This window comes from Spermophilus citellus, assembly GCF_964194105.1.
Source record: "Spermophilus citellus genome assembly, chromosome: 6".
Classification (NCBI taxonomy): domain Eukaryota; kingdom Metazoa; phylum Chordata; class Mammalia; order Rodentia; family Sciuridae; genus Spermophilus; species Spermophilus citellus.
This window is the reverse complement of record NC_138187.1, coordinates 126,727,519-126,840,645: the sequence shown is the minus strand read 5'-3', so window position 1 is coordinate 126,840,645 and position 113,127 is coordinate 126,727,519. Positions and strand designations below refer to the sequence as shown.

Genomic DNA, 113,127 nt, shown 5'->3' with positions numbered 1-113,127 from the left:
TCTCTCTCTCTCTCTCTCTCTCTCTCTCTCTCTCTCTCTCCACTGCCTCAACTCTGAACATAAAACTTCAGGGGACTTTCATTCTCTGCCCATCACCAAAGGATATGACAAAGAACTCAGTAATAATTAACTCAGCAGAAGAGAACAGGTGTTGTAATCCCAGTTCCTAGACCAGAGGAAAGCAGGCAGGGCAGACATGTGGGGGACCTCACCATGAGTAGCTGGAGCTCTTTAAATCCCCACTCCTCCCCCTTTCTGAGGCTAGAAGCTCAGGTAAATAAGCATTTGGTGTCTCAGACTTCACAAGCTGGGACAGATCCCTGAGATTGGCTTCACAGAATGGAAACGCCAATTGCTCTGCTAGGGCCCCCCACGCACTCCCCAGCAAAGCTCAGAAAGCTGTTTATGCAGACTGCCAAGAGTAGCCCTCCTCTTCAAGGACATTGATCATTCCCAAATCAGGACCCAAAGCTCCCAGAATTCTAAAATAGAACCTCAGGCTCAGCTGGGGTCTGACCAGGGCTAAAGAGGAGATGGGGACGTGCGCCAAGCACCTCATCCTTCCTCTGCACACCCCTTTCTTCTCACCCTGCCAGCCACTTTCCTGCTACAAAGGGGTCTTCTCCCCTGGAGCCTTGTTGGTTCATTAGAACTTTTACTTGGGAAAGCGGCTGGTGAAATCAGTCTTGACTCCTGTTTTTCACACATCCACACCAATCTACCGGTAAATGCCATTAGCTTCTCCCTCCAAAAGTAACCAGAATATAACTCCGCCTTCTTGCATGGGCCTCTCTGCCCTGGACTTCTGCAACTGCAGACCTGGTCTCCTCTGCACAGGTCTATTGTCAAAGCCGAACATAGCAGGTCACTTCACTCCCCTTCTGGGAACCCTGCATGAGCTCCACATCTCACTCAGGACCAGCCTCTCATTACCTCTCTTCCTCTGCTACTTCCCCTCCCTGCCTTCACCCAACCACAAAGATTCCTCGCTGTGCCTCCAGATGCCCCAGGTCTGCCTCTGTCTTAGGGTCTTTGCCTCAGCTGCTCCTGACACTTGAAATGCTCCTCCCCTGCATATCTTCAAAGCTAACTCACCATTTTGAAGTCTTTGTTCAAATTCTAATTTTTCAGTGAGGCTTACTCTGGCTACCTTATTTAATTTTACAACCAACTTTCCTGCTTCATATCTGTTCAACATTCCTAACACACCCAACCCCACCTACTTTACATTTTTTGGTGGGTTTTTGTTTTCTTCTTTTTTCTTTCTTTCTTTATTTTCATTTTTGGCAATACTAACCATCATCTAACCAACATAAAATAGTTTACCTATTTATCATGCTTACCTTCTGTCTTCCCCAATAGAATGTTAAATCCAGGAAGGTAAAGGTGATTGTGTATTTTGTTCACTACTCTCTTCCAAGCACCTGGCATATGGTAGGTGCTCACTATTTGTGCAATAAAAAATATTCTCACTGAAGTATGAATAATTGATATCATTTAATGAGTCTCTCATGCTTTTTTTTTTATACATTTGAAGGGGGCAGTCCAGGCTTTTGGTCACCAGAATGGATTATTAATTGTTGAAATTCATGCCTCAGTCAGCTGATGCTTGAGGTCTTTCTGAGGCACCTATCCCAGATGATAAAAATGTCAATATAGGCAGTACCTTCCTTTGCCTGCTTAGCAGTCACTCCTGGCAATGACTCTGCTAGAACATGGGGGTGGCATTAGAAGCTACTGTCTCCATTATCCATCTGTCAGGTTCAAACAGTGTAAGTTGCCAGGAAAAGCAGCCAAGATCTGATCACTGAGCAATCAAGTGATACTACGGAGCAAGGGAAGACGAAGAAAGGAAGAGAATAAAAGAGGAGGAGCAAGCCTGCTCCAGGCTGCTGCACTCAGGTGTTGGAGGAAGGGGCACCAGGTGACTAAGGCTCAAGCACCACCTGAATACAGTGAGTCATAACTGAGTCCTTGTCTGGGGAACAGGGTGGACCCCAGCAATGGTCCTGGGGATTAACCACGTGACTAAAGCTGCCGTGGTCCTACACTCCAGCTATCCAGACAGTTGGTCACCTTCTCTGTGTCTCTCCCCAGAACCAGAGAGAGAAAGTGGGCCTGGAATGTGCCAGAGGCATGGAAGGGAGCCAGCTTCAGGCAGGGGCCAAACACACAGGACAGGAGGCTGAGGCCACCTGAGATGGGATGATTCTGTTCCACACCTTCCCCTCTCCCTAACCCTTGCCTACTCAACCAGGACATTTGCCTAGCCAGCAGACATGCAAACTAGCTCAGGCCTGAGATCTTAGAGAAACCAGGCAGTCGGCCTGACAACCACAGCTGACAATTACTGAGGGCCCTCAGTGTGGCTGGTACAATTCTAAGTCCTCTCATTCAATGCCTGCCACTGCTAAGAGCCACAGCCAAGTAATATGATGCATGGCATTTTTGGTTGAAAGGTGACGCCAGCTAGCCATTGAGATGATATAATTATGTTAAGATTTACATTCATATGGATATTGGACTCCTGCTGTCCACCTCGGTCTGCTGCGGGACTCCTGGAGAGTTCCCATTGGTTGGGGAAGTGCAGTAGGAGGGATTTCCAGAGGAGGAACTTCCTCTTGGGATCCGGGAGAACGCCGCGTGTGTCCATCGGCAATCTTCCCGGGAGCGTCCGGGGCATTGGCGGCAGTTTCAAAAATAAAGTTTGTTCCTGCTTGAGTGGCACGTGATTTTGTGCCTAGCCAGACTGCGGCATGCCACAACCCTGTGGGGGCAGATACCTCGGTGCCCTAACTTTGCAGATGAATGATATCAGGTCCGTTTTCAATCATTCCCAGCTAGTAACTGGTGACTTGAGCCAAGACCAGTTTGCTCCAACATTCATATTCTTAATGGTTACATAGGGCTGCAGTTGTGCCATATCACCTAAAGTCCCATCTGCATCCTCTCTAGTCCATCAGACTCTGGACTATATGTCTCCCAAATCTCATCAAGACCCAACTTCTCAAAATTCCTTCTTTTGCTCTTGTTCCAACCCTTGGAGCACTGCTATTGACTGGGGATTCAGAGGTGGTGCTGATGCTATAGAAACATCCAGAACAGACACTACTCTTTTCCAAGTGCCTGGCATATAGTAAATGCTCAGGGACCTTCCTGCAGGTCTTCCATATTCATAGCTTCTCTTGTGTGGGCACAGACAGGAAAGGTACCATCTCAGGGCTCTGGCATATACCAACATGGCTCTCTCCTTCACCAACAGAGTTGCTCCAAGGGAGGGCAAGAGTCAACAAGGAGGGGTGGGAAGACAAAGAAGTTGACTGGGCAAACATGGTAGTGAGATGACAGATTATGAAGCAAAGGGCATGATCAGATAACACAACTTCCCCTCACCAAAAGATGGGGATTCCCTGCCCTGGGGTCAGGCTCCTGGGCTACTTTGGGGCCTCTACTCCTGTTCTGCCTCTCAAAGCACATCCCCAGATGCCTCACACTTCCTGAGAAGTACAGCCTAGTGCTGCCTGCAGCTTGCTGGAGCCCTATGTTGACCATAGCTGGCTGGCTCCCAGAGAAGAAGGTAAATGAGAGATTCTCCTGCCACTCCCTCCAACCCCTCCCTGATTCTCACCTTCCTCCAGACAAACTGGCTCTGCGCCATGCTCCTTCCTCCACTCTCTACCCTCTTTACCTCTGTTCAGCCATTGACCTCTGGGTACTGGGTTCTCAGGGTCTAACTCCAGGCTCTGTGACCTTTGGACGCAGATTTGCCATGTGGAGCTGACCGTGTGGCAGTGTCCCTGCCTCACCAAGAAGAAAGATATATACAACCGTCTGAAAGGGCAACATGTAGCCACTCTGGCAGGTCAGAGCATCTGGGAACAGAGGACCTAGGCATGCTTGAGAGTAAGGGAGGTGTCTGCATCTTGACACCCTCTCCCCAGGCTATGGAGGAGCTACAACATGAGATTTTAACATTCTAAATATGACCACGAAAAGGCCACTAGAGAGACAGAACAAATGTCTCAATGTTCAAATTGGCATTTGAGGGCTGAGTGTGGAGAAATAAGCACTTGTGGTTAGAGGGGAAGAGAGTATGGGTGTGTCTAGGGACCTGTCTGGAAGCAACACCATCTAAAGCCTTTTAATCATTACTTCCCACAGAACCTGTGGCCACACAGGGCTCTATGTATGGACTTGACCTAGCTCCAACTCTGCTACTTAATATGTAGAATTATAGAAGTGTAAACTTGGGAAAGCTTGAGGCTGGAGATATAGCTCAGCAGTACAGCATGTACTTAGCTGGCACAAGGTCCTGGGTTCAATTCCCAGTACAAACATTTTAAAAAAATAAATAAATAAACACCTTGGGCAAGTCACTCCCTGGGCCTCAGTTTTGTCATTTCTTAAAAAAAAAGGGGGGGGGGTTAAATTCTTTTTTTTTTAAGGGATGCAGTTCTTAGCAGGGGAGCAGGAAAGCTGCAGGTTACTTTGAGACCATCACCCCAAATGCATCAGAGGAGCTGGAACCATGATCCATAGTCAGGAAAGTTACTGCAGCTCACACAGAAAACCCTTCTTTTTTTTATTTTTCATCTTTTTTTTTTTAAGAGAGAGAGAGAATTTTTTTAATATTTATTTTTTAATTCTCGGCGGACACAACATCTTTGTATGTGGTGCTGAGGATTGAACCAGGGCCGTACACATGCCAGGCGAGCGCGCTACCGCTTGAGCCACATCCCCAGCCCAAGGGGGGTTAAATTCTACTAGTTCTCATCTAGGCTGCCCCTCAGAATTATTCAGCGCACTGAAAATATCACATACAAAGGTCAGGCCAGGTCTCACCCAGAACGTTCATTAACTTACACATGCGCAGGGACATTCATACGTTTTAATGGTTCCCCCTGGGAATTCTAAGCTGCAGCCAGGGGTGGGAAATATTGAGTACATCTTCAGCTCTAGGATGCTCTGCTTGAGTAGCTTAGGACGGTAGTGAAAAGCCTAGATTTTATAGTTAAAGAAATGAGGGTTCAAGTCCCAGTTCTGCACTCACCAGCAAGGTGACTTTGGACACTGCAGCTAACATCCAGAAGCCCCATTCTGTCAATGGGAATCATGACAAAGCTCCCCATGGATCCTGTGAAGATTAAGAGAAATGATGCATACACAATTCTCAGCAAAGTGCCTGGCTAGGTTCCTGCTCTACAAAAAGTATCTGTTTCCAAGTGCACCAAGGCCCAGGTATTGAGTGCTATGGTTGATGATCTTTAGATTTACTAACAAAGTAAATAGTACTCCCATCCAGATGTTTCATAACTCACCTGCCAGGCAATCAGCTGACTCAGGCTGTTCCCTTTGTCCCCCAGGGGAGTCCCAGGCCCCAAAGTGGGAATCTGTGCAGTTCTTCTACATTCCTTCGAGGCTGCAAACTCCCAGGGAGCCATAATCTGGGGAGAGAAGCCCTCAAGAGGGCCTGCTTCCTAGGCATTGGGCTATGTTTCTGTTCTTCCTGGACAGGAAAGGAGAAGAGGTGATGGTAGGAGGGAATATTTACAAACACAGAGTACAGAGGGTGGAGAGTAAAGGAACAAGTGTAAATGTGACAGGCGTTTTATTTTATGGCCTTCAAGTAAAACCAGAGTCCAACACCTGATAAAGACTGAAGTCAAAGCTAGTCTGGATGGTACTTTGCAGCAGAGTTAGCCTCTGCATTCGCAGATCAAAGTCTTGTTGATTTCCCATCAGACAAGGATAATGAATCCTCACCCAAACTAATTCTTTCCCCTTGAAACAGAATCCAGAACCAGCCCTCTTCTGATCTAAAATATTGATACAGACATTTTTATAACTTTGGGAAGTATTGTTAACTGAAAGTGGGGGAATAAAACAAATTTGAAGAAAATCTTCTTAACCCTAAAAGAAAAAAAAAGTATTCAAGAGAAAATACCCCAAATATTAATATTTCCTACCTCTTTATGTTTCTATGTATATTCTCATCTTTCATGATGATTTTATTTTAGTAAAAATAAAATCAGTAAAAATAAAGATAACAGGTTTGGGATAAGGAGAGTGACTTGTGTCCAGGACAAGTCACCTTTGAGGATCTGCTCCCTGCTTCACCCTGAACCCCCTTCCTCTAAATCCACAGATTGCCTGAAAGCTTGCTCGGTACACTTTCAAAATATATTTATGTATACTTGCACGTAGATTTTATAAGGTATGGTTTCCCTTCTTAAGAAGCATTGCTTCCAGGGGCTGTGAGATGTGTTACATCAGAAGAGCACTTGACATGGTTCCTCAATAAACCTACCCACTAAGTATGTGAGGATGGAAGGAAAAAAGACAGGAAGGGAGGGCAGGCTGACATGTGCTAAGAAACCAGGAGCATCTTGTCTTCCTGCTTCATAACTAACTGCTTGTATGGATTAGGGTAGACCACAAAGAAACAGTCCATTCTCATTTATCTACATCAGGAAGAGTAAAAAAGAGAGGATAACTAAAATTACTGCCCTCATCCAAAGTTGCTTCTCCCATACATTTCTGCCTGGATAATGCCAGCTGATGCTGATTTTTCCTGTTGTTCACTGAGAAATTTGTATACCCAGAAGCTGACCTTGTTTAAGCGTAAATATGCACGTAAGTTCATGACTATGATGTTACATCTCTATCTTGTGTATGCTCACTGTCTCCAACAAGACTACATAAGATTCCTATATTCAGTATTGTCACATAAAACAGGAATCCCAGTCAAATTTGAATCGCACATAAACAAAGAATACTTCAATGACATAAATAGTCTCCTTTAGGAAGGCTGGGCATATGAGACATACTAAATTATTATTCACTATTTATCTGAAATTCAAAATTTACTGGGCTTCCTGTCTTTATTTTTCTAAATCTGACAACCTCACCTGTAGTGGATGGTTCATCTAGTCCCATAACTTTCAGATTTTTCCTGGTCATCTTCTTCTAGAACATTTCCCATCTGTCAATAATATTCCTAAAATATGATGTTTCAACATGAATATAGATGTCCTAGTTTCCAGATGCCTTGACATTGTGGTGGCCTGGGCTCTTTGTGAAAGGACTCTCTAGGTGTAGGATCAAGAGCTGAGCAGCCAGTACAGACATGAGCCTATCCCTCCATCATCTGGAGATTGCATGTGTGCTTCCTGGGCATTAGAGGCTGTATGTATTCCTTTGTTTAAGTACCACTCCAGAAAGAAATAGCTATGTGCTTTGCTGAGAGAATACAGAGAAAAAAACATTTTTCCAACTCTTGCTGTATATCAGGCTCTATTCTAAGCAAGACATATACTGTATCTCATTTGAGCATTGCTGTAGTCCTTTAGGAAGGCTGGGCGTTAGGTGAATGCCTATAGTCCCAGCTACTGGGAAGTTGAGACAAGAGGATCACTTGAGGCCTGGAGTTCAAGGACAACCTGGGCAACATACCAGATTCCATTAAAAAAAAAAAAGACTCATTAAGGGTGAAATTCTTATCTTCTTTTTACAGCTTCAGTATTATTAGCAGCTTTTACAAAGTCACAGAGCTAACATTTCAAGCTATAATATGCTGCAGTAATAAATTAACTATAACATCTCAGCGGATCATCTAAATACTATAAAAGTTTATTGTTACTTACAAGAAGTAATATGAAAGACAATGGTGGGAGGAGGGACCCTGTATTTCACATAGTTACTTAGGAGAGAGGACATGAAGGAACTCCCCCCACTGATTCTGTGCTTCAGTCCCAAAATGACACTCATTTGGCCTTACACCCCATCAGCCAGAACTTTTCACAGAGCTCCTAAGTAATCTTCTACGTGCCCAGAAGAGGAAAACAAAGTAGAACTTGTTGAACACATAGCATTATCTATCACAACTAGCATATTGTGAAATCAGAATTCAAAGGCAGATCTTTAGCTTCCAAAGTCTCTTTCCACCAGAACATTTGGCCTCTCAAGATTGAGGCAATCTATTTTCCTGAAAGAAAATGTTGAAGCCAGATTTAAAGTTAGGTAGTCAGTGTAGTTAGGTAAATCGGGTCTAATACCGAGTGAAATCTAAAATGGAGGCCATGCTGAGAATGACTCAGGGAAACGCAGGACAACTCATGGAATGTTAATGGAGTCCTTGAAAAGGCCCTAGGCCAAAGTCCATCCCAAAGAAGTGATAATGAAGTCCTTCCTGACCAGATTACTTCTTTGGCCCACCTGTGTCCCACCCCTTGGGCCTTCCAACCCACATTCCATCACCAAAACTATGAAAAGGGGAGACAACCGCACTTCCAAGGATTCCACCTCTTGGGTCCCCTTCTTCCTCCAGGAGAAGTCTTTTCTGCTGTCCTTTAATAAACTTCTAATTTCTACTCTGACCTTGCCTCGGCGTGCTTCTTTGGTGTTATTCTTCAACATCGGGGAAGCAAGGACTCGTCACCGGTCAACAGCGGTAACATATTGGAGGTCCCATACCGAGATTCTACACCGAGGTAAGTGCATGCACCCCATGTCTGTTTGAGGTGCATCTTTCTCTTTCTTTCTGGAGGTAAGGTGGGCACCCGACAGCTACTTAAACGCAATTAGTGCAGCCGCCACTCTTCAAGACTCGGGTGAGAGGTTTCCCGGCCTAGGCAGCTCTCAATCACCGGTTCAATACAGAGCAGGCATGTTGGGTTCTGCCAAAGCCGCTTCCAACTTTTCTGTCTGGGCCCGGAGAGCAATTGGCGTGAGTACACAGTGTCCCTAATCCCGGTCTGCCTCGGATGCGTGGAGGTGGAGGAAGGAGTTTGGAACAACTGCAGAATTCTGGTCTGGGATACTCTCAGAGGATTCTTAAGGTTCCTTTCTCTTGAACCCTCTTCTGACAGCCCTCATGGGTATCTAGGGTGATCGGTAGATGAATGGCACTGAGGGAAAGCCCCAATCACATTTGCCTCCGTATGGGCTACGCAACACTCCCAACCCCGCATCCATTCCTCCTGGATGCTCCCCTTCCTTTGCAGGTCAGAAATGTTAGCAATTCAGGTTGCAGGACTGAGAAAGGCATGAGATAATTAGTAAGATCTGCCCAGGTTCCCTAAGGTGCATATGTAACTTTCAATAGTCTGTTTTACCGCCCCAATGTTTAAAATGTGCTGTGTTCCTTAAGCTGCTAAGAGAGGCATTTTTAGAATCAACTCCTCCGGTAATCTGCTACCTTACAACCAGTAGATATCCCTTAACACTTAGGCGTCTCCTTTAGTCTACAGAGCAAAGACAACAACAAAAGAGCACACGATTCTCTTTTGCAATGGGTTTTAGTGGTCGGGAGGAAAGCAGTAAGGCCCTTAAGTCTGAATCCTCCCAGGGTCTCTGGCACAGGGCAAACTGAGACCCTAGCACTTTGCTAAAGGGGACCAGAAACCCCTTGGCAAAAGCAAGGTGAGAGACGGGTTTTCTGGACCATTTAGGAAGCTCAAACTTAGGGAGACGTCCCTGATGAGAACAGTTTTCTCTGGCGCGGCTTGGGCACCTGAATCCTGTTTCTTCTCACTCAGACGGGAGCTTCTCTCTCTCCAATACGCCAGGTGGACCACTAGACTGCGTATTGAAAAATTGGGATAGATTTGAACCTCGGGTGCTCAAGAAAAAGCACCTCATTTTCTTGGCCTGGCCTCAATACAAACCTGGCCACCAGAGGAAAATATCAATTTTAATGCAATTTTACAGTTTGATAAAATTTACAAAAAAAGGAAATGGTGTGAGGTGCCATATGTTCAGATTTTCTTTGCTCTAAGGGAAAATCCTAAATTATGCCAACAGTGTAAAGCAGACTTAGCTATGATATCTGCCATGAAGAGAAAAAATCTTGGACTCACTGAGGAAAAAGAATCAAGAGAAAAATTTGGGCCGATCAAAGTACATACCCCCTTCCCCCTTCAAGACCTAAGGCAGATAAAAACTGACTCTACTGGAAAGTTAGATATGCCAGATTGCCTGGGATAGGATCTATCCAAAGAAGCTAATCCTGTAAGTGAAAGGGGAAACTGAGGAATTCCCAGCAGCTGCCAAAGCCATTTTCGCTTTGGGGAAATTTCCTCATTCTTTCCCTGCACTGTAAGGATTACTCCACCTAAATGCAGTAAGTCAGTCACACTGAGACCCTTGATTTTACACCTATAATTGCCCCATGTGAGAACATCTGGTCCACTCATGGGGAAATCTAAGGTGCCACTGATAAGAGTCATAATTAAATGGAAGTTCAAAACCTGGAGAGATTTTTTTCTTATCTGGTCTGTTTTAAAGGTTATTATAGATTGTTTCTTGGGGATAATCTAGGCTAAATGTGTGTCTAAAAGATGTTTCATTATAACATCTGGTATCTAAATGAGTTTGAAGCATTGCATAATCTTGCAGTTAAAAGTTAGGGTTAGGTAATTGTTTAGTTTGTGATTTCAGATAATTCATGCCAGAGAACTTAAATACTTAGGATAGAAAATTAAAAGAACTCTATTTCCAAGTTGGCAAGTAACTCCCAATCATTCAGTTTTATTTTTTCATCAATGTTTGAACTGGGTAGCCTGAGGAAATTTCACTAGGTATACCAGTGCATGAATTTGGGCAAGGATAGTAAATTATGATTTGGTATCTGTTTCTCTCAGTGTGTAAGATTTAGGAAAAAAAGTGTTGAATTAAAACGTTGGTCTGACTTATTAAAATGACATTAAATAGCAACAGTCTTAGAAATTTTTTAAAGCTTAATTTTGGATATACATGGTAGTGTGTAGTTCTCTTAAAAATTTTTCAGGCGATTTAATGTAACTTAATACTACTTTAGGAACTTCAGAACAAAGAAAGTGGCTTAATGATCCTGAAAAAATTTCTTCTGTGGTAGCTTTTATATTATTAAGATCCTATTTTCAGTTTTGTGTGAGCAAGTTTTTCTAGTGTAGGAAGATATAAAAATGTGAAATTTTGTGAATTGTATCTTAAACTTGTATCATTTTCAACTTCCAAACCTGAAAATTGTGACTTATGGTTAAAATGCCTTAGGCATGAAGTTTCTGCTCAAAATTCCAGTTTTCCCAGTTCCTTCCAGACCTCAGCTAGGACTTAAATTGATATGCAAATAGAAGAAGCCTGGAGCACTCAGTAGGAGACAGATCTGAGTGAGGCTCAAGGAAAAAAAAAAGGGTAAAGGTGTCTTTTTATGGGAACTCAAACTAGATTAAACCAAAGAGTAAATTGTATGGCATTTACTAAATACTGGCCGGTCAATTTTTTTCTAGGACTTTTGCCTTTTCTTAGATTCTATGTTTTTTTTTTTTGTTTGTTTGTTTTTTTTTTTTTTTAGCTCATGATTTTTATCCTACAGACAAGTTAATGTTTTTCTGATAAGTTCTATTTTTGATCAACTGGAGTTTTTTTAAACATTGCAATGAGATTTCACCTGAGAAAGCTGCAAGGCCTTTTGTGTTATGTGTTACTCTTGTGTTACGTGTTGTATGTCCGTATGTCTGTGTGTATGTCCATATGTCATGCAGTGATATGACAATTGACAGATGAGGAGCACTCATGAAAAATTAAAAATGGATCCAAATATCTTTGATTCACGTGATTCAAATGGCTCAATTTAAGTTGGGTAAACAGATGAAAGTAAAAAGGTCTTAAATTAAGCTTATAAGTTTTTCTAGGTGTTCAAAAAGGCCTTAATAAAATGTTAAATCTGCTTAAATTCAAAAATTTACAAGTATTGTTTCAAAATGTGAACAGAAGGAGGTTAACAGATAAAAAGAGAAACTAAAAGGTTCTAGATTTCTGGATAAGAGTCTATATGGTTAATTAAGAGGGTTTAAGTAAATGATATAAAGAAGGTCTGTGTATGTTTTTGAGCAAGTAATCTTAAAGACATTAAACAGCTGGTTAAACAAGTGCTGTTGTTTTAGAGAATTGTGCTATGTTATTTGTTTAAAAGCTAAACTTGGTTAATATAAAAACATCAATGTAATTGGTGCCATTAATGTGTTCATATCTTCCAGGTATACAAGTCTGTAAGGTAGAAGCTTTAGAAAGAGCATTATATCAAGCTGGTGTTCTAAAATTGTATGGTAATTTTAGGCTTAAAAGAAAAACATGTTGGAGATTTATTTATATCATTTGTGTTCTATAACTGGACTTATTATCAATAAGTTATGTAAAGTTCCATGTTACTTTCTACACTGAGATACAATTTAAATGTATTTTTAAGTTAATGAGAGCCTAATCTATGTAAAGGTTTTATTGCAAACACAAAAGTACTTTGCTACTTTTCTACAAAAGGTTAAAAGCTTTCAGCCTTTCTTTAATTCATGTTTTAGATGTGATATTATGCTAGGAGCCACAAGCAAATAATATGATGCATGGCACTTTCGGTTGTAAGGTGACGCCAGCTAGCCACTGAGATGATATGATTATGTTAAGATTTACATTCATATGGAAATTGGACTCCTGCTGTTCACCTTGGCCTGCTACGGGACTCATGTTACGGGACTCCTGGAGAGTTCCCATTGGTTGGGGAAGGATAGTAGGAGGGAATTCCGGGGGAGGTCCGGGCCCCCCGGTTCCAGTAGGCGCGCATGGGTGGACCGGTTTTGGCTTGCCGGCGCGTACGGAGGATTGGCGGCTTTTTCAAAAATAAAGTTTTGTTCCTGCTTGAGTGGCTCGTGATTCTGTGCCCAGCCAAGACATTGGCAATTGGTGGCCCAGACGGGGAACGCCTGAAACTTAGAGGTGAGTAAAATTGCTCGCCCCTGAGGGAAGGCGACAGAATGGGTGACCATTTCAAAAAACAATGTGTTCTTGTTTTGATTTATTTTGCTTTTATTTCAAGCTCCCTAGCCCTAGAATTTTCTCAGGCGAACTGGGAAAAATGGTTGGCTCAAGGTTTGAAGTTATTCGGCCCTGAGAAAGAGAAAATTGATACAACCATTCTCTGCTCCGTTTTTGTTTCATTCTGCTTCGGCTTTGTTTTAGCCTATCTTATTGGGTTACGTTACCTTTATAGTAGATTAGAATCTAGTAAAAAACAAACCGAAAAACTGTTAAGTAAATTGTTAGAGGTCCAAACTATGGTAGAAAAAACGCTAGGTCAAACAAAAGAGAAGGTCTCTCAGGCTAGTCAGACAGAGGAAAATTTAAAGAAAGAAAGCTTAGAGGAAAAACAGCCATCAGGTGGAGAATTACAACAGGAGGTTGCTACTAACTCCGTTCTATCACCAGAGGGCGTAATTCAACCAACAGCTCCATCTACCGCTGAGCGGCCCTCAACTCCTGTAGTTGATGGACGGAATTCTGAGGCAGGACCCCAAAGATTAGCATGCCCTGTACTTGAGCAGGCAGGAGGGCAACGAATTCACCGTGCTTTAGATTTCAAAACAGTAAAGCAATTAAAGGAGGCTGTAACAACCTATGGGCCGCAAGCTCTCTTCACGGTAAGCATGGTCGAATCTGTTACCAACTTGGACATGACACCAGCAGATTGGGCTAACATGTGTCGATCTGTGCTAAATGGAGGACAATATTTGTTATGGAAGGTTGCCAATGAGGAATTTTGCATGGAGACAGCTAGGCGAAATGCAGAAGCCGGTTACCCTCAAAGAAATCTAGATATGTTATTAGGAAAGGGACCTTATGAGGGTCAAAGACAGCAAATTGAATATGACCCTGGCGTATACGCACAAATTGCTGTAGATGCAGTTAGGGCATGAAAAACTTTACAGGGGCATGGAGATTTACAAGGTCAATTATCTAAGGTAATACAAGGAAATAATGAACCTTACGCTGAATTTGTAGATAGGCTTATTCAGACAGCCTCTAGAATATTTGGAAATACAGAACAGGCAATGCCATTTATAAAACAACTGGCTTATGACCAAGCAAATCGTTGCTGCAGAGAGGTCATTAGACCATGGAGACATGAAGATTTAAACACATATATTAAATTATGTAGAGACATTAATGAACAAGGGCAAGTCTTAGCAGCAGTACAACAGGCTTTAGATGCCAGGCCAAAAACATGCTATAATTGTAATCAAACAGGACATTTTAAAAGGAGTTGCCCCATAAGAGGAGGGTTTAACAAAATTAGGTATCAAAGGAATAGAATACCGGGTATTTGCCCACGATGCCATAGAGGGAAACATTGGGCTAATGAATGCCGTTCTCAAACCACCATAGAGGGTATTCCGTTATCTAAAAACGGACAAAGACCAAGTGTTTACCCACGATATCGTGGAGAAAGGTATCAGGCTCCATTGCCAAAAAACGGACTAGAGGGCCCAATGCCCCGGGGCCCAAAACCACAAATATACGGGACAATGGAGGAACCCAGCAGCACCATCAAGGTAGTGCCCAGGACGCATTATCCATTAAATCCCTCATCAGACAAACTAGAGGGAGCGCAGGGTTGGACATCTGCGCCTCTGCCAGAGCAGTACTAACTCCAGAGATGGGAGTTCAAATCATTCCCACAGGAGTAAAAGGACCTCTTCCCCAGGGAACAGTAGGCTTATTATTGGGACGCACTTCTTCTACACTGAAAGGACTTATGATAAGTCCTGGGGTAATTGATCCCGATTATGAGGGTGAAATAAAAATTATAGCTAGTTCTCCAAGAGGTATATCAGTAATTTCACCAGGAGATAGAATAGCACAGTTATTAATAATACCCAGCCTGCATGATAAATTTTCCAGTTGTAATGTAGAAAGAGGTTCCAAGGGATTAGGCTCCACAGGTGTAGATTGGGCTATGCTGTCTTTACATTTAGATTCTCGCCCAATGCTAAAATTAAATATTCAAGTACATGACTTTAATGGGCTGCTGGACACAGGTGCTGACCTCAGCATCATATCTCGTCAAGAATGGCCAAAACATTGGCCATTACAACAAGCCACTCGAACGCTTCGAGGCCTAGGAGTGGCAACTAATCCCCATAGAAGTGCTATGGTATTAGATTGGAGGAATCCTGAAGGATGTGAAGGAACTATACAGCCCTATGTATTGGATCATCTTCCCGTAAATTTATGGGGACGAGATGTCCTAGATCAATTAGGATTGACATTAACAAATAACATCAATCCTAACGCGCCCACTACTAGGGCTAAACAAGGCTTTAGGAAAGAAAAAAGATTAAGAGAACAAGAACAAGGTATGACAGCACCTATTCAAATAGATCAAGAAATAAATAGACATGGATTGGGTTTTCAGAAAGGGCCACTGAGACAATCAAAATTACTTGGAAATCAGAAAGACCAGTGTGGGTTCCTCAGTGGCCCCTGACTAAAGAAAAGATACAAGTAGCCCATGACTTGGTCAGACAACAATTAGCGGAAGGACATATACAACCTTCCGTATCCCCCCATAATACTCCCATTTTTGTCATTAAAAAGAAATATGGTAAATGGAGATTATTACAAGATTTAAGAGCCATTAATAATGAGATGGTTATTATGGGACCTGCTCAATCAGGGATTCCCCAATTTTCTGCTTTACCAAAAACCTGGCATGTTTTAGCTATAGATATTAAAGATTGTTTCTTTTCAATTCCAATTCATCCCGAGGATAGTCCACATTTTGCATTTACTATCCCTGCACTGAATCATGAAGGTCCTGATCAGAGATATGAATGGAAAGTACTCCATCAAGGGATGGCTAACAGCCCAACTATGTGTCAAATTTATGTTAATAAAGCAATCCAGCCACTTAGAAATCAAAATCCTGAACTACAAATATTTCACTATATGGATGATGTGTTATTGGCACATAAAGATAAAAACACATTGCTAGAATGTTATGCCACACTTACAAACTTATTGAAAAATTATAATCTAGAGATAGCAATAGATAAAGTACAATTAAATCTTCCAATTAATTATTTAGGAGTTCTATTATTCTCAACCATGGTCCGTCCACCAAAAATTCAAATACGAGTAGATCAACTCAAATCACTTAATGACTTTCAAAAGTTATTGGGAGACATAAATTGGATAAGGCCTTATCTAGGCATAGCAACAGGAGAGTTGGGACCTTTATTTGATATTCTAAAAGGTCCATCAGATCCAAATTCACCCCAAATGTTAACGCCTGAAGCAAGAAAAGCATTAAAAATCATTGAAACATATATGGAAAATATGCATTTGGATAGAATTGATATAAGTTTGCCTTTATTATTTATTGTACTACCAACAAAAAATATTCCTACAGGAGTATTTTGGCAAGAAGGTCCATTATTGTGGATACAATTATCTTATTCTCCTAACACTATTCTTACTAGATATCCTGAGGCTGTAGGACAATTAATACTCAAAGGAATAAAAACAGCAAAGGGAGTGTTTGGGATTTCTCCTAATAAAATTATTACTCCATATACTATGGATCAAATTGATGAGTTAGCTAATGAGTTAAATACTTGGGCAATAATCATGTGTAAAACTAGTGTTTCATTTGATAATCATTTACCATCTAATCCTTTGTTGTCTTTTTGGTCTAAGCATCCTGTAGTTTTTCCAAAAATGACAAGAAAAACCCCTATCATAAATGCTCCAAATATATTCACTGATGGATCAAACAATGGTACAGCAGCAGTAGTTACTCCTGATCAAACTTTTACATTTTTAGTACCCAAACAATCAGCTCAAAAGGTAGAGCTTAATGCAGTATTACAAGCTTTTATGATGTTTAAAGATTCTGTATTTAATTTATTTTCTGATAGTCAGTATGTAGTTAATGCTATAGTATCCCTTGAAGATGCTGGTAGGATTTCACCTTCTTCTACTGTTTTCTCTTTGTTTTCCGCTATACAAAGTCTAATCTGGGACCGAAAAGATCCATTCTTTATACGACATATCAGGGCACATACAGGATTGCCTGGAGCCCTTAGTATGGGCAATGATAAATCTACACATGACATACATATTTTCTCCACAATAGAAGAAGCTATAAATTTTCATAAAAGGTTCTATGTCAATGCTAATACTTTACAAAAGCGTTTTAAAATAACTAAAGAACAAGCCAGACATATAATAAAACAATGTCAAAATTGTGTGACATTTTTACCACAAGTTAATCTTGGAGTCAATCCTAGAGGACTGATACCTAACCATATTTGGCAGATGGACGTCACACACTTGCCAGAATTTGGAAAATTAAAATATTTACATGTTACAGTTGATACTTCTTCCAGATTTTTGATGGGCTCCCTTCATGCCGGAGAAAAACCTAAAGATGTTATAGCTCATTGCTTACAAAATTTTGCCACTGTGGGCGTTCCAAAACAGTTAAAAATGGACAATGATCCTGGTTATACTTCCACCTCTTTTAAACAATTTTGCTCATCATTTGGCATTACTCACATAACAGGAATTCCATACAATCCACAAGGACAAGGCATAGTTGAAAGAACTCATCAAACTATTAAAATGTACTTATTAAAACAAAAGGAGGGAATTGGAAAGGGGTATATATCCCCCAAAGATAAACTTAAAATAACCCTTTTTACTCTAAACTTTTTAAATTTGGATTCATCGGGACTTAGTGCTGCGGAAAGACATTTGTATCCAAAAAATGTACATAAGCCTAAGGTACTTTGGAAAGATATTCTAACAGGACAATGGAAAGGTCCGGATCCAGTGATAGTCTGGAGTCGGGGCTCTGTCTGTGTTTTTCCACAGGAGGAACAGCAGCCGATTTGGATTCCAGAGAGATTAACCAAAATAATTTCTACAGAAAAAGAAGATGATTTGACTCAAATCCATAACAGCTGATATCCAGAACTCCAGCTTGGCTATTCTTACATCTGCGACAGTGATTAACCAAGGTGTGTTTTTTTCAATATCTATTTTATTATTGCATTTTTCCCACATCATAAAGTTCTATTTTATTTTTGAGCTCATACAAACCTAGGTTAATGTTTTTCTGATCAGTTTTATTTTTTGACTGTGTTTTATTTTTTGACTGTGGAGTTTTTAAACATTGCAATGGAGATTTCACCTAGGTATAGCTACAAGGACTTTATTTACTATTGTCTTATGTGTTGTATGTTGTGTGCACACTTCTGTTTTGTGTTGTATGTCTGTATGTGTGTATGTCCATATTTCTTATATGAGGAGCGCTCATGAAAAAATGGATCCGAATTTTTTTTTATTCACGTGATTTATATGGTTTAATTTAAATTAGGTGAACAGCTGTTAATGATTGTTTTTAAAGGTGGTTAACAGATCTGTTTGTTTACTAATTTAAATTAGGTAAACAGCTGTTAAGGATTGTTTTTAAAGGAGTTTAACAGATCTGTTTGTTTACTTTCACCTTTCCTTTTCATTATATTTAATAATTCTGTTCAGGATAATGTCTCTTTAACATCATTGCCAAAATTTCCATCTCCATCCCAGTTCTGGTGAAGACTAAGATAAAACCAAACTACAGCTTCTATGATAGCTATCACAGTAAACTGTATAAACTGATACATCAATGAATATAACTCAACAAGTAATGCTCGATCAAGAACTTGATTTACTTTGGGAGGAAATGGACATATTGATGGACTCCTCTGATTTGAACTGCCTGCAGAACTTGGCTGGACTACATATCAGTTACATGCATTGTGAAATATCGTCTGGTGCAGCGAATTGTGGTACTGCTGGCATATCTTTGCTGATGGTATCACCAGTGATGCAATTTCCTTGCCAGCTCACCCCATGTTAATTGTGGTAATGCTGGCATATCTTTGCTGATGGTGTCACCAGTGACACAATTTTTCCAAAGGAGCCATCAATTGGCTTGGTGTCGTGGCATTTCTGTATCCTCCTCCCTTCTACTAGTGATGGTCTAAAATTTGGGGGCCAACAGAGGTGAGGCAAAGAACCTCACCCCCCCCCACTGGCACCAAGGCTAAATTTGGGGGCCAACAGAGGTGAGGCAAGAACCTCATCCCCCCACTGGTGCATAGGCCTATCCACAAGCATGGCTGAATGCTGGACCGGTAGTCAGTGACGGGTTGATCTGATTGCAGTGGATTCAACCTAAGACAGGAAGCTGACGCCTAAAGGTCAGTTCTCCCATGACGGGTAAGAACCATATGTTGAATTGGACAACCTACCAGGCACGGTCCCTAGCCACATTGCCTGTTGCTTAATTAAACAGAAGGGGGCAGATGCTAGGAGCCACAAGCAAATAATATGATGCATGGCACTTTCGGTTGTAAGGTGACGCCAGCTAGCCACTGAGATGATATGATTATGTTAAGATTTACATTCATATGGAAATTGGACTCCTGCTGTTCACCTTGGCCTGCTACGGGACTCATGTTACGGGACTCCTGGAGAGTTCCCATTGGTTGGGGAAGGATAATAGGAGGGAATTCCGGGGGAGGTCCGGGCCCCCCGGTTCCAGTAGGCGCACGTGGGTGGACCGGTTTTGGCTTGCCGGCGCGTACGGGGGATTGGCAGCTTTTTCAAAAATAAAGTTTTGTTCCTGCTTGAGTGGCTCGTGATTCTGTGCCCAGCCAAGACATTGGCAATATTATGTTGTGTTAGCTAATATTCATGTGAACTTGAGCAACAATTTATGTAGGCTTTGTAAAATGATGTCTAAAAAGCAAAGATCAGCTTCAGAACTATAGTGTTTAAGATTTATGAAGAGCCCACCTTACTTGAGATAAGGCTCTATGTCCCATCTCACTGCATGTGAAAGTGACTATGAAAGAAGTAGGCCAGATTTCAGTACATTTAAAGTTGTGTCCAAAAGATGGTTTTTGTCACGATTGCCAGGATCTCAAACAAGGGATATACTCCACCAAAATTCAAGGTAGCTATTATATGAACTAAATGTTTTTACTCTTGATAATTTTATCTTGTAGTTTTCTTATAAATGATTTAAGATTGCCTGTTAATGTTTTGCAGAGGTACTGATTTAAGAACTCACAACCTGGGTTAATTTAAGACAAGAAATTATCACCTACAGGATAGAGAGATAGACATTAAAGTCCAATACTCTTAGTATAAGGCTGTTAACTTATTTGTTAGATGTTTAAGATTAAGTTTTAAAATTAAAAATTTGGCTCTTGCCCTCTGAGTCAGTCTGAATCAGGGAATAGGGGACTTCTTCAAAGGGCTCTGCAACTCTAGGCCACATAGCCTCCTGATCAGGGAGATTAATGAGACCAGTGGAGGACAGAAAGCCAATCAGTGCATTTGCTGTGAAGAGGAGGGTCATCAGAAAAGGGAGACATCCCTGATGCTTCCGAGGGAAGCCACATGGTCAAGCAAGGCCTGGACCCATCCTAGCGCAAATGGCACTAGCAGAACTGAGAAGCTGCTGTGAAGTTCCCGAGGACTCCCAGGGTAACTCAGCTGACTGTTAACAATAGATAGAAACAAAAGTCAGTTTGACTTGCTTCATCTTAAACACTTAGCAAAGACAGTCAAAGCCAAAACACAGCTATTCCTGGACATTTTAATAATAATGATAGTTAAATGTGGGGGCTGGGGATGTGGCTCAAGCAGTAGCGCGCTCACCTGGCATGCGTGCGGTCCGGGTTCGATCCTCAGCACCACATACAGACAAAGGTGTTGTGTCCGCCAAATACTAAAAAATAAATATTAAAAAAAATGATAGTTAAATGTAACTTCCATAAATAAGTAAACTGGAGGCTGCAAAAGAGATTCTCAGACAGGAATGCCTGATAATTATCAAAAGGAACTGCCAGAGTAGTTTTTAGCTTAAGGCCTTTATTTCTAACCAACACAGGTAGGCTTAATGTTTGCTAGTATGGTTATCCAGCCCTAAGTAACAGAATTAAAGATTTCTCTATTAGACACAGGTCATACTAGTAAAAGGATTTTGCAAGATCAGATGATATTAAATTATTAAACTATATCTTAAGGGAAGGACAACTGTAACCCTAAAAGTTAAATGTTGTGTTTACATCCCTGACATTTCTGGTAATGTGACAAATATCCTTAAAGATTTACATGCTCAGATAGAAGCCATGTCCTCAGCAACCTTATCATGGAAACAATATCTTAGCTCCTGGTTCTTGGTACTTCCTGGTGGAAAACATTGTTAGTCTTTGTCTTTGCCATCATACTCATTGGCATATTCTTGTGCTATGGGATTTATTGCTACATCAATATGGTTCCAGTACTAATGAATTCTTGTTTCTCTTATAGACCACCCATCACTCAGATGGCCTTCCAGTCTATTACTTCTCAATCAGACTTCTATCATGGACCACTCAATAGACCCGATTTTTAAAGGAGGACTCCAAACTGCTTGCCCCACACACCATCCCTTTTCAGTCTGAAGAAGCCAGAAAGATCTTCTTCGCCCCCCTTCCTTACAGCAGTAAGGAGTTCCCAAATTAGTGGGGGGAATGAAGCCAGATTTAAAGTTAGGTAGTCAGTGCAGTTAGGTAAATCGGGTCTAATACCGAGTGAAATCTAAAATGGAGGCCATGCTGAGAATGACTCAGGGAAACGCAGGACAACTCATGGAATGTTAATGGAGTCCTTGAAAAGGCCCTAGGCCAAAGTCCATCCCAAAGAAGTGATAATGAAGTCCTTCCTGACCAGATTACTTCTTTGGCCCACCTGTGTCCCACCCCTTGGGCCTTCCAACCTACATTCTATCACCAAAACTATAAAAAGGGGAAACAACCGCACTTCCACGGATTCCACCTCTTGGGTCCCCTTCTTCCTCCGGGAGAAGTCTTTTCTGCTGTCCTTTAATAAACTTCTAATTTCTACTCTGACCTTGCCTCGGCATGCTTCTTTGGTGTTATTCTTCAACATCGGGGAAGCAAGGACTCGTCACCGGTCAACAGCGGTAACAATGTCATATGGGATAATTTGCAGAATATGACGCCTCAAGGAAACTGGTAGGAAAAGTGGCTGTGATGAATGTCTTAGATTTGCTAAACCTAGATCATAACATTCTCCTTCCAAGAAAACATTAAAAACATAGACAATGAGACTCTGCAAATTATAACCAGCAGACAGCTGAGATGTGTTTGCCTCTCCAGTCTCCAAGAGAAAAAATCATGGGGCGGGGGGAAGGGCTAAATCATCAAAGCAAAGATTCTGGTATGACTGGTTTGATCAGGACTCTCCTCCTTTTAACTCTGAAAGTTCCACATCCCAGGAAACCCTTCAGTCCCCAGGCAAATTGGAACAGCTGGTCACTGTGGTTGTATGTTAATATTTTACTCCCACAGAGCTTTTGAAGGTATTAATTCAGGTGGTTCGGTAAACTCTGTGTGAAGATGTGCAACTATCTGAGAAAATAAAGTTGGCTCTGAGTTCAAGAACAACCTGGATGGAAACAGCCCATGGGAATAAAATTCTCCCACAAGAAAGGGCTTAGAAGGTTCTAGAAGAATGTCGGCTCACCTGAGCAAGCACTCCTCTCGGTGGCATAGAGGAGGAAAATAGCATGCCAACCCCATTGCTGTAGCCTGCTGGTCAGAAGGCTAGTCCCAGTCAAGTCATGCCACCAAATATAGTGAGCTTGTAGGTACTCTAATACCCATGTCTTTTTCAAGTCAAATACTGTTGAAACAGATTGCCCCATCCTGAATTGTTAGAATGTGTGAGCACACACATTACAGACACACAGGTGACTTTGCACTTTTTCCTGCTGTTTTATCTTGTGAGATTGGGCTTTTGCTCCACTTGCAACGAGTTGGGTTTGCTATGGACTTTGTCCCATATACACTCTCCATCATCTCCAGGTTAAAAATCCAAAGCTCTCAGTCAGATACTCAGGGTCCAGCCAAAAAGTTTCCTTTCAGGTCCTAACACACAATCCCCTTTACTCACGAGCTTTAATCCTGCCATCTGGTCCTCTGGCAACTCTGTCTACACTGTCCTCTTCATCTCCTGTGAGCTTGGCAAATCTTAACCCAACACTTGGATTCAATTCCTAAAACAGTAGTGGCTTCTCTGGTATTATCTGTAAATTCTTACCAACTTTGGGCAGCAGACATTATCTATACAATTTAATCAGCAATCAGTTCTATTCTGTTTTGTAAATCCCTTTAATAAATATCTCTAATTTGCTTCCTTTGTTTATTCAACTTTTAAATATTTTGTGATTTGTCTCCAAACATGGAATATAAACTCCTCAAGATCAAAGATAACCCTTTGGCACCTAGTTTAATGCTTATAGTACTACTCAAAAAAAATAGATATTGACTTATTAGTTGGTATTCTTGGGGCAAGGGAAACCTAATTGAAAATATTGTTTGATGAACATGATGTCATTCATATTTCTCCCTACCTTCCTCTCAAGACTCCCTCTCCTATCCAGAAAAACAATTCCCATCCCTAAGAATTGGAATCAAAAGTTCTGAATAAGCCTATGTGAGCTAAAGTTCAAAGCCAACTTCTTCTATCCAGCATCACTATGTTTAGGGGCGGGAAAACCAGAACCCAAACTGATGCTCATTTGGTATTTAGATTTCTGGGTCGACCATGGACTAGTCATTAGGATTTGGAACCTTGAGACATGATGAAAGAAGAACATGTGGGTCTGGTGGAGAGGAAGGCAAGACTGAGGGTCTTAAGGTGCAAGACACCCCTAAACAAGTTTTAAGGAGTCTATATCTCTCCCAGAGAACATGTGAAGCAACTCTATCAATTGCTGCCAATAATGTGGCTCCTGGGAGTTTCAAGCCCATCCCAAACCTTGGCCAGTGAGCACGATACCTATTACAATATACTAAGAAACTTCTCCCCACAGCCAAATATGAATATTTTTGTAAGTCTATTGCCTGGGAGTCAACAGTGTCCCAGAAACTAATAGGGAAATGTCCCAGAAACTAATAGGGAAGCGTCACTAATCTAGAGCCCATCTATGGGTCCAGTCTGCTGTTTTTCTGGTCTTTCCATCTGGGTCTTTGATGATACCTGTTATCCTCCCAGTTGTTCTGGGGCCTAAATATGGGGTCTGAATCCTCCCAGAAAATCAGACTGCATGTTGATACCTTTCTACTTTCTGTTTTTGTCTGATCGTCTTCCTTGGTTACTGAAATTTTCTTGAGTTCATCACCTCAGCAGACCTTTCTGACTTCTAACCTAGAAACATAAAACATCCAGAACCATCAACAAATATTTATTGAGCATCCACCCAATGTAAGGCACCTGGTAATAGAGTAGTAAACAAGTCAGACATGATTGCTATCCAGAAAAAGACCGCTGTCACATGGGACAAGGTTTATTGATTTTTCAACCACCATTAATTCAACTTTTTTAGCCATCTAAGAGTCACTTTTTCCTCTACTCTCCCAATAACAAGACTTCTGAGAATTCTAGAGTTAGATGCTCACATAAAAATTCATTCTAGCTGCTGCTGCCCTCCAACACTTCTAGCTTTTTTTATAACCACTTCTCCAAGCTGGCCTCAATTTCTGTAGCCTAGTTTGGCCCCCAAAGCAAAGGACAAACACATGTCCTCTCCTCCAAAATGCACAGCTGTTGTGATTAAGAAACTTGTCTGAAAATGTGAAGGCAACACAGGTAAATAATAATATATACATTTCGATAGTAATGGTATATACATATATATATATATATATAGATATATATATATATATATCTATATATATATATATATATATATAAATGCGTATGTGTGTATATACATATATATGCTTTTACTGCCCCCGGAATCCATCCAAAATCATACATAGCACATTTCTTTGCCTTCTGCCCTCCTGGGTGCCTCGAGTCTTGGCTGGATGAAGCCAGGGACTCCCTCCTCCAATGGGAATACCTACCCATCTGTAAAACTTCTTCTCCCTTCCCAATCTGTGGAGACCACCTCTTACAGGGTAACAGTCTAAGCTGACCTGTCTACCTTGAGCTGACTCTGCTCACTACTCTTTGTTATACATCAGCCTGCATTCATTCATTTGTTCACTCATTCTGAAAATACTTATTGAGCACCGGTTTTCTACCAGACATCCTATGTACTACTAGGTCAGGATACAGCATGTAACAAAATAGAGAATTGCATTCAGAAGGACACAAATCATAAACAAATAGACTAAAAGCTAAATCTGACAATTACAGAATTCAATGCTATGAAATGTTTTTTAAAAAACAGGGTGATTTATATTTAGGGGGTCTCAGGAAAGTGAGGATGCCTCTTTAAGAGGGATAAAGAGGGGTCTCTGAGGAGGTTATCTTGGGATGAGCCTGAAAGCCTTAGGGGTGAATTTTCCAAGGCTGGCTAAACACATACTAAAGGTAGCAGCAAAGTAGGGTTCCAAAATTCCTTTTGAAATTTTGTCTTTTTTAATATTTCAAAAAAGACAAGAAGTAGATACCTTCAGAAAAACTAGAATGCTGGAGGTCCGCCGTACACTTATTTTAAAATTTAATATTGTTTTCACTTATATTTATATATCAGGGAGGAAGACTTGAACTTTTCAGGGATTAGGATCTCTAAACTCACACCCAAGGCCCAGATGATACCGGAAAGGATTGTTCTAAGCAGAGGAAGAACAAGCACAAGGTCCTGTGGCAGAAAAGAGCTTGGCCAGGGCTGGGGATGTAGCTCAGTGGTAGAGCGCTTGCCTAGCATGTGCAATTGGCCTCTTCAAGGAGTAAGAAGGGGTGAGAAAAGCCTGATCAAGGTAAGGGGTTGAAACAAGGGTGGGAGGGGCAGGCAGGGGCAGATCACACAGAGGAGATGATTCTCAACCCTAGTTATGTATGAGAATTCCTTGGAATTTTTTAAAAAATTTATGATCCATAAGCTGTACTCCAGGAAATCTAACTGATCTGGAAAGGAATTGGGGAATCGGTATTTTTTTAAGTTCCTTCAATGATTTTAACTTGCAACCCGAGAGAAGACCCACTGACATGGGCCCTTGTGATCAGCTAGAGAGAGAGAATTGGATAGGGAAGAACCTGGACCTTAGAATAAGACAGTCTGTTTTAAATCCCATCTCTGCTGCTGCTGACTAGCTGTATGATCCCAGGCACTTTGCTTAATCCTTTTGTTCCTCAGTTTCCCCATCTGAAAAACACAGAAAATAATAATCCACCTCATGGAATTGCTTGTAGGATTAATGTTAACACATACTCAGATCTTAGAAAGCACATAATTAAGGATGCAATGACTTTTAGCTCCAAGTATCCTATGTGAGCAACAACAAAAGCTTGGCCTAGGCCAGAGGCAGTGGAGATGCAGAGAACTGAATAAAATCAAATCATCTATTTGCAAGTAGAACTGACAAGACCTGCTGAAAAACTGAATGATGGAGATATAAGAAAGAGGGATTAAACAGTGGTTTTTGAAAATAGAAGGGAGACCAATAGAATACAGGAAAGTGACTAGGGGAGGGAGAAGGAGAAGGAAAAGGGAAGTACTGGCAAATGAAATTGACCAAATTGTGTTGTGTGTATGTGTGAATATATAACAACAAATCCCACTAATATGAAGTACAATTATTATGCATCAATAAAAGAATTTTAGAAAAAAGAAAACCTCATAGAAAAAAGTAAAACATACTAATAATGAGGGAGGAAGCATGTGTCTGTAAAATGTTAATTTTTCTACATCCAGTATCTTTTGACACATATACCATAGATTGCATAGAATATATAAATATAAAATTGGGACCACATTGTACAGCTTTGTACTCTGCTCTTCTATGTTTAATTGATCATTAGCAAAATTTGTTAATTTTTTTTTTCTGCGGGAAAAAAATATGGAACGCTTCACGAATTTGCGTGTCATCCTTGCGCAGGGGCCATGCTAATCTTCTCTGTATCGTTCCAATTTTAGTATATGTGCTGCCGAAGTGAGCACAAAAATTTGTTATTAAAAAAACATAATGCGTCAAATGCATTCTGTTGTCATGTATAACTCATTAGAACAAATTAAAAAATAAAGTAGAAAAAAATTTTTTAAATAACAAAAGATGATGTTGGCTATAGGTCAGATCTTAAATCCATTTGCTAAAAAGTTTGATCACCTGCCAAGCTACTATGGCACTACTGAGAGGTAGTGGCACCTTTAGGGGGTGGGTACTAGTGGAAAGAAGTTAGGTCATCAGTGGCATGCCCTTGAAGGAGATATTGGGACCCTGTCTATAAGTCATCCAATTCAACCTGAGACAAACTGGTAGCTGTGTACTAAATACTTCAATGAACTATGCATTGTGCTAGCCCTGAAAACACTGTACCAAACAAGACAGAGACAGTTCCTGACCTCATGGAGCCTTCAGATCTGCAATGGAGACAGACAACAGAGTTAGGAAACAGAAAGTGAGGCAGCGTGGGAACAAGCAGAAAGGAGAGCTAGCTTCATCCAGGTGAGAGAGGTCTCCCTGAAGGTGAGAGAGAGTAACATTTGGATAATAAGTAAAAGGTCACCAGGTGAAGGCAGATGGGGAAGGTGCTCTAAATGCAGAGAACAACATGAGAAAGTGCTGAGGGCCATTGCCAAGTAGGAATGACGCATCGAAATTTCCTTGCCAGTGTACCCCATGTTAAATGGACTTGCCTTGGAAATTCGCTGTGACATTGCATGTGTGTTTGAGAAAGGTGACCCTGCTCAAGGACGAGGGTGGATCCAGGATTAGGGTGTATCCTACAGGTTTGAGGAAGTATCCCGCTCCTTGGGTTTAGGGCGTTCCCAGTTTAAGACAATATGGGTTTTAGGGAAGTTCGAGGTTGAAGATTATTGCTGCTGGGAATAGGGCGTTCCTGCTGCCTGAGCTCCCGTTGAGTTCTCGTGAGATTCAGAAAGTATTTGGAAAAAAAGCCTCGTGGAGTAGGTGAATTGGGCGGCGGCAGAACTGGGATTTCCCCAGAACGTGTGTGTAGAGGCTGGTGTGAGTTCGGGAATAAAGAATTGCTGTTTGAATCGACAAAGCTGTGTGGTGGCTCGTGATCTTGTGCCCAGCCAAGACTGCGGCAAGAAAGGATCTGAAGTTTCGAAGAACAGAACAGTGTGGCTCCACCTAGATAGTGAGGATTGAGGGCAAAATAGATAAGGTTAAGATCTTGGGTGGCCTTATGAAGCATGCTAAGAATCAGGCATTATCCAAAGGGCAATGTGGAGATCCACTGAAGGATCTGAAGGAAACTAGGGATATATAACATTTATACTCTATTCCTTTATATTTACATTGGATTAAAGTGGAGTAGATTGGACTGGAGTGAAGTGGTCCAGACCCTAGGCAGAGACCAGCTGTGAGACCACACCAAGAGTCTAGGAGATGATGGGGCTTAAATTCAGAGGTAGCAGAGGGGATAGAAAGCAGATACAATCAACAGACATTTGAGAGGAAGAATGACAAGTCTTGGTGATTGTTTACAGATGAGAGGTGACAGGAAAATAAAGGATATCTCCCGGCTGAGCTGCTAGGATGATTTTTTAGACGAAGAAAGTTGGTGGTAGAAATATTGAATTTGTCTTTGGACATGGTAAGCTTGATAGTTTTAGGACACTCGCGTCAAAATGTTGATTAAGTAAAGGGATATACAGATCTAGAGCTCAGATTTGGATGTTATTTATGTAGAGGCAGAAATGGAAGTCCTGCCAGTAAACTAAATCACCTAAAGAAGACAAAGGAAAAGTAAGAAAGAGATTCTGAGGTGTGTCTAGAATAGATTTGGAGGAAAACTAGAAGAATATGGTGACATGGAAGTGAAGGAGAATGTGTTTCTAGAAGAAAAGAGTGGCCAACTGTTCCTAAGAATGACATACGTAGGCAATCATTTACATAACCGTTCATTATCTGGCTCCTGCCTGCTACTTCCTCCTCATTTCCTGGCATTTCCAAAAACCCGTTCTTCATGCTGTGACACCAATCTTGCCTAACTTTTCTTGGACTAAGCAATGCTTTTTCACATACTTCCCCTTTTCATATGCAATTCTCTTGTTCAAATTCCCCCAGCCTGAGCACCCCTCCCTCCCGGAGTCACCTGGTAAACGCTGACCAGTCTTTAACTTCCTAAGCTGCTCACAGATCGTCACACTTAGAAATCTTCTTTGATCACCTCCTCCCCAAATTGAATATACATTCAGTCTCTTCATTCACCAGTCATATATGTCTGTTTTTGTGCTTATTCTGGTATATGTAATAATTTGTTATATGTGTGTCCTCTACTTGACAATAAGTTTCTGTAGGTCAGTAGTAGTTTGTATTCTGCTTTCTACAACTATGCTTAAACACAGCATGATATACATGGATGGCTTCAACAAATATTTCTGAACCTTCCTGGAAGCTTCCTAAATGTTATCTAGGAAGTGTGAATGTCCCAGCTGAGATAAAGAATCATGGAAACTGTATACGTGTAGCAGGAGATGAAGACAATTGAATAATGATAGCTATTTATTGGTTGCTATATTTATATATTTATTTCTATTTTTATTTATTTGTTATATATGTATTACATATTATATATTATGTATTTATTTACATTTATATTTATTTATTGTTGTCTTGTGCAAAACACCATTCAACAATTTAACGTGCTCTCTCTCACTCCTTCCTCACCATACCCTATTTAACAGGGGTTATCATCACTCTCACTTTATAGATGAGGAAATAGAGAACAAAAAAGTTAAATCACTCGTCAAAGGTCAGATCCTAGCAAGTGGAGAAGTCAGGACTTAAATGAACACAAGTCTGCTTGACTCCAGAGCCCTATATTCTTAAGTCCAACTGACATTTAAGCTTAAGGGAAGTTCCTGGTGCTGATTCAGACTTGTGAAGCATGCTATTGTGATTCAGACGTGGTTTGTGGGCAGCAGTGTGCAGGTGATCCCAACCACACTATCCATGGCAGTGCTAGGGTCCCAGAACAGCCTGCCTATTCCAGCAGCTTGGTGGCTCTTATTGACCAAAAGCCACGGTGTCAAATGCTAATTGTCTATGAAGGGTCTGTTCCTCAGTGATTTGTCCCAGGGCAATTTGGAAGGGGAGCCCAGAGTGAGCCAATGACTGCAATGCCAGACACTAAATTATGAGTGGAAGTGAAAGGTGAGGAGGACAAAGTTGAGGAAATTGAGCCAAGTTGCCAGGTCTTGAGCAATTTCAAATCCCAGGGCTCTGAGCCAAGGACAGGCCACTCTGCCTAAAATAAACCTCCCAAGAGAATCCTAACTGGTCATTTTGCAATATATATCCTAGTACCAACTTTTTAGGTCAATGTAACTGCTTGGACCCCTGTTATACATTAGCACCATGAGGGATTTTATCTTCCGCTGAGATGAGGCAAGCCCACTAGAAACAATGAGCCAGCTGTAAAACTCAGTATGCATTTCAGTGCCAACCCGGGCAGGAGCAACCGCAAAGCCGGCTGAAATTCAAAGAAAGGAGAGGTCAAGGTGTGCTCACATAGCTAATGGATTCTCAGAGCATATGAACTTGGACATGTTCTCAGGAAAGGCAGGAAGACAAAAGAGAGAGGGCAGCATTTTAGGTAGTGTGAAGAAGAGCAGAGTGAGCACAAGTGAGCAGGGAGAATCGCTGAGCATTGTCCTCAGCAGAAACAAGAATGAATTATTTCTTGGTCGGAGAAGAAACTCTTCTGTGGAACAAAGGGTTATTATGGGAGAAGAATGGAGGCTAAAGCTAAATGGGTAGGGAAGATCAGCCAAAGAGATCTTCGAAAATATTAGGTCATGCAAATTTTACATCTAAAATCCAGAAGCTTGTCTTCTTGAGTATCCACTGACTGCAGTGAATATAACATAGTCCCCCCTCTATCATGCTTCCCACTCCACTGCAGAGCCCATCCACCAATCCCACAGTTATCTGTTAAGAACCTACTATGTGCCAAGGATTATACTAGGTACTGGGGACACAATGAAGAGCAAAACAAAGTTCCAGCCCTCGTGAAATTTATCCTCCATTGGATGTGAGAGGCAATATAAAAACCACTCCCATCGCTCTATCAACATCCAGTCAGGTAGCCAGGGCTGTAAAGATAAACACAGCAGAACACTGAGCAGAGACTGGTGGAATGGAGTAGTCAGAGGCCTCACCAAAAAATGGACACAACATTTCAAGCCCAGGGAACCAATAAAATGGAGTTGACACTGCAAGAAATAAAGATACTAAGAAAAGGATTTAGTTTGAAAGAGTACAGAGAAGGTGAAGAGTGTTGTTTTAAAAGTGTGTCAAGTCTGTGATAACAGACAGAAACATCTAAACTCCAAAACTATAGTCTATAAGACTAAAGGAGAGTAAGGTTACATGTGTAAATTTTAAAATCATCCATTGAGAGTTGGGGGTGTAGCTCTGTAGCAGAGCATGTGCTTAGCATGTGCAAGTCCTTTGGTTTGATCCCGTGTGCCTGTAAACCCCCGTGGGCGTAAGTGCCCCCCCCACACAATCATCCATTGATATTTGAGTGATAAGGTCTTCTCTCTAAAATTGACTTATAGGAAATGAAAGAAACTCAAGGATTAAAGCAATTTAAAAAAATTGATTTAAAATAAATAGGGTTTTTTTTGCCTATCTCCATAATGACCCCCTGCCTCCAGCCTCCTGGAATTCCAGGGGTGAGGAGTGACTTAGTGCAGGCAGCAACCATCCATCAACAAAATAACAATGTTAATAATTGAGGTTCATACACAATAAACTACTTAAAAGACCTCTGTTCCCTCTCTCTTCAATATCCAAGGCACAGTATTAGGGACAGCTCTTCCTCTTTGGCGCTTACCCCTTAGACCACATGTTGCCTCTTTGTGATTTTCTTCCTCTACAGATGGCTGTGGGTGTTTTAATGTGTAGGAGAAAGAATTTGAAAAGCAAAATAAATAAATTTTAAACTGGTCCTTCTCGCATTCCTAGAAAGATCAAGAATTAAATGTTGATAGACTCAAGGGTAGTGCTATGGTGTGGATACAGTTTAAGTATGTCCGCTACAGTTTCATAAGTTGATTTTGAATCCCCATTGTGAGTTATCAGGGGTGTTAATCTGAAAACGGTATCTACAGGTGGGGCTTTAGGTGATTAAGATTAGATAAAGGGCTGGGGTTGTGGCTTAGTGGTAGAACACTTGCCTAATGTGTATGAGGCACTGGGTTCGAATCTTGGCACCACATATAAATAAGTAAATAAAATAAAGGTCCATGGGCAACTAAAAACATTTTTTTTTAAATCACATAAAGTCATTAGAGTAGAGCCCCCATGATTCAATCCTGGTGGCTTTTACGATTAGGGAGAGAGACCAGAAGAGACACACGTTCACACACATGCTCCCTGCCTCTTGTCATGCAATGTCCTATATCATATGAGGACTCCACCAGGAAGAAGGTCAACACCACATGCGGCTCCTTGATGTTTGTAAATTCACAACCATGAGCCCAAATCAACCTCCTATCTTTAAAATTTACCCAGTCTGTGGTATCAACAACAACAAAAAATGGACTAATACAGGTAATTCTCTGCTCAGAACTGACTCAGTTTTAACACTGAAAACAGTACATCTCAGAAAATCCCTCAACCCTGAGCACATGACTGGCCACCCTCAGGCTTGGTCTGACCTTCACAGCTATAATATGTGCCTATGTGTGATGCAACGCATGTTTTACTTCTCTAAAAGTGACGTCAGCAGGGTCAAGACACCTTTTTGGTTCCCAAGCCTTACCTAACCTTCCACACCCCGCCATCCCAGGAACTGGGTCCTCTTTCCTTGCTGAGAGAGAGAGAAGGGATGCTCAAAATTCCTAGGCATGAATTGTCCCTGATTCCCTGACCTTCTACTCCCAAGACCTTCTACTGATCCTCAATTACCACCTAAACCAGCAACACCAAATCTCCCTGTGACCTTAATCCACGGCATTGCTGCCCTTTCTGCCCAGCGAGGTAGGATGGTGGGGGTGGAGATCTGGGGGTCAAAGTCAGACAAAGAGAAAAAGAAGCAAGCTCATGGGAACTGGTGCTGTGCTCTAACACAGCAGATCACGCTAAAGGGGAACCCCCAAGAAGTGACAGCCTGCTGACCATGTAAGAGGTATGCTTTACGTCTTCGAGTTACAGAAACCCAGGAAATGCTTTCTGCCCCATTTCGGAGTTTTGGGCCGGAAGCTGGCCTGACTCACCTTCAGAATGAAAACCAGGGGAGGGCCTTCAAATCAAGGTCACATCATACACTCTTCCAGGAGCCACCATGCTTGGAACACTCCCAAATCATTTCTGCCAGTTATTAGAGAATGCTACGAAGTTATAAGGAAGATTCAAAGAAAATACCAAGACTTGGCTTGATTCTTGTTTCAGAATTTTCCTGCTGGTCTAGGTTAAAAGAACAATAGTCAGGGGACAGAGTCCTAAAGGGATAATCCCCGTTTGACCCCTGGTCACTTTGACTGCATGTGTACAGATTAAAATGCACATCTTAAATCAGCTATTTAGGTAACCTTGACTCACAAATCCTCACCTGAATTACTAATAGCCAAAGCAAAAGAGAGTTGTTATGATTTCCTTTTTTGACTGAATTATCTGGGGAATACCTCAGACCCACCCAAGTAAGGCAGCCCCTTCCACTGTAGCGGAGCTCAGTGAGGCTCAGCCAGACAGACTGGACTGTGAAGGCTGTTGCAAGATTGCATCAGTGACCTTTGCAATTTTCTGGCCCATGCCTTTCCCCACTCCTCCCCCATCTTCTCCCTGTCCCTGTTTAAAGCCCTTTGGCCTATTCTCTTCTCCTTTCCCCCCACTTTGAGAATTATCTGGTATATATCAATAACCAAAGCTAAATTAGAACCCAACCTGCCCCCACACCCTGCAGCCCATTATGTTTAATCCTAGTCAAATTAACCCATTAAGTTCCAAGTTTTCAATTCTGGGAATATTTCAATGAAATTGACATGGGTGCATTAAAATAAGTTGAAAATCATGATCTAGAGTTTAAATGTTCTTTATTATCATTAAGAATGAAACTAGATTATCCTATAAATAAAACTCTGGGACAATATGGTATCTTTTATTTATATAAGCCATGCTATAAATAGGGAAAATATGATATCTGGAATGCAGGGACAAAATTTGAATCCTATAGTCTCAAACTTCCATGAGTGGATACTGGTTTCTTACTCAATCTGTCTACTTCACCCCCTCCTGCCCTATACTGCTTCTATGATACAGCTGAGCTGGCACAGTGAACTTGTACCTCCAGATCCAGGGAAGTGGCAGAGAATCATTGAATGAAATATTTTCATTCTAAAGGAGCAGACAAATTTTTACTAGCAGCCCCCTTCCATGCCATTCCTCCCCTAATGAAATTATCATTTTTCAAATGGGAGGGAGGACAACTTGGATTTAATGGCTGTTCCATAGAAAGACCCTACAGGTAAAGGGATTTATCCCCACCCCACTACATACCCTTACCTCTTCTCATAAAAGGCACCCTCAATGATTAGTGTTCTGTTAAGTGGCTCTAGCAATGCAGGCACCTTTGAATAAAGCCGATCAGGCAGGGAAGCTGTGCATCTACCAACGCCACTATAAAGTGTCATGTCAGAAATGTATGCGGACACCTCTCTAGGTCCTTCCAGCTGCCCCAAGTGGGACTTGGCGTGCAGACCTGCCCTCCCGCCCAGACCGCTGCAGCAGCCGGGTCCAGGGTCTCCCAGCTCACACAGTCAGGTCGTGCGCAGCTCGTGGCCACCTCCCGCCAGGTTTCTGCAGGGGTTCCACCCCCTCCCCCTCTTCCTCCCCTTCTTCCTCCCCCTCCTTTCTCTGGCTTGTGCAGCGCTGGCCCGCGCCAGCAAACCAGGAGGCGTGTCTTCGGCAAAAGATATAAGCGGCCCAGAGACGCTGACTAGGTGCCAGCTGCGGAGTCTCCTTCTGGAAGAGCTGCAGCCGCAGAGAAGGAAAGCGCCAAGGCCAGCCGGACAGACGGACGCGCTGACCGCCCCTGCGCCGCCGCCCCAGCTGGTGCTGCCTGCTGCTTGCGCTGCGCCACCAAGGTAAAGCCCGCCTGGGCACGCAGACCCGGTCAAGGGCTGGGTGCACTGTCCCTGGGAGGCCTTGCCCAAGAGAGCCGAGGGAGGGGTGCCCAGGAAGCTGGAGCCACCTTGGGGGACTAAAGGTTCCACGTTTTCTTCTCCACTCTTCCTGCAGGTAACCCACTCGCTAGAGCCCGAGCCCAAAATGGAAACAGTCCAGGAGCTGATTCCTCTGGCTAAAGAGATGATGTCTCAGAAGCCCAAGGGGAAGCTCCTCAAGCTATACGTGCTGGGCAGCGTGCTGGCCCTCTTCGGCGTGGTGCTGGGCCTGATGGAGACAGTGTGCAGCCCCTTCACAGCCGCTAGCCGTCAGCGGGACGAGGAGACAATGGTGGCTGAGCTGAGGGACGCTCAGGAGCGACAGGCCCAACGCAGGCAAGCCCTGCTGGAGAAAGGCAAGCAGCCAGAGGAAGCCCTGCTCGGTTGCCGGGCCCACTCCCACCGGCAGCATGCCTCCTAGGAACTCCAGATCAGCAGAAGGGAAGGGGGGACAGACAGAAAGACAGACAGACAAGAGACAGACAGACAGATCCTGACTCAAATGGGAGACAAGAGGAGCCATGTGCCCTTTGAGAGAAGTCACTGACACCTAGAACTGACCTGCCACGTGGATCCACCAAAAGGAGTTTGGGATTGAGTTTTGCTGCTATGCAGCACTGTGTTGTGATAATATATCCAAAACTGTGTATCTGTAAGCTATCTGAGAATCTATCATTTTGCACTAGGGAAGAAGGAGAAATGCTTTTTGTACTATTATTATTATTATTATTATTATTATAATGAACACCATTTTGCATTTTGAAATAAAAACGTTTTATACTGTATTACATAATTTAATTCCTGAAAGATGGGGTGACCTGGAATGGGCAGCATGGAGGGTGGGCACGCTGGTGACAGGTCTCCCCTGAGTACTGTACACTGAACAGCTTTGGACACTTGCTTCATGGGGACTCTTATATTACTATTATACATACATATTGAGGACTCATTTTTGCTTCCCATTACAGATAGAAAGCGAAGTTTTTTATAAGTCCCACCAGAAGTATTTTAAGATCAGAAAATAAGTCAATTTCTGACCTAGAAAAAGCTAATGGAGATAACTGATGAATTCCAGGGCTAAAACCAAAACCAAACATGTTTATTCCTTACACCTGTGTGCTGGGGGTTCCTTACCATAGCTGCTGATACCACTTTCTTCCTAACTATATTTTCATGAAAAGAGACAATGGAAGAGAAGAGAAAGAGAAGGTGGGAGTTTGGGAGAAAGAAGGAAACTAACTACCTGGTAGCATAAGAGGCAAGCTCCCAAGAACACCTTATCAGATGAGGAGTCTTGCTTTACCCAGCCTTCCTCCCCAGGAACTTAAATTCTGGAACTTAAGTTCTAGCTTAGAAAGAAAATAATGATTGTCACAGACCTGAGTCCTCTTCCTCCAGGGACAAGTTTGCTCTGTGACAAGAACTAACTCAGAAGCTCTGTAGGACTCAGCAAAGAGTTAGCCACAGGCTTGGGCACAGCTTGATGCTCCCTTCTGGACTGTTAATATTGCCTATCCTAACTGGGTACAGATGCTTGACTACTGCTATTAATGGTCATGCATTTTTGCCAAACCTGATTCAGCTAACCCCCAAACCATCCCTGTACACATATAGACACTGCATTTTATTTATTTCTGCTAGCTCAAATTCCACCCAACATTCCTGGACTTGATCAAACACTAGCTCTCCCTAATATCTATTCTTATCACCCCAAAGGAAAGAGTAGCAGGAATGTGTTGAGATTAATCAAGAAAAAAAAAAACATATTTGTAGTTTTAGAGGAAAATAATGTCAGTGACACTACTGTTCTTCCTATTTACTATATGGGATATTTGACCTCATATTGAGGCAGAGCCTAATCTGAAATGTCCAGAATCTTCCTAGGAATTCATCCAATCTAATCCTTCCATTCCAAAATACCTCTTCTATGTTCATACTCCTCTGCCCATTCAATCACCACCTTGTCCAGCTCTCAATAACTCAAACTATCTCCTACTTCTCTCTAGCATGTTCACCCTAAACCAACCCATTGCCAGACTGTCTTCCCTCAATACCTTTCATCTTGCTGCTCTTTGGCTTAGAAACATCAGACTAATCTCCCCTGCCAGGTTTCAGTGCCTCGATGATCTGCTCCCACCTCCCACCTCCACTGATTTCTCAAACTACTCAGCAGGATACTCTGGTATCTGGTATCCTGCTCCCTTTTGGTCTTTGGCACCTCCATCCACATTACTCTTCCCACCTCAATGTACCCTCACCCACAGTCTCTGTGCCTTCTGAAACCACATACTTCAAATTCTCCAAGAGGTAGAATTTTAAATAAATCTGCCCGCTGTCAAACTATATATCAAATTATGTGCTCTGATTTTTGGTATAGATGGTAATTAATGCCTGTATTTGGGAGCTTGCCTATATATTAAAATATAGATGCCTAAAAAAAATATATATATATACACACACACACATGCATACATATATATATATACTTACTTAGAAGTTAATGCCCCATGTTTCCTCACTTTCTTTTTTTAATATTTAATTGATTTTATTTTTTAAATACATGACAGTGAAAAGCATTATAATTCTTATTACACATATAGAGCACAAGTTTTCATATCTCTGTATATAAAGTATGTTCATACCAATTCATGTCTTCATACATATACTTTGGATAATAATGTCCATCACATTCTACCATCATTCTAACCCCCTGCCCACTCCCTTCCCCTCCCACATAGACTCTGCCCTATCTAGAGGTTCTCTATTCCTCCCATGCTCTCCCTCCCTACCTCATTATGGGTCAGTCATCTTTATATCAGAGAAAACATTCGGCATGTTTCCTCACTTTCAAATTACCCAACCCAATCATGTCTGAACTATGAAAATTTCTCTATCCTCACTGATCTTTTCATTGCTCTGAATTCTTACAGGTAATACAGTCTGGATTTCCTACTGGCTCATTCAGTAGGGGGCTATTTTTTCCCCAGTTGTTTGGGGGGTTTTGTAATGTCTTTCATGGCCCCAAGGTCAAGGACCATGTCTTTTTCAGTGTTCATAGAAATCGCCACGTCCTAGGCAAATAGTAGTTTCTTAACAAATAGTTGGTTGTTTAATCAATTCATTTGTACAGTTATAGCAGTGGTTGTATACAGAAGAAAAGCAACTTTGTCCTCACAGTTCACATTTGACAATGTCTAGAAATAGGTCTGGTTGTCTGGTGGCAGGAGGGACACCACTGCTGTCATCTAGTGGGTAGAAACCAGGGATGCTGTTAAAGGTCTTATAATGCATGAGACAGCCACCTACAGCAAATAATTCTTCAAAACGTCAACATGGCTGAGGTTGAGAAATGCTCAATTAGAGGTAAGTAATGAGAAAAGTTTTGCCTGATATTTTCAGAATCAAGGTTTTGATGTATATGTATATCTTATCTCATAAGATAATGTCTGGTTGCAATCAAACTCATTAGTAGTTGCACTAATTGTCCTTGGTTCTATTCTATTTGGCAATCTTATCAACAAGTAAGAACGGTGACCGAAGGTGTACTTAACAGTTCTGTTGGTGACACAGAGCTGGGATAGCAGTCAGGATTCAAAATAACAAGCTGGAACCAGGCATGTATGTAAACCAATTGATAGTGAATAGGGAAGAAGGTATAGAATTTAGGTCCAGGAAAGTCAATTGCATGACCACTGAATTAGGAAGGCTTATTTTAGCAGAAGATCATATGAAAAAGACCTAGAAATTTTCAGTGATAACAAGCTCATTAAAGCCAACAAGAACTTGTAATTGGACTGCTACAACAAATGAATTCCTTCTTAGTACTTAGTAGAAGTAGAATGTCCAGGAAAAAAGGATGGTTGGTGACTTTGTTATATGTTGCAATCAGTCAGGTTGGAAAACAAAGAAGTTAAATCAGACCCCCTGAATTTGCCTGGGTTTGACTCCAGGCTCCCCTATTTGCTAGCTCTTAAAACCTTGGAAATATTACTTAAACTCTGCCGTAAGTTATAGTCTTTCCTACCTACAGAAGGTATCGACTTTAAATGATAATTTTGCTGATTAAATAAGATTCTAAATGTCAATTCTTAGAGCAGTACCTAACAGATAGTAGACTTTCAGTCAATGACATCATTATTACCAAAATATTATATTTTAAGATTATTTGTTGATTAAGCACATCTAACTAATGCTTTTACATAAAATACCCTATATAGTGGTTGAACACACAGTTCTCAACTCTGATCAAGTGAAACACCTATTAGTTACTCTTGTCCTTTACAAAACACTACAAAACTCTTACCTACTCATATAAATAAATATATAATCATGCTGTGCATGGTGGTGCACACCTGGAATCCCAGCAACTTGGAAAGCTGAGGCAGGAGGATCAAAAGTTCAAGGCCAACCTCAGAAATTTAGCAAGGCCCTAAGCAACTTAGCCAGACCTTAATGTGACTCAGAGGGTAAGCATCACTGGGTTTAATCCCCAGTACCAAAACAAAAAATAAAAATAAAATAAAGAATAAGGAAATACATAATATTGTACTACATCAGATACTATCTCACTCTATACCCTAATGAAAACAAATAGTAGGTATCAATTTTGAGAATATTAAATAGTTCCCATATTCTTGGGAAAAGTTTGATTGTTCTTCACTCATAGTAACCAAAACCAGTTTAAAACCATTTGACTTAATCAATAACAACCCACTTGTTAACAATCTTTTACAAGCCAAAGGATCGGCCATCACTTATGAATGCTAACCAATCAGGAATGAACTCACCCCATTAAATATATCTCAGTATGCCAACAAATCAACAAATAGGCATGCTTTTGCAGATGATGTCAGTCCACTTACATCTAGGAAAGCACACCAATCCCTGATCTTCATGCTCTCCCAAAACCCTATCTTGTATAAGATCAGCAGTCTGCCCTATTCAGAAAGATTGAGCAGCAAACTCACCTTACTATAATCAGCTATAAATTCACCTTTTACATTTTAACTCAGGCACTAAGTGGTGATCTCATCATTCTTTAACAGTTCTGTAGGGGTTACTGGGATTGTTTTAAAGACCTCTGCTTGGCAGTATTCCAGGGGACCCTTGGACCAACAATATTGCTTGGATGTCTTCTGCACAAATTCTCTTTCTCTTCAGATCTATTCTCAGGTAAGTTACATCTCAACAATAATCTGAACCCTGAAGAGTCTCATTTGTGTCATTATTGTTTTGTGATTTGTAGCCAAGAAAATCTTTTAGATCATTTGCTTCTATTTTTGTTAAAAAATTAGAAATTTTTAGCTTATGGGTATACTTTCTGGTAAACAATTATACCTAGACATTTGTATAAAGTCTAGTTACTGAGTAATTAGTCACAGGTCTTTGTATAAGATCACTTGACTTTCTGTGTGGGAAGTATATCGTTAACTAGTTCAGGCATGATTCTTTGTTAACTTATGGGCATTTTCAGATGCATTTAATAGATCTTTGCATAAGTTCATTAAACCTTTTGTTTTTATTTTTTAAATACATGGCATACCATCTGATTAATATTTCTACTACTAACCTGGTAATTCCTCTGCTGCTCACTTTGCTTTTCCTTTGTATCATAAAGTCTTTTTTTTTTTTTTTTTTTTTTTTGTACTGGGGATTGAACTCAAAGGTGTTTACCACTCAGCCACATCCCCAGCCTTTTTATATATTTTATTTAGAGACAGGGTCTCAATGAGTTGCTTAAGTCCTTGCTAAATTGCTAAGGCTGGCTTTGAACTTGTAATCCTCCTGCCTCAGCCTTCTGAGCCACTGGGATAATAAGCATGCACCACAATGCCCAGCTATCATAAAGTCTTATTTTGTGTGTTTTGGTTTTGTTCTTATTTCTTCCATATGAATAGTGGAGCATTTTATAGAGAATGGATGTAAATATAGACCCAATAAGTAGCTAATCAAACACAAACTGGTCCTCGGGGGTAACCATCAGAGATACAAAAGACTAGTGCCTGATTCAGGAAAAGGCAATTGGCCAACAGCTGTAGGTCTCCTACAAAGCTTTCACGAGAGCATTCTCTATCTTGTGGATGTGTGAAAGATCACCTTTCGTCTATATTCCAGGGTCAAGGATTGGAAGTGTTTGGCCTTATTCTACATTTTGCTTAGAAAGGGAACCCAAGATACCAATCATAGGCACACACTCTATTCAGTGGCCTCTCTTGTTGTTCTTGGTTTCTTCCCAAGAACTTCTTCTTAAATAAAACTGCACTGTGGTCCTAACTCTTGCACTTACTTCAGTAAAGGGCAAAAATTTGGAGTCAAAATAGCAATGGCCATTGTATAGAACTTTTGTCATATCAAAATCAATAAATTAATAAATTTCAGAGTCATCTCAGAGTTGTTAGGAAACAAAACTCATCCCCAGCCCTTTTTATTTTTCAATTTTGAGACAGGCTCTTGCTAACTTGCTGAGGTTGACTTTGAACTTTCAATCCTTGTGCTTCAGCCTTCCAAGTCACTGGGATCATAGGCATGTGCCACCAGTCCCAGCCACAGTTAAGGATTTTATTAGATATAGTTATGTGCTGTATAATGACATTTCAGTCAATAATGGACCACATATACAATGGTGGTTCCATAAGATTATAATGTAGTTGAAAAATTCCTATTGCTTAGGGATGTCCTACTGTTATATCATTATAAAGAAACACCTTGTATGTTTGTAGTGATGCTAGTGTAAACAAACCTGCTGCCCTTCCAGTCATATAAGAATATAGCACATACAATTATAGTCAGTACACAATACTATACTTTCTACAATCACTTATTTTTAAAAGTTGATTATAAAATAGCATGCTATTTTACACCAGCAGTAGCCTCATACATCTCGTTTACCACAGTATCAGGATGGTGTTTGACCTAGACCCCAAGGTCTGTGCAAGAACTCTCTCTGATATTCACACAATGATAAAATCGCCTAACGATGCATAGCTCAGAATGTATCGCAGTAGCTAAGTGACACAAAACTGAATTATTGTTCTGAATTACAGATCCGTATCAACTGGTTCCAATGTTAGTCCCTCCACTACAGAAAAAAATATGTTTTACAGTCAATTTTTTAAAATAAGTGATCGTAGAAAGTATAGTATTGTGTACTGACTATAATTGTATGTGCTATATTCTTATATGACTGGAAGGGCAGCAGGTTTGTTTACACTAGCATCACTACAAACGTGTAAGGTGTTTCTTTATAATGGTATGATGGTAGGACATCCCGAAGCAACAATAAGGAAGAAAGAATTTAGGTGAAGGGTGTAGCTCAGTGGTAGGCACATGTTTAGCATATACAAAGCCCTGGGTTCAATCCTCCCCCCCCCACACACACACACAAAGAAAAAATTGAGAGACAGGAAAGGAGGAAATGAAACAAAGAGTGAATTTAATAACTCAGTCATAAGCCAGGTGCAATGGCGTATGCCTGTAGTCCCCCATACAGGCAGGGATGCTGAGGCAGGAAGATCCCTTGGGTTCAGGAGTTTGAGACTAGCCTGGGTAACATAGTAGATCCTGCCTCAAACAAAGAAACAAAAAGCTCAGTTGTATAAAATGAAGAACAAATGAGCATTAAAAGTAATTTCAAAGATCTTTCTTCTAAAGAAATACTATGGTTTGATTTGGCTTTTTCCCTCCAAAACTCATGTTGAAACTTGATTGCGGTTATGATGATGGAAAGAGGCAATTAAGCCATTAAAAAGGATTAATGAAATTCTCTCAGGACAGGATTACTTACCACCAGAATGGGTTGTTATATCAGGGCTGCCCCTCCTGGTTTGCTTTTTCATGCTTGCCTGCTTGTGAATTCCACTTTCTACTGTGAGTTGAAGAAGCACTCAGCCCTCATCAGAAGCCAAGAAGATGCCAGCATTATGCTCTTGGACTTCCCAGCCTCCATAACCATGAGCTGAGTAAGCTTTTTTTTTTTTTAAATTTTTTCCTTATGAATTACTCAGTCTCAGGGATTCTGGTAGAGCAACAGAAAATGAACCAAGACAAATACATTAGACAAAGATTAATAATAATAAACTACATAAAAGTGAAAAGAGACTTCAGAAAACTTTCAGAGAGTATTCCAAAATAGGTCCAGCTTCTGAAGTAAAGGAAATCTTATCTTTTTCCTCCTCTGTTTTTCTTTAATTGGTCCAAACATGAATTAATGAGAAAAAAAATTAACTGAAATGTGAACCTGGCAGCACAGAAAATACACATCATGTAGTTAGACATCTTCAGAGAGTTTTAGAAAGTAACCAAGCTAGAAATTAATAGAATTTATGGTTCTCTAGAAAAAAATAACTGAAATAAAAACAAGACCAAAAAGTTTCCTATCCTCTAAGAATTGGGAACATACTGATAGGAATACTTACTTGTAGCTACTGCAAGCCGAAGAGTCCTTTAAATACCCAGTATCCCATGTTGGCTAAAAAAACAAAAGATCACCATCCAAAATCTGCCTGATGGTGCTTCTCCTAAGGAGACATAAACATCCAACTAGACTAAAATTGTTTTCTAGTCCTTCCTCTAAAGTCATAACCCTGAATCTCAGAGGTCCCAGTGTATAACCATGTTGATTAAATTCTCCATCAGGGCACAACTCTGTTTACCATGGCTTACTACTTTATCCCTAGCACAGTGCCTGGAACAGAATAGGTACTCATGAAACATTTGTTGAATAAGTGAATAAATATATGGACAAAGAAAGTGAATTTTTATATACATACACACACGTATGTATGTATGTATGTTACATGCATCATAATTGCATGATATATATCATATATGATATCATATATAACATCATATATGTATTATGTATGTGTATGTGTGTGTGTGTGTGTGTGTGTGTGTGTATGTCCATTTCTTAATCCAGAAGAATTCAAACCTCCAAATTAAAATGTGATCTTCCATCATTAATCGATATGGATCAGGGTGGGATTACTGTTCCTACTTACAGAGTACCTATCCCTTATGGATTCCATTGCAGACTCCTGTCCCCCCTCTATCATCCATTCCATTCTGCTCCTTCTGTGATCACCACAATTGAAAGCCTCTTAGGCGATTCCCTAAGGAGTTTATAGTTGAGAGGTATTTGAACATAGAGGCCTCATAGAATACACCAGATTGCTAGAGTCTCTCCTTGTAGAGAAGGAAAAACTGCCTAAATCCAGTTCTTGTTCAGTGACTTCCTCTAAGGCAAAGCCAGGAATCTGAGAGAAAGCACCTGCTAAGGGTGGGACAAGGGCTCTGTCTAGCAGTGCTTCCCCACATTTAGAGCTAACAATAGTAATGGGTAAGTCTCCAGGGCAACTAGGACCACTTCCAAGTATTCCCATCCAGAGCTACTTAGGGGCTCCTCTGCCCTTTGGGAGCCCTGATGCCCAATGCCCGGGACAGGCCCACTCCGGCTTCCCTTTGGGGCTCCCTCTGCAGGCACTTCCTGGCTGCCAGCTCGGTCCTAGCATAAGGGCCTTCTTCTTGGCCTGGGTTTCACCTTCTTGTATCAGGTGGCAGACCAGCTGGTTTCAGTCCCGAATCAGGTCTTCTGACTCCTCCCAGAAACCAACCAACTTCTGAGCAGGAAATCCTGCCCCTCCCCAAAGAGTGGGAAACCGCAAAGGAAGAGAGAGATGAAACAGAAGGAAAGGCAGAGGAGGAGGGAGAGAGAGAGAGAAGAGGAGCAAAAGAGAAAAGGGAGATCAATAAAAAGAAGTCTAACTTATTTGAAACCTCAAGGTAAGACTTTTTAAAAATCAGATTATATGTAACAGTATCAACATTTGCGTCCAGGCCTACTACATAGTAGGACCTCAAAACAACAACAACAAATAAAAAAACGCTGTTAAAATAATGAATCCATTGAAATGGACGGGAGGGGCTAGGCTGAAAAGAAATTTCAGTGTCAAATGCTGCTCAAAAAAAAAAAAATACAAAAACAAAAAACAAAAGAAATGCCCGATGAGCTTTCAAATGTGTAGGAGGTAAGATATGATAAGATGCAGATGGAACCAAACGTCTGTTACTAGCACTGAGAGCATTCTGATAATTTTGGGACAGAAAGTTAAGTTGGAAGTAAAAAGTTGCAAAGATGGTGTAACAAAATGTCTGCATGCTCTTTTGGAATCACACAAAAATTCCAGGGCACAAGCATTTTTTTTTAATCGGCATTAAATCAATGACAGACAGAACCCCTATGCTTTAGCTTAGGAGTTATTAAAAGTGCTAATATCTGTATGTTGCATCCAATCATTGGCTGATTTAATATTGTTAATCATTGTTAATATTGTTGAGAGCTACAGCTTGTGAAAGGTTTATTTTATTTCAAGAAGTCTCATTCAATGGACCAAGGGAGGCCTAAATTTGTCTATCAAAATGCTTCATGTGCTGCCATCTATACCTTAATCCCCATCCAGCCTGGCTGCTCAGGATACTGACCTTCTAGCCTTAAACAGTCCCCCTTAAAGGGGACTGTTCAGAGAAAATTCCAAGGCACTTCTTTCAGGTCGGGGAGTTAGAGAAACCCTGACAGGAAAAGGAAATGCCATTCCCCACCTTCACCACTTACCCAAAGCCTTGCTTGTTGTCAATAGGCAGAATCATCCAGAGGGTTGCAGTTTACTGATCCAATCACTCACTCAGAGAGATTAAAATAGCTAGACTCCTGCTTCAGAAAACATCTATAGATGGTGATGATGTGTTTTCACAACAGTTGGCTTTTAAGAGTCCCGTTCCCGCAACTTTCCCCACAGAGCTTAACAATATCATAGGGACATACTTGAAGTGGCTTTTTTTTTAGTGTCAGTATTTTTCTTTGGGGTTTGTGTGAGCTAATCAGAGTCGAAAGCTGAAAGGAGGGTGGGAGAGGTAAGGAGAGATGGCACAATCTCACTTCTGCTTGCTTGCCAAGATTTTAAAGGAATTGCCTTCCCCTATTTAGTATGATATAAAAATAAAATCCAAAAACCTTAGTTCTATCTTAATACTCATTTCAGTACAGCTAAAAGCTCCCTGAATCCAATTTCTGAGCTGGAACAAATCTTCAAGGTAATCTAATTTAATTCCTCTTGTTTGCCAGGTAAGGAAATTGAAGCCAAGACAAGGGAAGGGTTTTGCCCTAGGTTGTACATATGTCAGTGGTAGAGGGGAGGCTGGAATCTGTTCTTCTGACCTAGGGGCCTTTCAAGAAATCACCCAAACTTTACAGGAAAGTGTGCAGATGCCCAAGAGCTCAGAAACACTGTCTCTTCTGATGGAATAAGATGTTCAGTTCAAAGATACTCAAGTGATCCTTGCTTGGTAGAAACAAACAAAAGGAACACATTTTATTAATAGTTAAGAATCTGTTTTCATTACCATTAGGAGACAAGAGAGTAGAAGACAGACTTAAGGCAGGTTCGTCATGAAAAAACTAGAATATTCTCTATTCCTATCATTGATCCAGCATTTTACATACCTCATTTCTTTCTATAATCTTTGTATTATCCTCATGTTACAAATAATATCATCTTATGCATGCTCAAGTTCACAGAGGGAATAAGATCCTATTATTTCCAAATGGCTTGTTGGTAGGCCCAGGTCTACTACTCTGGCCTAACATGGATATTTACAACCAAATGACTTTTAACAAACTTAGTCCCTTTCCCCCCATGGACCCTTGCTATGGCCATTTCAATGGATTTGAGGTTCCTCTGACATGTCATGCTATTTCTAGATTCCTCACCTAAATACATACAGTTCTGTTTGGAATGCCTTTCATCCACTTTATTTCCAAAAGTCACGCTAAGTCTTCAAAATTTAGTTCCAAGGTCATCTCCTTCCAGAAGCCTCTCTGCCACCTGAGCTGTCTGGATGTCCTACTCTGTGCTCTGTGGCACTCTATAGACACTCCCAAAATAGTATATTACCATGCCACTGTAAGCTCTGATTCCCTTGCCTACTTTCCTTCTACTTGACTACAATCTCCTTGTAGGAAGATACCACATGTCACTTAGCCTTTACATCCTCAGCACTTAGCACATTTTCAGGCATATATTAGTGCTTACAAATGCTTTATCTTAAAAAAAAAAGGATGGATGAATAAATAAAATACCCTCCTTTACTTATACTAAAATCATTTAATAAAGTCTCATTTCAATACCCTTGACTCTTGGGTAACTGGAGCTGGGGAAATAGAAAATGTCACTAATATAAACTTCTCCTGCTTTAAAGCCTGATAGGTCACTCAAAAAAGTCTCTCCAGGGTTAAACGTGGCTCCCTGAACACACATATTAGTTTCTGCTTCCTTAGAATATACACTGATCACAGTAGAAAAATTTTCATAAAATGTAAGGACAAGGAGAACAAGAACACAGGAACAGGAAAATAACAGCAGTTGAGAAGTGTCAACACCCCTTTTGAAGATGGAAAGCTAATGCACAAATGATCAGTGACTTAGCAAACCTGAGCCTGCTGAAGCCCAAGTTCCCATGATAGGAACTTGACAAGAAGCCAAGAGCCCAGGAGGTTCTCAGGGATCAGGAACCTCAGGAAACAGAAAGAGAAATGAGAGTAAATTGCCTTCCCTAGCTGCTCCACCTGGAGAAAGAAAGTTTATTTTCTAGAGAAACTGACTAAAGAGACACCAGGCACAACCAAGGGTGGGGTGAGGCTGAGAGCTAGAAACAGTGGGATTAGAGAAAGCCTCCATCCTGAAAGATGAGATTCCCCAGCCCCTGTTTCTGGCTCAGCTCCCAGAACAAGAACAGCCTGGCTTATACCCCTTTCCACCCACCCTACTCCAGCCTACAGTAGGCAGAAGAATTAAGGAGTCATTCCTGTAGAAAGAACTCAACCAAAGAGACAAATATGACCAACACTGATGTATGGGGGCGGGGGACTGTCTCCCAATGAAACTGCCAGGTACCCTCTGGACTATCCCAGAGCAGCCACCAACTGACAGTGCCTATACTCACTCAAAAGGTTCCAATAGCCTGAGAATGAGCTGCAAGAACACCAGGCATGGGATGAAATCCTCTGATATTGAAAACCCCAACAGAGGCAATTGAGAAAGCAGAAGAAACCATTAACACAGAAGCAGCAGCATTAATTCCCCCCAGTGATAAAAGAAGATGAGGCATCCGTGAAATAAGATCAAGAAGCCTAAAAAAAATTAAAAATAAAACAAAATAAAAGATCAAGAAGCCTTCCACCCCGCCCTTGAGTATGAGTACAGAGAACAAGAAACAGCTCTTCAAAATAAAAACACAACTGGAATCTTTAAAATTATTATGAAGCCATGGAAGATACGATTATGGAAATCTCCCAGAAAATAGGACAGAAAGGACAAATGATGAAAAAATAGGGCAGAAAAAGATAAGAAACTTAAAAGATCAGCCCAGGAGTTCTGACATCTTCCAGTAGGAATCCAGAAGGAGCCCACAGAGAAAATGGAAGGGAATCATTAACCAGCACATAATTTCTTCAAAACTTCCATTAAAAATATTTAAATTTCGGGCTGGGATTATGACTCAGCGGTATAGAGCGCTCGCCTAGCACAAGTAAGGTCCTAGGCTCAATCCTTAGCACCACATAACAATAAACAAATAAAATAAATGTATTGTGTCCAACTACAACTAAAAATAAATATTAAAAAATATTTAAATTTCCATAAGGAATGGACCCTGTGGATGCCCAACACAATGAACCAAAAAAAAAAAAAAAAAAACACTTCATCAAAGCACATTATTGGAAATGTTAGTACCCCAGCAATGAAAGGATCTAAAATGTTTTGAGAGAGAGAAAAACAGTTCACAAACTAAGGATCAGGAATGCAAAACAGCAACTGGGTTTCTTAGTGTCAACACTGGAAGCTAGCTCTGAAAGGCAATAGGGCAATGTTTTCCAATTTTGAGAGAAAATAATCTCCAATCTAAAAATCCTCACCCAGCCAATAAAAACAATCCAGGGAAGGTAAAGTAAGGACAAGCAGACAGGGCTGACCCAACTGCCACGCTGGTGTTTACGTGGCCAGGGGCTGGTGAATTAGTACCCGCGTAAAGATGTTAAAATTGTGAAATACCGCTTCTCTATTCAGAGTCTCCAAAAAGATTCCCTACCATCCAAGAGGAAGTGCATCAAGAAAGAGAAAAATGGGAGTTTCCAGGTAATAGCAAAGGGATGGCCCATATAAATGGCCTAGAAAGCTCCTAGTCCAGGTGTAAAGAGGCAGAAGAGGAGGAAGAGTGTCCAAGTGGGATGTCTCGGATTAAATTTTTAATTTTTTATATATGTATTTTTTAATTACAGTTGGACATGATACCTTTATTTTTATTTGTTTATTTATTTTAATATTTATTTTTTAGTTGTAGTTGGACACAATATCTTTATTTATTTATTTTTATGTGGTGTTGGGGATTGAACCCAGGGCCTCACTCATGCTAGGCAAGTGCTCTACCACTGAGCCACAACCCCAGCCCAAATTTTTAATATTAATTAAAAAAAGAAAATTGGTAGATTATCCAGTTGATGCAACGTATTTATTTGAGTTTATAGCTCTTGTTGAGGGTTTGGAGAATAAGAAGAACTAAAAAAGCAAACAAATAAAAATGATATGATTATTAACTTCCAAGGGAAAACAAAGACTAGAAAAAAAGGAATGTGATACTAGTGCACTACCTCACTCAGGTGTAAACAGTGAGTCATGACAAAATGAGGAGGGATTAGCCATTTCATTAAAATCGTGATCTTATAGCATTAGGGACCTAGAAAAGGGGAGTGTGTGTGTTTGTGTGTGTGTCTTGTAAAAACATTAAAAGAAAGAAAAGAAGGTCTCAGTATAACTCTGTCAATAAATAAGTTCTAAGATTGCAAAAACCAAAAGATTATGGTTTTAAAAATATGGAGGTGATGGTGGGAGCAGGAATTAAGATTTAACAGTGATTGCTTCTGTTAAGAGGCAAAAGTTTCTGTTATTCATTATAAGCCTTTTGGTACCATGTGGCCTTTTAAGCCCTCCTCATATATTATATCAATAAATATGAGGGTTTTTTAAAAAAAGAAATGTCTCATTCACCTCAGAGCAGTCTCCTAGGCATCTGACAAGTAAGGTGTTGGTGCCTAAAGCCCCTGTATCTCAAGAAAGTTCTGCTTGAAGTATTTACCTGATTATTTAATGCAGACATTCTCCAATCTATCCACAGGTTACTTCAGAGTCATCTGGAGAGTGTCAAATAAATCAAAGCTGGGAGGGTGGTTAAAATAGTAAGAATGGATTTTTTTTATTGGTAAGAATGGATTTTATACAGGACTATTGCAATAAGGGAAGAGAAGCCTCAGTATGGAATTGCACTCAATTCCAATACAGCATGGACAAATGAGAATTTATAGCCAAATTGGAAGATTGGGTGGTGATTGGAAGATGGAAAATTACTAAAAGGAAACATCAAGGATAAGGGAGGAGGGAGGATTCTGAGCAAACTGATCTAACAGGATTCTATCTGAAGACTGGCCAGGGTGATCAGACATCCCGGGGGGATGGTAGAGGATGAAAACATTAATCAGATATTGAAGTTGAACAGATATTGAGGATGGTGTGTGTGTGTGTGTGTGTGTGTGTGTGTGTGTGTTGTGTTGGGGGGAGGCAGGTCTTACTAACTGACTTAGCAGAGTTCTTGCTAAAACTAGATTTTACAAGAAAGTACACAGATGATCTAACTCAAGGCCCAGGTGCCTCATTACAGCTGAACCAAGATGAGAATCTTCATCAGAAGCTCAGTAAAAATGCAGACTCCTGCTCCCACCCTTTATGAGTCTGACTGGACAGGCTTTGGTGGGGTCTGAGATCTGCCCTTTTTCCCCCGATGACTGGGTGAGGTTTGGGAACCACCCAACTAGAGCAGAAATTGTGAGTGCATAGGGAGGAGCAAGAGAGACATATTTTACGTGTGTACCTTGTTTCTGGGCATATGTCAGTGCATTATGAGTCTGTATTTCTCCTTTCCTCCCTCCTTCATCTTATTTTATCTTGACCCATAATTCCTGCAGAACTACTGAAAATACAACCAGAAATGAAGTCCCAGTCTCTGGTTTTAAACCCCTGCAGTCTGAGCTTTCTCTTCCAACCCTAGGGCTCCCTCTACTGGCAGAAGTCTGTTAAAACTTTCTGTTAAAAGAAATTCTCCCTCAGTTCCCTCCTCATTAGGTCATTTTGCAGGGCTGTTGCCAAGCCCTCAAACTCCCACCAGACAGAAAAGGGAAAAATCAAAACTGGGAAAGATTTTCTTGACTTGAAGTTATGAGTATATAAATAGTAGGAGGGAACAGACTGAGGCAGAAATGAAAATGAGATTTGTACACACACAGGGTGGTCAAGACTGAGGAGGAGGTGACACTTGAGGAACGTAACTCTCCACCTTCTTTTCTTCACCCTCTCCCAAGATTTATGGGTGGACGGGGAAGCCACATTCATCAGCCTTCCAAGAAAATGGAAGGAGGGAAATAAGTTAGGCCAAAAAAGTTCACCGAAGATGGAAGCAGAAGGCAAGGATTCAATATCCACCCTCTATTTTCCTCGATCTTCAAAAGAAGTGGTCTCCTTTTCCAAAGCCATATGCCATGTCATCTGGAATGGAGCTCCATAAATCATGTCCTTCCAGTGATTGTCTTCACATTGCCTTTGGATCTTTCCCCAAAACCAAAAAGATGCTCAGCCTAGCAGTGTCTGGCACAGAGGAAATTCCCAGAAATATTTGAATGAAAACTTAACTCCTTCCCATCCCAAAATCAAAACTCTCCTTTGAACGTGCATGCTCCTCAAGCTCCTCAAAGGATGTGCCCATGCTCAAACTAGACACTTTATTTCGTCATGTGCCTCTAATCTGTAGCTCATATTAGCATTCCAGCTTTAGTACCTTGGAACTCCCTGGCATAGCTCTCCAGTGACTGCTATATGCCACACCCCAGTATATCCCTTTCCCTTCCCACCCTCCTCGACCTCTGCCATCTTAATGAGACTTGTCCCTTTGGGTTCCATATTCTCTCAAGACTTCTCACTCCTAGCTCTCCCCTGTTCTCTCTCACTGGCTTTTTTTCTTCTACTTGACTCTTAAATTTTGTTGAAATGTTCCCCTCTCAGCCTCCACCTTCTCCTGGATGGTGTTATCCAATCCTATGGTTTCAACTTTAACTTAGATTATTTAATTCTCAACAGAAGCCTAAGTTGTTCTCCTGAGCTTCACATAGTTACCAGACACCAGGCAGAAATGAAAATGAGATTTGTACACACACAGGGTGGTCAAGACTGAGGAGGAGGTGACACTTGAGGAACATAACTCTCCACCTTCTTTTCTTCACCCTCTCCCAAGATTTATGGGTGGACGGGGAAGCCACATTCATCTGCTTTCCAAAAATGGAAGGAGGGAAATAAGTTACCTGCCTCTGAATATATCAGAACTTCTCCATTCATGGACACAAAAAATGCTTACTAAATGCCTACCAAGTGCCAAGCACCACAGTAGCAGTGGAGATTTACTGGAAAGCAAGATGGGCCAGGCCTCTTCCCTCCCAGAGCTGAATCCAGTGAGAAATAAAAAGGAATAAAAAGCGATGAGTGCTATGATAAGAGACAAGTGCCCAGTGTTGGGGAGCTCCTTATCTTGTCCATGGGAAGGTTAAGGCAGGCTTCCTTCAGCTGTGACCTTGAGTAGTTATACCTGAAGGACAAGAAGGGATAGGGGGGCTGGTGGAGATTCATGAGAAAGGATTTCAAAGATCAAGAAGAATTTGTAAAGCTGAAATAGGGACTTTGGCCTTTATCCTAAGAACAATAGGGAACCATTGACTACTTTGAAGCTGAGAAATGCACTGGTCCATCCCAGTGGGAAGAATTGATGGATTGGAGCCCACAGGGACCCTCTCAGTATGGGTAATGCCTGTTTTAAGTTGGGTGGTGGGCCCACAGGCTTCCTTTGTATTTTTATGCTTCATAAATTACCTATGTTTTCATATATTCATTGGTACATACCAAATACTTAATAACTTTTCAAAAATGATTTGGAGGTGAGAGAGAGATGCATGAGAAGGTTACAAAAACTGAAAAACAGTGACCACCTGATTTTGGATACTCACAGTGACAGTAAGGATCTGGAGATGGTTCTAGAGATGCTTAGAAGATAGAATTTATGAGATTTGGTGGTTAATGGAATGTGGGGATTTGCAGAGGATGATGTAAAGAAGAACTCCTAAGGTTCTGGATTATCAGTTGAACAGATAGTGAAGCCATTGATTATAATATGTATCCCTAGGTGATGGTGAATAAAAATAACAGTCATTAGAAAACTGGTTGGCAGTTCCTAAAAAGTTAAACATAAATTTACTATGTAACCCAGTGATGCCACTCCTGGGTATAGACTCCAGAAAAATAAAAACAAATGTCCCCACAGAAAATTCTCACACCAATGTTCATAGCAGCACTATTCATAATAAACAGAGAGTGGAAAACTCCAAATACCTAAGAACTGGTGAATGCATAAACAAAAGATGGTATCTCCACACAATGATATATAGCTTGGTGATATAAAAGAAACAAAGTACCAAGCCCTGTCACAATATGGATGAGCCTCAAAACATCATGTTAAGTGCAAGAAGTCAAATGCAAAAGATTACACATCGTGTGACTCCACCACTATGAAATTTCCAGAAAAGGCAAGGCTATAGAAACAGAAAATAGATTATTGATTGTCTGGAACCAAGGACGGAAATAAAGGAATGACTGTAAATAGGCACAAGCAATCTTTTTTGGGTAATAAAATATTCTAAATTGGATCATGATGATAGTTTCCCAAGTCCACAAATTAGTGAAAAGTCATTGAAAAATATGTTTAAATGATATTATTTTATGGTATATAAATCATACTTTAATAAGCTGTTAAAAAAATAATAAGGTTGGTTTTGGCCTGTTGAGTTTAGGAGAGGTTGAGCAGACAGGTGGTTATACTACCTGAAGCTAGGATAAAATGCTGCTGCACAAGAGGAAGACTTAGGAGTTTTCAGTGTAAAGACAGCAATCAAAACTATGAGAGTAAGAGAGGTTACCCCAGGGGAGAAAGAGAAGGAAAAGTGAGGATAGAATCACTCATACATTGCTGACGGGACTGCAAATGAGTGCAACCCTCATAGAAAGCAGTAAAACTTAAAATGGAACCACCATTTGACCTAGGTATCCCACTCCTCAGTTCATACCCAAAGGACTTAAAATCAGGATACTACAGTGACACAGCCACATCACTGTTTATAGCAGCTCAACTCACAATAGCTAAACTATGGAACCAACCTGGGTGCCCTTCAACAGACAATGGATAAAGAAAATATGGTGTATATACACAATGGAATATTATTAAGCCTTAAAGAAGAGCAAAATTATGGCATTTGCCGATAAATGGATGGAGCTAGAGAATACCATGTTAAGTGAAATAAGCCAGTCTCAAAAAAAAAAAAAACAAACAAAGGCTGAATGTTTTTTCTGATATATGGAATGCTAACTTACAACAAGAGTGGGGGGGGCCCTAGGGAAGAATAGAGGTACTTTGGATTAGACAAAAGAAAGTGAAGAGAGGGGAGAGGGTGTGAGAGTAGGAAGGATAGTAGAATGAATCAGACATTATTACCCTATGTGCATATAGGATTACATGATCAATGTGATTCTACATCACTGTACAACCAGAAAAATGAAAAGTTACATTCCATTTATGTACGATGTATCAAAATGTATTCTACTGTCAGGTATAACTAATTAAAACAAATTTTTAAAAAAGAGAAGAAGAAGAAAAAAAGAATCAAGGACAACTCCAACTTTCATAGAATCCAAACAGGAAAAGCAGTCTATAAAGAAAACTGAGAGGCAATCAGAAGTAGGAAGAAAATCCAGTGACAATGAATTGACAGAGGCCAAGGGAAGGAATGTTTGGGGGCAGGAATACTGAGAAGTCAGGCAACTGTGCACAGAGCCAAAGAAAGGAAGGCACGGTGGAAAGACATAGCGGGTATGGGGAGCCAGGTAACATTTGGAGGCATAGTGGGGCTGCAAACCCTCAGGGACAATCCTGCACCTGAATGGCAAGGCAGGGAAGAGGGAATGGACAGAGTGGGCTGGTTGATGAGCCACAGACTACAAAATATCCCTAATTTTCTTCATAAAGCAATGAGTAACTACAAAGGGCCAGTGGACAAGCAGAGTTCTGGAAGTGGATGGAGGGACCATAGAGTTGGGAGTCTTCATAACTGGAATAAATGGTCAGAACTACAAACTCTGGCGGTGGCTACTTAGGACCCTCAAAGATATGGCCTCTGATGACCTCTTCAGGCTTGTTTCTCACCATGCAACCCCACCTCACAAAATCCAGTGATAAAGTCATATGAAGGTGCTTGCAGTTTCCCAAACATGTCGTTCTCCTTCATGACTCCTTCTATTTGCTTACACTGCTTCTCTGCAGGGAATGTTCTCAAACCAACCCTCCTCTCTCCCCCACACACTCCTGGAAGGCAGCTCAGTTCTCACTTTTCCCTTCCTTATTTGCCTGGAGCATTCCTGCTCAGATTTCAATATGGATCAAGGTTAATCTCTTCTAGGAAGCCTTTCCTAAGGCTTCTGGCCCCTCCCACACAGAGAATGATTATTTCCTGTTTTACACCCCCCACCCTAGAGTTCCACCCATGCCCTGGGAGCACGCTACATGTTTATTTCCCATTGTCTGCTAGAATCTAGAGAGAACTTAACTTGCTTCTTCATTCATAGTACCTGACCCATGGTAAATACCCAATTAAACAGATGCTAGTAGGTGAATATCCCACTGAGATGCCACGGGCTGTGGACCCTTTTCTTCTTTTCCAAATTAAGGCCCTTTGGGGGGCTGTCTATGTCTGCTGTAAGGAAGATGGGAGAGATGACTATTAGTAGCCATGCTCCAGGATATTTCATCCACACCTAAGGCAGAGTTTCTTAGGTAAAGCCCAATGTCACTTCTAAGGTTGCCAAGTAAAACAATGCATCTGAATTTCAGACAAATAACGATGAATATTTTTGTATGTCTCTTTCAATAGTTGAGATAGATAGGAATAGAGATAAATATTCTTTGAAAGTATTCATCATTTATCTGAAATTCAGATTTAACTGGACACCCCATATCGTGCCAAGGAGTCCTTTTTTTCAGTTACTATGTGGTTCCTCTCTCCTCTGTGCTCATGTGCAAGTCCTTGGGAGCCAGGTCCAAGCCTGAAAAACTGCAAGGGCAACCAACTTAGCATAATCTCAGACCCCACCACACTAGGCACATGGATCAGACTAAGCCCATAGGCATAGGAGGGTCCTTCCTTTCCCAAGATGCCAGTGGCTCTCCCAGGCAAATAGATTCTAGGTATCTGACACACCAGTGCCCCTATGACATACAGGCCACACATACCAGCGGGCACAGGCTAGTACACATGGGGCATTTTATCCAACTTTCTAAGACCTGAGAAACCAATCAGTGGAAAATAGGAGTAAATCTGTCCATTGGGAATAGGGTTGAGGAGAAGGGTTACTAAATAAGAACTTCTCCCTTCGTGAGATATACAGGAAGGGGGAAGACAGGAGGAAGGGGAGAAGGAGAAAGTCTGTTATTGGATAAAATTATATAAAATGATTTTTTTTTCCTGACATGGGGAACAGATTTTGGCACAGATTTATGAGTTCCTAAAATCAGACCTGAGGAAAACCAGAGTGGGGGTGGGGATGGGATGACAAAAAGAGGGAGAATTCTTTGCATTTAAACACAATGCTAGGATCCTTTCCTGTTTCGAGGAGTTGGTGTCATTCTCCCAGAGGAAGGCAGAACTTCTGAACACCCACTTTTTTGCCCCAAGGTCACTCCCTGTGCCTCCAACAGGATTGATTTTCAAAAGGAAAAGGCCACTTTCTAAACAGAGCTACTAAATAGTCATGGAAAGCAATAGAGCTGCTGCCTCAGAAATGACAGGTGTTCCTTTCATAATCTACATGTTATGCCAAATGCATGGAAATCCACCTCCCAGCTGCTCCTCCTCACTTTCTTCTATCTCCTATCTGGCCTCCCAGATCTGGCCCATCGCTCTGAGTTCCTTCACCCCCCGACCCACGCTCTTCTCACCTTCTTGCTTGTTCTTGACCCCATTTATTCAGATAGAAATAATCAAATCCAGAGAGTTCCTGGCCAGGCTCTAACATGCATAGGAAGAATTCACTCTGCATGGGTATTTGCAAACTTCCGGCTATAAGACCCACTCTGGAAGCCTACTGTAGGATGTAGGTGCTCAGTGCATGACAAAGGAGGGGCATCCAGGAGGAGCTGAGTCCATGGCTAGTTTCCTTGCTGTGACAGGAAAAGGAACTTTGTCAATCAGGAAAATGTGACTCAAAAAAAAAATGTAGATGAAACATAGAGATTTTCTTTTGTCTTTATTTTTATTGTTGTTTGGTTTTAATATGGTGCAAACCCCAGGAAGAAGACTTAGGGGGTGGGTTTGATCCATTCTGACCAGAATGCTGAATCCCAGGGATTTCCCTGGATTAAACCAGGCTCCAGGAAGATGTCAATTTTCTTATTGCTATAGCATCTCAGAAACTAAACCAAAACAAGAAAAAGTTGATTGAATGCCTATTTTGGAACAAGACTTGAGGGACAGGAGAGAAGCAAAGATGAAAAAGACATAATTCATGTCTTCCAGTAGCTTACAAGCTAATGAGAAAACCAGCTGTGTAAATGTGCACATGCAGAAGATTGATATATATTATATAATGTAGTCAATGTGCAGAACCCAATAATACTAAGACCCTCTTAGGAGTTTAAAAGATCAAAATTATTTTTATAATCTTACTAAGACATCATTTGACTCTTCTAGAGGCTACAGAAGGTATAATAATGTCATCCTCTGACTGCTAATGGAAGGTTTGCTTTTGTATTCTTAAAAAATATATATATCCTCAGTCTTAATTTCTAATCTATTAGTATCAGTATCAATAGGTAAAACATATATGCAAAAGTTCTTTGAGTTCCTGGATAATTTTTAAGGGCATTAGGGGGTCCTGGGACCAAAATGTTTGAGGACCATTAAGACTTCATATATCATTACCTGTTATGGTTTAGATATTAGATATTAGGTGTCCTCCAAAAGCTCAGGTGTGAGACAATGCAAAAATGTTCAGAGGTTTAATGATTGGGTTATGAGACCTTTAACCCAATCAGTGAATTCATCCCCTGATGGGCATTAACTGAGTAGTAACTGAAGGTAGGTAGGTATGGCTGGAGGAGGTGGGCATTGGGAGCATGACTTTGGGGTACATATTTTGTATCTGGCAAGTGGAGTCTCTCTCTCTCTCTCTCTCTCTCTCTCTCTCTCTCTCTCTCTCTCTCTCTCTCTCTCTCCTTCCTAATCATCATGTAAACCACTTCCTTTTGCCACACTCCTCAGCCATGAGGTTCTGCTTCACCTTCAGCTCCGAGGAATGGAGCCAACCATCTATGAACTGAGACCTCTGAAATTGTGAGCCCTCAATTAAAATTTTCCTCCTCTAAAATTGTTCTTGTCAGGTCCTGTAGTCACAGCAGTGAAAAAGCTTACTAAAACACGACCATTACTGTGTACTTGTTTCTCATCAATGTATATCATACAACGATTATTTCATCTGGTTCCATGAAAAATCAATTTATTGGATGCTTTTCCGATTTTCATAGCATGATGACTGCTAGGTAATCTAATTATTAATCTCTTTGTATCTGGATCTTTTGAGGCTGCACAATGTTAGGTTTCAATTACTTCAGCCAACAATCAGCCAACATTAGTGCATTTCCTTTAGGTTCTCACTCATTATTTTTGCTTTCTTTAAATTTATGTTTTCTGCAGTGGACTTTACAATTCTTTATTTCTTTTTTTTTTTTTTTTTTGTCAGACAATAAGCTTCTCTACTCTGCCCATCTTTCTATCATTTCACCATCATTCATATTTTAAAGCAACTCTTCATTGTTTCCTATAATTTTACTATTAATAGTATAGGATTAGAGAAATAAATTCCCTCTAAGGAGTCTGGTTTGTAATGTTTATCGGTAGCATAAAGTCCTTTATGAAATTATGCAAATATATCTGGCAGTTCTGACAGTATGTAATCTAATTTTCACTTGAATTGTATCTGTTTTCTATTTTTGTCCTCCATGAACCTTGAGCTCTATCTAGCTCTCCACTGTTCTCAAATCACCATTGTTTTCTGGAAGTGAACTTCACAGCTGCGGGCCTTTGTTGACAAATTGTTTCATCTCCTCTGGGTCTTAAATTATTTTCTCTTATTCTGAAGTGAAAATTCACTGAATATTTCCAGATACTGTATTGAGGGTCATAACTCAATGTCTCCTAATTTTGTTTAAATTCCAGCCTCCCCCATCTCAAACCCCCATCTCTCCACCAAAGAACTGATGCTCGTTCTTAAATTTGTTTCCGTAATTTGCAGAATGTAGAATTTGCTTTATGATGGAGTGATTTTCATGATTTGATTGGTTGATTTTAGGTCGAAAAGCAGCAATGACACATCTTAAATCCTTTCTTAGAGGATTATGCCTTAGTGAAATCTTGCTACAGATATGCCAAGGTAGTTGTTTCTATTCTTCCCTGATAATAAATTCTAAATTGCTAGGATTTCCCTCCTCTTGGTCCTTTTATTGTTACTAAATTGGTGTTTAGCTGGGATGTGGGCATCCCACACTGGCTTCACATCAAGTGTGTTAGGTCTTTTCCTCCTTCCCTGGGTTTATTCTTCCTAGTGTACGCCCCATGCTTCTCATTCCTCTATAGCATTTAATTTAATACCTCAGTGCTTCTCTCTCTCTCTCTCTCTCTCTCTCTCTCTCTCTCTCTCTCTCTCTCTCGGCACTCATTATTTCTTCCTCATTCTCTGTTAAAGTAATAAGTGTATGTTCTGTTGCACTTGCCTGAGAGTATTGAACTGGTCTTGGGTTTCCCGCCATCTGGGTTTCTGGCAGGATTGCAATTTTCCTTTGATGTTGTAATACTTTTTCATTGAACTTGAGTGTGGGGCTTATAGGACTTGTTTGCTTTTATTTATTTATTTTTTCTCCCGAGATGTGCACATTTTTTCTTGAGCTTATTTTGCTGTTTTGTGCTGTTATTTTTAATTGCTTCCGACTGGGGGGTGGGGCTGAGGGTGAGATTTGGCTTGAATTCGGCTCTCTTTGCTATTACTCACATTTCTCCAGAAGCCCCGCATGTATTTCTCTGTTTCTCTCTCTCTCTCTCTTTCTCTCTCTCTCTCCCCCCCCCCAACCACCCCCGCCTTTGACAAACCACTTTTGAAAGGCCATTGATCCCTGGTGTAAATAGTGTTAAGAGGAAGATGGGCTCGGGGTAGGGATGCTCAGGAATCCAGTCCTGTACAGTCATGAGCTTGGCCATCTGGAAGTCTCCTCTTGCTCAATGAAATGGAGTAAACATTGTCCATTATGAAATCCACCACGCAGGCTGCCAGGGACAAATGGGATCCCACCCAAAGCCAATCGCTGCTCTGACAGGGAAATTGGCTAGCACTGCCTGAGACTACTCCAGCCTCCCCCGTCCCTGATGTCACAATTCAGAGGCTGCTGCCTGCCTAGGACGTTGTAGAAAGCTCTGTAGGTTCTCTCTGTGTGTCCTACAGGGCTCCCGGGGGCCAGGTCCTCATCTGATGGCTTTTATGACAAAATATCTCCTCCCCATCCTGGTGGTCTCCTTGGCCTACTACTATTATTCTGCAAATGAGGAATTCAGACCAGGTAAGTACCAATGTGTCTCATTTGGGAGGAATAGTTTAGAAAACACAGGGGTCTTAGTGTATTCCTAAGGATCAAGATGTGTTCTTGATCCCTAAAGTTGCTGAAAAAGAAGGAACCCCGGAGTAGGATTACATCTCTGTGTCCTCTAGCCACAGGCTGTAGTCAGGAGGGATGCAAGGACGAGCAGTCATGTAGCCAAAAGCTTGCCAAATAGACCATGCTTTACTTGGCACCATTAATGGAAAGCAATTTCAACCCTTCTACCAAAAAAGAAAAAGAAGGTAATACCCAAATTCACAACTCAGTCAGATAATAGGGCTCAATGGACAGACTGATAATTGGGAAGCACAAAAGGACTCTGGTGTTGATGACTAAGTAGAAGTAAAGAAAGTCCAGGAATCTCTATGAACACATGTGTTTGGATGATTTTTAAATTTTCTTTCAACAAAGCAGAATGAAATAAGCCCAGTAACGTCTGGAACTTCAGTGTTTTACGTGAATCATGACCTTGCTGGCCTGTCCTCATGATCTCTGTACAGGGAGGCTTTTAGGAATGACAGCAGACAGCCTCTGTTTTGAACAACCATGCCAAACCCCACTTCAGAGCATGTTTATGAACAACTGGAACCATTCCTTCAGTGATTTACAGAGTTAGAGACAAACTGATCTGGGCTCATCACCTTTAATGTTGGAATGTGAAATGAGGCTGCTCATATCCTGAGAGGGAGAAAGAATGTGACTGCCAAGTTAGATGTGATCTTCACCTCCTTTTGGGGTTCTCCAGAGATGCTCCAAGGAAAGAAAGTGATTGTCACAGGAGCCAGCAAAGGAATCGGAAGAGAAATGGCTTATCATCTGGCGAAGATGGGAGCCCATGTGGCGGTGACAGCGAGGTCAGAAGAAGGTCTACAGAAGGTGAGGGTTCTTTGCCCACATACATATACTCTTAGATGTCCGGATATGTTCTTCTATATGTTCATATATGTATGTAAAATCCAGTATGTCTTCTTTCTCTTTCTCTTCCTCTCTGTCTCTTTCTTCCAATTCTGTACTCTCATATACAGGTTCAAACACCCATAGGAATATAAAAATATGCATTTAAGCATTCATTTCTATACACACACACACACACACACACTGTACAATGAGCCGTAAAGTTCCTGAGGTGTACATGCTCATAATCACACCTATTCACACACAAGTATCCATGAAACCATAGATATAGATATTTAGATATATTTAGATACTGAAATTCCAGTATCTATTCAGGAAGACATATCCTTATATTTCATGCAGACTCTCAGGCAATGCCCTCTCATAGATTCACAAGCCCAAGGATATACTAACACTCACAAACCTAAAGCCACCAATATAGAAACCAGCATCCCTAGCTACGGTGCATTCAGAAAGATCTATTCACAAGCCCCATGAGCATAAGTAATGAAATTAATCCCCATCACAATGACAATTTAACAGTGTAAGTCCCACCATGTTCCAAAAGCTATTTCAGACAGAGGACAATAATCATGAGTCTATTTAGGAACACACACACACACACACACACACACACACACACACATCCCATTTCTAAACAGGGCTACAAACAACCTCTCATTTAAGCCCCAATTACTTCAAAGATTGCATCCAAAATTCTACATCCAAGACCAATGCCATTTCTGCTGTCTCTCTGCAGGTGGTGTCCCGCTGCCTAGAACTTGGAGCAGCCTCAGCACACTACATTGCAGGAACCATGGAAAACCTGACCTTTGCAGAACAATTTGTTACCAAAGCAGGAGAACTCATGGGTGAGGCTGCTTCTCCTCTTTCTTCCTCTGGACTTTGCCCTAGAGGTCACCAAAGAGCTTTTGAAAGGGAAAGGGAATGTATCTACCCTAGATGGTTTCTCTCAACACAGCCATCTCTTACAGGTGGACTAGACATGCTCATTCTCAACCACATCACCTACACTCCTTTGTTTTTTTTCCATAATGATACCCATATTGTGCGCAAAACCATGGAGGTCAACTTCCTCAGTTATGTGGTCCTGAGTGTGGCTGCCTTGCCCATGCTGAAGCAGAGCAATGGAAGCATTGTTGTCATCTCCTCATTGGCTGGTGAGTGGAACAGGGACCAGTGTGGAAGGTAGGAGCCAAAAAAAAAAAAAAAAATACCCAGGGATTGTGCTAGGTTGTAATGAACATGAATTTTATCACTTTCCATGCAGAGAAGTAACACACTATAAACTTGAAGTTGAAATGTTCACAGTGATATTAGGCAAAAGCTCATTAACAAATACATATGGACAAGCAGAATAAATAAGTATGTAAACTGAAAGAGAGGCATACAAGCTGCATAAAAGCAAAGCTGTTAAGAATTGGTGGGCCATAAGAAATGAGGATTGGTCAAAACAGGCAGGTGATAAAATCCCTGAAAATAACAAAAAATGCAGTCAGAGAGCCCATATGAAGCCTGGTGGTTTGTGATCTAAAAATGAAAGATTGGGGCTGGGATTGTGGCTCAGTGGTAGAGCTCTCGTCTAGCATGTGCGAGGCCCTGGGTTCGATCCTCAGCACCACAAAATAAAAATAAATAAACAAAATAAGGATATTGTGTCCAACTACTTCCAAAAAATAAATATTAAAAAAAAATAAAAATCAACAAACTGCTGCAAGTACAGCCTGTCCTGGTCTCTCTATTGGAGAGATCTAGTCACAGTGAATAAAAAAGACTTTGCTTCCTCTATGACCAAGAGTTGTAGCTTGGTAAAATTAGTCAATGCAAAGGTAGAAATGAAATACTTTCACAACAAACAATAGGCAGATTAGCTAGGGCAAAAGGAAATGAACAATAGCAACAACAACAATAACAACTCCTTACAAAATATTAACAGACATGCCTATATTAGGGGCATTCTCCAAAATCTCAACTAGTTATATTAAAAAGTCCAATTTAAACAACCATCTAAGTAGGGAGGAAACATGTACAGAGAAATGTTCATGAATAGATAGATCTCTTTGGGATCAAGAAAAGACCCTTGGTGCTTTGGAGGGTGACAGTATCAGAAGTTATCACCAGTAAAAAGCCAGAGTTTCTGGGCTGAGGGATTCCTAGGTGCATTTCATCATGGACCCAGGAGAGAAGTTCTACACACCTTTGTTGATTAGTCAGTCAGAGGGATGTGGCTGGAAGGTCTGAACACCAGGATCAAATCCAGCCATCAAATGTAGTTCCTGGCAACATAAAAACAAATGACCTAGAAGACTCTGTAAACTGTTAAGTACTTCACAATTGTCCATTCTTACTGAAAATAATAACATCATCTATGTTGTAAAAGAGTTCTCCTTTCTGGCCCAGGAAAGTCTGCATAGTGATTGGATAAAGGGCCAGTGTGTCTGTGCTACCCGCCAAACAGAGTGATTGATATGCATCCCTGTGCTTCCCAGCCAACACAGACTCCCCACCCCTCCCCAGTCACAGACTCTCTCTGGGCTGAAAGGAAGGGAGAGTTTCCAGATGCATACTGAGTGGGAGGGTGCTGGGCACATCCCCAATGCATCCTGGGACATTGGCCAAAACCCTCACATCAGTTATGGTGTAGGTGGCTTTAATGATTTCAGTTGATTAAACAATACATTCACTCTAGGCAAAGGATGTGTTTCATCTTTGGTTGGAGAATTTAAATTTTATAATGTATGCACTATCTAAATGTGCTGGAAAGGAATATATGAATTACTGTAGAAGCCCAAGGGCATGATGAAATTCTGATAACCTCTGTTTCCATGTGTCTTCTACACTTACAGAATGACATTTGGTAATTACCATGGATTCTGGGGGTAAAAATTTAGTTGGATTACTATAGCCAAGAGTTCTGCCTTTTTGTTATGAAGCACATCTGTGAACTTACAAAGTAAAGACACATTGCTTTCTCTCTCTAACTGAAGAGTATTAATATTCTGTGTTCCAGGATGTATTCTTATAAACAGTCAGTAAACATATTCATTAATACGTCCCCTTAAAATCTGAACTCCACAACATGAGATACTAAGCATCAGTTTGGTCGTAAGGCCAGTGAAAGTATTGAGATGGAAGTGGGTCATGGTAGCACATCCCTGTAATCCCAGCAATTCGGGATTACAGGGCTGAGGCTCGAAGATTGCAAATTGGAGGCTGGCTGGGCAATGTAGAGAGACCTTGTCTCAAAATAGAAAATGAAAAGAGCTGGAGATGTTGTTTGGTGGTAAAGTGCCCTTGGTTCAATCCCCAGTACCACAGAAAATTAAAATATTGGGATGGAGTTTTAATCATTTCCTCTGGGGAACACATTGTTGTTGAATTACAGTGACAAGCAATCATTTTTATTCCTAATACATTTCCAGGTATTGCATTACATGGAAGTATTGTACTTTTAATATATTACTTGAAGGCTCAGCTACTTCTTTAGCATTAACAGACAATATTGATGCTTCTGGGAATCTATGGTATACATTCATTCATCCCAATACAACACCTTTGTCTGATAACCTACTGATCAACTCTCTTGTATATGTAACATCAAGTTACATTTATTAGTCTCCCCTCCTTCCACCAGGTGCTAGTTTGGACATAAGTTTAGCTACTTTAACAAATATCCATTTTATAATGCCCTAGGCAAATCTAATTTTTTTTCCTCCCATGAAAAAGCCTAGGTTAGGCAGTCCAAGGCTGATATGGTAGTGTCACTCCATGAACCGGTATAAGAACACTTCTGTCTCAGAATCACCATCCCTATGGTATCATTTTATCTAATTGTTTAAGATGGTCTGCTGTTATATTTGTTTTTTTTTAATTTTTTTTAATATTTATTGTTTAGTTTTCGGCGGACACAACATCTTTTGTTTTTGTATGTGGTGCTGAGGATCGAACCCGGGTCGCACGCATGCCAGGCGAGCGCACTACCGCTTGAGCCACATCCCCAGCCCCTGCTGTTATATTTGAATTCTAACTAGAAAAATATGAAAAAAGAAGGATACCACCTGAAAGTTGTATTCTTCTCTTCTGCCATAGCTTCCTGCAATTGTGATCTTTATTCATGTGTCCAGGTAAAATTCATAGGTTCTATTTCTATAAAGGGCATTGATATTGCTCATATAAGGCATTGATTAACTAATGATCTCTCTGCATCACTCCTGCCAAGAAACACATAAGTGTAGAAGAAAACATGCCCGTCAGGCCACCCAACACCTGTACCACATACAAAAACATGCTTGTGCACACACACACATGCACACCCACTCTATCTCTCACATTCAAGGTCCATCACAAAAACAAAACCCCTTCCATCAGGCAGGGGCTACAGGAAGTATGAAGAAGCAGCAGGGGAAAGAATAGAAAGAGAATGCCAGTTAGTATTTGTTTAAAAAACTGCAATAGAAATAATATATGAACTTGACTTTTAAAGAAATTCCTGGATCGGGCAGAGAACATTTGAAAACATCTGGCAAAAGTTTATCTGCCATTAATCAAAATGGGTTGTCTTGGGTTTAATTCTAGAAGGTGAAGCTGATTCCATTTTTGAGCCCCTTGGCTTTCTGAACCCCATTAACAGTGGTGCATCCTATCAGTTACACATGTGGCTGCTGGAACAGAGCTCCTAATGCTGCCTCTCCACACCGCCTCTTTGCACCCCCAGACAATCACGGGCAAACCCCACCATCCCTCTGCTCCTTTCTCCTCTCAAAATCTATTTAACTCACCCCTCACATGAAAACTTTTTCAGGACTCATCAGAGTCATTTAAACATTGCTTCTTTGTCTTTATTACATTTTGATAAGTTGCCTTTGGAAATTCTGCTTCCTCTCTATTTCTCTCTCGTTTTCAAAATTTCTCCTGTGATCCCGATTCTACTAACAGCAATAATACAAATGCTAAACATACTTGGGCAAGCATAAGTGTAGGGATAATGGCTCTTCTGTATCAAGGAAAATGAAAGGCATATTTTGAAGGGAAACTAGACATAATAAAGAACTGGGTTTCTTAAATCTCCAGAATAAAAATATACTGAAAGGAGTAAAGAACCTCTTTGGAAGCTGTATAACAGTCTCAGTTACCTACAGTTACCTATTAACTCCATATCTTTCAAAAGATCAACTTTTAAATATATATACATATATATGTGTATTTAATATATTTTTAATTTGTGCATATTTATTTATCAACATACTAATGAATATATTCATAAATTAATTAAATGTACTGGTTGTTTGGTTAAATTAATTAATTATATGAATATATAGTTTAAATAAATATATAGAGAGAGTTTTATTCAAATGCATTCCTTTTCTAGTTTGCTCTTTGGCATCATTGTCTCATACTGGTTTTTAAATGTAAATGTACAGTATTTCAATATACTAGTCAGGGGCAAATACCTCAGAAGACAATGCTCTAGTGGCAAGACTAAAAACCAAGGAATTAAGTCACTTGTTGGATGTTAATCTATTTGTCAGTTGAGGGCTGCCTGTGTGGTCTAAACCTATTTCAAGAATTTGACATTAGAAAGAGAGAAAGAAAAAACATGTTTCTCAAATACACATATCAACTAACAGGATTTGGACTAGTCATGATGTTGTTTTATATAAAGACAGGAATATACAGATGTTAATCTCATCTGCAGCTCTGGCACCCACTCCATCCTGAAACACAGGCCAGTTCCTCAATGTATGGAGGTGCTTTGGGGTATGATGGAGGTGGTGAAAAGATGTGAAAGGCCGTGGAATTGGAGTGGAAAGCAGTCGTCTATCCCTCCTCAAATTTGTACTAATTATTTAAAGAAAATATTCATTTTTAAAATTTGTTGTAATTAGTTACACATGACAGTAAGAAAATATGCATCTTTATCCTTAAATCCAGTTACCTCAGAAGTAATTTTCAGGGAATACTGTTTCCAAGATTAGTGGAAGTGTTTTATGCATGTGGGGACAGCCATAGAGATATAATAGAGGAGAGATTTGTGTGTATACAGATGTGTCACCTAGAGGACCTGAAAGAATGCCAAAGAGATCATCAACATGGGCATAAAAATTCCAGGAGTCATTGTTGTCTAAATTTAAGAGATTTTATTTGGGCAAAATCTGAGGAATCAAGACAGAACTTGCTGTATTTATCTAAAAGTTCTAAGTTGTATCTGCTTAAAAAAAAAGGAGATAGAAGTCAAGTACAGTGGCAATATTGCCTATAATCCCAGTGACTCCAGAGGCTGAGGCAGGAGGATCACAAATTCAAGGCTAGCCTGGGCAATTTAGTGAGACCTTGTCTCAAAATAAAGAGCTGAGGATGTAGCTTAGTGGTGGAGCATCCCTGGGTTCAATCCCCAGTACCAAAAAGAAAAAGAAAAGGGGAATGGAGAAGATTTGAAATCAGGGTGATATTAGGGGACGTGACACTTTCCGAAGAAGACAGCAACAATTTAGCACAGGTGGAAAACAATATAATGTGATCCATGACAATTATTGCTTCAAGTTCCCTTAAAAAGCTGGGGTAGAGCTTAAGTAGTCAAGGACACTTAACGGCTAAACCACAGGTTTCATTCATGTGTAATTCTAGATGAAAATATCAAATTTCTATCATTAGTCATGTCTTTATGTTTCATCACTAGGGGTTTGAACAGGCCCATAACAAATATATTTTATTTAGAAATATATAAATAGAAAACCAAGTCTTAAGGAAAGAAGAACATAAATGTACCCAAATTAGACTCAACACAGATGCTATATTTAAGTTTCAAATTTAGCTCTCAAATTTCTTAACAGAAAGGAAAAAAGATCAGTATACTGTATAGATAAGATTATATTCAAAAGAAAGAAGCAAATAATTTCTGAAATATATTTCTCATAAAAGATTATAAGTAGAAGGCAAAAGTAATGGAAAGAGCCATTCTCCAACAACTTTTAAAGATGTTTCTATGAGCCAGGTGCAGTGGTGCACACCTGTAATCCCAAGAGCTTGGGAGGATGAGGCAGGAGGATCGAGAGTTCAAAGCCAGCCTCAGCAAAAGCAAGGTGCTAAACAACTCAGTGAGATCATGTCTCCAAATAAAATGCAAAATAGGGCTGGGAATGTGGCTCAGTGGTCAAGTGCCCCTGAGTTCAATCTCCAGTACCCCCCACAAAAAAAGATGTTTCTATGACATAAAAGTTTCATATATATACATACACAGAATGAAAAATTGGAAAACAAAAAAATAGTATAAAACTGGAAATAGAAATCATTCATGGTCCTGTAGTCTACATATAATCATGCCAGTATTTTCAGAATTTCCTCCCAAACATATAAATATATAGCTATAGTAAATCATATATAAATATTATAATATATATAAATATAATAGATCATATATAAATTATGTTATATATAAATATATAGCTATAGAAAATTAATTATTTTCCCATTAGTTACCACATTTAGATTTCTCTCAATGTTTTCACATTGCAAAACTCCCACAACAAATGTTTTTATATCTGAATCTATGACTAAGTTGATGATTATTTCCTTGACAGATTCTTAGGACTAGACTGAGTAAAATGATGGGAACATTTTTAATGTTATTGGTACATATCACAAATAAAAAATGACAAATAAGAGCCAGGTATGGTGGCATGCACCTACAATTCCAGCTATTCAGGAGGCTAAAGTAGGAGGATCATTGATCATAGGAATTCAAAACTAGCTTGGCAACAAAAAACATGGTAAGACCCTATCTCTAAATAAATAAATAAAAGATAAAAGAAAGGAAGAAAGAAAAATAAAGAACTAGACCTTTTCAAAATATACAAAAGTAAAAATTAATTAAAATTAATTTAAGAATGATTTCCCTTTCCCATTCCAAATGAGTATCCATCTCCCACCTACTTTGCGGAGTTAACAAAGTTTTCAGAATTGACAATTTTGCAGGAAAAAAAAACATGTTTAGTAGCTCTAATTTGAACTTCTATGTTTCCTTGTGAGGTGGAACAAGGGCCCTGTCCCCTTGACAGCAATAAAATTCTGATTTTGTTTACCATTTATATCCTCAATGCCTACAACAGCACCTATCATGTAGTAGACATGATACTAAAAGCTTGGTCCTCATTCCCTAATGCTGATCTAATAAGGAGAACAAGGTTTTGAAAAAAATACAAAGAAGTTGTATTGTTCTGCTAGCAAAGGAGACAGGCAAAGGTCTCAAGTCACAGAGCTGCCATTCTAACTCGAGAGAGAACAGAGGGCTTTAAAGAGGGCAATATAAGGGCTGTTTTCCAAGTGTCATTATCAGTATATCTAATTGATGTTTAACTTATATTCTTGAAAGAGCTATCATTCCAATCATGTCCTGAGTTTGTTTATTCTTATGGACAGATAGGGGAGGGGCAGATAACTCTGCTTAGGACCGAAGAAATGTTAATCTTATTTCCTCCACAGTTGAAGATGGGGAGAAGGAGTAGAAGAAGAGGGGAAAGGTCAGTTTCAAAATAGGCCACCAGTAGTTGAGCAGCAAGGTTTATATTCAAAGCATGAAGTTGACCCCTGTTACATTTTACCCACTATCAATTTCTACCTTAGTGGGCAAAGACATCTCCAAGCTGCTTTCTGCTGAGAATGGACAACAAATGGGGTCTCTAGAACTGAAGGTTTTTACCTGTTGTTGTCATTTTGCTTTATGGAATTTTACTGGAAGGGATGAAGAGGTGATTCCAAATTTGGTGGTCCCTAGAAGAAACATACGCATGTACTGCAGTTAATTTTGACTGAGTTGTTGTACATACCATTTTAATCTACTTTTTTTCCTGTTATAGCCATTTTCTGCTATCTCCTGAGATAACAGGAAGAGTCTCCCATACAGTATTTTATAAGGGTTCCATTTAGGCCTATTTCTGGGGTTACCCATATCTGGAGGACAGCAGTAGGCAACACCTTATCCAACTGCAGGTGGATTTCTTGGCAGAATTTAGCCACCATTTTCTTTAAGGTGGGATTCATCTTTTCTATTTTCCCTATAGATTGGGGTCTCCAGGATATGCATAATTTCCATTGTATATCTACTGTTTTGCTCATTTGGTGGGTCACTTTTGCAATGAAAAACGGTTCATTGTCACTTTGCATTAAGGAGAAAAGCTGAATCTTAGGATCAGCTACTTCAAGAGGACTCTAATTATTTCCACAGCTTATTCTGTCCTGCTGGAATAAGATTCAACCCATCCTGAGATGATGATATCTGCATTATAAGCCACTATCTGAAGTTTCTTTAGTGCATTTAGGTAAAATCTATTTGCCAAGCATCAAAAGAATTGTAGTTCTGTATTTTGTGTTCCTTTCAGTCTTCAGATTGTTTGGGGCACATAATACACAACTGAGTCACCTGCTGAATGGTCTATTAGAGATGTGGTCCTTGCAAGAGGGCCTTGATGAAATTTACCAAGGGATCCCTCCCATAGTGAGTACTCTCCTATAAGGTCAGACCAGTGCTTCAGGCAGGAGGATGATCAGGGGAATTTCATCTCCACTTTGCGGTGCTATCCCAGTAATCAAAACTCCACTTTGGTCCATTTCTTATCCTCTTCAGTATAAAGAGATTTGTATTGGTCTAATTTAAGATGAAGTATTAGGGCCCTGACAAAGGACTCTTACTCTTCATGGCCCTTTTGCTACCCTATCAGTGGCCTGATTTTTCCTGGCCATCTAAGTGTTCATTTTTAATGACTGGGACAGTGCATGGTTGCTACCTACTTTGGTTTGACCACAGTTTATATTAATGCCAATATTTTTAGGGCACAATTAATAACCTTGTTTTCAGCAGTGAGGAGCCCTCTTTCTTTTAAGATAGCTCCATGTGCATATAGTATCGTGGATGCATATTTTGAATCAATATAAATGTTTATCTTGGGCAGTCTGAAAGCTCTTGTCAGAAAAATTAGCTCAGCTTTCTGGGCTGACATTCCCAGCAGTGAAGGCTTGGCTTCCAGTACCTGTTCTCTCTAACCATGGCATATCCAGCTATCTTATGGCCACTGTGCATGAAACTGCTCCCATGAGTGAAGAGGTCCCAGTCCAACTCTGATAGTCTGATCAAACAAATTCAACCTGCTGGAATAAATAGGCTCTAAGATCTCTGAGCAGTCATGTTGTATTGGCCCATTATCATCTGCAGGCAACAGGATTGCTGGATTTAATATGGACATGGTTTTGAGGACATTGGGTTGCCTGTTATCTCCCCATCCGGCAGTCAGCCAGTAGCCACCCTTCTATTCTAATAGGACCAGGACTAGGTGAAGAACAAACAGCAATGTATGGTCTAGGGTGAACTTCTCAGCCTCTCATAGTAAATCGCAAGTAGCAGCCCTCTGAAGGCAAGGGGATTCATTCTTTTTTTTTTTTTTTTTTTTTTATTTTTTTGCATGGCCAAGCTGTTTGGAAAAAAAAAAAATAGGCTGCTGGTCCCCCATAGCCTGTAAGAAACTCCAAGCACGTACCTTGTTTCTCCTGCACACGAGCTCCCTTGGTATGTCGGCCTAGAGCAAGAGCTGTTATGAGGCTCTGTTTTAACTTTTCAAAGGAAACTTGGATTTCTGGGGTCCAAAGCAAAGACTCCATTTCCGTTCCTATTGAGTCCTCATACAAGGGTTTAGCTATTAGTCTAAAATTAGAGATCCAAATATGGCAGAGTCCTGTCATTCCCATTAATGGTTCTTGGGCTCTCTAAGACTCAAGATAGCCTGTTTCTAAATGACATTAAACTTTAAGTTCCTTGGCTAATCTGGATCTCAGATAAGTGACTTCTTGTTTATAAATCTGAGACTTTTTAGTGGACACCTTATGTCCACATAAGGTAAGGTAGTTCAGTACAATTAATAGTATTTTTGAAGGGTAGTATTCATACTTGGGGCTGGCTATAAACATGTCATCCACATAATGCAAAAGGATTCCTTGATCCAGCCATAACCCTTGCTGGTCTTTTGCTATACCCTCTCGTTAAACAGAGAAGGAAAGTTTTCAAATCCCTGAGGTAGGAAAGTTCAGCAATACTGGGGGGTTACTTTGGTATTGGAATTCCTGTCACTTAAAAGCAAGTGATATTTGGGACTTCCTTTCCAATGGGAGGCAGAAGACTGCATCCTTTGAGTCCAGCACTATGAACCAGTAACAGTTACCTGGCACCACAATCAGCAAGGTATAGGGATTTGATATCGCGGGGTGAACGTACCAGACAATATTATTTATAGCTGTCAAGACTTGCTCAAATCAGTGCTCATCAATGTAAAGTTTCTTAAGAGGAAAGATGGAAATGTTGTAAGGAATCTTGCAAAATTGATTCAATCTGTGTTCTAAAAATTCATCTAGAATAGGGTAGATTCCTATCAACATATTTTTCTCCTAAAGGGTCATGGTTTCTTCCTGGGGCAGATTAACTCCTCCTTGAATAAAATCTTAATCAGAGTAGTGTGGACCTTCTTTCCCTAGATCTCATTGGCCCAATGACCTTATTCACTTTCTCACAGACCTCCACTGGAGTGGACTCAGTTTCCTTTTCCTGGTTGGCAAGGGAAAGCTGAAACCAGGGCCCATTTCCAGTGGCACTTACAAACGGAATCATTGCTTTTAGGGTGAGAATATCAGTACATTTAATTTACATAACAAATCTCATTCCATGAGAGGAATTGGACAATCTGGCATATGCAGAAAGTTATGTCTTAATCTTTGTTCTGCCAGTTTGCTTTCAAGGGGTTGGAGCAATGGATACCACTGAGTCTGACTCATCACTCCTGTCACTTCCAGGGTGCTATTGCTTGAACAGGTTAATTTAGAATTTAAAACAGAATAACTTGTGCCAGCATTGATCAAGAAGTCAATCAATTGGGTTCCCAATGTCCATTATATCCAGGACTCTTGTGAGACTATTGATATAGGAATCTCCATTAAGGCCTGAAGCCCTCTGCCTGTCATTTGTCATCTGAGCCTTATATTTAGGAGATCATTTGTTTTACACAGGAGTGGTCCTGGGGATCTTTGTTGCCTTAGACAATCGTATTCAGTTTTCACTCCTCCCAGGGAATTATGTATCTTAAAGGCAATATCAACTAGCTATGATGGGTTCATGTTAACTGCCCCTTCCCCCTGCTGCTGAAGCATCTTCCTTATGTCTAGGACACTCTGTCCAATGAAGGTCATATTAACCATACAAGAATTTTCAGAGGTCTCTCTCTGCAGAAACAATCAAGGTTAAAAGGCAGGTGCCTGTACACCCAGGAACTGGGGCATTTGCTCAGCCTGGCAGGCAGTATGCAATGTTTGACCGAGATGTGTCTCCTGATGGTAGCCATCCAGATGGTGTGAGATGGTAGAGCAGAGAGTTCAAGAGTACACAGAAGGCTTCCCCCATCTCCTACTATGGCCTGGTGCCATGGCTATGGCTAAGGGGACTCCAGGTTATAGGAGCAAAGGCCAGAGCTGGGTTCCTACCTGGGGACTTCCTCCTTGTTTCCAGGCAGCCATGCCCCTGCTGCTCTAGTACAGCTGAAGCAGGACCCTAGGCTGTTTGACTCACACTTTTCGCCATGTCTTTTGCCCTGGAGCCACAAAGTTTTATGTTTTAGCCATGGGGTCTGGAATCAGAACCGATTGTGTATGTTTGTTTGCTTTTTTTTCTCTTGCTCAATTGCTTATTATGCTGATCCCCCTGCGTATTTATGCCAATGGGCATTGTCAAAGCAGGAATCTCCCTGCCCTATGATGGGTGTTTCACCAGCAAAATGAAGGGTATACCGTTGAGTCTTAAAAAGGAAGACCACTCCCATACCTGGGTCATAATCTCTCAGGGCCTACAGCAAGGTACTCACTGCCACCGCATTCTCTTCAGTGGGCAGGTCCTCCATGGCAGTCCCTCAGTCCCTCCCACTCCCATACCTGGGTCATAATCTCTCAGGGCCTACAGCAAGGTACTCACTGCCACCTCATTCTCTTCAGTGGGCAGGTCCTCCATGGCAGAAGAGAGTCTGCCTCACTCACCAAACATTTCCCCACAACTCAGACAGTTCACCATGATTTTCCTCCAGCCAGGGACCTACAGATCCTCAACATGCCGTGGGGACAACCTGTGGTTGCTTAGGGGTGGACCAGAGATAGAGGTTGGCTGAGAGGTTGTTCTGGCCAGCCAGTACTGGGTTAAAAGGATTTAAACCTTCTTAACTGCTGTCCTTGCACACCAGAGGCTGTGCCTTTTTTGCACCTTTACTTCCTGGCTGTTCAAACTTATCATATAACTGCATAAATGCCTGCACACATAAAATTTCCTTCATTTATCTGACCTCTGGCAGACCCACTCCAACTGATAGACTGTATAATAATTCAGAATACCATACAGTGGTCACCTTTCTTCTCCTTCCAAAACATGCATTGGCCAGACTATGTTACAGTAAAACACTATCTTTTTCTTAGTTAGAGGCTTATAGCTCCATTAAGTCAAGACCTTTCCCAAGAGACCACTGGCAGGAATTGACTTGGTGTTACCTGTGTCTTAAAAGGATCAGTAACAGATACAACAAAAACACACAGACACACAGGGAATTCCTACAAAACCAAGGCCAGTAGGTTGGAAAGCTTTAAAACAGACCAGATTGGGGGAAGGCCCTAAGTTCCCTACACCCACTTAACTGTGATCCCTACACCAGCAATCCCACAGATGTCCCCAAGAAGAAGGACCAAACATTCCCAAGAAAGGGAACAAGATGTGTGGAATCAAAGTCCTCAGTACATACACCGGGAGAGCTTACCAGATGGCTGAGGTTGTCACTACTTTACTGCATGGTTTCCTTTCTCTCAAAGTAGAACAAATGGTATAGCAAATCATATAAGCTCAGGGAGAAAACACAGGAGTTTCTTGAAACAAAAGGAGCTTCAGCAGTTGTTGGGACAGTCCCTCAGTCCCTCCCTTTACTTATAGGAAGAGCTCCTCCTGTCTGACTCCCATCTTCCAATTCTCCAGTGGTGGGCTCTCAACAAGCTCACACTTAGAGCATCACACCTTCCCAAGAAGTCTGAGTTGGGGCCACTTTCATGTCCCACCTGGATTGACACTTTTGTCCATGTCCCTGATTCTGATCCAGTAATGAAGTTTTGAGGGAAATAGAAAACTTGTAAATATCTGCTAGCAAAGGAGAAAGGCAAAAGACTCAAGTCACAGAGGCTACCATTCTAACTGCCAGGCAGAACAGAGGACTTTAAAAAGGTCAATGCAGGGGCTCTTTTCCAGGTTTCATTATCAGTATATCTAATTAATGTTTAACATGTTCTTGAATAAGCTGTACTTTTAGTTCCCAGATCTGAAATGTCTTTATTTTTGTGGATAGTGAGTGGAAGGACAGATAACTTGGCTTAGGAGAAGAGAAATGTTATTCTTGTTTCCCTCATGGTTGACAAGGGGAAGAAGGAGAAGAGAAAGAAAGCAATATCAGTTTTAAAATAAACCACCAGCAGTTGAACAGTAAGTTCTATATTAAAAACATGAAGTAGATCCCTATTATATGAAAGGGACCCCTGTTATAGACATTTAATTAAAGTCTCGGAACTCATGAACCAATTTCACTTTCATGTATTAATAGGCCACTTATATATTTTATCTTGGGAATTATTTTTCCATGACCTTGCCCATTGAAATCGTAGCGAAATTTTTCTAACAAATAAAAGTAAATCAATTTCATATGCAGCTTCTTTTGCAGACTTTGAAAAAGGCATGAAATTCAGCTAAATATAAAATTAACAAAGTAAAAAATCAAATTTAAATATTTAGTGAGGGCCCACTCTGAGCTAGGCACTCTGCCAGATGCCAGGGCTATGGCAATGAGTGAGAAAGGCTAAGGTGCCTGTCCTGGAGCTCAGATTCCAACGTGAGCCATTTTGTTATTGTATTCTTTATAGTCATAAAAAAAAGCTGCAAGCAACCTAAATACCCACCTCTTGGAACAGACTCCCAAATCGTAATGAAATATTATCCAAATGCTATATATGTGACCACAAAAAAATTGTACGTTTAAATGGAAAGCAATTTACAGAATACTATACCTAATATGAGCCCAAGAGTATTAAAAGAAATGAAAAGAATCTTTTCATTGTACACTTCTGAACTGCGTATTGTACAGTCAACTTGGTACAAATTTGATTAGAACAAATTTTTAAAAAGAAAAATAGCGTTCTATGATGGTAACCAAAAACAAAATATTTCTGTTATCAGTATAGGTGACTTCCTTCTGGAGGACAGAGATGTGTCCCATCTTGGAGTAAACTTATAAATTCAAATTATAACCACTAAAGACCAGTGCAGTGGAAGGTTGTTGCTATTGTTTTATGCCTATTACTATTGTTTGGCTTTTTGGTTTGCCTACAAAATTATCAATTGTTGAAAACTTTGTTAATGCTGCACAGTGGATATGAGATGGGCCCTGTCATATACTACTAACAAGAAAGGGTATAGCCCTTTATTCACTTTTTTTTTTTTTTGGCAGTGCAAGTAATAGAACTCAGTGTTCTAAAGCAAGAGCTAAGAGCTCTACCACTGAGCTACAACCCCAGCCTTTTTTAATCATGTTAATTCATTTTCACTATTGATTTTTCAAAGGCCAGTCTTTTAATTTTTTATTTGGTCTTAAGCAACTTGGCAATATGTACAAAGAGCCTTAAAACCATGTCTATCATTTTGCCAAGCAAAGGTAATGCTAAGGGTCTATCAAGAATAATCATCACTATAGTCACAGATGTAGAATTTATTGAAGAATTTTTTCAGTGGCTCTATGAACTTATAAACACAGATAATGATGCCTAAGATGGCCACCTAACACATGCCTGAAATCAGCCATCACAGTCAACTGAAAGTCAAAACCTAATTAATAACTTTGTTGGTTTTACTATGTGAGTTTTGAATTATTTAATATATTTCCATTAAGCTGCCTATTTCAAGAACTCCCATATAATAAATGTGTAAAATAAATCCTTTATCTCTAGAGTCAGTAAATTGGCCTTTCCCTCTACTCTTTATATAAATAAATGCTGAACAGCATCAAAGAATTTTGAAAGTTGCCAGTTCACTGGTCCACATGGGGCACACATCTGTCTCAGTCCAAGAGAGATGGCTGGACTTATGAAAAATTGCAGTTGACTAGCCTCCAGGAAATGACACCACCCAAGGATCTCCCAGGAGTGTCATCATTATACCTGCTTCTCTCAAAATGCCTGCTCCTCTTTCTTTTCTCTGTACTAGCCTCTGCTTCATTTGGTGCAAGTTCAACCTGGATGCCCCAATCCCCTTCCCAGTGTAACAACTGTCAATGCACCTTTGATTTCTGCTACATTGCCAACTAGCTTGATCTTTCAGTTACTCAACTTCAGTATTCCCCCAAAGAAAGACTATCTAACTGGTTTAGCTAATTGGAAAAATAGTCATTCCCTCCGAGCCACTCACAATGAGCAGCCTAGAGAGGTATAGTCATTGAAACAGGTCTCATCAGTTAAGGCCACAGGGAGGGCAGTCTTAGACCAGAAGGAGGATAGACTTTTAAATGACTAAGAGGATACCTCTCTAAATCACTTGCATATCCTTCCCTAAATATTGCTTCTGCTAGGACTTCCAAATGCCTAGTACATCAGGAAACCAAAGAATCCAAGTTTATCATTGAAACATTGCTTGGTGAGTGTGGAATCAGAGCAAGGAAGGTTTATGGTTGTGACATGTTTCACTGATTTCAAAATGCACGTTTATTAACATTTAACAACACTGAAAGAGATGCATACCTTCACTATCAGCTAAGAGTGGTTGTAGAATAGTTGTCATTACCTATACATGCAAACATAGCCATTGCTGTTCATACTGTCATATTTCAATTGAGTTGCATTATGTGGTTGTTGTTAGACACACCTACCTAGTGTAATGTCTTTAAAAATTGCCAGGATTCAGTGCATACATAGAAATGCATAGATTCACAACAGCCTGGTATAAATTTGACATTAATGAAGCAAATATTGTTTATATAGAAATGACTGAAATTTCATTCCAAGGTCTTTATGAGAACTAACAAAGGAAAATACTCAAAAAGAGATGAACCTCTGTTTTATTACTGAGAATATGAAAACATATTCATACAACAATACAACTAAAGGAAAAAAGAAATTCCCAAGTCCTTTGGAATTGATATTCAAAAAAATCAAAGTATCAATTACATCAGATATAATGAATTTAATGAATATTAAGACATTACTATTTGTCAATAACACTTTTTTAGAAGATCAAAAACATGCAACCATCAAAAGTTGCAAATAGGTATCAGTTACTTGGAAAACACTCTTTCAAGAAATACTTCATACTAAAGGGTAATATTGCATGGGGTAGGAATAGCTTTGGTTTGAAAAGTATTGTTACGAATGTGTGGGATGATACATGGTTAAAAAAGAAAAAATATGTCTATAGGAACTTTTCCAACGGGTATAGAATAAAATTCTAAGGGATAAAAATCATGTTATGTTCTATTAGCAGTCTTTTTGTCCCTTGGTATACCAAATAATTATGTGTCTTACAACTGCTTGCCCCTTAAAGCTAATGAAATCCAGCATTTCAACCACAGTGGCTTGTCTCTTCATTCCTTAAATGCAGGCACTTTATTCATTCATCTCTGATTTCCAGTGCTAATAAATTGGGCAAACAACACATTCTTCCTGAATGAGTAGATGGTAAATTGGCTTACTAGTACTTAAATTTCTAATTTTATGTCTTTTCTCAAACTATGATAACGATGCATAGCCATATTTCCCCTTCTTTTTTTAACTGAATAACTAATATACTTTTTTAATTGATTCTTTTTGTTATAAATGTTATAAAGTTATAAATTATAAATGTCAGCAGACTCCATTTTGATATAATTATACAAGCATGGAATATATCTTATTCTAGTTAGAGTCCCATCCTTATGTTATTATGTACATAGTGGTGGGTTGTTTTCATATAATGTACATGGGAAAACTATGTCAGATTGATTCCACTCTCTTTCCTTTGCTTATCCCCTCTCCCTTCCCTCTATTGTCTAATCTTCTGCACTTCCATTCTTTCCCTCACCACCCTCGTTATTGTAGGTTAGCTTCCACCTATCAGAGAAAACATTCAACCTTTGGTTTTTTGGGACCAGCTCAATTCACTCAGCATGATAATCTCCAGATCCATCTATTTGCTGGAAAATATCATAATTTCTTATTTTCCTTCTATTTCTAGATTTTCATGTCAGGGCTTCTTGATGGGGACACTATTGGACTTTGGGATGGGAACACTCTTCATTATGTGAAGAGGGTAAACAGGTAGCCTCACATTGTCTTGAAGAACCCAGGTGGGATGAGGAGGGAAGATGACTACTGAAGAATAATCACATGCAGGGGACATTAATCAAACAAGTAATACACATTGAGTTAGATAAGGGAAGCCAGATTCACTGTTGGTGTTACAAATATGAAAAGGGAGAAAATAAACCCTGTGGTATTGTACTAGAATTGGTGGTGTGAGTATGAACTGGTTTTAATATACATGGACAAATATGGAAATACAGATGCATGTCTCCATATATTCATGCATATATTCCCCTCATTACACTGATACCTGGGAACATACTTAGCTCCCAGATTTTATTTTCTAAATATCATTCTCCACTAAAAGAAACCAAATCTTCTTGCAAAGATGACTCCAGGGAAAGGAAAGGTATAGAGAAGCCTAAAAATCTTGTTTTGCCAGTAAACAAAGATCTGCTCAAAGAATAATAGGTACATATTACTGGGACACAGAGACCAATAGGATCCCAGTAGCCAAATATGGAACCACTAGAGTATTAAAATAATAATAACAATGATAGATGATAGTTCATTATATATGATGGGAAAATAAAAAGTTCATGATGGTATAAATAAATAAGTGGAGAGAGGAGAAATCTTTTCCATATAGTGGAAAGTCAAATGACAAATATAGAAGGAATAACAAAATTATAAAATTACCAATTAGCAACCATCACAGTAATAATGGTTAAAAAGAAAAAATATGTATATTTGTCTAAAGGACGGAATGGATTGATGGGAACTAAAACAAGTGGTAAAAGTTTAATAAGAAACAACATATTTACATAGTCTCAAAGTACTACTCTACTTGACAACAAAAAAGTGAGAAACCTAATTTAAAAATGGGCAAAGGGCTTAAATAGACATTTCTCCCTAGAAGATTTACAAATGCCCACTTGAAAAGATGCTTCAACATCTCTCATCATAAAGAAAATTTAAATCAAAACTACAATGAGAATTTGACTCCCACTTCTTTTTTATTATTATTTCTTACATACATGACAATAGCGGAGTGCATTATATTCTAATTTGACTTCCACCCATAAGAATGGCTGCTATCAAAAAACAAGGATCTGAGCTCAGTAGCATACAGCTATACTCAGCAACTCAGGAAGCAGCAGGGAGATCACAAGTTCAAGGTCAGCCTCAATGACTTGGTAAGACCCTCAGCAACTTAGCAAGACCCTCTCTCAAAATAAAAAAATAAAAAGGGCTGGGGATGTGGCTCACAGGTAAAATATCCCTATATTCAATACTCAGTACTGCAAAAATAAATAAATAAAGGAAGGAAGGAAAGAATGAAGAGGAAAGGAGAAGGGAAAAGAGGTGAGAAGACAAAAGAATTGTCAAGAACGTAGAGAAATTGGAAAATTTGTGTACTGCTAATGGGAATGTAAAATAGTGAAGCTGCTATGCAAAACAGTACAGCACTTCCTCAAAAATTAAATAAAATTACCATATAATCCAGAAATTCTATTTCTAAATATATACACTTGTTATGACTTAGATATAAGTTGTATCCTCCCACCAAAAAAAGAAAAGAAAGAAAGATCATGTTAGACAATGCAGGAACTTTCAAAATGTTCAAAGGTGAAATGATTAGATTATGAGACCTGTGACCTAATTGGTGGATGAATCCATCTGATAGATTAATAATCTGAATAGATTACTGAGTGGTAACTATTAGTAGGTGAGGTGTTGCTGGAGAAAGAAAGTCACTGCATGCTTGTGGTTTATATTTTGTCCCTGGCTCTTTTCTCTCCTTCTCTTTTCTCCTCCTCCTCCTTCTTTCTCTCTCCACCCACCCCCCCTCTCTCCTTCCTGGCTGCCATGAGCTACACAGCTTTTCTCCACCATGTCCTTTTGCCATAATATACTGCCTCACCTTAGAGCCAGACCAATGAAGTTGGTTGACCATGGACTGAAACTCTGACGCCACGAGCCCAAAATAAACTTTTCTTCCTCTAAATTGATTTTGTCAGGTATTTTAAATGATCACTGCAACAAAAAAATGACTATCATAAATTGATACTGGGAATGGGGCCATTGCTGTGACTAACTTTACCATGTGGTTTACACCTTTAGACCTGGCTTGTGAGAGGAATTTGGGAAAGTTTGGAGATGCTTGCTGGAGAAGCCTTAGAATACTATAAGCAAAGTTTAATGGGTGATCCTGGTGGAAAATCAGAAGACCAGAATCTCCATAGGAATGCAGACAGTAATGACTGTGCTCATGAGGTTTCAGATAGGAATAGACTCAATAGGTATTAGAATAGAGGCCATTCATGTTACATTCTATCAAAGAAGCTGTCCACATTTCACCCATGTCCTATGACTTTCCATGAGGCTAAATTTAGAGATGATAGACTAATTAATCTGGTAGAGGAAATTCAAAGCAATATAGCATTCAGGCACTGGCATAGGTATTGCTAGAAGCTTTTAGCCAGGTTTACTATGATAATCAGGAGCATAAAGCAGAGAAGAAATATTTTAAAAATTTACAGGTTGGCCAAAAAAGTCCTTATAAACTTGAGGTCAAGGAAGAGGTGGTTGCTAAAGAGATCACTCTCATTGAAAAGAAACTAAGTACTTTGCACAGAGCAATAGAAAAGATGCCTTGATGGCATCTCAGGAATCTGTAAGACCATACCTATGGCAGCTTCAAGGGTATAAAAGCAGAAATGTAATTTAAGAGACCAAGGTGAGCCAAGCATGGTAGAACATGCCTGTAATCCCAGTGACTCGGGAGACTAAGGCAGGACAGTCCCAAGTTCAAACCCAGCCTCAGCAACACAGTAAGTCCCTAAGCAACCTTGCAAGACCCTGTCTCAAAATAAAATATAAAACCAGCTAGGGATATTGTTCAATGGTTGAGTGCCTCTTGGTTCAATCCCCAGTAAACCACCCCCCAACACACACACACACACTCACTCACACAGAGAGAGAGAGAGAGAGAGAGAGAGAGAGAAAGAAACCATGGGGGCAGCCTGCTCCCCTGGGGGTACTTAGAAATGTGCTTCCCAGGATTGGTTTCACTGTCCTCAATTTCCAAGGCATTCAGAGGCCACTATAACCATGGTCCAAGAGGCTTCCTAGATGCTGCTCAAGCTGGTGATAGACTTTGGCACATTCCCGGAATGCAGAACACTGGAGTTAGGGGTTCATAGAGGATCCCACCTAGATTTCAAAGGAAGGTCTGAGAGACCAAGCAAAGTGTAGCGGGATTGTAATCTCTGTGGTCAGCCCCTGAGAGGATGATATATGAAGCTGTGAAAATGATGACAAAGCTACAGTGGAGACCTGCATAATTAAGAAATGTCAGTAATGTGGAACATCTTCCAAGGGACACTACTGTCCGTGGACAGCCAGCATAAAAGAGAGGCCATCTGGGATGCAACCAGCAAGGCCATAGGAGCAGGACTTACCAAACCCTTTGGAGATCATATCTCACCAACATGTGCCCCAAATGCTGGACATGGAACTACAGGATTTGTTTATCCAGCTGGGTTTTGGTCTTGCTTTGATCTCATTTTTTTTTCTTTCTTATATCCCTATTCCTCTGTTTTGGAATGAGATTATTTACTCTGGATCATTATATAATATATATAGGTAACTTGCTTTTGATCTTTATAGGGCTCACAGCCAAAAGTTTGCCTGGAGTTTCAGATGAGATTTTTAACTTTGACTTTTGGGCAATGCTATAATCGTTATGACTGTGGGGACTTTTGGAGATGGACTAAATGCATTTTGCAATGTGAGATGGACATGAGCCTTTGGAAGCCAGAGGCAAAATGTTATGGTTTGGATCATGTTAGACGATGCAGGAGTGTTCAGAATGTACAGAGGTGAGATAGTAGAACTGTAACCTAACTGGCAGAATAATTCATTTGATGAATTAATAATTTCAATGGGTTACTGCTGGTAACTATAAGCAGGTGGGGCATGACTGGAGGAAGTAGATCACTGGGAGTTATTCCATTATGGATGATGTAAATTAACTTTGATGATTTGATTCAGATGGTATTGATCATGTTCCTCCACTGTGAAATTACTCTCTTTCCCTTATAATCAATATTTATTTTGTAGAGTGGTACTTTTTTGCACTATCTTACATTACCCCTTAGGGATTATATTCTTGTCCCTGACTCCTTACTCCCTCTCTCTGCTTCCTGGCTGCCATGAACTGATAAGTTTCTCTTCAACATACCCTTCCACCATGATATTTTGCCTTGCCTCAGGCCCAGAGCAATGGAGTCAGGTGACCACAGAATGAATCTCTGAAACCATGAGCCCCAAATTAACTTTCCCGATTCAAGTTGATCTTGTCAGGTATTTTGATCTTGGTGACAAAAAAGCTGACTAACACAATACTCAAAGGTCAAAAGCAAGGTCTCAAAGAGATATTTGTACACCCTTATTCATAAAAGCATTATTCAAAATAGCTAAAACATAAAAGCAACCCAAGCATCCATTGACAGATAAATGGATAAACAAAACATAGTACATATGTACAATGTAATATTAGTCTAAAAAGGAAGGAAATACTAACACATACTACAACATGGATGAACCTTGGCGATATCATGCAAAATAAAATAAACCAGTCACAAAAAGATGAAAATTATATTAATCCAGTCATATAAGATACTTAGAGTAGTCAAATTTGTATAATGTAGGATGGTGGTTGTCAGGATCTGGGAGAAGGAGAGAATAAACAGTTATGGTTTAATGAATAAAAAGTTCCATTTTGCAACATAAAAAAGGGTTTTGTAAATGGATAATGGTAATGATTTCACAACAGTAGGAGTATACTAAAAGCCATTGAACTTTATATTTAAAGATAGTTAAGATCATACAAAAAAAAGTACTACTCTATAAAATAGTTATTGATTACAAGGAAAAGAGTAATTTCACAGTGGAGAGAACATGATAGATACAACCTGAATCAAATGATCAAGATTAATTAACAATACAAGTAATGGAATAAACTGAAATCATGTGTCACCCAATGGGATGGAATGTGAAGAACACAGAATTATTTCTGTAATTCTTCCAAAAATGCATAGCCCAAATCAAATCACAAGGATACATCAAATAAATCCAAACTGAAGGACATTCATCTGTAGTATACTGATAAATGTTTAGCAACTAGCTCTCTGGAAAGGAAAAAAGTTAAAAACCTCACTTGTAGCATTTCCATAGTGTAAATATTCCCATGATAGCCATAACCATGTGATGTCAGCTTGCTTGAAAAATTTGTGAACATTTAACAGTCAGTTCTCATGATCCAGTGTCAACCAGTCCCAGCATAACAGTTTGTACAAAATAACTGAATGTACTCTTCACCAACGTCAAGGTCACGAAAGTCAAAGAAAGATTGAGTAATTAGGGCTGGGGTTGTGGCTCAGCCATAGAGTGCTCATCTAGCATGTGTGGGGCCCTGGATTCAATCCTCAGCACCACATATAAATGAAAAAAATAAAGGTATTGTGTCCATCTACAACTAAAAATTTTTTTAATAAGATTGAGCAATTGATTAAAATTAAAGGAATTTGGACTGGGGATGTAACTCAGTGGTAGAGTGCTTGCCTAGCATGTGTGAGGTCCTAATACCACCAAAAAAAAAATTGAAAGAATTTGAAGAGTGATGACAACTAAATGTAACACATAATCATTGATTGGATCCTTTTGCTCTAAAGGATATTTAGACAAATGCCAAAACTTGGAAGGGGTCTGTGGAATTAGATGACAGGATATATCAATATTACTATAGTAGGTTAACTGGTGGCCCCCCAAAAGGTATATCCACTTCCTAATTCAACAAACCTACAGATATGAACTTACTTAGAAAAAGTCTTTGTAGATTTGACTAAAGATCTTGAGATGAAGTCATTCTGGATTACCTAAGTGGGTGCTAAATCCAATGGCAAGTGTTCTTGTAAAAGGGAAGGAGAAGAAATAGAGGGGTGAAGGCCAGAGGCACAGATTAGAGCAAAGTGATACAGCCTTAGGAAGGCTAACAGCAAAGAAAGATCCTCCCCTGGAGCACGGCCCTGCCGATACTTGGATTTCACACTACTTAACTCCAGAACTGTGAGAGAATAAATTTATCTTAAGCAGTCGGATTTCCATAAATTACTACAATGGTCCTAAGAAACTAATGAATTACTTTCCTCATTTTGATTATTATGTTGTGCTTATGTACAACAATGTCCCTATGTGTAAGAAGTGGACACTAAAGCACTCAAGGGTGATAGGATATGAGGTCAGCAGTGACCTCAATTACAGCAATTACCCTCAAAGGGCTCAGGGGGAAAAAGAAAAAAAGAAGTATAGGTCATGTGTACTAATCTTTCAAATTTTTCAATTATTTTTTTAAAAAATTCCCCATCCTAGGTGTCGAGTGACTTGGAGGAGATATGAAAGTATATTTGGTGGGGCTTTGTCATGAATTCTTTAGAGATCACCTGCAGGAGATACAGTCATCCCGACACCAGTTTCCTATGGGAGAGAAGTGCCTCCTCTAGGTTTGGCCTTCTTCTCAGCTCCAGGGCTTGGATTAGCCCCACGTTCTTGATCCTGTCCATTCCACCATCCCTGGGCAGATGCTCCAGTCCAGCCCTCTACCACAGGATCCACATTTGGTCTCCAGGAAGAATGCCATTCATAGACAATAATTGATCCCACAATATACTCAGCTTTGTCCTCAGGGTTGCCTTTAGACTTCCAGATGTGAGTCAAACACCAGTTTTGGAACTACAGGGGACACTTGAAAAGTTCTCCAGATAATGTTTTTGAAGTATTTCTCATGTGGTTTGAGCTAAGGGAGATGCAACTGCTTCCTCTAAGTCTTGGTAGACAGACATGCAGACACTGACTATCTTCCCCCTCCATTCACTATTTAGCTGGCCATGGATGGTTAGGTAATGTTGGTAGGACTGGTTTGGGCCTACCCTTCAACTCTGAAGATTCTTCAAATCTATCCCTTTATTTTTGCCTTCAGAGAGGTGCTGATATTCTAGGGCAATAGGAGGAACCACATTTCACATTCTGTTACACATAGGTCCCATACCAGCCTGGAAAGGTTCTTGCAAAAGTTATCTTGTAAAATTTGGTAATAGGTTTTATCAAACTTATCTCTGGAGCATTTTGTATTATTATGACACCATGTACTCCTCCCTTGTCTTCAGCCAAAACATTCCCCTGGATTTCCTCTGTCAGCTCTACTGGTCTCTTTTAGGGTTCTCTTCATCTTCCCAATCTTAATTGTTGGTTTCCCTGGAGATTCTTCTATCCTAAACCCACTTCTCTGTCCACTCAACAGTCTTCCTGGGCAATTCCATCCATCTCCATTGCTTAAATTATCCCTGGATTGTAAAGTTGTCTTAACACTTAACGATGACACCTCAGGTGCTCCAGAGCCTGGAGAAGGCAGATGAATTTATCTTTAGAACCTGACTCAACCCAAAACACTACAGAGATGAGGCTAAAAGGATAGATTTTTTAGCAAGAGCCATAAAGAAATGTGGGGTGGGATCCAGGATGTGTATCCAGCCTCAAAACCATGGAAGCATGTTGAACCTCAAATTGGTGCTCATTCAATAGAGGATGTGGCTCATTTGCTTGGGATCACTCTAAAAGTCTGGAGGAAGGCAGAAATGAAGCTTTTCAATCCTTTACACTTTATTCTGAGCATTCAGTTAAAGCAGCTAAAAATACGCCTTTGAAATGGAAATCATTTTAAAATCTCAGCAAAACAGTTGAGGATGGAGGGTGGGGAGAAGATGAACAAAAGCACCAAAGCCTCCCTTTGACCTCTTCAGCTCAGCTAACAAGCCCCAGTGCATAGCTTCCTTGCCAGCTCTCTGGCTCTTGCTGTTTCTACAGTGGCTAAGTCCCAGCGTTTCTGGGACAGAGCTAATTGCAAACATTCTGTCCTATTTATCACCACGTCTACACTCATACGTGTCAGACTCCTCATTCCACATTTTGCTTCAGAAAATATGGTCCCCATAGCTCTGTTTCTTTGTGGTCTAAAAATTCCCAGAGGAGAAATCTAGCTGCCATCTATCTATTTTACTGCAATGACTCCATTCTCTGCAAATAAACCAAAAGTTGACCTTGGGCATAAGCATTTCTAATCACCTCACTTTTTTATGGTTACATATTATTATAGTACACTTATTCACTGATTAATTTTATTTAATGAAGCTCACTCTGGCAGAATTTTTTTTAACTGGTAGCTGGATAAGTAGACCTTGTAGGATTTCATCAGAAAAAAATCATGATGCTTTCCTCCCACTGCCTGTCCAAACCTGCTCCATGAGAACCTGCTCTTCTCTGGGCCAGTGTGATCTAGGGCAGATAGCAACATTTTTCTGGTCATTCGGGGACAATAAAAGATGCTGCTCCCATCTCAAGAATGAACTCACTTCAGTAGTTAAAATGTCTAACCATGTGTTAATCTAGCTTTTATTTTTTATTTTTTGTAGTTGTAGATAGATAGCATGCCTTTATTTTATTTGTTTATTTTTTTATGTGGTGTTGAGGATCATGTCCTCACATGTGCTAGGCAAGCGCTCTGCTACCGAGCTATAACCCCAGCCCTGTAATTCTAACTTTTTAACAAAAGCTTCTCCCCATATAAAGCTGGAAACTTTTCTTATTAAGAAACCCAAGTAGGAAAGAGAAATGAGTTCAGCTTTTCCTCCTTCCCAGATCTCCTAGAACTCATCAGGTTCCCTCTAGCCTTTCTTGGGCCAAAGGAAGAGGGAGGATGCAGAGGAGAAAAAATAGAAGTAGGAAAAGTCTTCCTTGGCTAGAACTGGGCAAGCAGAGCTTTGGTCTCCTCTGGTCCTGGCAGAGGTTGAGAACTCACGCTTTCTGATCATGGGGTGGATGATCAAATCCATTCCTTTCATAGGTTCTTTGGAGGTCCCTCATGGAGTATGGACTATTTATTAGTAGTTCTTTCTGACATTTGACAGGAGTTGTTTATGTTATTTCCCTCAGAAAATACAGGGAAAACACAATCACATTTCAAGATGTCCTTTTGGACTAGATTGAAAATGGCCCCAGGAGAGAAGGGATGAGCCCTGGGAGGAGGCCCATAGGGTGGTGAGCAGAGTGAAGGCTACATTTCAGCCCACACACAGGAGAAAGTTCCCTGTGTACAACGCAATTTGCACTTGCAGCCTCTCAATTTGGGTCAACTCCCAGTCCTTCTCTGTGTCCCTCAGACTCCTGGAGACAGGTTCTCAAAGGTCTCTTTAAAGTTCCTCTTACAAGAATTAACATGAGGAGAAGCCCCTACCCTTTCTTGGAAGATCAATGAGACATTGCTAATTCCTTCTCTCTGACTCCCATCCTCTCTGACCTCAACTTCAACCCCTTGATTCCCCTGGGGTGGTTGAGGGTTTAAGTGTTGCAAACCAATTTTTTGATTTTGCCTGTTTACTTATTTGTTTGCATTACTGTGTCCCTTGCAAGTGTACAAATAGAATAAGAAGGCATTTGCCAATTACTGGTCTTTTTAGCCTTTGAGCTCAGATGAAACTATAGCAGAAAAAGTCAAATTTTAACAACTTGCTGCATGTTGTTTATTTCACTTTGACCAGGTCTTTTCACTCACAAAACCTTTTTTAAAATAATAAAAATCTGGATTTTTACAGGGCTTTGCTATTTACAGCTTTCTGAAACTTCTAAATATATTATACATAGAACCAAAAGCATAGGTTTCCTCACACAAACTAATTGGCATTATGTGATAAAAAAATGTATAAGAACAGTATCTGTGAAGAGGAAACAGATTTTAATTACATGCACTGATGTTGGCTGGAATGGTATGAACCTGAAAGAATTTTTTCTTTTTTCTGCTTTTTAATATGTTCCAGCATTCCTTTAATGAGTCTGGACCAATTCACAGTCTTTATCTGAAATAAAATAAAAGCTAACAATTTTTCAACAATCTTCATCTGGACTTGACCCTTGCCTGATAAGTTTCATACTTTTTTTAAACCATGTATCTATGTTATGGATTTTTCAGGAAGTTTTCTGCCATGTCTTTCTCTCCTTTCCTAACTTTCTCCCTTCTTTTTTCCCTTCCTCTCACCTTCCTCTCCTTTTTTCCTGAAAAAACATTTAGGATCCTTCTTTGTACCTTGAGTAAAAGGTTCAATTAAGGATGGGAAATGGAATGCACTGAGCTCCCAAAAATGGTAAAAAAATCACCACTACAGGAATTCAGATTAGGACTTCTCATAGTCTCCTGCTTCTGCATCTCCGTTGCCACCTGAACAAACACATTAAATAACACTGTCAATATCTTTATCACCATTAAGGAGGGTATAGTAAACTACAAAAGTGTAACCCCCAAAGACATGTCCACCTGGACCCTGTGAATGTGACCCTACACAGACAAGTATCCTGTGGATGTAATTAAGATCTGAACATTAAATCATTCTGGATTATCTGACTGGGAGAACATGCAATGGCAAGTGTCCTTATAGGAAGACTAAAAAACACAGACAGAAAATAAGAAGGCACAGAGGAAAAAGAGATGTGAAGATGGAGGCAGAATTCAGAGTGCAGCATCTACAAGCCAAGGAACACCAAAAATTGCTAGCAGACATGAGAAGCTGGAAGAGACAAAGAAGGGTTCCATCTAAGAGCCCTTGGAGAGAAAATGTTCATGCTGATAACTTACTTTTGGAATTATAGCTTCCAGAACTGATTTTGGGGTTTGGGGAGTTTTCTGTTTGTTTGTTTGTTTGGGGGAAGGGGTTGTATGTTTGGTTGTTGTTTTGTTGTTGTTATTGTTGGTACCAGGGATTGGACCCAAGAGTGCTTCACTGAGCCACATCCCAGCCCTTTTATTTTATGTTTATTTTGAGACAGGATCTCACTAAGTTCCTTAAGGCCTCTCTAAATTGCTGAGGCTGGCTTTGAACTTGCAAAATCCTCCTGCCTCAGGTTCCCACATCACTGGGATTAAAGGTGTAAGGCCACCATGCCTGGCTTGTCCTCCAGAACTGTGAGAGAATAAATTTCTGTTGTCTCAAGCCATCAAGTTTGTGGTATTAGGAAACTTATAAAGGAACTAGAAATGACTAGCCTATCTATTTATGGGTACCCTCATATGTCAATTTAAAAGAGGAAATAATACTGCTGTTCACAAATTTTGCCTATTTTGGGCTTGTTTGTCAAAGCAGAGAGAATCCTTACCAACACAGGAAGAGCTAGACTTGACACATGGCTCCTGGAAAACGATCATACAAAAAACAGGCTTTAGAAAATACCACATAGTGCTTGAAAGTATCGACCACCCCAGACACGGGGAAGCTGAGGCAGGAGGATCACAAGTTCAAACCCAGCCTCAGCAAAAGCAAGGCACTAAGCAACTCATTGAGACCCTGTCTCTAAATAAAATATACTGGGGATGTGGCTTGGTGGTTAAGCACCCCTGGGATTAATCTCCAGTACCTAAAAAAGAAAAGAAAAGAAAAGAAAGAAAGTGTCAATCACTAGAGTCAAACTTGAATTCTTGTTTTCCCATTCACTAACCTTACAACTTTATGCAATTATTTAGCCTTTGAACTTTAGACTGACACATAAGAGCTACAAAAAAAAAAAAATAGTTCCTATTCAGCTCCAACTTTTGTGGTTACATTTGCCCCGTATTTCTTCAGATTACTTGTCTCTGCTGATTTTCCCTTTCCATGACTCAAAACATGTACCCAAGTCCCAAACTTATATAATTTTCTTCAAAATCCAACAGCAGCAATTAGAGCTTTTATCATGTATTTCATTTTTGTAAGAGAGAGACCATGATGTGGGTCAAGCCAGTGTGCACATTACCCATCACTGAAGTGACCTTCTGAGTTTAGGAAAATGTCTCTTTGAAGGGGAAGGGTATAGTAGGGCAATAGTATGCATTTCTCGTGCACTGAAGCTTTTTAAATTTTATATATTCAAACCTATTTCAAATCTTCCTTCATTGCGCGTGTTTTTTATTTTATGCTTTAAAAATATCTCTCAGCTTCAGATGATAAATTCATCCATTTCTTTTTATTTTACTTTCCATATATATTCTCTAATGTAATTTTGAATTTATTAGAATGGCATTTTTTCTTTCTTCCAAGCAACCAGTTATTTGTCACAACATGATTTTTTAATAGCTCATATTTTTCTCACCAATTTGAATACTAATACTGCTAACAATAATAGTGTTCTCTGAATGCTTTCTATGTGCCAGAGTTTGTGCTAAGTATGTTACATGGAGTATTCAGCTTGGTAATATTATTGTCCACATACTCTAGCTAAGAACTGGCATACTTGGGATTCATACCCAGGTCATTTGACTCTAAAGCTCATACTTTTAACCACTATGCTGTTCCTATAAATCGCTTGGATCTATTTTTTTTTTACTTAAAACAATAAGGAAAATTATTGATATAACTGGAAATTCAGATATGGGGTGGGTGGGCTTCATATTCGACTTGACTCATGCTCAGGGTTCCCATGATTTCTTTGGCTCTGCTCTCTTCCATGTGACTTCATCCTCAGCCTGACAGTAAGCTAGCTAAAATAGCTCTATACCCACATCCATGCACAAAAACATCTATCAGAACAGAAAGAGGATTATTACTCTCAGAAAAACTACCAGAAGAAAAACAGCTTTCTGAGACACTCCAGAAAAATTCTCCTCAAGTCTTATTGGTTTGAAATGGGCCACAGGGCCATTCCTATATCAATAATTAATAAAAAAGAATGAGAGTAAATATATTGTGCAAGCTTACATCTAGAGTTAGAGATGGTGTCTTTTGACACGTTGACTGTGTAGAAGTGAAGAGGGCTATCAATAAAGATCAAATTCACTTCCCCAATGCAGAAAATTAAAATAACAGGGGATTTAACAACGTAGAAGGTAAATCAAATCTAAAGGTAGTATACTAATATGACAGCAAAGTCGCCCAGGCTTTCTCCTTCTATCTCAACGCTTTGCCATCCTCAACATGGACCAAGATTGCTCTGCAGCCACAGCCATCATATCCACCTTCAGACACCAAGGACAAAGGAGTGCAAAGACATAGACTGACTTCTCCTGTAAGGATATATCTTAGAAGTTACATAATGCTTTTCTGCCTACATACCATTGGACAGAACTTAGTCACTTGGCAAAATCTGACTCAGGGAAGCTACAAAATGTAGACTTAATTCCAGATAAGTATGAGTCCAGATACAAATCTGGGTTCTACTATTATAGAAGAAGGGCCGAATATATATTGAGAGTATATTCAATATATAATAGAGTACTATTTGCAACAATAGAAACATGAGTTCAATTGGGATTCTGTTCAAGAATTTTAAAAAAGAAAGAAAACTAAATGCTGGTTAAGCAACCACCAAAGTGTTCTGCAGCCTTGCTGAAATCATTGGCCCAGCCCTGCACTAACAAGTAAACTGGTGGTATCAGATTCTCTAGATAGACACCCTATGTCACATACCCATTCCCAGAACTTGACTGTGAGTCATCCCAACACAATTCTCATAACTGAGATGGAGTTGGGGTAATTTTCTAAAAAGATAGATTTTTATGTTTTATTTGTAAAAACTCTTAACATGTTGAGGATTTAGGCCATTTCAGACCAATAAGACTTGAGGAGAATTTTCTTGAAGTGTCTCAGAAAGCTGTTTTTTTAGTTTATTGTTTATTTTCCCTTTATAATGATATTATTATACTATTGTTTTGACATATAGGAATTTTACTTTTTGTAAGATCAAATATTCAATGACTACATATTTTTTACTTTTATATTAGAATGTTCTTTTATAACCAAGGATTTAGTAAATATTCACCTATATAATTCTTTTTAAAAATATTTTCTAAGTTGTTGATGAACCTTTATTTTATTTATTTGTATGTGGTGCTGAGAATCGAACCCAGTGCCTCCCGCATGCTAGGCAAGTGCGCTACCCCTGGGCCACAACCCCAGCCCCCTGTATTATCTTTTTCCTGTAATTGAATTATTTTTGGGTCAGTCAGAATTTGCAATCTGCTGTATTCCAACCCCACTTATAGTGCTTTAACAAATAGGGGTCCCATGCTTTTACACTGTCGGTAAGATTGTAAATCAGAACCAACCTACTGTGGAAATCCACATGGAGCTTCCTCAAGAGACTAGAAATGGAACCACCAAATATGGACCCAGCTATTTCACTCCTCAGTATTTATCCTCAAGAATTAAAATCAGCATATTATAGCAATACATGCATACCCATGTTTATTGAACCAGCCTAGGTGTTTTCATCAATAGATTAATGGATGAATAAAATGTGATACACACACACACACACACACACACACACACACACACACACTGGAGTTTTATTTGACTATAAAGAAGAATGAAATAATATCATTTTCAGGAAAATGGACAGAACTTGAGAACATTATATTAAGCAAAATAAGCCAAAACCAAAAAGTCAAGACTCGAATGTAGTTAGAGAGGAGGAAAATGGAAAAAAAAAATGATAAAAAGGTGGGAAGAGATCTCATGAAAATAGAAGGGAGACCAGCAGAAGAATGGAAGGGGGCCTGAGAAAAGGAAGGAAAGGGGAAGTAAACTGATCAAATTATATTGTTATATTGTGTGCAAATATATAACAACAAATCCACTATTATTTGTAATTATATTGCACCACTAAAAAATCCAGAGTTAAAAAACATAGGGGTTCCTTCTTCTGAGATAATAAGTTCAGGGCTGTTTGGGTGGACTTCTGAGGTATTCCAGAATCCAGGCTCACTCCACATGTCTGTTCCACTATCCTTAATATTAAGCTTTTCCTAATGCTCACAAAATGAATGCTACAATATGCATCACCTATGAAATTTATTTAAAAAGAAAAAGAAAGCAAAATATGAAAGGTGCATGTCATCTGAACCCATCTATTTTATTGAGAAGTCAGTATCTTTCCTGGAAACCCTATTTGTTAGATTTCTCATTGGCCAGAATTATATCATATAGCCAACTAGAGCAAGGAATCTTGAAGAAATGATATTTTCCTCTGAGTATATATTGCCACCCTGAACCAAATCAAATTCTTTTATTAAAGAAAGGGGAATGAATATTAGGAAGGCAACAGTGTCTGCCATGATTTTCCACCTAATTTTTTATATATGCTATAAATAAATAATTAATTTTATTTGTTTAAAATTAGCTAAACAACTTTTCCATTATATTTATTGAAAAAACAATCCTTTCTTCACTGATTTGGCACACAACTACATTATACTTTAAAATATAGATGTTTTTAAAATAGTTGTTCTAACAATGTTCAGAAAAGAGTGTAAGATCTCAGTCCACTTCTACTCTCTCCTCTTTTTTAAATTTATTTATTTTAATTAGGTCTACATGACAGCAGAATGCATTTTGATTCATTGTGCACAACTGCAGCACACTTTTCATTTCTCTGATTGTACACAATGTAGTGTCGCACCATAAGTGCAGTCATACGTGTACCTAGGGTAATGATGTCCATCTCATTCCACCGTCTTTCCTGCCCCCATATTCCCTCCTCACCCTTCCATCCCCTTTGCCCAAAGTTCCTCCATTTTTCTCATGCCCCTTCCCCTGTTATGGATCAGCATCCACTTATCAGAGAGAATATTCAGCTTTTGTTTTTTGGGAATTGGCTTACTTTGCTTAGCATGATATTCTCCAACTCCATCCATTTACCTGCAAATGCCATAATTTTATTCTCTTTTAATGCTGAGTAATATTCCATTGGGTATATATGTACCACAGTTTCTTTATCCATTCATCTATTGAAGGGCATGTAAGTTGCTTCCACAGTTTAGCTATTGTGAATTGAAAATTGAGCTGCTATAAACATTGATGTGGATGTATTACTATATTATGCTGATTTTAAGTCCTTTGGGTATAGACAGAGGAGTGGGATAGCTGGGTCAAATGATGGTTCCATTCTAGTTTTTCTAAGGAATCTCCATACTGCTTTTCATATTGATTGCACCAATTTGCAGTCCCGCCAGCAATGTATGAGTGTGCCTTTTCCCCCACATCCTTACCAACATTTATTGTTGTCTGTATTCTGGATAACTGCCATTCTGACTGGAGTGAGATGAAATCTTAGAGTAGTTTTGATTTGCATTTCTCTAATTACTAGATATGTTGAACATTTTTTTCATATATTTCTTGATTAAATATATATCTTCTTCTGAGAAGTATCTGTTCAGCTCTTTAGCCCATTTATTGATTGGATTGTTTGTTGTTATTGTTGTTTGTGTGTGTGTGTGTGTGTGTGTGTGTGTGTGTGTGTGTGTTAAGTTTTTTGAGTCCTTTATATATCCTGGAGATTAGTGCTCTATCTGACATGTGTATGGCAAAAATTTTCTACCAAAATGTAGGCTCTCTCTTCAACACATTGTTTGTTTCTTTTGCTGAGAAGATTTTTAGTTTGAGTCCATCCCATTTATTAATTCTTGATTTTATTTCTTGTGCTTTAGGAGTCTTGTTAAGGAAGTTGGGGCCCAGTCCAACGTGATGAAGATTTGGTTTCATCCTACTTTTTCCTCTTTTAGGCACAGGGTCTCTGGACTAATTCCTAGGTCCTTGACCCACTCTAAATTGAGTTTTGTGCATGGTGAGAGATAGGGATTTATTTTCATTTTGCTGCATATAGATTTCTAGTTCTCCCAGTACCATTTGTTAAAGAGTCTATCTTTTCTCCAATATATGTTTTTGGTGCCTTTGTCTAATATGAGATAACTGTATCTTTGTGGGTTTGTCTGTGTCTTCTATTCTGTACCATTGGTCTACATGTCTATTTTTGTACCAGGACCATGCTGTTTTTGTTACTATAGTTTGAGGTATTCTGATGATATTGTGATACCTTCTGCTTCACTCTTCTTGCTAAGGATTACTGTGGTTATTCTGGGTCTCTTATTTTTCCAAATGAATTTCATGATTACTTTTTCTATTTCTATAAGGAATTACAATGGCATTTTAATTGGAATCGCATTGAATCTGTATAGTGCTTTGGGTAGTATGGCCATTTCGACAATGTTAATTTTGCTTATCCAAGAGCATGGGAGATCTTTCCATCTTCTAAGGTCTTCTTCAATTTCTTTCTTTAGTGTTCTGTAGTTTTCATTGTAGAGATCTTTCACTTCTTTTGTTAAGTTGATTCCCAAGTTTGTTTGTTTGTTTGTTTGTTTGGAGGCTATTGTGAGTGGGGTAGTTTTCCTAATTTCTCTTTCAAAGGATTCATCACTAATGAATAGAAATGCATTTGTTTTATGGGTATTGATTTTATATCCTGCTACTTTGTTGAATTCATTAATTAATTCTAGAAGTTTTTTGGTGGAGTTTTTTGGATCCTCTAAGTATAGAATCATTTCATCAGCAAATAGTGATAGTTTGAGTTCTTATTTTCTATTTGTATCCCTTTAATTTCTTTCATCTGCCTAATTGCTCTGGATAGAGTTTCAAGGACTATGTTGAATAGAAGTGGTGAAAAATAGGGAATCTCTGTCTTGTTCCAGTTTTTAGAGGAAATGCTTCCAATTTTTTCTCCATTTAGAATGATGTTGGCCTTGGGTTTAGCATAGATAGCTTTTACAACATTGAGGTATGTTCCTACTACCCCTAGCTTTTCTAGTGTTTTGAACATGAAAGCATGCTGTATTTTGTCAAATGCTTTCTCTGCATCAATTGATATAGTCATATGATTCTTGTCTTTAAGTCTATTAATGTAATGAATTATATTTACTAATTTCTGTATATTGAACCAACCTTGTATCCCTGGAATTAACTCCACTTGATCATGGTACACAATTTTTTAATATGTTTTTGTATGCAAGTTGCCAGAAATTTATTGAGAATTTTTGCATCTATGTTCATCAAGGATATTGGTCTAAAAATTTCTTTCCTTGATGTGTCTCTGCCTGGTTTTTGTATCAGGCTACTCTCTCTTCTTGGAAAGGGCATAGAGAATAGGCTATCCTGTGGGGTTTATGTTCATATATACTCCCCAAAACTATAGTGAGAATCAGGATAATAAATTTTTTTAAAAGAGGGCAGGAGGTGCATGTAAAAACCAAAGGCCAGGATTTATTATATTGTTCACATAAAAAGTAAAACATAACTTTCCTATTATCAGTGACAGGTCACCGAGTTGTCAGAGAGCTCTTCAATCTCCAGCACCCAGGTCAGAGGTGGAAGTGTTAGTTAGCAGCCGTGGGATTGCATAGCTCTTCTGTAACCTAGTTTATTATCACCCTTACTAAAAAAATCTACCAATCCCTCTTCAATGAACTCTATCTTACAGCACACCCCATACCTTACCCCTTTAATGCCCTGATGTTTTTCCCCTCAGAAATTCAACACAGCAGGATAACTTAGGGGTTAGTGAAAAATAAAACTCAAAGAGGTAAGAGAACCACAGGGATTACAAAGCCTGCCAAAAATCACAATGAGCTCTGTCCAAAACTGAAATGAATTGCCTTGTTAACCCATTTCTTTAATCTATCACTTAGGAAAAACAGCTCATCCTCTGATTGCTTCTTATTCTGCAAGCAAGTTTGCTCTGGATGGGTTCTTCTCTTCCCTTAGGAAAGAATATTTAGTGACCAAGGTCAATGTGTCAATCACTCTGTGTATCCTTGGCCTCATAAACACAGGTAAGGTTAAAGTACTGGAATAAATAATCAATAGTTGGACTATCTGCCTTACCACTGTGGGTCAAGGGTGGTAATGGGAGGTACTGTAGTCCCTGACACATGAGTAATGCAACAAGAAGCAGTGACTGACAAAGCACAGAGCCCCCTCATTTAATGAAGCCTTCTGTCACTTGGGGAGTCTCTAACCTAACCACTCTTTGACCCTCCTTTCCATTCTGACCACCAAGTTTATTGAGTGACACCACATTCATCACCTTATCCTTCCCTGAATATCTTATGCCTTCATGGACTCTCAATGGCCATTGCATTTTTTTTTCTTGGTACTAGGAATAGAACCCAAGACCTTGTGATTGGTAGGCAGATACTCTACCACTGAACTATATCTTCAGTCCTGTTTTTCATTATTATTTTGAGACAAGGTCTCAAAGCCTTCCAGGCTGGCCTTGAACTTGTGATCCTCCTGCTTCAGCCTCCAGTGTAGCTAGGATCTCAGGCCTGTGCCATCACACCAAGCTTACTTTTTTTTTGGAGGGGGGGGCTGGTTACCAGGGATTGAACTCAGGGGCACTTAACCACAGAGTCACATCCCTAGCCCTATTTTGTATTTTATTTAGAGACAAGGTCTCACTGAGTTGCTTAGTGCCTCACTTTTGCTGAGGCTGGCTTTGAATTCATGATCCTCCTGCCTCAGCCTCCCAAGCTGCTGAGATATATGTGTGAGCCACCATGCCCAGCACCAGCTTACCTTTTATATAAGACTGTTTCTCTTAATAATATAAACAGTAATAAGACATGCTGATAACATAAGCCCTTAGTATCTACTAGTACTGAGACATACACAATATCATTTTTGTAGTATTCTTGCCAAGAATGTATAACCTCACCCAAATCAGAACAATGGACAAACTCAAATTGAGGGCCATTCCTCAAAGCAACTCATCAGTACTGTTCAAAAGTAACAGGGTCATGAGAGACAAGGAAAGACTGAAGAACTGTCATGGTTTGGAGAAAAAAAAAACAAGAAGAAATTTCTACTAGGGAAAATCCTAGATATAATCCTAGAACACAAAAAAAGACATTAGGAAAAAATAAGTTCTGTGACTTAGTTAATTTTATTATATTTATTCTTGGACATTGCACAATAGTCATGCATAATGCGACAATTAGGGTAAGTAGGATGTGGTATATAAGGGGACACTTGATACAATTTTTTACCAGTTTTCTCTAAGTCCAAATGCAAATTTATCTAAAATGTGCATCAGATGTTAAAAGAAATTTGTATTTAAAGAGTAATTGAGTAGCAGTTACAGAACGGGAGAGACAGAGGCACAGAGTCAAACAACAAAGAGAGGCGAGACAGGCAAGCTATATGAGGATGACATGAAAACTTGGAAGGAGAGAAAAAGTAGCAGTAGCATTTCTTCTCAGTGAGAGTGGGTAATGCTAAGAAAGGAGATAACACTTGGGCTGTATCTTTCCTTTGACATGTCAGTAAGCCATCACTGTATAGCTCTCTCTTTTTGCTCACTGACACTTCCTGTTAGCTGCTGGATCATCATATGACTTCTGTCCTTATTCTGTGCTCCCTGTATTAATCCCCCACTCCAACCAAAACACCTGAGACAGGAGCACTCCCAACTGATCACCTCTAACTACCCCACAAATCTCTATCCAGGGAGGCAAAGCCTCTGTTATAACCACGTTCTCTCTAGGACCAACAGACTCTAAACATACCCAGCTCTTGGTTCAGGCATTGGCAAATAGCCCCTGGCAGCTAAGCTATTGCTGCCTGCAGTTCTTCAATCGTATAGACTCTACTAGTCTTGGATAACCCCACTCTTCCTTTGTCATTCTACAGAAACAGCCATGCAGGCAACTTCTGGGGTATTCATTGGAGAAGCAGCTCCAAAGGAGGACTGTGCCCTGGAGATCATCAAAGGGGCAGCTCTGCGGAAAGAGGAAGTATACTATGACAAATCAATCTGGACCTCTCTCCTGCTAGGAAATCCAGGGAGGAGGATCATGGAATTTCTCGCATTAAGGAAATATAATTTTGACAAATTTATAAACAACTAGTAACTCCCTTAGGACTGGCCATGGTAAGGGATCTTGGGATGTTCTGTCCAGTATTTCTTCAATCTCTATCCATGAACGTATCTTCCCAGAGGGATAACTAGAGCACTTCCAGAGACATGCAAGTCACAGGGTACATCTTACAATTGGAAGAAATTCCTCTAACATGTGCACAGTGGAAATTTAATGTCATGAACCACTCTTCAGCCTACATTTGTGAAACTGATAGTAACAATAGGTATAATTACAAGGTAGCTATATCCAATTTACCTCGTATATGTAATAATATTATGATGCTTAATACAATATTAATTATAATAAAGGTCACATAAACTTTATAAAATCAAAACTGATAGCTATAACTTGAGTCTCTTCAGTATGATTCCTTTCAAACCATAAACTACAAGTGAAATTTTTCAACGTTCATCTCTTATTTTGTGGTCTGAATTTTTTATTTATTCCTGAATTGAAGAAACCATCCTACTCATTATTTAGTGGGCATCATATCTTTGTCATTTCTGTGTATTTCATATACTCTTCATACTATTATACATTGTCCCTCTGAAAAGGAAGACACCTGAACATGAGTCACTCAGGCAAACGCAAGTGGTAAAGTCGTCCCTAGAAACTTGAGTCACAGAACTTAGGCTGGTATATTTTTTTCACAATCCACTAAGCATCTATATTTTATATGAGAATTCTCAAAGTATACTGAAGTTTGGAGAAAATGGGTTGGAGTTCAGATCCCACCACTAGCTCGTTTAGTCATGCATTCATTCAACAAACATTGCTAGACATCACCTGACTACAACCAAATGGGAAACAAATCATCAGCTATACTGACAACTCAGAAAAGCCCTCTATTGGTCAGGACCCTCAGGACCCAATAGGTGAGAGATGGCACCCACATGTTGGATGATTTTAGTAGAATCTAATAAAAAGGGGACTATTTACAAAAGTGTGAGGAAAGCATAGGTAAATCACAAGCAATAATGTAATATCTCAGGGCTAGTTATAGCTCTTTCTACCCAGAGGTCTGTAGACACAAGAGGACAGTTACCAAAACCCAGGATAGAGAGACCTATTTGGAGAGTGCCACATGACAGGAACTGTGCCATTGGCTAGGGGACGTAGTCACCAAAGACCATGAAGAAGGAAACTGGGGGAATGGACACCCCAGCTTCACTCTTTCCCCCTCTTTGATCTCTGACCAGTGCTTCCCATTAGCTAAACAGGGGAACAAAGGAAAAAAACTGGTGTAGACCATACTGTTCAACTTCCCATGCACCAAGCAGTGTGGAAAAGAATGGAAAGGGTTCTAGAGGGATGGATGGAATATGAAGTAAGATAGATAGATAGATAGATAGATAGATAGATAGATGATAGATCGATCGATTGATCAATAGATAAATAGATAGATATCCAGCATAAGCTCAACACTCCCAAAGATAGGATCTTGCTAAGTGATGCTGAAACACAGACATTTTGAGGGAAATTCCCTTTCCTGCTTCTGAATTTAAATGCCTAGGCAAAAACATGGATTAGAGTCTACTGAACCAGCTAACCACATACACAAGAAGCTGGAGCAAAGAGTGTGTGAATATGGCTAGTCTTAGATAGGGGTCCTCTCTAGGTCATGTTCAATGCAAGGCAGTAAGAGAAGCCTGACCACACCTGTGTGCAAGACAAGACACCAAAAGTATGAAGTCTGGTTTCCAACTAGATAACATGCTTAAATACAAGCAGGCACTGCTGCACACTAGTAACATGCAGTCTGATAGACATCTCAGTTTCTAATCAATCAAATCAACACCACTCAATCTCTTACAGAAATGAGGCTCCCCCTTCAGAATGAGAAGAAGAAGGATGGCAATTCCTCTTATGAAGGATGGAGACGATATTATAACTGAGTTAGAATTGGCTTGGGGACAGGTAACACCTTTCTACAAGAGCCTTTTCCCAGAATCTAAAGGGGAAGATCTCAAAAAGTAGGTCTGAGAACTGAAACCATCTACACCCACGTAGTTTATCATCTTCACTAACATGACATTAAAATTCTAATGTCGGGCTGGGATTGTGGCTTCCTTGCACAGGCGGGACCCAGGTTCCATCCTCAGCACCACATAAAAATAAATAAATAAATAAATAAATAAATAAATAAATAAATAAATAAAGACATTGTGTTGTGTCCATCTACACCTAAAAAATAAATATTAAAAAAAATTCCATTGTTCTTTTCAGTGTGACTTTACTATTCCAAGAAACTCTTGTCTAGTAAGATAAATGTAAAAAACCCATTTAACAGTGCTCAGCTTTTCAATAGATAGCATCAAATGACTGCTACTCCTAAGTCTCCCTGGATCCCTCACTTCAAAACCCTGGCTCTACTGTGCTCACCAATCTCAGACTGCTGTATTATGATCCTTACACAATACTCACCACGCCACCTTGCTAAAGCCCCACATTAAACTAAATGCCAGTACCTCATAAACATTCAGATTTTGCCCTCCCCATTCTGGCAGGCCCTGGCTATATCAAGGTAGTACTCCTCTTTACCTGGGTAAGCAGCAGTACAACGGCCCTTATTATTGGACAAGTTTCACTAGCAACTCAGTGAGACCCTGTCTCTAAATAAAATACAAAATATGGCTAGGGATATGCTCAGTGGTTGAGTGCCCCTGAGCTCAATCCCCAGTACCTAGAAATAAAAAAAAAAAAAAGAACCTGCCTTTTCTAGCTCACTCTATCATGAGCTTAATGATAAATGCACAAGGATGTCAATTTTCGTATCACATGTGGAATCCAGGTATATACATCACTCCCATCTCACTAATACTGACATAAAACTCAGCATCACTTTGTGAATTCTGAAAGGAATTCTACCCTCACTGAAAGGATTCATGAGCAATACGGTACTTTCCAGTATTACAGAGGGAAGAAGGAAGACTGAGTTTATATCCATTCAGTGTGCATCTCTTAACCCAAGAGATAGCCCCTTGGCCATGTCCCTTTCAAAGTGCTTCACCTCTTATCTGAGTCCAACTCTCAGAGAGTCCAACATCATTCCTCCTTGTCTCCCATTTGTCATGCACAGTTGACTCTGACTCTAGCTTGAGGCCACCCAGCAATATCTTTTTAAACAAAAATAATATCTTCCCACGAAGGAGCTGTTTTAACCATTAGGAAAATAACCATTTCACCAAGTATTACATTTGTAGTAGCTAAAACAGAATTGAAAACAGCCTTAATATTTACTCACTGGAAAATGTTTAAATTAGAGGACGATATTATGAAACCACTATGTCATAATAACAAGGGATCAAGTTGACTTATATGTACTCACACAGAATAAACCCCAAGGCATAGGAAATGGGCAGGGATGGAGAATGGGAAGGCTAACTACATGAGGCATTATTCTGAGACCTTACAAAATTCGGAACGTCTTCTCTGAGGAGTAGTCCTGAGGTTCTTAAAATGGTAGTGTGATAGGTTGAGTTGTAAAATACAGGTTTAAACCCTAATCCCTAGTACTTCAGAACATGACCATATTTGGAAATAGATCATTAGTGAAACTGAGATGAGGTCATGGTGAATGAAGATGGGCAATATGACAAGTGTCCTTACAAAGAGGCAGTCATGTGGAGGTAAAGGAGCACAGGGAGAGCAGTGTGTGGTAACAGGAGCAGGATTCCAGTGATAAAGCTGCAGGCAACTAAGGTCAAAGACAGAAACCTCCACAGCAGGTAAGAAGGGGCAAGGAAACACTCTCCTCCGCGGGTTGCAAGAGGGACTGTGCCAGCACAGTTGATTTTCTAGCCCCCAAAACTGTAACTGAATAAATGTCTACTGTTTTAAGCCACCCAGTTTACTGCAGCCCAGGAAATGAATGCAGGCAGTAATATAATCTTGGACTACCAACAAAGACAAGCCAAGACTAACACATCTCTTGACAGAAAATTTCACTTCTAGGAATCCCAATGCAAAAATGTGATCTGATTAAAACAGAATTATGTCACACCAGCTTCAAAACCCACTTAGAGTCAAGACCTAAGTCCTCACAGAGACCTATAAGTCCCTCATGATCTCACTCCTCATTAGCTTTTAGAACTTGTCTCCTACTAGCTTCTTCTCCCCTCTCCCACCACATTGGCCTACCTATTCCTGGAACATATTAAGCATAATCTGTGTGCCTGGAATGATCCACAAGGCCATCTTCCTCTCTTCCTTCAGTTCTTTCTTCAAAAGTTGCCTTCTCTGTTAAGCCTTCCTTTACCACCCTAAATGAAATTTCAAAACTGCCCAGATATATCTCCCTTCTCTGATTTTTCTTCTCCTTGTCTCGTTTCTTCTCCTCCCCCCACCCCCATCATAGTTAAATTACTATGGCTACACAACAAACCATCCCCAAATTTAGTGTCTTAAAACAAAATATGTGTACCTCACACAAATAATCAGTCTGGGCAGAGATTAAGATTAATTTCTGTTCCATCACTGAGGCCGCAATGGCTCGAAGGTCAAGAGTTGGGATCATCAGATAGCTTGCTCATGCACATGTCTGGTACTTGTGCTGGAAATACCTAAACAACTGGGGCCTGAAATAGCTACTGGGGCCTGAAAAGCACCTTGGAAGTCTCTCTACCTTTTTGTGGTCTTTCAGACTGGCAACTTCAGGGTTGCTGGACTTCTGACAGAGCCTCCAGACTCAAGCCATAAGTCCCAAGAGAAAGAGCCAGGCAGAAGTTGCATTGCCTTTTAGAACCAACCATACACTTGTGATCAAAGCAGACCTGAAGACCCACGCATTTGAAGGAAAAGGGAACACAAACCTCACCTCTTGTTGGAGGAGTGTCAGTGTTATATCATAAGAACAACATGTAGGTTGAGCAACATACTGAAGTATCCATCTTTGGAAAATACCATCTGCTACATTCTCCCTACTAGGACTGGCTTTGTTACAGACCCAAGTCCAGCTGCTTACCACTTGAAAGGCAATACTGGGGAGATGAGAATTGTTGGGAAGGAAAGCAGGCTGATTCAATGCTCACTCTGAAAAGATAGAGAGGCTATCATCCACCACTTTCCATCTTGAGAAACCCAGGGAATGCATAAGGCTTTTGTAGGGAGGGAAGGTGGGGGGTTGGGCAGGAAGGCTACGTGCTGAGAGAGGTCTTTGTCATCCAGGGCCTGTGCGTGAGGCTAGTTACAAAGTTACAAGTTAAATCTCACAGCCCTTTACATGCTAGGTGTTAGTTGATGTTCGGAATTAAAGAATATGAAGGGTGTTACACATTCCAATGTTATCTGAAGGTCACCAGATGTTCTGAGTTCTGTAAAGCTAAAGAAAGATTATTTAGCAATTTCCATCTTAATCATTTAGGTGTGGCTTTCCTTTAGAATTTAGAATGCCAAGGGAAAGGAGGGGTAGTCAAAGGACACTTCAAAAAGGGGCAGCACTGTTAACAGCTTCATGAGGACAGGAGTTTTATCTGCTTTGTTTCTTGTCCCCCAACACCTAGAGGAACACCTGCCCCACAGGTGCTGAGCCAGAGAAAATCATGAGGGGGCCCGATGCCAATGATAAGCTATTGCATCAGACCCAGAATCCAGCGTTTCTGGGGCTGACACAGGGCAGGCAAAAAGCCAGCTTTGCAAGAGAAGAGCCCTGCAGATTGTCAACAGGATGGAGGAAGGAAGGCTGATCAGGAGGCGGGATGAGTGCTAAGACCAGAACGTAATCAACATCCAAAGTCAAGTTGAAATGAGTTTTCACTCTTAGACTGCACCCTTGCATGTTTTCCTGAGCCCCAAAAACAAACTAAAGACTTCAGATTGTCCCATGTAAATAGACCTTTCCCTGATTCTGCTTATTTGCAGGTTTTTTAGATGGCCCGGGAAAGCAGGAAAACAATATCTATGTTGTTAATATTAAACTAGATCTTCTTGCTTCTTTCTCCAGTGGCGTGTTGGTCATTATTTAACAACTAGCTCTCCAGATAAAATCAGGGGGAAAATGCCTGGATTTCTGATTTGTAGCATTTGCCTATTTCCAGGATGTAATTATGCAAATAGTTTCACACCTCCCAAGTGACATGGCTCCTGTGGATGAGGAAGAGATAGGTATCATCAGTTTCTCAAGCCACACAGCCAGCCCTGGCATATCACAGGGACTCTCATTTTCCACATTCCTGACAGAATTAGTTCCTCTTAAACAATAAGCTGTCTCTCCCCTCCAGGATTTGAAATCAAACTCACATAGCAAAAATCAAACTGGATTTTTTTTTTTTCCTGTTAGCAAGTATGGCGGAGCTGCCTAGCAGAGTGGCAGGAAATCTTTCTCTGATTGCCAGAGAAGGAGAGGGAACCAGGGCTCCCACTCTTCAGTTCTCAGAGCATTGGCATATTGATGGAAGCAGCAGCCTCTTTCAAAGTGTCAGAGAGTCCTATAGTCTAGACTTTCATGTTTGTAAGCCCTGCCTTCTCCTGGGAGTAATAGAAAATTTAACTGACGCTGCTGAATCATGTAGAGATTTATTTTCCTCCTGTAACAAAAGTCTGGGAGGGGCAGACCAGAGCCTTCAGGGACCCAGACTTTCTCTGTCTTTCCATTCAGCTATCCGTCTTCCTCCTCATAGCTGTGTGGTCTTGAGACAGCTGCTCGGCCTTCAGAATCACTCATGTTTTTCCAGCAAGAGAAAGGACAAGGGATACGGTGAAAGGCAAAAGGTGCACGTGCACTGAATTGGATCCCTGATAGAGGGCATCCTGGGAAGCCTGGAATGGTCCAGAGCCGCATCACATGACCCTGCAGGACATTTCCCTGCAGGAGAAGTTGACAAATGGAGTCCCCCCCCCAGAAAAAATGGGGGTTCTCTTAGGCAAATCAGGCATTTGTCACAAGTGTAAATCACTACAGAAGCAGGGAGGACCCACGATTTCTAAGGTGTCATGCTCTCAAGCACACTGACAGCATCCACTCCCACAGACTAGCTGTAAGACTCTAATTGGTCATGGTTCCACCCACGTTAGAAACTATGCTAGGCCTCCCACCTCTTCAAATTGCCCTTTGGGAAACTGTTAATCCCTCTCCTCAGGAAAGAATGTAATCAAAGGTTCTAGAAATCAGGTGAGAGGGAACTCTGAGGATTAACACCCCAAATCCATCATTTATATTAAAATTCACTCTTGGTATTACATATTCTATAGGTTTAGACAAATGTATAATGATAAGCATCCACCCTTATGGCATTATGCAAAGTAGCTCCACTACCCTAAAAATTCTGTTTCCTGTCTTTTCATCTTCAGAGGAGTTGACTCCCATCGCACAAGGGACAGACTTCCCACCTGCTGTTCCTAGAGAGTGACTTCTCAAGGACAGTTACGTCTTAACTCTACACCAAGTCTTTCTCCAGAGCATCTGTCCTTCTGTTCTCCATGTATACTGGATCTTTTTCCTGGGATGGACTTCTCTGGGCCAGCATCTCAGATCCATCCCAAAGGATAGTTGCTGTGGTCTGACCACGTTTCCCAAAAGTTCATGTGCTACAAATTTGTCCCTAAAGCATCAGTGTTGAGAAGTGGGATCTTTTGGCTATGACTCTGTACTGACTTTGCCCTCGTGGATGAAGTAATTCAGTCATGGAGTAATAGATTAGTATATTGTCCTGGGAGTGACTTTTTATGGAAAAAAAAATTTAAAAAGTAAGCTCTCTAGTTTGCTTGCTCTGTCTCACTATATGCTGCTCTCTGCTGCTCTCTGCTATGTTACAATGAAACAAGCCCCTCACCAGATGCGGAGTCTGGGGTGAAAGGATGCTCTTGGACTTCCCAGCCTCCAGAATCACAGGCCAAATAAATCTTTTCTCTATAAATTACCCAAACTACAGTATTCAGTTATAACAACAGAAAACAGAGTGAGACAATAGTCTATGATAAGCTTCAAAGGACTGAATTAAAGATTCTCCAGAGTGGTGGTCTCCAAAGCTTTTGATCACAAACTTCATTATTAAATCATGAAAAAAAATATGATTAAGTATATATATTTCTAAAGGAGATATAATTATCTTTTATATAATATATGCATAAATATTTACTAATATAAAACATGGAGACATAAGATCTTTAAAAGACAAGATAAAATAAATATAAATTCCAATATTTTCTTCTCACATTGCAGTAGTTTGTACTACATGTCTCCTTTGGACACATGGCTCTAAAGTTGCGTTAGAGTAAGAATGCAGCGTATGTTAGGCATACAACCAATTCTTTAGGACTTGAGTTATGGGGCAGACCTCCTGGCTCAAAATGAGCTCCCATTCCCCTTTCAAAGTGATATAGGGTAGAACCCATGATCCCTTCTGATTTTGACTAGGTCTAGGGAATTTTCCAAGAACTTCCATTCTTCTTCATTTGTGCTCACCTCAGAGTGCTGGGACATATACTAACAAGTCCCAGAAGTACCCCTTAATTTCTCAAGGGAAGTAAGTAAATAAGCTAATTTGTACTACTAAGGGAAAGGGAAATACATCAGCCACTCTTCATAGGTATTCATGATGTCTCACAACGCCAATATCTCAGCACCCCTAGTCTTTCATCCTTCCCCAAGGGATCACCAGTCCATGGCAAATGGCATGGGATTGTTTGGGGGTTTTTTGATGTTGTTTTATATTTTCTTTTTTAACCTTTGTACCTATTGCCTGTCAAAATTCTGCAGAAGTACAACTCTTAAAAAAAAAAATAATGCTGGCCCAGTGCTTTGAAATGGTAGCTATCACCCACAGGACACAGAGAATAGAACTTAAAAATGCACTTAAGGTAAACATAGTCTGAGAACCGCTCCTACTAAATATCTTTTGCTCAAATGTGGCTAAAAGGGTTTTGACACTGACTTCCAGTGGTCAACACTGCCTACCCCTTACCCTACACCCCACCCACCTACTACATCCCCTGAAGTGGGACCAAACCAGACCAACAATTGTCCCAATCCAGAAGAGTCAATTAAAAATCTAACTCTAGGATGACTGATCAGTGATGTTTCCATAGAAAGATCTTTTTTTTTTTTAAGAGAGAGTGAGAGAGGAGAGAGAGAGAGAGAGAGAGAGAGAGAGAGAGAGAGAGAGAGAGAATTTTTAATATTTATTTTTTTTTAGTTCTCGGCGGACACAACATCTTTGTTTGTATGTGGTGCTGAGGATCGAACCCGGGCCGCACGCATGCCAGGCGAGCGCGCTACTGCTTGAGCCACATCCCCAGCCCCATAGAAAGATCTTGACCAAGACTAGGGAAGATGAAAGAAATGGGAGAGTTGTAAGAATAAAAATGGAGTCACTTATGTCAACCCAACAACAACAAAATGTAAATAAAGCTAGGAGATCATGACAGAAGAAATTTTATGCATGTTTGCCTGAGACTAACTATCACAAAGGACTTTGCCAGAACCATGAGATTGCACAGAGGCCAATGCAACCTTCTACAAAAATAAGTCACAGACTGCTCAACTTTGGACTTAGAACACTTGTTATTAATCACTGTGGCCAAGGATTATTGTTTGAAAGTAACTGATGCAATCCTCCTCATTTTTGCCTTTAAAAATTTACCCTTGCCTCAACTTCTTTGAATACGCCCATAGTTTACTATGGTATGCATATTCCCGTTGTAATATTACCAAATAAGTGTCACTCTTCTTTGAAGAATCTCTGATGATTTTTTTTATTTTCTTTTGTTTTTGTTTTATATTGACAAGTATGACTTGGCAATCCTTCTATTGAGTACCACCAAGGAAATTACATCACCATATAGCAAAGGTATCTGTACCCCCATGATCATCATGGCATTTTTCATGGTGTGTGTGTATAAATATATGTACACATACACATTTATATGTGTATACACATATATATATACACACACCCTATACACATGGTGTATGTATACATATGTACATATATATGTATACACAAATTGAAATATTATTTGGCCTTAAAAAAGGAGATTCTGCCATTTGCAACAACATGTACACATTTGTGAACCTAGAGGATATTATGTATGCTAAGTAAAATGAGCTAGAACAGAAAGATAAAAACAGTATAACTTCCCTTAAATGCAGTATCTTAAAAATAAAACTCAAAATACACAGAATCAAAAGGTTGGTCCTGGTTACCATTGGGAGCAGGAGGGGGAACAGGGAGATGGAAATCAAAGAGCACATAGCTTCATTTATAGAAGATAAATAAGCCTAGAGATCTAACTACAGGGTAGGGGATGGCAAAACTCCACCTCCATGAGGGTCCCTGCTGGGCCCAAGAATTAAGTTGACACAAGATTAATAGAAGAAAAGCTTTGAAATGTATTTAATATAATTTTTGTGGCACTGGAGCCCACATAAGGAAATGAAAATCAAAAGAAGCTGTTTGAATCAGTTACTTAGATGCTGAATCAGACAAAGAATGGTAAACTATGACAATGTGAAAAGGCAAAGGGGCTTGGGCTCAGGTATTTAACTGGACACAGAAGGGACTGGAAGGACAAAAAATTAGTTTAACAAGGTTGATTTGCACAATTTTCTCTTGGCTTCTGTTTTCTTGTCCTTGATAATAAGAATACTGCTTTTTTTCTTAGTATAATGACATGTTTCACATGGGAATTGCAACTTCTGCTTTATATATTTAAAAAAAAAAAGCTCAAAGGTCAGAGTGACCTTCTGGCCCTGCTATTTGTAAGTGCCTTTAACTTAAGTAATCCATATGCCAGAATGGCACAGCTTAACACTTCACCAGAAGCAGGAGGACAGTTAGAACTTTGCTAAGAGAGTTTTAGGTTCTTTCACCACCTCCTTTACACACACACACACACACACACACACACACACACACACACACAAAAGGTAACTATGTGAGTAATGGATATGTTAGTTTGCTCTGCTATGGTAATCATATATATATAATTATATCATAATATGTAAGTACTTATATGCAACAAAAACATATGGTAAAATTATATAACATTTTGTATTTACATATATTATATGTAATTACATATAGATATATGTTATAGATATATAAATGGATTCTTAAAAAATAGAAAAGTGTCAGATGAACAGTGGGTGAATTGGGAAGGCTTTGAAGAGAGGAGTTTCTGAGAAGAAGGGTAAGAAAACAGAGGCCACATAGAAGGATGCATGAGCATTTTGCAAAACCATTTTGCAACAACATGTACACATTTATGAACATATTTATGGCCAAAGAACTCCACAGCCCTGAGGGCTGAGGCCCAAAGGACACAGTGTTCACATGTCTGTGCAAAGAGACTGGCTGATTGGACTGTTGGGGTGAGGTGTTTCAGGATTTCCTCATGCTGTCTTTGAACAGTCCTGTGGCAGCCTGAGCCCCAGGTGACAGAGTGGACCCCAAAGCTAGCCCACTCTAGCACCAAAGAGCAAGACCCTGACTAGACTTTCCCTTCATAGGCCTCCTTCTGCCTTCAGGGGAGGCAGCACCACTCAGAGGCTGAATGCGGCACCATGTGATTCCTGGCAAGATACTACTACCACCACCTCCTCGTGAAGGAGCCCACAAGCAAGTCACTGTTCACAGCCCAAGAACAAACCTAGAGGAGGCCAACTCAGCCATCTGGTGACAGCCCTGCCCTGACAGCCTTGAGCTTGGCCTTGAGCTGTGGGGAGCAGGATCTGTTCAATAGCGACAGCTAGTGGTCACCCTAGCTGGAAATGACAAGGTGCTCCAAGCCTCACCGAAAGAAAAAACAAGGTATGGGGAAACCAGGACAGATAGCTCTGAGTGGAGGTAGGCTTATATCCAAAAGCCATTCTTGGGCACCATGTCCACAAAAACTCCAAATTCTTTAAAGCAAAGTACAAGGATCCTGCCTGTCTCTCCAGCCACATCTCAAGCTACTTGCCCTGCTTTTGACTCCCCAAGGACATGAAATTGCTGGTCCTCTGAAAGCCCTGCCATCTTCTCTGCTCAGAGTGCTCTTTATTCTTCCTTTTTCTGCTCACCCTTTTAAGGCTTAGCCTGACCATTATCGCCTCTAGGAAAATGTTTTTTCTGCCACCCAGGCTCATATATCTTAAGGCTGGGATGAATGATCTCCCAGCTCTGTG

At 40.1% G+C, this 113,127-nt stretch overlaps 2 protein-coding genes and 1 long non-coding RNA gene across 8 annotated transcripts; 2 read left to right on the top strand and 1 right to left on the bottom strand.

The window, feature by feature from the left end:
- Nucleotides 1-34,789: 34,789 nt before the first annotated feature.
- On the top strand, nt 34,790-35,811 carry G0S2 (G0/G1 switch 2). Its single transcript, XM_081299940.1, has 2 exons — nt 34,790-34,948; nt 35,103-35,811. Exon 2 carries the CDS (start codon nt 35,133-35,135, stop codon nt 35,445-35,447), a length of 315 nt encoding a protein of 104 aa, XP_081156066.1. The 5' UTR covers nt 34,790-34,948; nt 35,103-35,132; the 3' UTR covers nt 35,448-35,811.
- A 6,672-nt stretch (nt 35,812-42,483) lies between these two features.
- Nucleotides 42,484-43,543, bottom strand: LOC308652091. Its single transcript, XR_014022731.1, has 3 exons — nt 43,441-43,543; nt 42,810-43,040; nt 42,484-42,586 (listed from the first exon to the last, which is right to left on the bottom strand). It is a non-coding gene; the product is annotated as an uncharacterized lncRNA (long non-coding RNA).
- A 560-nt stretch (nt 43,544-44,103) lies between these two features.
- On the top strand, nt 44,104-101,761 carry HSD11B1 (hydroxysteroid 11-beta dehydrogenase 1). Of its 6 annotated transcripts, XM_081299932.1 has the most exons (7): nt 44,664-44,806; nt 60,760-60,874; nt 61,659-61,789; nt 62,568-62,679; nt 62,803-62,988; nt 98,793-98,936; nt 100,795-101,741. In XM_081299932.1, the coding sequence occupies exons 2-7, from the start codon at nt 60,787-60,789 to the stop codon at nt 101,010-101,012; spliced, it is 879 nt and encodes a 292-aa protein (XP_081156058.1). In that variant the 5' UTR covers nt 44,664-44,806; nt 60,760-60,786; the 3' UTR covers nt 101,013-101,741. The 6 variants fall into 6 exon arrangements, with proteins under 6 accessions (XP_081156061.1, XP_081156058.1, XP_081156059.1 ...); XM_081299930.1 differs by lacking the exon at nt 60,760-60,874 and having other exon boundaries at nt 44,692-44,806; nt 100,795-101,744; XM_081299931.1 differs by lacking the exon at nt 44,664-44,806 and having other exon boundaries at nt 60,123-60,874.
- The last annotated feature ends 11,366 nt before the right edge of the window (nt 101,762-113,127 follow it).

Bases quoted from the DNA above. Each gene is read 5' to 3' on its own strand.
- G0S2 (XM_081299940.1), top strand. From the start codon at position 35,133: ATGGAAACAGTCCAGGAGCTGATTCCTCTGGCTAAAGAGATGATGTCT.
- HSD11B1 (XM_081299930.1), top strand. From the start codon at position 44,701: ATGAAACAGAAGGAAAGGCAGAGGAGGAGGGAGAGAGAGAGAGAAGAG. The intron at 44,807-61,658 runs GTAAGACTTTTT...GGGGTTCTCCAG, and splicing joins AACTTATTTGAAACCTCAAG to AGATGCTCCAAGGAAAGAAA. The intron at 62,989-98,792 runs GTGAGTGGAACA...TCTATCACTTAG, and splicing joins TGTCATCTCCTCATTGGCTG to GAAAAACAGCTCATCCTCTG.